General features: G+C 46.7%; 3 protein-coding genes and 1 non-coding gene across 10 annotated transcripts in view; 1 reads left to right on the plus strand and 3 right to left on the minus strand.

Moving 5' to 3' along the window:
* Window positions 1-12740, plus strand: part of LOC144128293 (uncharacterized) — an 18383-nt gene extending 5643 nt beyond the window's left edge. Inside the window, exons 2-7 of one of the 6 annotated variants that reach the window (XM_077661602.1) lie at window positions 3029-3212; window positions 3277-3367; window positions 3433-3577; window positions 6698-6906; window positions 9096-10093; window positions 10174-12740. In XM_077661602.1, the coding sequence (XP_077517728.1) occupies window positions 3029-3212; window positions 3277-3332 (240 nt within the window). In that variant the 3' untranslated portion in view covers window positions 3333-3367; window positions 3433-3577; window positions 6698-6906; window positions 9096-10093; window positions 10174-12740. Of the gene's footprint in view, window positions 1-3028; window positions 3213-3276; window positions 3368-3432; window positions 3578-4027; window positions 4142-6697; window positions 8536-8771 lie in introns of all 6 variants that reach the window. The other 5 variants (XM_077661603.1, XM_077661599.1, XM_077661598.1 and 2 more) reach the window with 5 other exon arrangements.
* A 32193-nt stretch (window positions 12741-44933) lies between these two features.
* On the minus strand, window positions 44934-85168 carry LOC144128295 (MSL complex subunit 3-like). The gene is made up of 9 exons (XM_077661604.1): window positions 85123-85168; window positions 60816-60953; window positions 58854-59005; window positions 57193-57330; window positions 56880-57043; window positions 54993-55115; window positions 49607-49807; window positions 45111-45195; window positions 44934-45039 (listed from the first exon to the last, which is right to left on the minus strand). The coding sequence occupies exons 1-9, from the start codon at window positions 85123-85125 to the stop codon at window positions 44934-44936; spliced, it is 1110 nt and encodes a 369-aa protein (XP_077517730.1). The 5' UTR covers window positions 85126-85168.
* Window positions 76833-76904, minus strand: TRNAS-ACU (transfer RNA serine (anticodon ACU)). The gene has a single exon. It is a non-coding gene; the product is annotated as a tRNA-Ser (tRNA).
* A 13367-nt stretch (window positions 85169-98535) lies between the features above and the next one.
* Window positions 98536-121550, minus strand: LOC144128296 (MSL complex subunit 3-like). Of its 2 annotated transcripts, none has more exons than XM_077661606.1 (13): window positions 121276-121550; window positions 121052-121204; window positions 120505-120587; window positions 120333-120428; window positions 120066-120222; window positions 118538-118675; window positions 116648-116799; window positions 115548-115685; window positions 112053-112213; window positions 110790-110915; window positions 101348-101545; window positions 99139-99223; window positions 98536-99077 (listed from the first exon to the last, which is right to left on the minus strand). In XM_077661606.1, the coding sequence occupies exons 3-13, from the start codon at window positions 120543-120545 to the stop codon at window positions 98975-98977; spliced, it is 1395 nt and encodes a 464-aa protein (XP_077517732.1). In that variant the 5' UTR covers window positions 120546-120587; window positions 121052-121204; window positions 121276-121550; the 3' UTR covers window positions 98536-98974. The 2 variants fall into 2 exon arrangements, with proteins under 2 accessions (XP_077517732.1, XP_077517731.1); XM_077661605.1 differs by having other exon boundaries at window positions 121052-121168; window positions 121276-121548.
* Window positions 121551-121896: the final 346 nt, after the last annotated feature.

The following is a 121896-nucleotide window of genomic DNA, read 5'->3' on the forward strand; positions in this document are numbered from 1 at the left end:
CCCATTACAAAATCTTCCAGTATCGATTGGCCGACGGTGCGGTAACACTCCATTTTCTCCGCACGTTCCTTCTCGAGCCGCTGCTGCCGCTGTTCCAGGGTTTCTTGGACACGCCTCTGCCGTTTAGTCGCGTTCCAGCGTTGTGAACTAGTAGAAGGAGACTTACTGTCGGGCAAACTCATAATTTCTTCCTTTGCTTCTGCTGTTTCCACAGAGGAGGTCGCACGTTGTCGCCGAGCTGCATACTGGGCACGCCGCTTAGAAAGTCGTTCTTCTCGTTCTTCTTCCGTCTCCGTAGCTTGCTGATGCTTCCTCTTTGCATTCTGCCGAGCTGCCTTGTTCGTAGGCACCATCGCAACATCTGGCTGTATGACTGCCTTGGCGAGAGGAGCGGAGCTGTTTTATACAGCTGGTGTGACGTCACTCTGACCGTAGCGCCCCTGGTGAGAGGAGCGGGAGTTAGGCCGCCGTTGGTGGCTACCGCCTCGCAACGGCGTGAGATGGGGCCCCGTTTTTACACAGCTGGTGTGACGTCACTCTAGGTCACGTGGTGTGACGTCACGCAGCGAGGTCACGCTAAAGGTCAATGGTGCCTACCACCGCCTCGCCACGGAACAGGCTGAAGTGCGACCTAAAGTAGTATTGCTTCGCAATAAAAAGCTGTGTCACCAGAGTCCTGTCTCAGGGCTGATGTGGGAACGTGTGACGTCATGATTTTCACTAATTTTGACATTCTTAGAATGAACGCTTCCGTTTCATGTGCCTATGTTCCAAATATCCTTTCAATCTCTTTTGGATAGAAAAACAATTCTATAACACTTCTTCACTGAAAATCGCGAGTGCTGATCCTACCCTCATTTTTTGAAAACTATTTGGGTATAGATGGATTCCACTATGAGGCATGACTTTCAATGTAACATTGTTTCTGTCCAATTTCCATGCTTCTCAGATGAAATCAGCGTGTACACGGCCTATCGGCATGTCAAACCCAGTCTGCAGAAATGCATTTCAGACGATTTTCAGCAGATGAGGGAAGTCAGAGAAGTGAAGCACCCGCTTGTCGTTCACCGGATGCGGGCAGTTCGCTCTGATGTTTTTCGCAGAACCTGCATTTCAGATGAACATATCGCTACACGACACAGTTTGAGTACGTGTGCTTAAAATTATGTATTTATGCTTGGGACAGCTGTGCTTACCTTTTATACCGAGCATTTTCCACATGCTTCGGTTCCAGCTGGCACCGTCGCACGTGACTCCCTCCACTTGCAGACCTGCCCGTTCGCACAAAAGGGTTGCTTCAATGACGATCTTCGTCAGCACATCTGCCTTCACATTGTTTTTAGAAGCAAAGACTTCGAAGATCTGCAGCCACTTTCCTGAAGTGGCACACATTCGGAAATCGCGGCACGCTACATAAATTACTTTTAAGTCATGTAGGATTAAGCATTGCCGTACCTGTGAAAGGTTGGAACACAATCACAAGTCCATGGTCAGCAAGTTCTTTACCGGAGCCCTCTGCCTCAAACTGTCCCAAATCGACAAATCCTTCTACGCAGCCTGCATGAGGAAAATGACATCAAAACAAAAATTACATCCACGAGATAACACCATCATTTGCAGCCAGAGAAAGTCCATGGTACGTACCGGAACTTGTTACATCGATGTGCTCCGAACGTTTTATTTCATCGAAGACGATTATTCCGTGCTGACTGAACTTGTCCATTTCCTTTACCTTTCCTTGCCAGGCCGTGAAGACGTTGAGATTAAATCCAAAGCCGCTTTTAAAATGCTCCATTGCCTTCTTTAAGCAAGTGCAGCCTGGTAAAGTCAAAATGTTATGCTGTCTCAAATGTTCGTACAGTTTCGAACTACGCATACGCATTAATATGCATTCGAGGATCCATTCATCTTCGTATCTTCCTTTCTTTTTGATCTTCGGCGCGCTGCTTCGAAACAGGTGCATACGGCCGTTTGTTGCTTTTTCCGGAAAGCTCTTAATTTTCTGTGAAAGAATTTCTTTAGGTATTTGTTCATTCATAGCCTTCATGCGGTTCAGGCTCATGTTTTACTTAACGTTTCCTTCATTCTTCGCAGAGTGCGCCGTGCATCGGTGATTTTCGCCATAACCACTTTTCAGGACCTTCTTCTGGAGAGTTGATTCAGAATGAGTTTCCGCTGGTATTTACAGCGAATGCATGCGGCATCATTTTCTTTCACTATGAGTGAGCACTTCTAATTTTCCATTGTACGCGGCGCACTGGCAGCGTAATGGTTCTAGGCCTGCGCCTGGACACAGTGTCAGCTTGCTCACATCACTGATTAAAATTTCCGCATCTTCTTGCAATCCAACTTCCTCCTGCTTCCACTTTCTCCCTTGCAATCACACCTAAGTGGCAGCTGTCTTTTTGTCCCCTTCCACTTGAATTCTCACCAACTTTTTCATCGCTAGCCTGCTGTCATGATCTGTTGCGTCTTCTTCGCACTCAGTGTACAGGAATAAATCTGCACAACTTGGCAATGAAATTTCTGACCAGTTCTGAGGAATTTTAAGACTAGAAAATGACAGCGATAAGACATGCACTTCATGAGCCTCACTACTCGTACCTTCATCCAAATGCATTGCCAACAAGCTGTTTTGATTATTTCCCTTTCTTTTCGTTGTTTCGGCACAGGAAGCAGCTGATCACAGATATTTCGTTTTTTTTTTTTTTTCGGAAGTGATTTCGAAATATATTTCAGCGTGCCAGGAAATATCACTAACAAGGCTGACTTGTGAACTGCATTTTCCAAACTTGTAATAATATTTCATAGGTACCCATGCTTGGCTTTATATGGTGTGCGAGTGTTCCATTGCCCTCGTTCCAGCCATTTTCATTTACTCTGCATTATATGCATCGTGTCGCTGAATAGCTACAAACATAAGATTCTGTTCAGTAGAAGAGAAAATGTGCTTAGAACAGCTTGTAGTCCTCTAATTGAAGACTTGCATGGATTACCAACCTACCTTTTCTGTTTTCATTTATTTTAGGCACAAGGTCTTGCATTGGCAGCCGGGACTCCACAGTGTTCCGGGGATGACGGGGAGCATGACCTAATCTTCTCGAGAGAAGGGCACGTTGGTGCAGTGATGGGTGCCTGTGCTGCCCGTGGCTATTCCCTGGCTACTCTTCCAGTGCCTGGAGTTGGCACGCAGACAGAAATGAGACAGGAAGGTAAGCCTGGCAATTCCTTGGTTTGGCCATGACCCTCAATCCCCCTTCATGTCTCATTTTGCAGCAACGCAGACACCAGCGCTTATGCGCACAAGGAGCACTCAAACTTGTAATCTATAAGTGACCAACCTCGCAGATCTCGACTACACTTTCAGGTATTCACAGAGTTCCTGTGTTCCACTGCTTCTCTGTCAGTAAATGTGCTTGTGTCTGGTTGCAGGCTTACACTCGTCTTAGCTGCCTGGGCCCCGTGTCAGGCGCGCGATGTGGCCTACCACTGTGCTAGCTGGGCTGCATGTGGTACTTCCAAGTCTCGTATCCACCTGAGTCAGGAGCCCTGGTACAATCCTTCTGATGCTAGCAAGGTATGCTCATCTTGGACATTTTAGCCTGGAACGTGTAGTCTCATGTTCATATTATTGGAACCTGTATTTGCTAAATTTGGAAGATTCAGTGCAGTCTACACCTGCTTTCCTACGAATATTTGCTGGATCACAGTAGTCCTTGAGCCTGCCTAAGGCTTGGGTCTGTTTGTCTGCTGGAAAGCACTTCTTCTGTTGTGTCAAACTATGAGAAAGGAGACTGTCAGAAGATGGTGGAACATGGTACACTATGCTCTGGCTAGATGGCACCAGATAGTGGCATGTGTGGGGAGCTGCTCTGGCATGCTTGCTGTTACCATTGGACTCCACAAGTGCTGGGCACATATCCAAGGGGGGACTGAGGCCCCCCCACGATACAAAAAATTCTCTTGGGCCGCTCCCAAAAAAAATTTCTGGCTATGTGCCTGACAAGTGCCTAATGCTTACTCCTAGGACATGGACAGGATCTTTGAGAGTTCAAAGGAGAAGCTAAGCTGAGATATGCTCTGGGGGAAGGCAAGGCTTGAAGAGAATCCATACCGTTGGGACCAAAGGGGCAGCAAAACGGTAAGAGTGGGAAGCTCAGTGATAAGTTTGAAAGCCCTCAGGGAGGCACAGTGTCTGGGAGGGAGCCACCAAAGAAACAAGGGTGTGAGGTGCATTGGGGGGGGGGGGGGGGGGGGGGGGGGGGGGGGGCAAGAAGCTTGGTTTGCATCAAAGGCCAAGTGGGAGTGGTATTCCTTACAATGAGCAGTTCCATGCAAAGAACATTCAGAGTGTTGTGCAGCATTTGTATTGTGTGGCATTGTGTGGCTTCGGGGTAGCTGCAGTGAACTGTTTTTGTTTTTGCCTAAAGAGAAGGTGATCTGAATTGGTTTGGTTGCTAGTTGATGGAGTGTAACATCTAAAAGCGGCTTAGGCTATGTGGGATGCCATAGTGGAGGGGTCCGGCTGATTTAACTACCTGGTGTCCTTTAACATGCACTGGCATCGCACAGTACATGTGCCTCTAGCATTCAGCCGCATCGAAATGCGGCTGCCGCGACTGAGACCGAATCAGTGTTGTTGTCTTTTTTTGTTAACGGCCAAGCACCATAACCACTGAGCCACCACGGCAGCAATTACCATATTTACTCGAATCTAGGCTGGTCTCGATTTTATGCCGACACCAGAAATTTGAAGGCCAAATAAAAGGAAGCTTTCCTCAAATGTAAGCCGGATGCAAAAACACTTTAGAATGATAGCAGGGACAGCACGAAAACGGCATTTATTTCCAAGGAACTACTCCCGTTCACTCGTCCTCGTCACCACTGACCTCGTTATCACTGTCCTCTTTGTACAGAGCACAATCTTCTGTGCCATCAAGTGCACTGGAAATGCTGCACTTTCAAAACGAGCGCGCAATCAAGCTTTCCAGGATGTCATCCCAGGCTACAGCAATCCAGCTAGCTACACCTCCTAGCGACACGCGCTTGATGCGGCCTGTTGGAATTAGCTCGCGCATTTCACTGCTCCCGTGGAATGCCTCGCTCTCTTGTCAGCTCTCTCACTCTGGCCTGTAGCACTTCTGTGGTCACAGGAAGTGCTGCTGACGTCCGCAATTTCACTAACTCTGCCAATGTTGATTCCACTTTGGGATGGCAGCCTTTCTTCGGGCCTGTGAATGCCCTACTTGTTGCAGCGCAAGCAAAAAAGGTCATCATGACTATGACAAAATCCTCGAATCTAAGCCAATCTAAGAGTTTCATTTATAGTGTTTAAAAAAAAAAACCATCGGCCTAGATTCGAACAAATATGGTATCTGAATCTAATATTATTTTACCCTTTGCGGTCCGAAACTATTTCGCTCATTTTCAGTGCCGCGAAAGAAAACAGCAACTGTGCAAAAACACTTCAGCGAATGTTTGTTTTTGAGGTTTCTCTGCCTGCCCAAGCCTCTCAACGATATTTTGGCAGTGTGTACAATAGCTCGAAGCATTCCCCTGGGTGCAGTCCGGGATTTTGGCAGAAAAACAATGTCTTCCTGTCCCCACAAGTATTTTGGTCACTGCAAACCGCGCAATCTTTGCTACTTTGGCCAGGGAGCTTTTATGTGAAGTGAGGCCTACCATCCAGCCTTTCCTTGCCGTCCAAACACATAGGTCCGCTTTATAGTGCGGGCCCTCACATCACCGACCAGCTGGTCGATGAGCTTCTGGCGGTACTGAAGATTTTTCTCCTCCTTTATGCCCTGTCTGAGCTGCTGAGTTCTCATCAAAATGAGGCTGTTTGCAAATTAAACTTCAAGAAGCTATAAAAACAGCTTCCTCTACAATTTCATGCTCGCTTGTCACCAGAGCCACAGTCTTCAGTGCAGCCACCGTCGTCGCTGCCGCCACTTCTGTGGAATCACTGTCTTCTTCATCTGACGGAAGCACATAGTTGTATTTCTCACTGAAATCAACGTCAGTTTCACTGAAAGGACAGCAATTTTTGCTGTAGAAAGCACTCTGCAACAACGCGGCCATGCTGTGCTGCCAGCAGCATGTAAACAACTAAAATACAAACAAAAAAATCCAGTTTATTAATTTTCTAAGATTTCATGCTCGCTTCTCACCAGAGCCACAGTCTTCAGTGCAGCCACCGTCGTCGCTGCCGCCACTTCTGTGGAATCACTGTCTTCTTCATCTGACGGAAGGACATAGTTGTATTTCTCACTGAAATCATCGTCAGTTTCACTGAAAGGACAGCAATTTTTGCTGTAGAAAGCACTCTGCAACAACGCGGCCATGCTGTGCTGCCAGCAGCATGTAAACAACTAAAATACAAACAAAAAAATCCAGTTTATTAATTTTCTAAGAGGTGGCGCATCCTGCGTAGCAAAAGAAAAACAATTTCATAATGGATAAGCTTGCCGAGCAATGCCAGAGAGCGGGCCGCTAAGCCAAGTCTCGTCGGGCTGCGCTCGACTATGGACCGCAAAGGTTTAATGCTGCAGTAATATCTCATCGTGTTCTTGCTGGATTAGGACAGACATTGATCTGGGCAGACAGATGGCATCATTGTGTTCCAGAGGTGGTGTAAGGCAGTTGTATGACTGGTAAATACGCCAAGTTTGCCTACAGAAATTTTGTTGGTCCGCAGGCGGGCATTACAGGATCATGTGCCGAGTGCCAAAGGTCTTCACCTGTACGTGTGGAATAGCCAGTCATGGACAGCAAGCTCGTCACTGCAACCAGCCATACCAGACCCCAGGCAACACAAGTGGAGGAAAAGCATGGTGCCTGCACCATCTAGCCCACTGTACAATCAGTGTGCCTCGTTCACATCCATTTTCTGCTTTTTTCATGTGGGTGAGAATTCAGCATTGATGTAGCCATTAATGCTGAGACATTTGGACTAAACTGGCTTTGTAAGTCCAAAAATGTTCGTCTGCTAAAACTGCGAGAGCAGTTTTTGTTTAGTGGCAGTATGGCATCTGTTAGCTGCTGTGACAGGTGCCCAGTAAGTACTACTCTCACCATAAAGTGTACCTGTAGCCATGCTTTTATTCGCTCTCTCTACAGGAACTGTGAACATTGTACACACAGAGGGCTTGGCAGTTTGTTGTTAATGTGATGTGCTCCCAACTTTATCCACTGACCTATTGCTGTTCCGGCTGCAGTATGAAAAAGTAACTCAGCATGTGGGCCTTCATGTCGGTGTGGGCACAGAATGTGTAAAAGTGGTGTCAAAGCTGTGATAAAGAAATCTGTACATTTATTTGGATGTTTTATTGTATAGTACACATCAGATTTTATTTGGTTGAGACAATGAATTTATTAACAGGATATTGAAAGGTCCTTGGCAGCTCTCTAGTCAATAATTTATTTTACTCCAATAATTGCGAGGCAGCATAAAAAATTTTTATTAGGTATGGCAGTTTGGTACTTTCACCTTGTTTCTCTCAGATGCACCCTACCCTCTGCAAGAAGGTTGTCTCGCTTGCCAGGATAAGCAGCCTTTTCAACAAATTTTCAACCAAAAATTGTCCTTTCATGTCATCTCATTCATGTCATTTCAACGTCACATGCTCCATTTGCACAGTGGCGGTTGAAGGCTGTCACCTGTTGCTTGGATGCAGAGAATCACATTGGCACGCTAAAGAACAATCATCACTGCAGAGCTGTCGGGCATGATGACGCTGAAGAAGCAGTTTTCTAATGCACGTTCCGCAGGAACCATCCATGGGCAAGCGTGATAAAGCAGTGACAAAGGAAGCAACAGAAACTTAAAGGATTCGAAAATATGACACAACAGGCAGGCCTAAAAAAATTTTAAAGTGGCTGTGCTTGCAATGAAGCGGAAGCTAGAGGTGCAAGGTGAATGGCTTCCAGAAGTGCACTGCTGTCTTGCACTTCAAAGCTGACCTGCAGGCTTGGAAGATGCTGCCTTGCTTTCTTGCTTCTGCTCTGTTGCCATAAAGTTATGAGATGCAGTATGGAGAGTGAGGCTAACACGATTACTTCCTTTCGCTTAAAAGCAAATGGTGCACGAATATGTTGCGCATTGTCTTTGGCAGTAGTTAGCAGCCTCTTGTTGCAGCTTGTCCCTGAGCATCTTAGTAGTTGATCTTGTCATTTCATTTTATTTTATTTTAACAAGACAGTGTCCGTTTTCACTACGCACAGAATTGGTATCAAAGGAGTACACACGCTAAATATTTTTTGTTTGCTTCTTTGGAATGGTGTGTGAGATATCAGTATATATGGATTGCCATTTGTAATTTTCGTACAGCCAGTCAATAATTCGTAATTTAATTTATTCTATCATGCTGTTGTGGTTTTGGCTTCGACAGCCAAACAGTGGCTGTGTCATGCGAGTGAACTTCATTCAGTTCATATGAGGTGCAAAAAAGTGTGGTATAATTGCTGTTGCAATATTACCAATGCCTCATGCATCATAACAAAGAAGAACATGTGGCCAAAGTTTGGTGTATGTATGTACAGTACTCACGGATTGAAATAGGACATTCGGAGCGCGTGGCCGTCGCTTCATGGAGCGCCGCCCGTAGACGCTCATGGAACCAATGTGGTGCATTGTGGTATGGCGCGAGAGGGAGAACATCTACAAAGCAGAATTGTTCCTTCCAGTAGCCAATGAGCCGGCCTGTGGTTTACCACATGCCTGCGTGGCACTGCAAGGCTAGCGCTCCGAATGTCCTATTTCAATCCGTGAGTACTGTACCTTTTTAATGAGGTGAGCGTTCAGATGTGGTCTGCACCACAGTTCTTTTGTTTGTGGTTCTGTAATAGCACGCTGGTTTGGGCCAGTTGGTTCCTATCTATGCTGTCCTGTTTTGTTTGTTCCTTGTCTTGTGTCTGTTTTTCATTTGTGCTATGAATTTTTTCTGCTCCTGTGGCTCTATGCTGGTACATAGTTTCGGTATAAAAAATTTGGGACATGAGCTTCTAGTCCATGCTAAGTTTCAGAAAATTCAAAACAGCCAATTGAGGCGATCTGTATTTACCACTGCCTTTGTTGTGGTTCCTTGTATGTACAGCTACTATCATCACTCTGGAGCACCTTGATATCTCGCCCCTGAAGAGAGCATGACTGAAGGAAGCAGCTTCCCCTGTCACACCAGTGCGCATGTCCTGGCTAGCCGGAATCATGATCCTTGGCTTTGGCCTGTGACGTCTGTTGCACGTGTCGTCCTGTGTCATATTGGCCGACCCTCTCATGTCAGTAGGCCCAGCAACAATGGTGTGCTGGCGTCTGCTCTGCATCCATGCATAATTGTAATTGCAGTGTATATATCTTGCAGATACATCTCGGCTAGTCATATCACTTCACACTATTTTTCCATGTTTATTTGTTGTAAGTTTTTAGTTGGGGTTGCAGTGAAAATTTGTGGTGGTGTAAGATATGTGCTGTGACGTGCTCATGGATGTGTGTTCAAAGCTGTTGGCAAGTTTCTAGTTTGTTTCTGGCAGATCAGGGTTCCTGACAATCGTCACTTCTACTCACTGTGACCGGTTTCCTCTTCATGAAGTATGCTGAAGTTAAAGTAATTTAGGACAAGCTTATCAGTCACATTCAGTTTATTTGTTATCACCCAAGTATGTATGTGGACAACCTTTGCATCCTTGTACAGATTCATATAAACATTATTGGGGCCTTATACTTCAGTGAAGTCTGACTGTTGTATGTTGAACAACACAAGGCAAGAAAGCAAAGCACTGTGCTTCCATCAAATTTAGCCAACTTGCTGAGTTTTATGTCATAGCAAATGCACTTGCTCTCAGTGTAGGCTGTGTCTTTGTGAAAAAGCATCATAGTATGTCTAGTTTTGTAAAGTTGACTCACTCTCTCAAGCAGGTATTATCTAGTATTACATAATGAGCAGAGAGAGAACTATGTGTATGTTCTTGTCATTTTCTACAAACAAAGGTGTGACCCAACTTGTGTGCTGTTTATTTCGCCACATTGATTCCTGAATGCTTGACGTGAGAGTAGAGCAGCCTTGTGAAGAGCAGATTTTGACTGCCGTTCATATTGGCTGACATGCGTGCTCTAGTTTTCATTGGTAGTTCTCTCAGCTCGACTTGAAGGGAGATGGCAGAAATCATCTTCAGGAGGTGCTATTATCCCTCTGGCTATTTTGATTACACACAAGACACACTCATATTTAGTCACTTTGGTACAAACAAAAATGTACATTAATTCCAGGGTTCCCATTGTCTGCCACATCTTACTGTGTTTACATGGATTTAACACTTTTTTTTTTTCATGCCAAAAATAAAACTGGAAAGTCACCCCTTGCATTACAGTCAAATATTACGCAACTGCCCTATTGTTTGATGCGCTGTATAGGTCGACCCCGAACTTTCGGAAACAGAAAAAAAATAAGTTCGAATGTTTTACAGGTCGGCCAACGGAAGCTCTGAGCTACAAACATTCACCTAAGGAAACGGAGCAACCCTGCCCACCCCTCCCTCCTGGGAGCTAGTCAATAAGCGCTATCTTTGAGTGAGCAACTTTCAAAAGAAGTGTAGGCTTCTCTGAGTGTGAGCACCCCTATGCTTGTAATTCTTCAGACATTTGTGCTGGACTACAAGGGTGGTTCTGCCATCTGTTTTAACTTTGTAGAAGGTCTTGTTTTTTTTTTTCATTCTCTTGCTGTGACCGCTGTGTCGCATCAAGTTTAGGGGCCGCACGTTGCTGCCTCTCATTGACCTTGCTCGCTGCAGCGCAAGGTCATTGCATCCCTTTTCCGTCTCGCTCTTTTATCCTTCATTCACAAGTTGCAATCTCTGATTTGTCTGGACCACTGAAAGTGCTCCCTCCATGCTCACGATTGCTTTGGGATGGTAGGCTGCGTGGGACCTTCACGACTATGGACTGGAGTGGAAGCTTTTTCGATTCCATATGCAAGCCAAACTAAGATTCGGAATCTGATAGTTTCTTATTCGAGGAAAAGGCGAGTTGCACCGCATCAGATTCTGATCCTAAAACAATCATCGCACAAGCCAAAGCGAAACTATGTGGAAAAAAGATTTCTCACCCACATTGTTAATTTCTTTTTTTTTTTCCATATGCTGGACATACGCCTCCTAAATGCCATCATTCTGTGCCACTAAAATGGTGGCTGGTAGACATTTGGGGAATTCTGCAGGAATGTCGTGTATCAGCTGACACAACGGAACGGAGGTGGGGGAGGGGAAGCAGTGACGACCCAATCGGGCTTATGCCGCAACACTTTTCACAGATGGTTCCTCAGAGCCAATCTCAACGAAGCTGCACACAGTGGAGGTGCAGCGCACGTGCAAACACAGCTTGACAGAAAAAAGAAGACTCCAATGTTATATGTACCAAGCATGTCAAAGGTTTGTGCTTGGATCCGTGCTTCAAGCTCTCGTGTGTTCTGCATTTTATTGATATTATTAGCAACAACGGGGGACATTTCAATGCGCATTTGCTGTTATGTATGTTATCTGACACATTCATAAACAAAAATAAATAATTGTTTGTTCTAAACTGTGCTTTGCTGTTATCCGTTATCTGACACATGTGTAAACAAATAAAAATCATTCCCTGTGTTTGTTCCCCAGTATTCTAGAAAAAAGACAGTGGGGGTGCATCACTCCCACAAGAACCCAGCATTGGGAGGGTTAAAGTTAGTAGACACCCTCACCATCCATATTGCCACCAGTGTCTCAGGTTAACGACAACAATCTGCAAATGCATGGCAGGCTTAGCGTTGCCGCTACACGCAAAAATGCGATCTGGCTTACTGTTTTCCTTTTTATCTGTATCTGATGCTGTTTTTGGCAACAGTGAACTGGTACACTTGAAACTTTTTTTTCTCAGCTGATTTTCGTCACAATGCCCTGCTTTGCCCACTAAGATGTGACAAGCATTTTTATATGTGCATGTTGTGATGCACCTGTTTCATTGTCTATCACATTAATTCATTGCCTTAAGGGATGGTCACTCGGATATGCTCAGTGCAAGAGCGGTGTTTGATGTTGGTGGTTGGCATTGTTTCTATGTAGACTTGTCACACTGTCAGATGCTACTATTTATTACTGAATATTTTAAATTGAGCCCAAGGTCTCCATTCAGGAATGTTTATTTAGTTTTCCTCTGGGGTGTGAAGAGTACTGTAATCTAAAATTTGGCTCTTACCGTTCGGATTAGAATGATTTGCGATCATTTCAAAATTTGTCCCACCAGATTTAGTTCATTGATGCAGCAGTGTGAGGTTTTTAAGTGAGATGGGCCATAAGAGAAAACATTGAGGAATACCTTGAATTCAAGAAGGGAGATGAGTTAGTACCTCTTGCAGTCAAAGTATGTATTAGGACTCGCACTTAAAAAATAGCGAAATCGCACGCACACACGCTCCCTCTCTCATGGTCTAGGAGCTGCAAGAAAAAGCAAGAGCACTCTCATATTTTGACAGCAATAAAAAATGCTCACAGATTAGTATTTCTCTGAAAGTACTACAGCAAAGAAAAGTTTGCAGGTGGACATAAAGTAGTGAAATATTCTCTCGCATATTAACAGCGAAACCATATCAGAGTACATTTGAGCCTTTAATAATAAAATTTGCAGAGGAAGCAATTTTTCTTGAGATTTTTGGTATGGTAAAAATGAAACTGTGTATTGTCAAGAATTAAACACGCATCCTGTTAAAAATGACTGCCAGAGTTCACCTTAATTTGCTTTGTCTTGTTTTGTAGCGACTTCATAACTCTGCCTTTGAATGGTCACACGCTTTCTGCACCTCCTTCACTGCCATTATTACAGTGGGATAACGAGGCGATGTTAAATGCTTCAAGCACGTCACACTATAGACCTTTTCACAAGCAGGTCCACAGGCACACCGCCATATTGGCTACTGGACTGTGCATGTAGTACAGGAAAGAGTTGAGGATTTAGCTCTCCCACGTTCTCCCCACAGCCCAGACAAGCGGTTGTCTCGAGGGTCGTGAAAACGTCTATAAAGAATCTGCTGTCGAGCTAGTTGGTGCATGATACAAGAAAACTTCAGCTAACAAATAGACAACACACAAGGGAAACACGGTACACGAGCCTGACTAACAGCTAAATTTTATTCAAACCACCACATATATAAGGAATGAAAGGGGGTGGGGGGTGTAACAGCCATATTCTTGAAATGGGTCTCGTCCAGGCCACACCACATTACACTATGAAGCACTTCGGCTGCCATCCTCGTCGAAGCGCAGAATGAGCCAAAGGCGCATGCGCTTGCAAATCGACGACTTAGGCCTGTGGCAAAAATCTAGCATTACATACACAGCACTGCTTGGGGCACATACCACCCCTGTTCTGTCATCATCACTCTCTCTGTTTTTTGTTCTTTTTCATGGACACCTTATGTGTTATCGCTTGCGAGCAATGAGTAAAGCTGTAATACACTTTTAAACAACCATTGTGCAGTAAACAGTATTCTAAATATGGATAACGTTGCAAAAGAGCTTTAAAACATTCCGTGTTGATGAGAAAACAGGTTGTGTGTGTGACCAATGTGAAGGTGCCACAAAATCACTTGAACGAAGTATTCCTGCAAATGTGTGTCACACAATCGCATAGTACTGTAGTGGCAAAAATTTGGTCTTCACAGGCCAGGATGTTAATTTGCGACCATCAACGAAAACTTGCCAGTCAATTATGTGCACCCATCATACCAGTGTATTGCTGCCACCTAGTATGCGGGACCAAAATGACAGAAGTAAAACGATTCACAGGCGATCAATGCCATTCATGCGGCAGAGTATGCATTAGCACTAGTGTTCTCTCGAACGGAACAGCCGCTGCTGCTGACTGGTTCAGACCGTGCAAGGGTGGAATGACCCTGTCCACCAGTCACTATGAGGCATGCCATACCCTACCTCCATTTTCCCAAACCAAATTCAGCAATTGCAGTGTAACATGACGTATGTCCTCTCCATCCTTCACCACTCGTCGCCTCCCTCCCTCTTTTCATCTTATGCATGTCTTTCACACCATGCGCTACTCTGCAGATTGCCCTTTTTGCAACGCACATAAAAAAATTGCCATGGCACATAGCGTACATTCAGAAATGAAGTGAAGGTTGAAGCAGTGTTCTAGCGCAGTTTGTCTAGTCTGCCTGCTTTCCACAAGGTGTAGAAGAGAAAGAATTTGTAGAAAAAGGATTTAATGTATAATACTGAAATTTGTACAGAGGGTTGGAAGCATTACTAACAGAAATAATTTTCACTAACATTAATTCAAATTAAGCATTTTGAAAGCCGCATCCCCCTTTAATATTCATAAGTTAACCATATGCTCTATTTTTCTCAGTGGATACCGGAAAAGCTATCATCTCAAAAGGTAACTAAAGCGTTAGAGAGTAATAATAATAGTAATATTTGTCAGTACTGAAATATTGTGTCAGGTGTCCCAGGGGGCAGTGCGAGCGAGGGTGCGTATCGAAGAGTCGAGAGTCCCAACACGTATGCTCCCCCACCCCCCAGAGGCAATAATAAATTAACTTTATCTGTACCACGCCCACTGAGCGTGGGCCACCGGTCACCAATAGATATTGCATGCTATTTCATTGCTACAAATGAACTTTCCCTAGCAAAAATTCTAACAGAAGTTTGTATTAGTCTAATACCTTTTTGTATTTGATGTATGAGTTTCTGTATTAGTGTAATGCAATTTCGTATTTGAAGTATAAATTTCCATATTAAACTCATACAGTTTTGTATATGGTGTACAAGTTTTTGCAGTTAGTCTAATAAGCAGTTGCTTTAGACTAATACATTTCTGTGTTAGTTCTTTTATTAGTCAAACAGAAGGCTGTATTTGCAAATAGGGACAATATAGTCAGAAGGCTGCATGGATGCCTTACCTTATTTTGTTACAGGTTATAATAAGAACTTTCTGCAGCTTAATCTGCTTAACTGTATACATCATTTATGCTATCTGTGCCGTCGAAAATGCATTAAGTAACTATGTTTAACTGGTAAGCGCCTCTGGCCCCATTATGGGAGTCCCACATACGGGATATATAAGCAGAAGCAAAAGTTTATTGTACACATCGATATGTGCTGGGCTTATGTTAGGTGTGTGACTGTACTACCTGTTTCTTGAGTGTAATGTATGATTCGATCATTTGATTTCCAAAAAGATTAAATTTCCCAATTGGAGTCAATTGGTATTTTAACTGTGATGGGGGCTAGTATACTAATAAGAGTAGAAAACTAATAGAATTAGTCTGATATAGCCTATTAGATTTTGTATTTGCTGTTAGGTTTATTAGACTAATAGCCTATCAGTTGTTGATAACCTAATAGGCTATTAGTTTTCCTATCAGAATTTTTGCTAGGGAATTCACAAATAATTGTTGCACTATCAGTTATGTAGGCCAAGAAGTCCACTTTCAATTTCGAAGTAATTTGTAACTTTGCTGCAAAGGAGTGAATTTTGGGGCACGATTGATGTAACTTTTCTTAGCATGGAAAACTGTTTGATATCTGGACCATCTTGCAAACGTCAGTTTTGACGTTTTTGGTCATTGCGATAATATATTTGAATAGTAGTTGAAATGAGCCTCAGGATGATGTCAGGTAGCCTGGTGTGTTTTATGATGAATAACTCGTGAAACCAGTCCAACACATCAAGTGCTGTGCACCAGGGAGCAATGTTTTCTGCCTGCTAGCGCTGTACAAATTTTTTAATCATGTAACAGGAATGTTCACAGTACTGTGGGCAGTATTTTCCATCTGTCTGCATTATGTGGACAAGATTTGGCACTGCCATCATACAGATACTGCTGCACTGTCCTAAAAGAAGAGACTGCAGAGATGCGCCGTCCAGTGCCTCACTCATTTCCTATGACTGCATCTCTACTGGAGTAATGCCAGCTTGTTTTCTGGTTTTTTGTTCCTAGGTTAATGATCTGCAAGGCATTTTACTGCTCTTCTCTGCTTGTTGGGTGTCTGTACACATTTATTTATTTATTTTTTCCCTCAAAGGTCCCTTTCGGGACATTACATCTTTCAACAACGAGGAGCTGTTTCGAGCAGCGATACGTGAGCCTCGGTTAGAGGAGGTTTTCGTTTGAAGCTGTAAACATTATCAAGTAATCTTTAGTCGCTTTTCCAAATTTCTGTGCACGAGATACATATGAGCCAAATTTTTCTTTTATGATAGTTGCATTTCTTTCCAAGTTTCACTTTCATCCTTGCCAAATACTTTCATTTTGCAGCTTTTCTTATGGACTACAAGTCCACATTTACTCTCGATGTCTATCACTCTGAAGAACATTGACGGTAGTAGATGAGCTTGTACTTTCTAGCATTTTCAAATCGGAATATTTGAAGAAAAAAAACTTTCTTAACACCTCCAGAAAGTGTCTGCTTTCTATGAGGCAGCAAACATATTTTTTTTTTAATGGCTCAAGATATCTGTCAGTCAAAGCACTGGAACTTGTGAATCTGAAGTGCTTTCGTTGTGCATATTTAGAATTTCTGGACTATTTTTCTTTTCCCATTGCAAGTCTGTTGTCAACATATTTAACATAATTTTCACCAACGTTTATATTAAACAAAAATTCACATTTTTGTAGCTTCCTTTCGATGTGCTGCATGATAATGTAAGTAAATTTTCTCAGTCGAAAATAATAAAAAGACACGATTGGTAGTGGACCTCATTTTTTCTTATTTGAAAACCCGAAGTGGGGTCGACCTATCGAAACCAAAACATGGTATTGCCGGTAAACGATATATCGAGGACCCTGCGGTGAGATTACAAGTTTGTTTGCTGCTCTAAGTTATTCCACGCGCTTAAGGAAGAATTTTTGAAGCGAAAAACTTCACTACGCTAGTCAACACCGCACTTCGCGCGAGCCGGCGTATGTCGGAGCACGAGTCCGCCGCATGACATCACACGCGGCGCAGGTGGTGCACTGACGCGCGCTATGCGTCATCGTTTGACGTTCGCCGCAAGCGCATGTGTATCGCGCAGGCCGAATATATAACCGCTTGCCAGAGAATAGGCGTGCGCATTCAACATGGAAGGAGAAGAGAGTGATACTACCGATACAGAAGTGCTACCACGGGAGTTGGCTGAAAAGGAGCGAAGAAATGAAAGGCTGAAAGCTCAACGAGCGTCCGAGACACCCGAACAGCGAGAAAAACGTCTCGCTAAACGACGCAGCAAAGCCAAGTCTGAAACGCCAGAAGTACGACAGGCACGTCTCGCTAAACGGCGTGAAAAGGAAGCTGAACAGCGACGTTCGGCCATGTCAGCTGAGAGTAGCCAAGATGGTGAAAGTTCGGGAATTGCTGAGCAGTTGCGGAGGAAGAATGAAAAGGCCAGAGCCAAACGAGCTAGTGAAACACCCGAGCAACGAGAGGAGCGTCTCGCTAAACGACGACGACAAGATGCTCAAAAGCGACTTCTAGCCGCCGGCGCCAGCAGCCATCAGAGCGCTAGTGACGACACAACAATGGAAGAAGAGGTAAAGGCTCGCCGTTACACAGACTACGTGTTAAAACGTGTTCAAACTACACAAGCCAGACGTATAGCATAACCATAAGCTAACCAAAGCATATCCGTAAGTTAAACCATAAGCATCACCGAACCTTTTCGCTTCGAGATATCCAGGCTTAACCTTTACTGCACTCACGGGAGTGTCGATAGTTGATAGAAGGGCCGCTCCGGGGAGCGTCGATAGTTTATGGATGAGCCGACACCGATTTCCGATAGACTCGGTCTGTGCGCACGACGTCGTGATCTTGAACCGGAAAAGGTATGCGCACGACGCGACCTTAGCGCCATCAGCGGCTGTGGCGGTGCGTGCTTGACGAAGACTGTTCGGGTTCGGCTGCCGGCTGTCGAGCCCTTGCCCCCTACCACGGCGCCAAACATGGCCCACAGACGGTCACAAAGACTGCATAATAATACATTACAACTCAATATTACTACTCATGATTACGAAATCAACGCCTGCCACGATGTTTGACATTTATTGCAGCTGAAGAATCTTCAGCAACTCAAAAGGCCGCACCGACACGAGGTCGCTAGGGTGCCGACGGCACAGACAGAAATCGTTGTCATGTGAAACGGCGGCTGCGATTACCGTCGCAACGACAGTGCGACCGGGCCGTAATTTTTCGTTCGCGTCGCACCATGTGAAACAGCCTTTACTCAAATCGGCCGGAAGGGCCTCGAAATACGGCCGCTCTAACTTCTTTGTTTATAAAACTTACAAAAACGCAAGCAAATGCATTACAAATCACAAGTCGGTATTGCCTAGTTTAGCTAGAGGCTCCGTGCAGTGGCTTGTAATTCTGCAAATATACCTAGGATTTAACACGTGGGTCGATAAGTAAGGTCTTGTAGTGTATGTTCTCTGTGTGAGAATTACCTTTTTTAGTTACAGTTAATTCGGCCGTCTGTGTGAGATCTGCTTCTGTAACTCAGTTTGCCTTTGTACATTTATGTAGATACATTTCCTCTCTTCATCATCTGCATTCGACAGTCGCCCCCATCTTCAAACACTGCCTGGAGAGGCCCTGTTCCTCTCTTATGGTGTCTTCGACTGGTCGCTCCCGCGATCCGGTTAGGATCTGGCAGAGTGGGAGCCGCTCTCGCTCCGAGCGCATAGCGAGACTGGTCAAGCCGAATGGTCTGCGAATTCTTAGAGCGGAAGCGCAGGAGGCAGAAGGGAGCCGTCACTTCCGGAACCCCGCCGCGGCACCTGGCGGCACCGCTGGTGTCAACACTCAACAGTAGCCGCACGTGGTTGCACTCAGTCTGCGTCGCAGTCGCCGCTTCTGCTTCACACAGTGGCACGCTGAAGATTTCTTTAAACATCGCCTTGTAGACAGCACTGTCGTCCTCGTCTGAGCTGCTGCTGGAATCGCTGTTGTCATGTGCTAGATGTGACAGCAACACAGACGGCATTCCAAGCGTAGTTAACCGGCGCCTCTTGGACATTTTTTTTGTTTCACACAGCGCGGCCCACGCAAAACACAACTCAGCAAGGACGCTACAAATGCGTGACTACACCAAAAGCCGACACTTGCTTCTGCCTACGAGTAGGGAATGCCGCGGTTAACTCGCACCGCTTCCGCGACGTAGCGGAAGTGGCTCTGTCACGTGAACACATCTCGGAGCCGCTCCGACTTTTTTCTCGGAGCGCGTCAGAGCGCTCTGAGCTGGAGGCGAGCGCTCAGAAACAACCAGCCGAATGTAGTCAGAGCGCCCGGTTTCGACCAGCCGAATGTGCGGCCGCCTCTCAGAGCGCTCTAGAGCGATCTAAAGCGACCAGTCGAAGACACCATTAAGAAAAAGAAGAGACCATGCCTGAATTTACTACACGGCTATTTTACTGATGCATGTATCGTTTTGTTTTCATGAAAGCCAAATAACTAGCAGGTTACACAGTAACCTCTGCTATAGAGTTTAGTTATTTGGCTTTAAAAAAACGATATGTGCATTAGTAGAATAACCGTGTTATAGGTATTTTTACTAATACCTTCGAAATGTTGCACCAGCTCACGATGCGCGATCGGTGGGAGTCGTGAGACATCGCTCGAACAACAGCTGTCAACGAACGGCGCCATCCTTTGCCAATGATTTGCCAGGAGACATGTTCTGAGCGAAACAGCGCTCGCAGACAACGGACGACAACAAGGAAGACACAACACCGCAGGACAACACAAAGCGAGGACAAGCTCTGCGAGCGCTCTTTTGCTCGGAATGTATCTCAACCAACTCGCCCAGAAATACGCACTTTGCCAGAAGACCCGGCTCTGATTGAACGGTTCTTCGAACGGCTCACTGAACGAGAGAGAAGCGGCCCTCCAAAACAGCCGCGCGGCTCACTGAACGAGAGAGAAGCGGCCCTCCAAAACAGCTGCACGGCTCACTGAACGAGAGAGAAGCGGATCTCCAAAAGAGCCGCACGGCTCACTGAACGAGAGAAGCAGTTCACCAAAAGAGCGACTCTCCAAAAGAGCCAAACGGCTCACTGAACGAGAGAATCGGTTCACCAGAAGAGCGGCTCTCCAAAAGAGCCAAACGGCTCACTGAGCCAAAGACCCGGCTCTTCAAAAGATCCGGATCTCCAAAGGAGCCAAACGGCTCACTGAGCCAAAGACCCGGCTCTTCAAAAGATCCGGATCTCCAAAGGAGCCAAACGGCTCACTGAACCAAAGACCCGGCTCTTCAAAACGGATCTTTTGAAGAGCCGGGTCTTCGGCTCAGTGAGCCGATTGGCTCCTTTGGAGATCCGGATCTCTCGTTCAGCGAGCGGGCGACCCGTTCACTCAACCAGCTTTCTCGCACTGCTAATATATGGCGCGCAAATCGCACCCAGCAGCTCTGACGGACGGTTCGACACCATTTGGTTCGACACGGCTAACTGAACGACAAACCAGCTTTCTCGCACTGCTAAAGGTGGATCCGCACGACGGACCGAATCGCAGACCTCGCGGAACGAATCCGTGACGTCATGGTCCGTCCGCGGGCTAAAAGCATTCACACGACAGACGTGAATAGCAGACGACAGAGCGGACGGAAACGGAAGGAGCAGCCAAGCTCTCGACACCAGGTTGGCTGCGAACGGCAGCTGAGAACTGGCGCGCAAATCGCACCCGGCAGAAGACCCAGCCAACCCAGCTCTGACGGAACAGACAGTTCGACGTTCGGCACGGATCACTACGCGGGACTACGGTCCTATGGATCAGTGAGCCGGATCTCCAAAAGAACCGCCGCTCACTTTTACTTAGCCACGGCTCACCCGCTCTTTTAAAAGAGCGGCTCAGAAGATCCGGCTCACTCCTGAGCGGCCCATCTCTACCAAGGCAGTCATACAGCCGGGTGTTACGATGGTGCCTACGAACAAGGCAGCTCGGCAGAATGCAAAGAGGAAGCATCAGCGAGCTACGGAGACGGAAGAAGAACGAGAAGAACGACTTTCTAAGCGGCGTGCCCAGTATGCAGCTCGGCGACAACGTGCAACCTCCTCTGTGGAAACAGCAGAAGCAAAGGAAGAAATGAGTTTGCCCGACAGTGAGTCTCCTTCTACTAGTTCAGAACGCTGGAACGCGACTAAACGGCAGAGGCGTGTCCAAGAAACCCCGGAACAGCGGCAGCAGCGGCTCGAGAAGGAACGTGCGTTTCGAGAGAAGGAAAACGAAAAGCGAAGAAAACAGCGTGCACAAGAAACACCCCAGCAGAGACAAGAGCGTTCGAAGAAAAGACAGGAGAAATCTCTCACCAAGGCTGGCCCGACTCAACCCGAAGGACACATTGCAGTAGAACGACGTGAAGAACGTGCGAGAAGAGTAAAGGAGTTTGAGACGGCAACGCGTGAATTCAACAGACGCTATACTAACAACCCGTCCGGCTATGCGTGTACAGTGTGTGACCGGTTGTGCCATAGGGACAAACTTACGCCGGTGAGTGCTCTCATGTTTCCCACATTGCTTAAGGCTTACCCGGACTGGAAAGAAGAGACTTTAGCCGGTGCCGTGATGTGCAATACATGCAAGAATAGCCTTAAAGAGGAAAAGATTCCTTTGTACAGTGTTTCTAATGGCTATAGATACCCGCCGATGCCAGAAGGGCTACCGCGTTTGAACCCAGTTGCCGAGCGGCTTCTGTCTCCGCGTATACCGTTTGTACAGATTCGGAGACTAATGAATTGGAAGAACGGTCAGTACGATATCAAGGGACCAATGGTGAATGTGCCGGTAAAGACTGACCATATGTTGAAGCAGTTGACCAGAGACGTGGACGATCAACAGCAAATATTTCATTGTGAACTACTAGAACTTATGTGACAGTCTTCAAAACTTATAAAGTAGCAGTACGCGTACTTCACACGGCTCCACGATTCCAGGCAGGCAGCCACTTCGCCGAACAGAGAATGTAGCACTGCTAGAAAAACAGTTATAAGCTGCTTTAAATGTGATAAGGAGCACCAACCTAAGATCGAGTTCCGCGCGCGAGTCAGCCCGACGACGATTAGGGTCGGGGTATATTACTGTTGTAAAGCGTGTCAGTTCTGATTCTGAGCAATACGGCACGACCACGGCGTTGCGGCGGCCGAGCCAAACAGTAAAAGGGATGTCAGTTAATTCTGATTCGGAGCAATACGGCACGAGCACGGCGTTGTGCTTTTCAGCGCAACTGCCACGAATCTGGCTGCCAGCAATTCGGGTACCCCCGTAAAAGCGGAAAAGAATTGCCACCGCACATCGCTTTGCAACGCTAGCAGCAGCTCACGACGCCGCACCAAGCAGTAGTACGTCCGGCCGCCGATTTTAATCGAGTAGTCGCGGCGGCCGGCGACCGAGCCGAACATTCTTCGAGCGCGCGCCGCCGCCACCGCTGCTGGAGGCGCTAAGGTCGCGTCGTGTGCATACCTTTTCCGGTTCAAGATCACGACGTCGTGCGCACAGACCAGTATCTCGTTGTTTTTGAAGTTCCCGAATTTGACTTGACTGCCGGACACACGTGCACCGTCATGAGCTCCCCGGGGCCGAAAAACATTCGGCGCTCATTCACTGCAGCGTTCAAGAGGGCGGCCATCATTTACGCTGAAAAAACGAACAACTGCGCGGCGGGCCGCAAGTTCGACGTTTCTGAACGGGTGGTGCGGGAGTGGCGGCGGCAGCGAGACAAAATTTTCAACTGTGATGCCAAGCAAAGAGGTTTCCGCGGGCCGAAATCTGGGCGCTTTCCGGAGCTGGAGGCCAGGCTTGCAGCGTATGTCATCGAAATACGCGATCGGTCCCTGCCAGTCACTTGCGAATTGATCATGCATCAAGCCCGAGTATTTGCTTCGGAAGCTGGGATACCCCGAACAGACTTCAAAGCCAGCAGTGCTTGGGCTTCGAAATTTATGAAGAGGGCTGGCTTCTCTCTTCGTCGGCATTCTAGTGTAAGCCAGGAGCTGCCTGCCACTTACGAAAAGAAAGTTCTCTCCGTCTATAGGCACTACCTCAAACTCCGCCGCGACTTGCGGCAATACTTGCTCGGTCACTGATAAGCAATTCTTATGATATGTAAATGCGAGAGCAAGTGTAATTGGCTCACTGGGTCAGCGTACACCTCGGTTGTCCTGCGAGGAGGAGACAAATTGAGGCAGTAAGCGCCTTTCCTTTTCTCAAAACCAGCAGAAGGGAGAAACAACATTATTGCCATAGAATGTTGAGATATGGGGCAGGTGTGTCTGGTGTGGCCCGCACGTGGTGGCGACTTCCTGAGCCCACGAAACCAGTGCCAGTTGGGTGCTCCTGCATGGTCTTCTGAGTAGTTGGTTCCATCCCAAGGAGGGAGCTGGCAGGTTGACTTCATTGATTTTGTGGAAAGGAAAGGTGCATAACTGTCTCCCTGGATCAGTGGACACCTCAATCGCGCTTTGAGGTATGTGGTGTGACCCGCCGCGGTGACTCAGTACCTTTTCTTCTTTCACTCCCTTCTTTATCCTTTCCCTTACGGCGCGCGGTTCAGGTGACCAACTACATATGAGACAGATACTGCGCCATTTCCTTTCCCCCAAAACCAATTATTATTATTATTATTATTATTATTAGGTATGTGGTGTGGGGTGGCGTCAGGGGAGCACATGGGCAAAAGCTTGGTTGGCAAAAGCGCCCTTTTCAGTCTGGTATTCCTGCTCAGCAGAGCTTTCCAATGACGTGTATTTTTTGCCTGAAATTGGCCATTAACAATATTTAGGTGAGGTCTAAGTACTCTGCATTCCAGTACTGGGACCGATTGGCAACTGAAAAAATGACCAAGTGTACGCTTCGGAGACATTTTTGTGTACCTAACTGAACAAGCCTGGCCCGTACAGTGCTCAAGCACTGGAATCCTACCAGCCACTTAAAAAGTATTGGGCCGCGCAGGCATGTTGGTAAGCAGGTCATTTAGACCGTGGCACCGGGTTTCTACTGTCTAAAGGCCGTTTGCAAAAGTAGCTGCTTAGTCCTACAAAGTGTGTGTGCCCATTAGTGAATACAGCAGTGTAGGAACGAGCACCATGCTGATTAATTTATTTATTTATACATACTGGAGCGCTATGACAGGAGTGGGTTAGTAAGACTGTACATATATGAAAACACAGTGCTGTGTTCAACATGGGAATGCTGCTCAAAATAAACGAAATACAAACTATATCTCCAAAATAAATACTAATGATGCGCAGGGAAATAGAAAAAAAGTGAAAAAGAGCTGAATACATATTACTATTCGGTTGCACGCATGAATACAAATCATGCGTCTTCAGTGGCTGTTGCAAAACATTCAAAATCAAGGGAGCAAATGGTCCCAGGTAATGCATTCCAAGATTCAACGGTGCGTGGAAAAAAAAAAGAATTTGAACGTGCTAGTATGTGCGTAGAAAGGTGTCAAGTTTGTGATGTCGTCTGGTTGATATTTCTGGTGCAGAAGTGTAGTGGTTGGATTAGAGCGTGACAGAATAATTGATTATGCGATGCAAGACTTAATGATTCAACGTGCAGGAAGCATTGTTAGTTTTAGGAAAGGAAGTGCAGCAGAGGGCGAGAAATAGCAGTCATAACGGAAAAATGAACAGCACGGCCTTTTTTTGTACAGCCTGCAACCTGTTAATCTGATTGTGTATATAGATTCCAAACTACGGAAGCATAACCTTAAAGCTGGATGTATTAGTGATTTATACTTTAAAGGGGGTCTGAAACGCCTTCCGAGGAGAGTAAATCAACTCGATCAATCACTATATTGTGTTGTCATGAAAACTTGAGCCAAATAATACACGCAGCAGAGGACCCAAAATCACGCGCGAAAGTTGGTGATTCCTTTCCAGCGACTTTTTCATGCTCGCACCATCCTCCTTCGCTCACACCTGCGTGTACGAGTTGAGATGTGGCTATTGGTTAGATTATTTCAAATGTCGGACAGCTATCATGGCCGCTGCCTATTAGCCGTGTTGCTCCAGCGGGTCGGGAAGCTCCGCTGCTGGAGGTGGGGCCAGCAGAGGAGCGCAGACTTTCTAGCGTGCAAAAAGTGATGAGAGGAGAGGGAAAGGTGTGAAGACGCGGAAATTCAAATTTTGACTACAGATAACCCAGCTTCTACAAAGCGCATTAAAAAAAATTCTTCCTGGTCAATAGTAGTGATGCGGCATGCTTTACATCCGAGGCATACCGCAACTTCATTAGACCCCCTTTCAGAGCCCCTTTAATAGCATTATGTCTACTGGGGAGTAATGTTCGCCACAGAAAGCCTTTTTCAACTGCTTTATTATAGATGTAACATTAGTCCCATGACAAGTTATGTGAAAATCACTCCAAGGTATTTGTACTTGCACACACTGCTGAAGGTACGGCATCGAAGAAGAAGGTATATTACAGAAGGACGTGGGACAATTTTATCAAAGTTAATGCTGATCAGTCATCTATTGCCCCAAGTACGAAACCTAGCAAACGACTTTTGTAAGTGGAAATGATCACCAGAGCAATTAATCACTTCATATAAAACACAGTCATCGGTGTAAAGACGAATGTTAGAAGAAATATTGCTTGGTAAATCGTTTATGTATATTCAAAATGTTAATGGGCTGAGGATGGAGCCTCGAGGAACCCCTGATGTGACATTAACTGAAGCAGTCAGTAGAACTGTACGAAGCTGGAAATCCAGTTAACTAGGTGAGGATTATTTAGTATAGCTAAGTGATTAAGAGGATTATTTAGTATAGCATCAGCTTTGTGAGTGAAAAATCACGGGTATGGTTCTGGCAGGTGGTCCCCAGAGAGCAACTTAGGAGGCACTTGGTCCACGTGGGTCATGTGACCTTGTGGCGTCATCACAACTGGCCCACAATGGCAGGTGGCAGTTACAAGGCCTACCGCTGGGAGCACCTGCCATTGCAAAACAGTGGCGCATCGTTTAACCGCTTCACTACTGTGCCAGGATGGGTATGAGGACTCCCATGGATCTATGAATGTAAAGAATGACCTTCTGCATACATACGGGAATTAACCCATTACGCTATCGCGTCATACCCTTAAGGCAGAGCTTAAGTGTCCCTTCCAATTTTTTTTCTCCAGACATGCGATTTGGGGGGGGGGACTTACATTCGGGTCAACTCATAATCATGTAAATATGGTACGAAAAATTGCCAATTTTTCCCATAGTACAGCAAGAGCTAAGAGAATGCTGAAGCAGATGGAGGCGTTAAAGGTGGTGATAGTCAGAGGTACCGCAGGTGATAATCAGAAATATGTAGACGATCACCGACCAAATACAAATAAAAACAGTTTATGTTTCAGGTTCAATATGGAACCCTTATTCGCAATAAAAGCATTCTGGCCAACAGCAGCTTATACAGTCTTCAGAATTTGTCACAGTGGTCTGGTGTAGATGCAGTTAAGATTTCTGCTGTTCCATTTCAAGAAGTGGGCCATGGTCTGGATCATTATTGACTTAAGATGAAGACATGCTGATGCGTTACATTGTGTTGCAATGGTCGTTGCTTTTTTTTCCATTCTATTTCGTATTTGGTGGCTTGGAAATGCTTTGAGATTGCATTCAACGTTATGCGGGCTTTCTGTGCATCATTCTGGTCTTCTTAAATTTTTATGAAATTGTTTGTTTCTCTAACGTAGACTGCTTAGTAATCAGCATGGGGATCTATTCTCGTGTATAGATGAGAATAAGACTTGGTTAAAACGGAAAGACAGCTAAGATGAAAGATATTTTTGAAGAGAAACGTAAATGGTGATGTGAACTCATTGGACCTCGTGCATTGTTTGCTACTGGGGTGTAGGATCGGTTGAGCCGTGATAGCAATGCAAGAGGCTGTGCCAACACAGCCCCTGAGTCAAGAACATTCGACTGGAGCTGCACGCACAAAGCCAAGACTGGACGCACTTGCAGAAATGTTGAAGGTGCTCGTGGGCCACATGGCCAAATAAAGAGTTAAATCACCGACTGTTTTTGTGCCGTGACAACACAGCGCAGTGCACATTAAAGAACCCCAGGTGGTCGGAATTTCCGGAGCCTGTCACTACGGCGTCCCTCATAGCCTGAGTCGCTTTGGGATGTTAAACCCCCATAAACCATAAGCAACACAGCACAAACAAGACAAGGGCAAGGAAGGAATACAATGGCACAAGCAATGTGCTACTGCAGGGCTAGGTGGGTTATATTGAGGTCCAGCGTGCAGCACTTGTCATGCAGCTTTCTGTGTAATAAAAACCTGTGTTCCCGAAAAAGTACATTTCCTTTTATGTGGAATAAGGGGGCAGGTGTGTGGTGAATGCTGGCTGCGCCTTCAGCTTGCCAGCGCCCTGACAGTGTTATGTAGGCAAAGAACTTGCATTCACCTGAAATACACCCGCAATATGTGGTTGGTAGCAGAATAGCCACAAATATAAAGAGGTATTTAGTGCAACAGAAAATGCGGTAAGACTAGCATGTAATCCTCAGGTTAAAGTCTTGAACATATTGTAAACTAGTTTGCTTTATTTTATTTCAGGTTCAAGATTGTGCACTGGCAGTTCGGACTCCACAGTCTTCTGGTGATGACTGGGTGTATGGCCCGGGCTTCACCAAAGAAGGGGACTTTGGTGCAGTGGTGGGTGCCTGTGCTGCCTGCGGCTATCCCCTGACTACTCTTCCAGTGCCTGGAGTCGCCACGCAGACAGAAATGAAACAGGAAGGTAAGCATTGTAATTCTCAATTTTGGCCATGATTCTCAGCTCTCATTCATGTTGCACTTTTGCAGCATCGCAGACACCAGCACTTATGCGCACAAGGAGCACTCAAACTTGTAATCTATAGGAGAAGATGTCCGTGACCAACCTCGCTGATCACAACCACACTTTCAGGTACTGACAGGGTTCATGTGTTTCATGGCAGCTTGGTTTCTAAATGTGCCTACCTCTGGCCGCAGACTTACACTCATCGCAGCTGCTTTGGGCCAGTGTCAGGTCTGGGGCGCGGCCTACCTCTGCGGTAGCTGACTGCTTCATGCTGCACTTCCAAGTCTCGTCTCCATCTGAGTCATGGTGCCTGGTATACAGTCCGTCCAGTGCTAGCTCTCAAAAGGTATGCTTAACTTGGGCATTTTAGCCTAAAACATAATGGCATGTTCATTTCATTTGATCCTGTATTTGCTAAATTTGAAAAATTACAATTGCTTTTGAAGGAATTCATATTTGCTAGATTATAGCAGCCCTTGAGCCTGGCTGAGGCTTGAGTCAGAATGTGTGCCTGGTGAAAAGCTCCTCTTTTGTTAAATCGGAAAAAAGAAACAATAAATAGTTGTGTAACATGGCAGAGCATGGCATTGGCCAGGTGGTACAGGAGACTGGCACTCCTGTACCACTCCTGTAATGAGCCACTCCGGCACACATGATGTTGGTATGGCACTCTGCACAAGTGCGTAGTGGATGTGCCAGAGATGGGGTCTAGACTGTCAAGAATGCTGAAGAGAAGCCAGAAAATGTTTTGTGGAAAGTGAAGCCTGCAGGGGTCCAAATTGAGCATGCGAGTGTGTGAGAGAGATGATTTTGTCATGTATAAAAGGCTGAGTTGTGAGTGGTGTGCCTGGCACTTAAAAGAGCCATGCAAACAGTGAAGTGTTATGCAGCTATTGCATTGTGTAGCATTTGTAGCTTTAGGGTAGCTTGCACTCAACTGTTTTTATTTTGCCCAAGAGGGCTTAGCTTACTCAAGTATTATTTAATGCTGCTGGAATGTCGCATAACATTTGTGCTGAAGTAGAACAGACATTAGTCTGTGCTGGCAGATGATGTCATTTGATTGCATAAAGGGTCTCTAGGTAGTTTTGCAGTTGGTAATTAATTTGTACAGTCGAATTTATGTCCTCTTAACTTGCAAACTGGCAGCAGGAGCACCGATGCACAGCAGTCGATGCCCTAATCTCTACAAACAGATGTGTTAGCAAGATCGGTCAAATCACTATACTTGAATCTATGATTTAAATACAATTGAGCCCACTTAAAACAGCCGCGGTTTCAATGAAACAAACGCTCTTTTATTACGAACAAGAGTGGAGCTACTGTGAAAATACGTTGGAAGACTCCTATGCTGTGTTTATGAGTGCACACGATAGCATGCGCCGCTTGGTGCGTCATGTGATGCTGATGCGACTCTTTAGTTTTTTTTTACAAGATTCTTTTATAAGGCCGGCAATATATGCCAATACTTAGCATCAGCAAACATTGGCTTTCCATTCCAAGCAGTTGACGCGCTTGAACGTATTAAAAAAATTCAATTGTTTCGATTAATTAATTGATCAATTACACATTGTGCATTTTATTAATTAGCATCATCAAGCATTGCTTTTTCATTCTGAGCATTTTGACACCTTTGAACCCCCTTTTTCAATTTCTCATTTCTTTAATTAATCAATTAACTACAATGATTTCACTAACTCGTCATCGTCTGTCACGTACCAGTCAATCATCAATCAGTAGAACCACAAATTACCATGATACAATTTTTTTTACGTAGCCCCCGATTATTTGCGGCGCCGACTATGTACTACTAAGCTGATGGCTTTTCGACTGAATGAGCTGTATACGTGTTACGAGCATGATGGCCCTTGCCGAGGTGCGTACCGGCTCGGTGGTCACCGTCAATGGCTACACTCCGAAGAACACACACGCCGCGTTCCACTATGCAAACAACACATGCACTGCTCGTGCCGTGCCCTTTTTATTCTCACACGATCGTGGCACTGCCTCTTGGCGGCGCTACGTGAACGACTGAATGAAAACGAAACTAGCATATGAAAACAACATTGTAACAATACGCTATCACGTAAAACATGTATTAGGGCTATGACACTGTGTCTCAGATAAAACAACAACCATGGCCACACCCCTCAGGTGTAACGAACAAGGAGGCGCTGTAAACTCGACCCCGCATGGGAAAACGCATGATTCGTGCCACCACAGGGACTGAAAAAAGGTTCCCAGCTCCCGTTATTCTCCCCCCCACACAAAAAAAATTGGAAGGGACACTTAAGCTCCGCCTTGAGCGTCTGATGCGACAGCATTAATGTGTTAATGCCCATATATGTGGAATTGGTCATTCTGTACTTTACATTTGTATGTCCCCGGGAGTACTCGTACCACTCTTCGCTCAACGGTGCAGCGGTTGTGGGATGCGCCACTGCCCTGCAATGGCAGGTGCTGCAACCAGCTGATCTTGTGCGACCCAAGCTGCTCTTCCTAAGCAAACTGCCACGATCGATCATTAATTTGACTGCCACCTGCCAGGGTACTTAGTTTGCTTATAATCGGATGGGCAGGTTGTGATGACGCTTTAAAGGGGCCATGACATGGTCGTTCTTCATGTTGAAGTTTTCTGCTTCAGTAACTAATGCAAGAGTTTGATTCAATTTCCGAAATTTCGCTGCCCTGGACGCACTGTATATTCCAACAAATACGATCAAAATTGAGACCGGGAGACTTCTCCCCGGCAGCAACCGCCATATTGAAAGCTCTCGTGACGTCACTAGCACATGCACGGAGCAACATCGTCTGCTCTCATTGCTGCAATATGCGCAGCGAGGTCTCATTCCCCACTGTACTTTCGCAGCAAGTAGCAGTCGTCCCCCATATGTGAATGACTGGTACCGCAAAAGCGATAATAACAGTAACGCAGTTTTTCTTCGGTATAGGTAAGGTCCGGTCACGCTACAGGCCGATGCGACGGCGATCGATCGGCTGATCAGCACGCAAATGCCGTCGCTGACGCACTGGTCTGTCACGCTAGACCGACGACGACGCCAGCACGATCAACGATCGCGTATCGTAGTAATGTTAAAGAGTCAGCTTAGTGGGAAGCAGAAGAGAGTAGTAGGGGACTAGTTGGTATGACATTCTATAAACTTAAGAATTTGAAAACTTATTGGACCTCATGCTAGCCACGGCGACATACGCGATGTGCGTGCACCAGTGAAGATGTGCTTTCATTCAGTGCCTGCGCATAGAACCGATCGGCGAGGCAAGCGACACGGGCAGAAAACACCGCACGATGGTGCCGCTTGCCGCCGTCGCCTGGGCTTGTGCAGCCAAGCGAAAGCTTCACACCCAGTGAGGCGACGGCCGGAAAAACTGCGCTTGTGTAGCTTATCCATATCGAAAAAAGTGAAACAAGCGGTTACATATCATATCTTCACACTTTGTTACTAATCAGTGAGGAACTTTCGCCATATTCTTGAATTTCGGTTGACGGTGGACCGCCGGCCCCTTTCGTGACGAGGCCTAGCGAGTACGCAGGATTCGTGTGTGCGATTTCAGCGATTGCGGAGAGCGAATTCGCTGTCGAGCGTAGTTTTGGCTACAGTGCCCTCAAAGCGACGACTGCCTACATCGCAGGACGCAATTACAATAAGGGGGAAGTGCCGATATATGTGACCCGGTCTGCATAGTATGTTCAGAAGGCAGCCGTCGGCATCGACTGTGGACAACAAATCTGGTTGTTTTCATTAATTCAAGTAATGTCCGAACATATTTTTAGCTAAACCGATCTAAAATTAAATTTTGGTGACGTAAGAGAAAGCAGATACAATTAGCGGAAAGCACCGGTATCCTACGCGAAGCGTTTCCTAAGCAGGCGGTATAGCACCATCGGCACTTATTGCAGTGTTATCATGGTGTGTAAATGAGTAAAAGTGCAATTTGTGAGCAAGAGTACGTAATATTTAAGAAGGATAACCCACCTGGCGTTTTATGCCACGCAAACAAGCAGTACTGTTTGCGCACAGCCATGTAAACAACCTCAGCGTGGGGCTGCAGTTAATTGTCGTAATCGTCGCACTCCTGGGGCACAATGCGCCCGCACAGCAAAATTTTGATAATTTGAGTTTAATTATCGAGCGATGAATAGCGGACAAGAACTTGGTAGCTAGCCACAAAACGCCACAGCTTTCACGGCGCACATCGGCGAAGGCATGCACGGCACGTGCAGCTTCTCTTATATGGGAGCACTTGACTGCTCAAAAGAGACCACACTCATAACATACGAACAGCATGCTTCTAAGCATAAATAATAAAGCAGGGGTCTATCAATTTCTGTTTCCTCAACAATCGGAAAGTGGGTGCCACAAGCAAGTCCGCTTTCCCAAGGATCACTCAGCTCGCGTACTAAGTTGGAGGCTTCCCAAAAGAGAACACTGAAAATGCATTTTATTTTGCTAGGCTAAAAAATAAGAACCTTCCGGCGACCTCTGTCTACGGTGTGCATGCAAGAACCTCAACAGCTCGCAGCAGACTACGCGTGGCGTGTATGCGCTCGTGACGTCAGTGATCAGAGGCTGCGAGACCAGCAAGCAGTTCGCATATGAAATGAAAAAAATTTGTTTTAAAAATATTTACCGCACAGAATCAACTGATAATTGGGGAAATTGTAATTTAACCTGTTGGGAATTCAAGGCGATAAGCAGGATATGCGTGAAAATAGGCTGTCATGGCCCCTTTAAGATCACGTGACCTGGGTAGCCCACATAGGTTGCTTCTACGGTTGCTTCTCCGGGGGTGGCCGCATGGGCCACCCATTTATCGCTTACGACGCCGGCACCGAATTTTATGCACAACGGGAGCCTTAACGTTCTCGCGTTAAAAAAGAAAAAAAAAATATTGCTTAGCACGAAATATTGTGAAAAAGTACAGTTTTTTGCAGGTGGACACTGCCGCCACGTACGTGAAAGCACGATTGAGGTTTCCACTCACTCAGCGAGCCAGTTATGCGTGTCTTCAACTTTCTCATCGTCAGTGCTGATTTGCCTAATGTACTGCGGCGGCCTATGCTCCAGTGCCACATTTCTACAGCAACGTTGTCCACCAACGCATACAGTGCACATTGCTCTGTCACTACCGCCATATAGCTCAATGCGGGAATATTGTTTTCTTAGCACTATTAGTGGATGAAGAAGGCAACATGTAATGCACAGTGCGAGAGTGTGTTGCAGTTTAACACGAAGCTTCGATAGCCTAGTGCTCTCGCGCAGCAGCCTGCGAAGCTGGTCTGTTTGCACCGCCGTGGGTTGGACTTCCAGTGGTGACTAAATTTTATTTCTTTTTATTTATTACTTTCCCTTGGCACAAACCTATTAACACCGCAAGCGTACAAACATCCCAAGATCTTGCTCACGGCTGATCTGTCAGAATAGTACTTTCGCATTAAAAGGACGACATTGCACCACAGTTAACTGCCGGCCAAGCTCGCTCCGACAGGCTACATGGTAATCGGTGCATGCATGTGCGCCGGCTGGGCAAAGCATCCAAACTAGAAGCAGACATTGGGTAAGCGCGAGACAGGGGCAGTGATGAAATCAAAACTACTGCACACAGCCTATGATCAACGAAAAACAGTGAATGCCAGTTGCAAGGTATGCCTTGCAGGCTCAGCTGGTCACGTAGCTTGCATCGCCTGCCTAATCGGATCTCCACCTTCTGTGCTTCTGTTGTATGCAGGAAGCACGCAGACGGCATCACCTTTGTGCAGAGAGGTCAAGCAGTGCGCACAAATCGAAAACTGTAATCAGCCAGAAGCCAAGGGCTTTCGGGTGAAGTGCAAATTCCCTGCTGGTTTCTAGGTCTGTGCTGCTCTACTTCCACGCAAAGGTTGTGGGGTTGTAATTGGGGGATAGTACGTTCTCCCCGCTTAACCGCGGCTGACCGTTCAAGCCACGGACCCCACCCCGTGATCGCGAGCGCTACTGAGCGCACACCGACCACGGTGGGTCGAGCTCTGTGGGAACAAAGGAGCGACAGCAATTGCTGACACAACCAAAGCATTTGTTGCTACAACAACAATAACGCCAGCTAGCAATAAAATGCACTAAGGAATCAAGGCTGTCCATCTCACCAGCAAATTAACAAGTGAATGTTCGCCCACGCTTGGGCAGGGGAGAAGTTCGGAAAGGCCGGACGGGACTAGGTTACGGGAAAATTTTCCCAATAGTCTTCGCCTTGCTGGCGGAGAGTGGAGCACCGTGCCAAAACGTCCGCACACGATGATTTCCCCAGCTGAAGAGGGAGCTGTCTCCACTGTACACGGAGCAAATACGCTGTCCGTGGCGCTGTCCGCGGAGAAATGACCCCCAAGGGGCCGGAGCAGAACGAGTCCTCACAAGGTTGTTTCAAGAACCTGGTAACTGCGGCGAGGTGTCACTTTATTTGGAGTCTAGTGCACTTCTCAAACACTTTACACATATGCGATGTATACTAAACGTTCTGTGTGCACATGCGCTGCAGTAACATTTGGTGCTGCATCCATAGAACTTTGTTGCGGATCAAAAACGAAGATGCTGGCTTACCACTAGTTGTATGAATGTCTCAATCCCAGTAAATTCAAAGATGGTTCTTTGCGTTTCTTCGGAGGGCCACAGGACCTCTCCAAACATGAATTAAACAGTTTTGAAGGAGCAGACGATGATTGATGCCAGATGATGAACACAAAGAGAAAATATATTTACAGAATGTACAAAGGCAAACTGCGTTACAAGTTGAGTCACACAGACAGTCAAACTGTAACTTAAAAGAAAAATCTCACACAGAGAAACTCGACAAAACCTTACTCATCGACCCGAGGTTAGAGCCTAGGTCTGTACAATTACGTGCCACTGCACGGAGCCTCTAGCTCAACTAGACAAGACTGCCCTTCAATGATTTTACATGCAATTTTAAATTTTTTGCAAACAAAGAAGTTAGGGCAGTCATTTTTCGAGGCCCGCCCTAAGCTTCGATAACCAATGGAGGTAGCCACAGCCCCTGAAGGTTGGACCCAACTTTGAGCCCGGAGCTTGGCTAAAAAGAAAAAGAAACATACAGAAAACATTCTGAAAACCCTCTCCCCAGGGGGCGGAGTTCTCGCCCTTACTGCGTGGTGCCTTCCCCTTTCCTGCCACACCCGCGCGTCGCCTCGCGAAGGATGAAACGTTTTTTTTTCAGCTAATTGGCGGGACCACTGGCTCCACTGGCTCGTCGCAGGAATGTCAGACGGCGGAGAACCGCGACGCTTCGGTGCCATCGAGAATGCCAAAAAAAGAAAAAAAAAAGAGGCCCATCGCGGAATGCGAGGTGGTCTGCATTCTGCCGCAGCGGGAATGCTGCCTAAGACCAAGCGGCGCCACGTGCTCGTTGTGTGCACCTCGCATGCTTTCTTGGCGCGCTTAACAAAGCCAGGTGTCTTCGGCCGTCACAGTGGTCAATCAGCCAGTTCCTCCTGCGCCTTTGCCACTGCTTGCGGGGGTAGGGGGGGAGGGGGGGGGGGGGGGAGCGTAGACCGGAGGCCCGCAGTGACCGCAAGCCAAGGGAATAAAAAAAACGTACGCATTGGTGAAGCGTGGCCTTACAATCCCTAACGATTTTTATCCCGTCCCAAAGCCACCTGCAGCAAGGTCTCAGCCAGAAGCACATGACCGTGCAGGAGAGCTTAGAAGCTGGCTTGGTACGATCTGCTTTAATTGAAGCCACAGACGTGCAAGTGGACTTTTTAAATAACTAAGCTCCACTTTTGTCTGACTATACTTTGGCTGTAATAGGGCAGGTCCACTTACTACGAACTTCAGATACAACGAACACAGTTCGCATGACCGTCAAATTTGTTATAGGGGTTTGACTGTATGTGCAGCCATAGCAAACAATGGAGAAAGTTTATGCAGGATTCATTTAGAAAATGTTTAAAACATTTTGCTGCTTAAAAGCATGTCAGCTGTCAGTGTGTTTAGCACATCTGTTTTACTGCGTTTATGCGGCTGATTTCCTCAAAATCTGTTGTGGGTGTTGTGACCCGAGGGTTCCGTGGGTGGAGGGAGAGAAGGTGTGCAGCAATAGTGCCATTAGTGAGAAACTAAAGAACTAGTGCTCGCGTCACAACTGCAACCATCAAAGCGAATGGGAGAGGGCAAGAGGGAAATGGAGAGGGGGAATGCAGCAGTAGCGCCACTAGTGGGAGCCTGAAGAGCTATAGTTGGATACAACTTAAGAACGCAGCGGCTTTTTCCCGTCAAAGAACCCCCTTCCAGCCAATGGTGTCGGCTGATTCTCATGACCCTGCTAGTATGACAAAGCAGGGAGTGGTAGATGAAAGGGGATAATTTCTTCCCTCTATGGTTGGGGATAGACCCCTCTCTCCATTGTGGCGCCGCTCCCTGCATTGTCACGCTAGCAGTGTAATGAGAATCTGCCGGCACCATTGGCTGGAAGGGGGATCTTTGACGGGAAAAAGCCGCTGCGTTCGTTAGTTGTATCCGACTATAGCGCTTGCGTCACAACCGCAACCATCAAAGCGAACGGAGGAAGGCGAGATGGAAAGGGAGAGGGGGCACACAGCAATAGTGGCCCTAGTGGGGCTCGAAATTGTAATTTTGAGATTAAAAGGCAAGTATCAAAAGTGAATTTGAAAAAAATGAAAATTAAAATCGCTGCTTATGCAGAAATGCCATATCATATTGATCACCACTCAGTTTCTTGTTTTACATTTTAAGTTTGAAATATGTAATCTAAATGGATTTTATTTTTCAGTAAATTACAAGTTTTTGTTTCTTGAAAACAGGCGTATTCTTGCATTGATTTTGGACAACTGAGGACCAGGTCTTCAGGTTTCGTTCTTCAAATCTTGCGATGGCACTTGCACTCTTGCATGAGGTGCAGTGTTGCAGTGATAGAATAAGAACATGGGTTTTTAAGCTAATGTGGGGCTATTGTCTTTGGCTAGTAGCTCAAATACCCTTTTACCCTTTTATTGATTCTCTCAGAAAATGTAAAAAAAACAACATAAAAGAAAGAGAAAGGGAGCCTGGACCAGCAACTGGCAAGATAAATGAAAAAGAGCTAAATGCTCAAAAAAAGAAAAAATAATTTAAAGGGAAAGTCAGAGAAGTAAACAACAAATACAAAACTAAAGAAAGGCACATCGCAGTCTAAGTAACAGGCAGACAGATAAAGCACAGAGTGCAGGCCACAGCAAAAAAAAAAAGAAAACCAAAGTCACAGGTGTCAAGGTGTCAGTAACACTCACAGACAAAGCACAGAGTGCAGGCCATGATAAAAATCAGGAAAGTAAAAACATAATCAAAACAAAATTAAAGTTGCGCCACAGTCAAGGTCACAGTCAAAGCACAGTATACCCTTTGTGTGACAACTGAAAGTGGCTTTGCAATGCCTGCTGGGTGTTCAGAGAGAATGCTATTATGCCACGTTTTCCCACTCTGGGGAACATTGGCTTTGAACCTCAACTCGCAGATTGTTCAACATTGGCTGCATGACATGCCCACAACATAGAAGGAAGAATGAATTTTAATGTCAAATGATCCCTTCTTTCATTGGAGTATGGGAGGATCTCTAGTGAATCAAGGATGTAACAGAGGTTAAGGTTTATAAATTGATTCTGTTGGAGGATGCAATATTTATTATCGAATTAGGTGCTGCAAGGTGTGAATTCAGCAATGCCTTATATTTGCTAAATGTGCTTTGACGCTATGACCACATGAAAGATGGTTCAGCATGAGAATTTCAGAGCACTTCCTAATTATAAAATCTCTGTGGACCTTGGAAGAGCCACACTTGAATGTTTGTTGCAAGTTCAGTGAGTACTTATGTTGCACACTCTTTTAGCAGTAGTTAGTAGCCTCTTGTTGCAAAGCTAATCTCTGAGTATGTTAGTAGTTGTTCCTGTCATTTCATTTTAACATGACATTTTCCATGACCGGCAGCACATTTTTGCTTTTGTGCTTTCTGGTTTGGATTGTGCATAAGACATCAGTATAGATGAATTGCCTCTGGCGCTTTGCCCAGTCGGTAAATAATTTATAATTTAATTTTTTTCTCTTATGCTGGCTTTGTTTCAATTGTATCACCTGAGCATTGGGTATGCTGTGTGAGTGGACTTCAGGCAGTGCATTGAGGCACGAAACAGGTGTGATAATTGCCGTTTTGTTGTTCTAATTTCTTTGAACTATTATTCCAGCCAGCCCTGGAATGGGAACAAATAAGCAGTCAGTTATGATATTTCAGTTCTCCGCTTATACATCAGAGCCACCATTGTTTGGCTGTTGAAACTGAAACAGCACAAAAGAAGAAATTGCGTTATAAATTATTTGCAGAGTGGAGACTGTGGATGTCTATTTAGTGGCAGTAGTGGTGGTTTATTTAAAAATAAATAAAAAACGGAAGGAAAAGAATGTTGCCGGCAGCGGTAACTGCTACGTAATATCTTAAGTGCCCGAGCTGCAGCTGGCGGAGGTGAAAGGGAAAGGGAAAGGATAGCGAGGAGAAGTATAGAGGGGAGTGATAGCAAGAAAGGACAGGGGAGAGCATTTTACACTATTTACAAAATACATAAAGCAATCAAGTTCGCGCCGCTCGTGCGCTGATGCTCAGGCTCTGTCTGCTTAACTCCCTTATCGGTACGCAGACTGGGAGTGAGCTTCACTGCATGTCTTGGCGGCATGCAGAGAAAGACACCGACTGAGGGGTTGGAGCACCGAGCTGTAGGGGGTCCGGTCTGCTCTTGCCGCGCTCATGCGCTATCATGACTCTGAGAGAATTAGAAACATTGACAGTACATGCGTTTTTACACAGGCAGCTATGATACAAACACAAGCATTTTATTGTACTCGCTCAGCTAATATACACCCAGCATCCACCATTGCCTGGTAACAGGCTGATGTGGCACGAAAAACTCCGTGTGAGCTGTCACTGACTTGGTTCAGCGGTGGCTCATACCCAGCTGATGTTACAGCTCACAGTTCCTGCAGAGGCAGGATGCGGGACTTCAGCAGGTTTATGGTGGGGACCAGCAAGACGAGGCATGTGAATGTCTATAGAAAGTCTATAGGCGGAGGCCCCAGGGGCAGCACAAAACGGTTGCCTATGTACCTTGCTGCTTGTGTTAGAACTTCTGTCCAACACTCGTCACTGGCCTGCATCGAACTTACTGCGTCTCTGCAACTTTTGCGGCTACGTCACGCCCCGTGCCCCGGTGAGAGGACCACAGTGTGCGCGACTCCTCAGAATTCGGCTGGAACAGCCAGAGGGCCCAGCGGGGGTAAAAATGGCTTCCAGAGCAGACCCTTGCCTCAATTAGCTGACAGCATTTCGTGGTAGGAACAGCAAAGGCTGCTTCCTGCAGACTCTGCAAAACACTAGAAGGTGAATTTCATGCAGTGATTTATGTTTGCTATCGTCTTGCTCATCTTTACAAAGAACAAGCACACAACCAAAGTTCGTATCTGCATCCACTTAATTAAAGTAGACATTCAGTTGTTTCACGGATCACAGTTCTTTTGTTCGTGGTTCTATAGCTCGCACATAGTTTCGGGAATAAAAATTTAGGACATGAAAATGTTGAGTTTCGGAATATTCTGAATGGCCAATTAAGACAAATTGTATTTACCACTGCCTTTGTCGTGGTTCCCTGTATGTGCAGCCATCATCGCTCAGGAGTGGCTTGTTGTCGGACCCCTGAGAGGAAGACAGGATTGAAGGAGGGAAACTACCTGTCATACCAGTGCACGTGCCCTGACAAGCCTGAATCTCCATCTGCGGCTGTGGCTTGTGGCATCTGTTGCATATTACGTCCAGTGTCACAGTGGCTGAATGAACCCCTGAGCCTGAACATGTCAGGAGGCCGAGCAACAAAGGTGTACTGGTGTATGCTGAACATCCAAGCAGGGTAGTAATTGTTGATAGGTTGATAGGTGATAATTTGTTGATATGTCTGAACTGATCATATCGCTCCATGCTAGTTTCCACATTTACTTGTTGTCACAGTTCTTTGTTGTGCTGTAGTGCTAGCTTATGGTTGAGTAAGGCGTGGTATAGCCTGCTCGCAGAGGTATGTTGAAAGCTGCTGATTTGTTTCTCGCGCATCAAGACGTGTTACAATGTCAAGAACAGCACTGTACTGGAACTGTTGATTGTGACCGGTTTTCTCAGAACTTTGGCTGTGAGGTATGCTGCAGTTAAAAGGCTTCAGAAAGAGCCTATCAGTTGCATTGAATTTACTTGCTATCACCCTAGTGTTGGCTTAGACATTCTTGCATCTCTGTGCTCATTGCATTGTAGTCACCATAGCATGTTCTCAGAGATTCAGAAAGGCATTACTGGGGGCTAATTATATACTAATGAAATCTGACGGTTGTTTGTTCAACAAAACAAAGCATGGCAAGGAAGCAAAGCACGCACTTCTGTCTACTTTTGCCATATGGATTGGTTTCATGTCATAGCAAAAGCACCTGCCTTCAGTGTGGGTCAGTGCTTGTGACAGAGCATCACAGGGTGTCTAGTTCATATGCTCACTTGAGGCTCCTAAGTGGAGATTATCTAGTCTCTTATTAGTTAATGAGCAGAGCCAGAGGTTTTGTTTATGTTCTTTTCATTTTCTGCTGACATAGGTGTGGATCAACTTGCTCGCTGTTTCACCACATCAATTGCAGAATGCTTGATATGAGAGTACGGCAGTCTCATGAAAGACAGTCAGACGTGCAGTCCAGCGTTCTTTGTTGTCCCGCTGCTGAAGTGATGTGCTGGAGACGTGCGTCCCTTTTTTGAGCTGACTGCTCATGTATTACTAGGCTGTGAACGGTTTTCTTGATGGCATGAACTATAGTCGGATACAACTTAAGTCTGCAGTGAAGCTCCGCCCACATTCAGGACCAATGCACAGAATTCCTCCACGACAAAAATGTAGGCCATTGTTAAAACTTCTCTTGCCACCTAAACAAGAAGCTAACCATGAGAAAAAAGTTATAAGCTCTAGAATTTTGATACCTGGCTTGTTTAATAAAGTCAAATATTAAAAAGCTGATTTCGTTCACTTTTGTGACTGGCTAGCGGAGTAATACAGTACGCCGCGGACCGTGGCCCAGTGTTAACAACTGCTGTTTTTTTAAGTTGTATCCTACTATAGTGAGACACATCAGTCTTTGCGTGCAGCTGTGATATTTAATGGTCCGAAATGAATTTTGACTGCCATTTGTGTTGGCTTACGTTTATGTTCAAATTTTCTTCGGTAATTGTCTCTGCTAGTCTAGGAAAGAGATGACAGAAACCATTGTTAGGATTTGGCTTTATTGTCTGTCTATTCTGCTTGCTTAAAGACTCAGTCGTATTAGGTCACTTTGTTGCAAAGCAAAGGTGAACAGTAATTGCAGGGTACCCATTTCTTCACACAGCTTATTTCTTAATGTGCACTTTACGAGGCACTTCAACAGCGAAGTGAGGCCAAGAGCCTCACTTGGCTCTTGGCTCGCATCCTTTAAAAGACTTGTCAGTTGTGAAAAGATAAGAATGTGCCTTAATACCCTGCAAGCCCCAGGAAAGAACGCGCACCTGCTTTTGTTTGAGGATGAGAGAATGCAGCTTTGGGTGCTACCATATTGCAGTCTGTGAATTTTTCTTAGTAGCTCTTAAAGTGGTTCACTTGTTTTTGCGATGCAAGAAAATATCATGAAGATGTCATTCATTGCTTTGACAGTTGGGTATGCTCATGAGGATTCCGCTAACAGCTTGCTGGCACGCATGGAGGGCCGTCATAGTGCCAAATGAGACTCTTGGAACAGTGTCTTCCCTGTGGAGTGCTGATGGCTAGTCAAGTCTTCATGCACTCTGGCAGCGTCATCTGCCAGAATCCTTGCTCCTTTGGTGTGAACGACAACTCTTTCCAGTGTCTTGAGCGGGCAGTTTCTTTGAATAGCGTACCAAGGCCAATGACATTTGATGCTGGCGTATCTAGTGGCTTTCTTTGAAGTGTTATCACTGTGCCATATCACGGGCAGTGTTGCAGCCAGTCTTCCCATGCAACAGCAGTATGTTAAGTGCATTTGGAGTCTTCAGACCGCCTTCCACCACTGTTTTCAAATCTATACTGCATTCATTTCCTGCCTTCCTATCCAGTATTTCCTTTGACGTCTTGTTCTTTCTATACTGCACATCGTTTTCTAGCTGTCTGTCTTGGTCTTTCAAGATCCCACTTTTGATGGCATGTAGATGGAGATATGTTTATTGGTTGCATGCTTGGCACTGGGAGGCAGCTGTGTCCTTGGTAAGGCTTCCTCTCTCATTCCTGCTCACCATCATCTTGGCTCTTATGTCGACTATGCAGTGTCAATTCTGTCAATTCGTCTTCCTTGATAGCCATCAGGCTCTTACTGCAAAACCTGCTCCAAAGTGATTTTTAAGGCAAAAGCTTTACTATTCCCTTCCGTAGCTTGTTCAGCTTGTGTTTCGTATGGCCTTGAACCGAGGAGCGGATGTGGTGGCAGTATTCCCGAATTCATTCACCAAAATTTTGAGCAACCGTTCGTCATACAGCATTGTGGGTAGTGTCATAGCATTTCTCTTGCAATATAGATCACATGCTTCAGTCAAGTTGGAGGCTAGCTTGTGACAGGGGTTCGGACCAGTGACATATGCATCTTCAGCTGCATGCTTTCTGAGACTTGCGACACACCGATGACATATGCACCTTCAGTTGCATGCTTTAAGGCGCAATTGAGGTGTCCACTGAGATGCTGAGAGCTACTGCATCCTTTCCTTTCCTCAAAACGTAAGCAGACTTAAGTGCCCTAAGAACTTTTTTCCCCACTGCAAAATCTGCTTCAAAACCTTCATGGCCGTTTCCACCACTGTGCCTACAAAATATCTGCATATAATGGCCAAGTGGGAAGGTTTCTCTTTTGCATTTGCACTGGCAACTGAAACAAATTGTACATAATGTATAAATTGAATGCTAGGTTTTTTGCAGTTTCCAATGTCTCTGTAGCCCCTGAAATGTTGACAGTTCCATTATGGTCTCCACATTGTTACAGCATGTCTGTGCTCACTGAAGCTGGCTGGTCTAATTCAGCAGTTTTTAACAGTTATATTTCTTTCTTTTTCACTTTCATTTATTTGCTGAAGCAGTGTTATGTTCCCTTCTTCATCATTGGTTCAAGCCTAGAAGTGCAGAGCGATACCATTGCTGAAGCCACCTGCAAGCAGTGAGCAAGGAAAAATGGAATAGAATTGTTGTATTCTAGTGGCCCTGATCTCAATCACCTGGCTTGCTGTGGTGCATTATTAACGCATTTATCGTCTGAATGTTAGGAAATCCTTTCAGATGGATCAGATATTTTTCATAAGCAGGACTTGCAGGCATGTCGTGTCGAATGAATTCCCTGCATTATTGTAGTCTCGATTTCTACCTTACCTTTTAAATTTGTCACCCTGAAGGGAGGCATGATAACTGATCTACATATTGCAGTGATTGCATGAACATGGTTCCCTTTCTAGGACATTCAGGTACATTCCATGTCTCACCCTTCAGGCCAGTGTTGTTTTCCTTGTAATCACCTGTCCCATGTGTCATGCCTGGGCTGCACTTACTTATTTCAGAGCATTTATTTTGTCAAGAGGGGTGTCATAAAAGCAGCAGAAGTATTTGACAAAGCTTTTTTTTTTTTTTCTGGCAGGTTAAGCTCATCTACATTTCTTTTAAGGTAAGCTTACTTTCCCCACTGAGAAAAACCTGTCTGCCTCTCGTGTCTCTCTCTCTCTGTGTGCATGCATGCCTGTGTATGTGTGCGAGAGAGAGAGAGAGAGATAACACTTGATGGTACCCATAAAAGATGGTGTCCTCTTGCAACCTAGCAGGTGATGGCTAAATTAATCAGTGGTCGCGCAAGGTTGCTCGTGAAGAACAACCTGGATCGCACAAATTCCACTGGTGGCAGCACTTACCATCCCAGGGCAGTGGAACTCCTCTTAACTGCTGCACCACTATGCCAGGAGTGGTACGAGGACTACCGGGGATCTACAAATGTTAAGTAGAGAAAGACCAATTCCGCACATATGGGCATTAACCCATTAACTCTATCCCATCACACCCTTAAGGCAGAGCTTAAGTGTCCTCTCCACTTTTTAACGCATCTGTTTTTTCAGATTGTGATCCTCTAGGAATTTTCAAAGCTGTAAGTTGGAGCATTATGGTATTTTTGCAGGCAGTACAGTTGGGATAAAAGTTGCGGCTAATAGAGCTACCATAGATGCAGGGGTCTGTTTCTGTACCTGGACTCACTGTGGTCAAATCATCAACAAAAATATCTTCACCTACCGAAATATTAATTGGCTGTGTGAAGAACTTATTGATTTGCTTTCTGCCTGCACCTTTCCACACGGCCAGCTTTACTTGCTTGTCTGGTTATGGCAGAAATGTTGTATGCTTGTTTGTAACATGATAGCGTTAAAAGCCCCATTGTCCAGAAAATCTGGTGTTGGCATTGCTGGCGAACAATCACGAGTACGATTCTGGCAAGTGGTGCCCATAGAGCAACCTAGGAGGCAACCTGCCCACCGTGGCAGGTGGCTGTTAGATTAATGATTGGCTGCTTGGGAAAAGCACCTGCCATTGCAGAGCAGTGGCGCGTCGCTTAACCATTGCACCACTGTGCCAGGAGGGGTATGAGGACTCCCAGGGATCTGTGTGAAAAGTAGACGACCTGCATATATGGGAATTAACCCATTAACGCAATCGCATCATACCCCTGAGGCCGAGCTTAAGTGTCCCCTTTAATTTTTTTATTCAGTAGTCGAAATCATTTCTATTATTTTTTAAATTGGAAGAGATTAGTAAAAAATACAATAAAAGATCTGTTTAAGTACAAGAATGTCAAAAGTTGCAGTGATGATTTTTTTTTTTACAGCTCATCATTTTTATGTATATGTGTGTGTGTGCTGAGAGTACTACTGAGAACAGGAAGCGCATATTATGGCCTCATGCACCTTGTTATAACGCTGAAACATTTTATTCGTGGCACCAAACTCGCCAAAGTCAGACATGCAGACTGGCTGACTTTACTTTTTTTTTATGTGTGAGTGATCTACCCGCTGCTCACTTTGTTGTTTTCTTCAAGTTCAGCCATAATTTTTTCAGCATCCACATAAGCAGATGGTGGGAAAAGCTCAGTCTGTCGGCTAGCCATGTAACTGAAAGGCAAAAGAAGCATGTTAGTGTCAGTAAAGTCCGGGCATATTTTATTTTATTGATTAGTGCTTACTTTAACAGGCCATTGACAAAGTCTTCAAGGTAGAAAGCTTTCCTTTTAGTGATGGCCATTTTCTTCAGCACTTCAGGCAGCTTTACTGGAGAAAAAAAAAATCAAGTGTTATTAAAGGTCAAAAACATACCTTGGCTCCTTGACTGCAAATATGTTGCATACAAGGCACATTTTGTGAGGGTTTGAGTAAACTTGGACTAAGAGTCAAACATTGCAGAAAGGCAGCATGGGAAACCACTTTCTCATGTCTATCATTTTTGACAGTGCTGACAAAATCTTTGATGATTTCACGAGGTGCAACGGAAACGATTAAGGAACCAAGTACTATATGGCTGTGGTCCCCATTTTTCTGCGATCCTGCGAAAAATATTGGATTTGAGCACTTTTCGCGGAATTTTGTGTTAGCAGCCACATTTTTTATTTTGATGATGATAGATTTTTATGGTGCAAGGGCATCTACGGCCAAAGAGTGCCATGGCACAAGGTATTTCATTTTATAATATTTCGTTTATAGACACCTTACAATTGATAGAATGATGGCAGTGTTATTTATTCATCTGAACTCTCTTGATACATAGAGTCTGGTAGAGAACAAAGTTCTGGAGCTTATGCCTGGACTTGATTCCTCCCCATCTCAAGTGCGTCAAGTGCTTGTATGGTAAGAGTCATGACAGTCGCGCTTGTCAGAAGCAACATTACCGTAGTTACACGAAAACAGAGCGAGTTTTTTCCTCAAATCTGCTTCAGAAAGCACCTGGCGTTATGTCTGAACCAAACTATGATTATACACAGTGCGTTTTTGTTTGTTTGTTTCGCTGTTCTTTGAGATACCCACAGCGAACTCACCTACCAGGCTTGTGAGCTGCGAGACAATGCCAACATTTCGACGACCTTGGGTCATCGAGGCAAATGCGCGGCAGGTACTGACGAGAGAAAGCTCCTACGAAAGTACAATGAAGGCGGCGTGGGCCGTCGAGAAAGAAGAGAATGGAGGGCAAAAGCCATGAAGAGTTGTCAAGGGAAAAATGGGGCAAACAGTCACAGAGCTGTGCAGCACAAAACATGAAGCAGCGAGGCAACAAAAAGCGGTACGGTAGCTGCTGCTGATGCTGTGCAAAAGGCCGCTAGCGTGAAAGTGCGGGCGGCTTCCTGCGGAATATTGCAGATTTTTTTTTTTCTCAATTCACGGAGCTTAAAATTTTCCAGTGCAGGAAATTAGGGGCCTAGGCCTTACATGGCTGTGATATCACCCTCAAGCTTGGCTTCAAGCTTTTTAAGGTGCTGCTGTGCTTGTACTTTCTCTTTGTAGTCCCTGCATTGCTTGCACTGTAATGATTTCATCAGACGTCATGACACGTAGATGTTTTCCTTGCTCAGATTTGTCATAAATAAAAATGTTTTCTATTGTACATGGAAGTTCAACTCCTGGTTGGCAAGGTGTCTTGACATTTGGAATGTAGATGCCCACAATATCACATGCTTTTGGGCCCATACTTTTGTCAGCTAGTCATCATGAAAGCAACTTTGCTTTTAATTACGTTTGCTGTGCTTGCGAACTTGTGCAAGTGATCTGCACAGAAGTCGCTGTACATAAGTAGAGTTCTGGCAGTTTTCACAGTATGTAACGTAAGTGGTTACAACAAACTTTTTTAAGAGCAGATAACGTAGTTTTCTGCAAGCCGTACTTCCCGAGAAATGGAAGCAGAGGCTGTTATTCAAGCGAGCATGTATGTATACTCCTCACATGTGGTGCATGAGAACCACTTGTAAGCTAACAATCAGACCACCAGACTACTTCCATGTAAGGTGACCAAACGTCCCGATTTAGGCGGGACAGTCCCGCTTTTGCAGCCATGGTCCCGGTGTCTCACCGAGGTACTTGTGGGACGGCGTTTTGTTCCACTTTGGCTTTAACGAAGCATTGGTTGATAAATAGCTCTCAGGATCGCCTCCTTTTAAACATGGCCGGTGCGAGTAACGCGAGCGAGTTTATTTTTACCTTTTTTCTGCTTTACAAATCGTATGTTTTCGGAACGGCCTAGAAAGGTACCTTGTCTCCATCACTAGCGCCTTTATCCGCTCTATCCATCACAGTACGGCAGCACCACCTGACTAAGGTGGTACTGCCCTAACCTGACCGTGGCCTCCCCAAACTCGCGTCTGCTTTCATGGCTGGCTGAATACTGGATAGGCTGGACAAGGCTCGCTTCCGTGAGGGCTCGGAGGCTCGCGTTGTCCGCGAGCTGTGCCGCGTTCGCCGATGCTCGTTGCGATATGCTTGCGGCCTATAGGGCGCTGCGCATGCTACTATACACTGTGGCCGCAGGGCAGTGCGCGCACCCGTGAGCGAACCTTGGTGAGCCTCTGTGCATTCCTCGAACAGATGGGCTTGACGTCCCGTTTATTCTCCGCCAGGTAGTTGCACGCAGTGACCGAACGCTCCGCGAGTCCTATCTTGGACGATTAACAACTGGACGCCCTACTCCAGTTGTAGTCAACATTGTAGTCAACATTGCTCCGTCATGAACTAACCACGCGCACAACCAGTACACATTTCTTTTGGTGTAAATAGTTTGTGTATATTACCTCTCCCCCTATCCCCTCTTCCTGTCCCCTCACCTCTTTCATTTCATTTCTCCATTCTGCCTGCTATCTTTTACTTCCGCTGCCCCAGCTCAGGTGCTTCAGTATCTGCCAGTGGTTAGGGCGCTCGGCTACTGATCAGGAGTTCCCGGGTTCGAACCCGACCGCAAAAATCTTTTCCTTCCTTTTTATTATTATTTAAATAAAAACCATTACTACTACTTTGGCATTTGAGGCGGAGACGCTACCACTCCGCCACGACGGCTCAAGGTTTAACCGTGAATAAAGGCGCATGTAGTGAATGCGCGTCTTTCATATATTAACTCTTCGAACTAGATATCGCCGCGCTTACGCTACGCATATCCTGGCTGTCGATAGACAAGTGTCCGTCTCTCGTCAAGTCCTTTTTCGAAGACCCATGTGGAGAGCTCTGGCTCTATTTTCTGCATTGTCAAGCTGCTATGTTTGAAGCTATATACTGTACTCCAAATTTTAGTTAAAGACAGCTGTGGAAGTCTACAGCGCCTTAAGCCAGCTGCAGACCAAAGTGCAAAAAAGATTTGAGCAATCATATTTCTGCTGCCAAGTGTGCGCTCAAGGGCAACAGAGCTCGAAGAACAGCTAGGGACAAGTTCGAAGAGAAGAGGTTGTGAGTACTGTGGTGAAGTTTTATGCAACTTGAGCGTCATACCTCGACCGATGGTGCCAGCAGTTTGATGAAGTCAGAAGCCTTCTATGGGTCTCGCTTGGGTCATCCCCATTAGAAAAACTAAAGTGGCTTTTGAGTGTTTGGAATAAAAATGTATGATTGAATGGTCACTTCGTACTACCCCCCCCCCGTCCCACTTTGGGTTCCATAGAATATGGTCACATTACTTCCATGTGACAAACACATGAAAGGCCCTTGCAGTTCTGCTGACTGATTATGTCATAACTTTTTGTCTAGCAAAGCTTTAAGGAGACAATGAGGACGAATTTAAGTTCGCCTCTATCCATAGGGTACTGTGTTCTAATCGTAAAGAGACCACTTTCACCAAAAATGGAGTTTTTACATTCTAGAAAAGACAAAATGAAATAGAGGTGTCGCCACCATTGGCTGGTTTCACAAGTCGAATGTGTGTGTCGACAAATTTTTTTGCATGGATCCAAGAGGCGATGTTACACTGCCACTCACTTCAAAACAGTGGCAATCCATCCTTGTCGGTAAGCATCTCATGAGTTCAAATTGACTGGTGAAAAGATCTTTAACCCTTTGCAGTCACTAGTAAGGGGCACCCCCTCACGACATAACACGGTAGTTCTGGTCTGCTGTCGAGCACCGCCCAACAAGCCTTTTCATGGTTGAATTAAGCACGTTTCCTTCATTACACATGGTGCACCATCTCTTAAGCCGAATGCTGTCCAAATATCATTGTAGGGTTCGGGGACATAAACAAACACCAAAAATAACTTTCCATAAGTTCTTGTAGAGTTTCTTATTTTGCGGTGGTCAAAACTAGCATAGTAGTTTCAGGCCGGAATTACTGCAAAGTGGGATAAGTTTCGGGCTGCACGGGGGAAAGCTAATTTGTGCAGTGATAAATGAGTCTTCTTGGCCATCAAAATACCTAAAAAACGAATAATTAATTTTTACACAGAACAATAATTGCTTCACATTGTCCCAAGTGTCCCTTTAAAGGGAAGTGACCTTGACTTTTCCGAAGAGGTTTTATATGTGCATCTAGATCAAAATCATGAATCTCACGGCCTCGTTGTTGGATTGGTCTGAACTTTGTAGCATTATTACGCCTGTCCACAGCTGCGGCTGGGTGCAGTGTGTCTTGATGTGCAAATATATATTCTTGTTATTCCAAAGGAAGGCCATGGACACAAAAAACCTGCTCCCACTAATAAAATGTGGTGTGCACTCTCACCAAAGAGCCGCAAGAGGTGATATGCTCCATACAACAATGCCGGAGACGATGGATTCTCTTCTAACAATTCACTCGACATTATCGTGCAGTCAAACTTGCTGTCAGTCATGCTCCAGGCACCTTCAGATGTGCTGACAGGTAGTGATGATGAACAGGCACTCTCAACAGAACAGGTACTTGTGGTTTGCCTTCTTTTTCTACCTGTGAACAGGGCGATAGGCATTGTGTATACAGGCACAGTGAATGCTTAAACTGAATTCGCAAGATGAGTTGAATCGAGGACAGCTATCACCAAAGAACAAGACACTCATGCTTTCTTCCAGACTATATAACTGTCCTGTGCTCGGCTGTGAGTGGTTTGTTCCGAGAATATGCAATCTGTATTAAATAACCAAAATGTCACTATTTCCCAATCTCCCCTAGGTTTTCAAGGATGCAATGTACTTCAAGGCGTAGCGCAGTGTCAATGGTTCGAAACAGTATTCTCCTGTTCACTTGCTTGAGTTCATAAAGTTTCTCAGTATTGCCTAGAGGTAAAGCAGGTGGTGCTGCAATTCATCCACTATGAAGAGGTGCACAAATGTGGGAAGATGAGGTTTCATATTTGGCTTGGCTATGTTGGAGGCATGAAATGTGGATTTGGCCATAGCAAGAGGACTCCTCTCGTGCCAAACCTTGAAGAAATGCTGTGAAAGTTTCCATACCAGCCTAACACCTGTGCTAAATTTACTGAAGAAGTGAAAAGCGCACTATTAAAATAATTTCGTCCATGCGCATCACGGTGCTGGGTGGCGCGCCTGCCAATTCAGAAGCAGAATCCACTGTTTCTGGCCCCAACACTAACCAGGCCGAATGAGAAACTGCGTCTTCCCATCCCGTCAGTCCCGTGTTGGATGAAGTGCTCTTTAAAAAACTTGCATAGATAGTGGTGCCAGCTTTCCCTCTAGGTAATATTGAGAAACTCTATGGTTTGAAGTGGCCTCAGTTAAGCCTAACTAACACAGCTCAGACCGTATGCTATGCACTGCTTAGGAACTCCAACTATGAAATTTGCACTTCTTGTGACTGGTAGCTCTCTACCTGTGCTCAAAAAAAAAAAAATCAAAATATTGTCACTCTTTGGTAGCCAATTTTTCAGTTTTGTATAATTGAAACCCAGTTTTTTGAAACCTCGTTTTATGACTTCAGGAATGTGGCAAACAAATTCTTATTTCCCACTATTTAATATATTTACAACCTTCATTTTACAAACGTGTTACTCACCTAATACTGTTTTACAATCCTTTTCCTAAGAAAGACCGTGAAAAAAGAGGCGAAAAAATCCACCACAAACATAGCCTCATGCGCATATTGCACTCAAGCCAAATGGCCAATATATTTTCTATAAAATAAACGTAGCTTTCGCAAGATATCCATATTTTTCAATTTAAGGGTAGACGTGGGTCTTGATATGAAACTTTTTATTCTTAGCGATATATATATCGCTAAGAATAAAAAGTTTCATTTATTACTATAGTAATAAAATTGAGTGTGCATATGTGATTCCTCTTCCTGTTTTCAAAAATATAATCAGTTGCAGTATATATCAATTAGTTTCCATAATATAAAAAAATAAGCCTAACTAGCCAAATTCATACTGGTCATTAAGACACTTTCTTTCAACATTTTTTGGTTTCGATTGAAATGGAGCCATAGCCAAAAAACTGGCATCCGGAGCTATGCTAATTATGTTGTTCTTGAGGTACATCATCAAATAAAAATGTTCAATTATATCCAAGCATCATAATTATAAAGTATAGTTAGGTGACATTATGGTTCACAAAGTTTGCCATGTATGACTCAGGCAAAAAAAGAAAAAGTAGCATATAGCTCCACAATTTAGTTCTTTCTGAATCCAACGGTACAAGATTAATCGAAATTACACCGTAAGAACATCATAAAAACTTCCGTAAGGCCAGTCACGTTAGCAAAAAGCACGCAGCTGAGAAAATTGCATTTGAAGTGCATGCGCCAACCATTCAGAGGTCGTAGTGGCCTGAAAAAACAGCGTAATGCGGACGCTGCAAAAAGATTTCACAGCAGTGAGCAATACCACGATGTGGGGAAGGCACCCAGTTTTCAAACAAAGCCAAGGTGGCAGCCATCGGGGACTTGGTCATGATAAGCAATGGGCTCGAAGTTCTGCCACATTTCGCTCTGAAATCGCCATTTCCGCACTTTGTGGGTGCGAAATAAAATTTTTTAGTACTTGAAGGTCGAACTAGGCCTTGAAAAATTTAGGCAGGTACTTTAGAGTGTATAGATGCCGAATATGTCATTTTGCAAAATCGAAATTTCAGCATTTATCGTTTCAAGACCCGCATCTCCCATTAATTAAAGTTTCAGTAGTCTCCGCGGGGCTTCATAAGGTTTGTATAATATAGTATGCGAGGTTCAATTGCCCAAAAGCTGCATGTAAGCTATAAGAACACTGTGGGGTCCAGATTAATTTCAACACCAGCACTCTTTCACATGCACTGACATCACACAGCACGTGGGTGTTCTTGCATGCCACTTTCATCGAAATGCCATAAAATTTGAGTTTCAACTGGATTTAATATCAAACAAAAGATGGTGGCCTTATCCCCACACTTCAGTTAATTGCCTCATGGCGTTATCTGCAGCAAAATGTTTTTCCACTACTAACTCAAGCCTACTTTTAACAAAATCTGACTGTCACATGGCATTTGTTTGTCGTACCCTTAAGCTTGCAGTATGCATACAACCAACTGAATTCACACGAAGCAGATTTTCATGGTGTACTTATTGCACATTATATGCTAGTCTTGAAAGCACTAACTGTAGGGACCGTTTGTTTTGTGTGGTGGTGAAACACCACAAAGGCACACAAACATAGAAGAGAATAAAGGATGCAACACAGCGCTTACTAACAAATGATGTTAATTTGGCATGCCACTCGTATAAGTACACACGAGCAAACCCGGAAAGCAGTAAACAAAGAAATCAAGTGCAAGCCGACCATGAAATACCCACAACACGCATAGACTACTCTGCAAGTAAAAAACTTAAGTGGAAATAAAAAAATTCTTTCTTCGAGATAGAACCGGACAGAGCGCTCACGTAACTCTTACTGAGTTTCTTGATTTTTGTGGCCTCAGTAATCTCTCTAGTAAGGTGGTCTTTATTTTTTGCTATAACTTGTCACTTTGCAAACGCCTGCATGCAATGGTGGTCACGACAATGGACACCTAGGTTCCTGCAATGCTCCCCCGCAGGCTCAGTGAGCATTGCTGGTTATAGCAAAAAATAAAGACCAGCTCAATAAAGACAATCAAAGCCACAGAAATTGAGAAGCTCAGTGAGAGATGCACCAGTGGTCTGTATCTATCTAAAAAAAAATGTCTGCTTTTTATTTTACTCACAAGGGCTCTGAAACGGCTTCTGAAGAGAGTACATAAACTCACTCAATTACTACATTCTCACGTCATGAACACCTGAGGCAAACAATACAACTCCACACACAGCAGAGAACCAACAATTGCGTACAAAAGTTGGAGAGTCTTTTCTGGCGACATTTTCATGCTCGCACCGTGCTCCATTACACGCTCCCGCGTAACTCTGCTCAAAGATGGCTGTTGGTTAGATTCTTTCAGTCGCCACGCAGCTACCATGGTTGCAGCCAGTCAGCAGCGTCACTCCGGTAGGTCCGGAAGTTCACTATACCCCCGGGGAATTCCCGCATGCATCGGCGGAGGAGCGCTGACCTTTGAGCGTGCACAAAGTGATGAGAGAAGAGGGAATAGCATGATGGCGCTGAAATTCAAATTCTTACTACAGGCAACTCGGCTTCTACGAAACGCGTGAAAAATATTCTTGCTGGAGGATATTTGTGAAGAGGCGTCCTTTAACATTCCGGGAATACCACACCATTTTTAAGAGCTCCTTTCAGAGCCCCTTCAAGTTTTCTGCTTGCGTGCACGGTATTCAGTGCACATGGGTACTTCATGGTCGGTTTGTGCTTGCATGACTTCTTTGTTTTGCCGCCGCAGTGGCTCAGTGGTTATGGTGCCAGGCTACTGACCCGAAAGACGTGGGTTCGATCCGGGCCGGCGGTCGAATTTCGATGGAAGCGAAATTCTAAAGGCCCGTGTAATGTGTGATGTCAGTGCATGTTAAAGGTCCTCGGGTGGTCGAAATTATACCGGAGACCTCCACTACTGCACTTCTTCCTTCACTTCTTTCACACCCACCTTTATCCAATCCCTTATGGCGCGTTTTTTTTTCATCATTATTTTATTTTCAGGTGTCCCCCAATATATGAGACAGATACCGGCCATTTCTTTCCCCAAAAACCAATTTTCCAGTTGCCCTTCCCGTACAGCCTGGTTCTCCCTTACAGCCTGTGTCCATCAACATATGTGAGACAATTACTGCGCCATCTCCTTTCCTTAAAAACGAATTTTCCAATTTCTTTGTTTTCTGTTTCTTTTTTAAATTTGCCTGTGTTTACCTACACATGTGGCATGTTAGATGAACATTCTCTTCTGTCTGCATGCCTTTGCACTGTTTCACCACCATGTGAGTCGTGCAGCATATAGCTTGGCAAAGTTTTTGCAGTGGTTGGTGCATTTTCATGTTATTGCCCATTTCTCTCTTGGCTAGGAAACGAACAGAGCAGCATATACTAAGAGATCAGCCAGCCCATCAGTATACCATGTAGTCTAGGCTTAGAGCAAGTCAAGCTAGTATTGAATTGTCGCTTTTATTTACAGCAACAATGTCACCTGGTCGTGAAATTTTTCACATGAAAATTTGGTCATTTTTGTATCTGCAGCGCACGGTATTTGTCACAACACTATCTTTGCCGAATGGCGACCGGCAAAACCATTTTAAAAATTGGGCAGCAGTGAGTTTTTGCACAGTGAAAGAGAGCTGTGCAACCACACAGGTTTTGCAAACTAGGCTTGCAAGCTTGATTAATGTTTCGTTTCGCTTGGAGAAAATTAGTGATCAGTGCAAGCACCAACAGTGCACCAGCTGCAGTGCCTGACTCATTTTTTGAGAACGACCTGGTGGACAGCACTGTAGGTACGAAGAAATTGGTAAAAATATTCAGCAAAATAATTCATCTTTTTCGAACGACAAAACAATGGAGAAACAGAAAAAATGTAGAGAGACATCATTCCTGCTCTTTAAACAATGAAACCAACCAAATTGGCACTCTTTGTGAATGGTCTAAATCATTAATACGCCACATAAAAAAAAAGAAAGCAATATTTACAGTGCTATCGCAAATAGCCATGCAGTGTGTCAAACTGACAAGTTTTCTTCTCAAGAGCTTTGTATTCTTCAAATATTCCCTCTCAAATGCTTTGCGCTTTCTTACCGACTGCTGCCACTTCCAAAGGCACACGGTCTCTGTTACTACTGTTCTCTGAAGGCTTTTCAGGAGACTTGGCATGTAGGGTACACAGCTTACTCAGGCACAGAGGCTTTTCTGGTGGACTTGCTGTAATTTCAATCAAAGCAAACCAAACTAAAAACACATGGATAACTGACCCAACTCGATGCAATATATGCAAAAGCTCACCAAATATTACACAGTATACATGCTGTAAAACAATGCGTGCAACAAAGGTGCTGTTGCTCTCGGTAAAAGCTCAATGTAGTGGCAAATCGGTGATGGCAATAACGGAGAAATTACCAGTCCTGTCAAGATGAGTATTGTTGTCATGTTCTAGCTATTATCACACAGTTTATAATTTATTGCAGAGAATTACACATTGTACTTGCTGCAAAATTTTATTCTGCATGCGATTTGATGCATATATTTGCATTGTAAAACAAGCGTCTTAAGTTGCCCAGAAGGAAACTAAATTCAGTCCGGAGCACTGCTCATTTCTCGGCTGGACATCAGTGACTCGGAGCACTCTTGTTTCATACAAAAATAAAGCAACATTACTGTCCCAGTTGGAGACCTTCTTTGCTCCAGAATTACATACTGCAGTTACATATACTTTCGGCTGAACTTCAGAAATGGGTCGTCCATCTGGGATCCAGCTAAAATAATAACCTGAAAGCTATGCAGAACCGGTCATCCCATTTCATTCTTTCCAACTATCACTGTACTACTATAGTAGAATACAACTTAAGAAAGAGCACTTGGTAACAACGGGCCATGGTTCGCCAGGACCTGTACTACTCTGCTTACCAACAGCAACAGTAGACGAAATCAACACTAATATTTCACTACGTCAAACAAGCCAGAAGCACCACAGTTCTTGGGTTTGCAATTTAGTCTTATGATAAGCTTCTTATTTAGGTCACAAGAAAAGCTTTAACAATGGGCTACTTTTCAGTCGTGGAGGAATTCTTTGTAGAGTTCATGAATGTGGACGGAGCTTCACTGCAGGTTTATGTTGTGTCCGACTGCAATAACTAATATGAAATCCATTCTTAATCACCCCTCGCTCACAATACACAAAACTTATCTCACTTCACACTCTTTCACAAAATTTATTATTATGACGAAAGTAGAAGGCGCCGACCAAAAGAAAAGATGGGATGACGTTTCGGCTCCCCCCACGGGAGCCTTGTTCACAATTCATAAGGCTGGCTCCATTCATACCATGCCTTGAGCCTTGACCATGCTCACTAACTACACATCTCACCAAAACGCTGTTCATTACTCTTATTCATTCCTACCAAAAACATGCCAAGAGATGAACCACCTGCCTGCTGCATTAGTCACCACTAATAACAGTTTCATAGCTCACTTCCAGCTTGTCTTATCCTAGCCCTACTTTACAGCTCGGTTCATTATTATTTATTTAGTGCTTATTTTGAATTTAAGCCCATTCTCTTCTTATTTTTATTATATATCTACATATATTCAATTAATACATGTTCTTCTATTGCATGTATTCTGGATTAAAAAGTTGCCACGACCAGCTGGAATATCGAACTGGAAATCATGCCCTTCCAGGTGGAAAGCATTAATTCCCAGATGGACTGACATGTGTTTCCAGCTGGAAAATGGCATTTCCAGCTGGATTAATAATTGTGTCCAGCTGGAATGATCTTTCCTTTCAGCTGGAAAATTTATACTTCCAGTTAGCTCCAGCTGGAAAATCTCCAGCTGGAAAAGCACCTCTCCAGCTCGAATGGGTACCCCTGACAAGCGTCTGCCATGTCTCCATTTTCATCATGCATTCTTCTACTGAATTCATATTAGTAATGTGATTTGTATTTGTAACTGTGGGGCTCAACTGACCAGAACGCTCCCCCTGTGGAGGAAGGGAACCCTTGGGATCAGAAGTGTCCTGCAGGCATTTGGTGGGTGAGCACTCTGCCGTGGATGCCATGTCTGATGCTGTGTTCAGAGGGCTCGCTTCACTTTGACTGTTCAGTTCATTTGCTTCATTCCCAGCTGCCATGCTGAAAACAGGTCACAAAACTGTGGTAAGATTATATACATGCAGGTTATCACATAAGCGACCAGCAATAGCACTGGGAAAGACAAGAAAAACAACATTTTGTATAGAGGCAAGTACCATTTTTTGTGGCCTTAATCTCAATTTCCTCACCGGCAAATCCTGATAGCACGACAAAAGGTTGTCACCAACTGGTGCTGATGTTTCTCCTCGTTATACAATAATGACTTAGGCAGGGTGTGACAAAATGTTACTCGTAGTCCATCCATTGCCTCTTTGCATAGAGCAAACCTGTTTAAGATGAAGAATATTTAAGAATGTTAAAGAAAGGCAATCAAAAACACTTGTCACTGGAGGATTACAAAAACTTTCACTTTTCAGATAACTGTTGAGTGCATTGCAAAACAGCAAAGAACTATTGGTGCTACCTCTTTTGATAAAGCGTACCCGCATGTAAACAACTCCTCAAAAAAGAAAGAAAAAAAGCCAGAGTAGTGTTTCAGTATTGAAAATGTCTCAGTGCTTTCCCTCTTCACCTGTTAGTACACCATACCACCTAATTTGATACAAAATTGGTGTTATTTCTTACTTGAACTTATTGGTCTCTAAAAATGTTGCAATACTATTCATTTTGACACAAAACGCCAAGCTTCTCTCTTCAAGATATACTCGTGCAGCTCTTAAAAAGGGTACTAAGCTACTGTATCAATTCCTTCACATCCATCACCAGTTCATTAGTCTGAGACCTGCTATGTGCAGCGGCAAGCTGACTCTAGTAGGCTGGTGGCCTTTCTAGTGAGACAGCAATTCTAGCAACATATAGGCCTGAAGCACCTACGAAAATGCATCCTATAGGTTTCAGCATTAAACTGCTAGTGTTATTACTTCAGCACTTTTAAAATATAACCAAAGATTTCACTAGAAATTGAGTCAGTCGTGTAGTATATGTTAAATGTAATTGTAACAGAGTACAAGTACCTTTAGGCTTAAAGGGAAGGTGAAATGGTTTTTTGATAATTCGAAGTTATTCAAGAATTCGAATCTATGAAGCCTCCAGGTAAAGCATGCAAAGCAGTTTTGCGCTAGCACCAAAAATGGTGACGTAATCACCGATTAAAACCGCAACGATGTACAGGCTTCATCTCACTGCTTTGGAGTTGCTAGGTGACATCATTGTTGCCCCAATTTCAGATGTCCGCTGCCTTCATCTACATGCTGCACTGTGTCTTCCGATGCCACCAAGCAATGCTCCATGAGCTTCACTTTCGACAGAATTTCTTTTCTACTTCAAATCAACTGTTTCTGCGCTGAAAATTTAGCGCCGTCATTCGTGACGTCATCATTACAGCCTCTGCCTGTAGCTGTGCACTGCACAGAAGCCTGAATGCCGACACCTCTTTAGTTGGCAATTACGTCATCATTTCAGATACCAGCACAAAAATATTTCGCACGCTTTACCTGCAATTTTCACATATTTGGCCCGTTTAAACTCATTGAATTCTAAAACCTCTTCGGTTGCCCTTTAAAGAAAATGCTTTTGCATTTGTCTGCGACTATGGGGTCCTTTGTACTTATACATACTAGGACAGTTATATGTGATGCTGAGACAGCTCACATGCTATTAGTGTCAATCATTCTTTGCAACAAAAGATTCCAGTGACATGCAGCACCTAAGACGGCACATCTCCAAGTACAAAGCAAAAGGTACATGCATCACAGATTGTCGCGGCAGTAACTACCAGAGATGCTCTCGGCAAATATAAATTCTACTACATTTAACTTGTAGAAATGAGTGCAGAAGGTTAGTGACATGCCTTGCTTCCACTTGAGAGAGATCGACAGGTGGCTGTCGCAGAAAGGTGCATCTAGCAGGCTTCGTAGTTTTCGCAGTTAGTTCTGCTGCGTAGTGCTTTAAATATTCGTCCAGAATGTCAACTACATCCGGTGAGCATGGCAATTGGATGAGCTGGAATAGCACAAAGGGAAGAACAGGTCATGAACAGCTAAGTCCGACTGTGCATATGTTAACAACGTAAAAAAGAAAGTGTCTTCAACTACACACGCACTGTTGAATCGTATCAGCTATATCCTTTGGTAAAATTTAGTGTTGATGAAAAGCATATACCTCCTTCAAGAGAATAACACTGGCTGTCAGTCATGCACACATTTATGCTCCATAATATTGTATATATGCTTAATTATGATATTAGCCAATGGTTGCACTTCAGTGAACAATGGCTACAACAGCATGAATTTATAGTTGTCCACAGTATTCGAATCTTTATCACAACACTGAGGACAGCAAATAAAAAAGCTTGAGCCTGCTGTAGTCAGGGCAAGGGACCGAACATGCTTGAAAGTGCCCGTGGTGTTTAGTTTCTTTATCCTTAAGCTATTTATTGAAAAATGATGTGCACCAGGTCGAGGATAGACCAAAACCAATGGTGTAAGTGAAGATTGAGGAGTGAATGAAATGATTGGACTCCGACTGCTAGTATCTATAGGTATTGGCTATTGCAGAGGCTCAGTGCACCATGCAGTGCACTTTATCAGTTGTGATACCAACAAAAATTGACTGACAACTACTAGTCAGTGATGCTAAATTTGAGCGCAGCTCTTCACATACGCAGATTATGCTAGGGACAGAAGGGTATTGTGCTTATCTAATTGCCACCCTTGGGTATTTTCCCTTGGCAGCCAACTTCTGGTTGTGCATTCCTCCACTCTCGCCGTGGCAAGCCGTGTTTTGCTCTGCCACGGTTGTCAGGTGGTGTGTTACGCTGACTATGATGACTACGCCGACGACTAAGATGTGGAATCCAGGCATGGGCACCTCAGAGCTGCGCTCTGAAAGTAGCAAGCTTCAATTTGTGCTTGCTTCTGCAGACTTTGCTGTGCGTAATGTAAGAAATCCAATTTTTCTATATTAAATGTGCTTGGGCATTTGGATAAGAACAAAAACTGGTCGAGAAAGAAGAAAAGAAGATTTAACTTCTGCAAGTACTTAATGTTGCATGTGTAAAGTCATAAATTTACAACAAATTTTTCCCAAGGGAAATTGAACAAAAAGTCTGTTTGGACACCCGGAAGTTCGACATGACAAGACTGTCCCATACTATACACTGTGTGTACGTGTCAAAGATCTATTAACAGCCTCAAAAGTAGGCTTCACAAAGTAGCCTTATAAGATAGCAGTTAGGAGCAAGATGGCATTAAAAAGTATAATCAGTAAACCTTTGCATTAATGTCAGCCAGGCTTTCAGACACTAATAATTTGGTTTGATTTATTCAGTGACATTCTATCAATTGTTCCTGATATGTATAGTCTTTGTTGCAACATGGTGACACCTACCTTGTACCCGTTACTCAATAATTTTGCACTCCCTCTTTCCAGTCCAGAAACGGCGGTAGTCAAGTTAGCAGTTGCATTAGGGAGCACATTCCTGCTGTAAATGTAATCACACCAGTAGCTTGTGAAGTTCTTCTGACGAACTTAAGAATTTCTATGCTGAAAGTTTCCTTTGAAGAGCTTTGTTCCTTAAACCATCACCTCTCTGTACCACTCTAGGAGTGACAGCTCCCCTGATATTCAGTTGACATTTACTATGAGGCTTTCAATTTGTATTAACATCTATCTTTTGCAGGGTGCCCATGAAAATGCGGCAAAGGTTTCTACGCTGTTCGGCATACCCAACAAGTCCACTTATGTTCTCAAGGGGGCCGACTGTACTTCACTTTGAAGCATCTTTTTAAAAAGGTGCTGGTCATTGTCGAACCTTCTTTTCCTCTTTGATGCTGTAGTAGTCATTCTCCAGTATGGTTTGCAGAACTTTGGGAATCCTAACGTTGAATTTTGCAGCAATTTCTTCCAGCTCATCATTGCTGCATTCTTCATCAGAGAAATCGTCTTGCTCCTGCAGGGTGATAAGACTGATATTAACATTGACAAACCTAATAGTGTCGCGTTTGTATGTTGTTACTTCTCCAATTTTTCACACCATTTTTCTTATGTTAGTCATGAACAAACTGGCCCAGCAATATATCTTATCCACAAGCCTATTTGAACTAGGGAATGGATATGAACTCTGTCTGAATTTGTACACTGCTGGCTGCAGTCATCAAATAACTGAAATACTTTGACATTCAAGCTTTGATGCATTGTGATGACAAAAACTATCAGCTGGGATTTATCATAGAAAAAAAGTCAACCTGCAAATAATAGGCTTTTTTTTTTTCTCACATATGGGGTCACAGTGCAGGCATAGCAACTCAAAGTAGCTGCTGTTGCTTTGGATGGTGTAGAAAAAAAGATAAAACCTATAGCATGTGAGCAGAAATATTGCTGGGGTGGCCAGGTATGTATGCTATTTCCTGTTTTTTTTTTCAACTTTCTTTTTTGTCCTTAGAAGAATGCATGCTGCGTAATTTTGCACCTGTTTACTACTAGCTTTCCATTTCCATGTGTATGTGTTTAATTATATGTGGTTGCAAGAAGCAGTGCAAATCAAAAGCCCAGAGCCACAGGCAGTGATGCAGCAGCACACTAACAAAACCAAACCTTGCTATAATGACACGGTTTATAATGAATTAATGGATATAATGAAGGAATAGCCACTCCCTTTGGAAGCTGCCATAGATAGCTCATGTATTTGGCATTTGTTAATACAATGTAAAATTAGTTTACAATGGGGTATAAGGGATATAAAGACCTCCAATAAATATAAATGACCTCTAATAAGCCTCTGAGAATGTCACTTTGTAAGGATGCCGGTACAAGTCTGCAGTGAAGCTAAGCCCACATTAAGACTGCTGAATAGAGTTTCTGCATGGCAAAAAGTAGACCATAGTTAAATCTTTTCTTGTTACTTAAACAAGAAGCTAATCGTAAGAATGAACATTGATGAATACATGCAATATAACACATCACGTCCGACATGCAGCAAACGCAACTCGACAGTTGTGGTGCCACAGTGTTGAATGAAAGCTTACGAGTTTTCTCTTTTACCAAAGACGATATCCGAATGGATCAGGCTTCCACGTGACATGGTCTGCTTGACAAATCGCGAGTCTTTCATATCTGCTGTCATGTTTTTTTACAAGTGTACTGTGTGTGTTCATCATTTTATGCCTTCTCTTCTTTTTGGGAATGCAGCGCGTTTGTTTATGCTCATTCCGTGCTCACTTCTTTCTTTGCTTTGTTGCATTGCAATGTACCGCATCCCTGTACCACTCCTGCCTTAGCCACCAATAGGCGGCTGGTAGTATTGAATAAAATAAATAAGCTCAATTATTTTGGTGCCACTGGCTTGTTTATTATAGTAAGCATTTAAAGACTGACCTTTCTCACTGTCGTGATTGATCAGCAGAGTAATACAGGACACCGCAGACCGTGGTCCACTGTTAGCAACTGCTGTTTCTTCCTTTTTATATGTCGAATTGAAATCACAGTGCATATAATCTGCTTTGTGAAGCACTGCACTGCGAAATACTTTGCCCGGAAAATTTGTCAGCTTCAGAGCGTTATTTGACATTGGTGTGTCCTTCACTGGAAATTGACATGGAGGGCTGCCCCATGCTGTGAATAATTCGCTAAAGGTGCCATGGTCACTGCGACAACCTCCTCGCTACACGCTGCTTACTCTGAGCAGTCTGCTTCTCTAGCTGGTTCCATGTGCTGTTGAGCTTCCGTTGTTGCAGCATATATGAGCTCATATATATGGTTAAACCTGTGTGAAACTGTGTGAATCAGATATGTTTTATATTCGGTTCACACTCATATTCGAGAATTTCCGAGTATTCAAAAATTCTCGAACATTCACCAGCAGTGGTATACCGCGCCGACGTTCAGAAATTTGACCACGGCAAAAAAACAATATCTGGGAAAATTATCCGACCGTCGAGTTTAAAGTGCCAGCAAAACAATATACATATGCATGCGCCCTGTGGATTTCCCATGTTCGAACCCGACCGCGGCGGCGGAGTTTTTATGGAGGTAAAACGCAAAGGCGCCTGCGTGGCTGTGCGATGTCGGTGCACGTTAAATATCCCCAGGTGGTCGAAATTATTCCGGAGACCTCCACTACGGCACCTCTTCTTTCACTCCCTCCTTTATCCCTTCCCTTACGGCGCGGTTCAGGTGCCCGCCGATATGTGAGACAGAAACTGCGTCATTTCCCTAAAAAACCCGACCGCGGCCGAAACGCTAAGGCGCCTGTGTGCTATGTGATGTTGAAAATTTTTAAATTGTTTTTTGGGGAAAGGAAATGGTGCAGTATCCGTCCCACATGTCGGTACGTGGACACCTGAACCGCGCCGTAAGCGAAGGGATAAAGAATTAATTGGTTTTTGGTGGAAAGGAAATGGCGCAGTATCTGTCTCATATATCGTTGGACACCTGAACCGCGCCGTAAGGGAAGGGATAAAGGAGGGAGTGAAAGAAGAGAGGAACAAATAGGTCCGTAGTGGAGGGCTCCGGAATAATTTCGACCACCTGGGGATCTTTAACGTGCACTGACATCGCACAGCACACGGGCGCCTTAGCGTTTTTCCTCCATAAAAACGCAGCCGCCGCGGTCGGGTTCGAACCCGGGAACTCCGGATCAGTAGTCGAGCGCCCTAACCACTGAGCCACCGCGGCGGGGGGGGATAAAGAAGGGAGAGAAAAAAAGGTGCCCTAGTGGAGGGCTCCGGAATAATTTCGACCGCCTGGGGATCTTTAACGTGCACTGACATCGCACAGCACATGGGCGCCAGCACATGGGTATCAGCGAGTGTCGGGAATCGAACAATTGTGTAATCTTTAATCAACATCTTCACCACACATCAGCGAAACAAGCAGCAACACTGCGCTAAAGGCTTTCGCCTCACAACACTTTAATTAGGTCAACAAAGTGCCCCCCCCCTGATTTTTTTTAAAGCGAAAGCTTTACTACTCTTCTCCGTAGCTCCTTCGCCGTGTGCGCGCGTTCGACCTTGAACCAGGTGACAACTATGACGTCACTCAGCCGCTGCCGAAACCGAGCGCTCGCTTCTGTTTTTATAGGCCGTCGGCGTTCATTGTGCTTTATGGAGCTGACAGCATTCTAGACGAGCCGCCGCGGTGGCTGAGTGGTTACGGCGCTCGGCTGCCGGCCCGAAAGACGCGGGTTCGATCCTGGCCGCGGCGGTCGAATTTCGATGGAGGCGAAATTCTAGAGGTCCGTGTACTGTGCGATGTCAGTGCACGTTAAAGGACCCCAGGTAATCGGATTTTCCGGAGCCTTTCACTACGGCGTCTCTCATAGCCTGAGTCGCTTTGGGACGTTAAACCCCCCATAAACCAAACCAAACATTCTAGACTCGATGATTTTGAGGAAAGGAATGATTGCTACAGTTTAGAATTCTGGTCTGCAGACGCGGTACGTGCGTATCATATCGCGGAAACGGGACATACATGTGTTAGTGGCCCTTCAGTTCGCTTGTCTGGAGGAGAAAAGTTTTTTGAAAGAGCGACTGAAAACCGCGTGTTAATCTTTTCCTGCTCATCGGTCAATATATGTGGCGTGCGATTACTCTGGGTTTGTTTTGGTTTTTGTGATATATATATATATATATATATATATATATATATATATATATATATATATATATATATATATATATATATATATATATATATATATATATATATATATATATATATATATATATATATATATATATATATATATATATATATATATTCTTGTAGTTGCGAATAAGCGCTGTGTCCCCTCTGTGTCGTTGTTTGGGAGCGCCTGGGTTTTTCATAATGAATAAAGGGGATCCTGCTGTACATTACAAGCTGACTTAACAGAAACTGCAGTAGTCAGCACAGGCGAGAGAATGTGATTCAGGTGGTTCCTAACAATGACATCTGCTGGTTAGATTTAAAAAGCACGAAGCCAGAAAAACCTGTAACACCGTCGAAGCTTTTGATCGGTGACTTCCCCTTTCGAATCTCACACTAATTATATTTATATTCCCGTTCCATAATGCAAGCAGATACAAATATAATTTCGCTTTTTTATCCTTCCGAATAACCTCTCTTTGGTCTCCTGCTCCTTGTTCCTTCTCGGAAATTCGCTTATTATGCCGAAACACCACAACACGAGGAGAACGCACCAGCATAGCGGTGTTGCAGCGGCGAAAAAATGCAAAACTATAATGAATGTATGACGATGTGGTAGCTGTTTTTTTTCTTTTTTTTATTGAAGATGTGTGAATGGAACTGATTACATGCTCGCGCTGTGCTGCTGAGTCGCTGTTTCAAACCTTCTAATATGACGCTTAATGGGGCACACTGTTCGCTTCTGTTTTTAGTGTGCCATTTTTGTTTGTATGCTTCTAATAATTCTCTCTTTTTTTTTCTGCCCCGCCGCGGTGGCTCAGTGGTTAGGGCGCTCGACTACTGATCCGGAGTTCCCGGGTTCGAACCCGACCGCGGCGGCTGCGTTTTTATGGAGGAAAAACGCTAAGGCGCCCGTGTGCTGTGCGATGTCAGTGCACGTTAAAGATCCCCAGGTGGTCGAAATTATTCCGGAGCCCTCCACTACGGACCTATTTGTTCCTCTCTTCTTTCACTCCCTCCTTTATCCCTTCCCTTACGGCGCGGTTCAGGTGTCCAACGATATATGAGACAGATACTGCGCCATTTTCTTTCCACCAAAAACCAATTATTATTATTTTTTTTTCTCGTATGGGATCAGTCAGGTTGGCGGCCTACCTTGCAGACGACCAGGCACTACACGTTATCTTTCCTTTCACTATTTTGCAGAGACCCATCGTTCATCTTAAACGGCTTCACTGAATGATCGCGCGGTGCTCGTGGGTAAAAAAATTGGATGAGGTTTGAATTGCGAAAGCTTCGTTTTGTCTCATTCTGACGTTCTCCTAAACTCAAAGCGGTCTCTTGCGTAGTTGGAGTCATTCCGGGACCTGGCACGACTTCTAGCCGCATCTTTGTTACAACGTTTCTCGAGTCGTGCGGAGCGTTCTTCTGGCGTCTCTTGAGCGCGTTCTCTCCTGCTCGCTTCGGTCTGTCATTCCAGATCAGGTGTCTCCAAATTCGCGTCAGCATTGAGAGCATGCATGATACTTGTAGATGCACCCAGATCAAGAGATGTTGAACGCACTCGCCTATCTGCATAATATGCACGCCGTTTAGCTAAACGTTGTTCCCGCTCTTCATCCGCTTCTTCCGCACGCCGCCGCTTCTTAGCTGCAGCACATCGTTGCAGCTTCACCTTATACACATCATCCGACATACCGTGGAGGATTCGCTGGGATGACTGCGACGAGACGAATTGGGGGGCCACTTTTCTACAGCTGGCATGACGTCACGTACAGCGAGCGCCCCTCGCGGCAGCAGCGCGCAGCTGCAGCATAGAGGATTCGCTGGAACGATCGCGACGAGCCGAGTTGGGGCCCCGCTTTTCCACAGCTGGTATGACGTCACACATAGGTCACGCTAAAGGTCAATGGTGGATTCTCCGGGACGACGGCAGAGAGCGGAAACCTCGAGCAGTATTGCTTTCGCAATAAAAACGTCGAGAATGCTGGCGTACCATTGATTAGTTCAGTTTTGAAGGAAAACAAGTGATTGCATTAAAGCAGCTTGTCTCAGACTGGTTGACGAAATGGTACCCAGAATTCTGTTAAGGCGTATGGGTACTTAGGCGGGGTTTTTTCCCCGGGGTATGGAGAGGGGTGGTGGGTGTGTTGGCGAAGGGGGGGGGAGGCTTGGAAAAAGATTTCGCTGCGGGGAAACGCTAAGGCACCCGTGTGCTGTGCGATGTCAGTGCACGTTAAAGATCCCCAGGTGGTCGAAACTATTCCGGAGCCCTCCACTACGGCCACGGTGCAAGTATTCTTACACCGTGACTACGGCACATATTTCTTCCTTTCTTCTTTCACTCCCTACCTTATCCCTTCCCATACGGCGCGTTTCAGGTGTCCAACGATATATGAGACAGATACTGCGCCATATCCTTTCCCCAAAAGCCAATTATTATTATTAAAGGTGGCCTAGCTTTACTAGCCTCGTAGAGCCAATACATTTGACCCGGTTCAAGTGGAGGAGTGGTGCGTCAGCCACGTGACTCGCCGCAGCTGCAGCCGCGCGCCACCTTTTACCAGCTGCGTCCACGTGGCTAACCACGTGACTCGCCATTCGCTTGAAAGGGAGACGGCGCCGGTCTCGCGTGCACATCACTGCCGCCTCGCAGTTTCTCGCTATGGATGAAGCGAGTCGGCCGGGACAGTCTACGCCGTCGGGACGGTTTCGTAGACGACGGACTGGGTCTGATCATCCGGCTGACGTTGCCAGTCATGCTAAGTACTTAGCTAGAGGTAGGGAAGCTAAACGTGCCAAGCTAGCGGCGGAGACCGACGAAGAACGGGAGTGTCGACTGGCTCAGCGGCAGTTGAAGGATGCCGAAAGGCGGCAGCGAAGAGATTTGGAGGCAGCCGCTGCTGCCTCTGCCACGACTTCGGCGATGGACGAAGAGGTTGAGTCTAACCTGGGTTAGCAACACAGCATAACAACGCGTAACAATGCTTTCGCTTGCATAACCGGGCTTAACCGAGCTAAGCAGCAGGCATTCTTTTTTAAGAAAATGTCGCATTGCGTCGCTTCTTTCAGTGTCCGAGGCGATAGCGCCGGAGCTTCTTCACACGCGGCGTAGCACATGAGGAAACACACAAACAGCGAACATCACGCGACGAGCGCGGAATTTCGGAGCGCCGGACGAACGGAGGTATCACGCGGACGGAATCGGGGGAAGCGCGCATCGGTTTTAAAGCCTTACAAAGCAAACAAATTGCTTCACAACGCACGGCGTGTGTAGCTCGGCTGGCTGACTGATAAGCGTAACCGATAACCAATGCTCCGAAAACGAAACTACGCGGCCAGACTCTATCGGCCTATTGCCAGGGGCCTGCCGGTCGTCAAAACATCCGGCGTTGTGTGCATGTCACAGGCCCGCCGGAAACAATGTAACATGCAGTTCGGATCTGGGGACAAATATTTGGGCGATCGGAATTTGTCCAGCAGGTCATACCGCGACACGGCACCACTTCGGGAGCCCGTCCGAATTGACCGATGCCAGCCCCTGGGCGTCCAAACCTTCCCTGGTCCGAATAAACGAGTTCCCGAGGCCACCGGCGTTTGGCGGGACTCTGGCGGCAGTCCGGATTATCCGAATTAACGGGAGCTGAGCACTAGGAGTTAAAGGGGGCGTGAAAGCGGGTCTCAACAAAGATGTGATGTGCTTATGATGCTAAAGGACGCCGCTTCACAAATATCCTCCAGCAAGATTTTCTTAGATGCGTTATCTGTAGTCAAAATTTGAACTTCCGTGTCTTCGCGCCTTCCCTCTCTCGTCACTTTTTGCACGCTGAAATGGCGGCTCCTCCGCCGGCACCTCGCCCCCTCGCTTCTGACATAACGAGCGCTGATTTCGGCGAAAGCCCAGCCGGCCCAGCGTCGCCTCTAGGCGCGGAAGTTTTAAAAATTGCATTGTAAATTATCGGCTAACTTTTGAGGCCATGTACGCGGCATGAACACTCGTTGGTTTGTACTCTACATAATGCAAGCATTTTATAGACAACCTCAAACACCCTTTTCAGCGACCATTTAACATTCAGTGGGGCCGAATAACCACGTTTCACTGTACAATATTATGTTGCAGCTGCTGCTAATTTAACAGGGGAGTGCATATTGCAACCGCGCAAAACGACGATGGACCAAGAGAAGATGGTTTGGTTTGGTTTATGGGGGTTTAACGTCCCAAAGCGACTTAGGCTATGAGGGACGCCGTAGTGAAGGGCTACGGAATTTTCGACCACCTGGGGTCTTTAACGTGCACTGACAAGGACGAAGAGAAGAATGCACAAGACACAACCCGCGTTGTGTCTTGTGCATTATTCTCTTCATCCCTCGTCGTTTTGCGCGGTTGCAATATGCACTCCCCTGTTAACCACCAACTAGCCCGCCTTTGCCTTTTAAATGCTGCTATAATTTCACAGATGGTGCATATTCCCCTCTCATGCCGGTGCAAGGTATACCACCGACAACGGTTTGGTTTCGTATAGAAGTTCAGATGTTTTTAACAAATATTTCGCAGAATTTTACGTAAAACTTGAGGCAAGATGCGAGTTCGCATTGTTCGCCAGTTTGACAAATTTCATCGGCACACCACGGATAAGGACAACGGCCGACCACCCGATGAGCAATGGAATCTCCCGATAAATGCCATCATCAGCTTAAAGCAGCACTGATGACGAATCAATTTAAAAAGCCTCTATGTTTCCAGCTGGATTATGGAACCGGCAATCGCGTCCAGCTGGAGCCAGTGCAAACGCAATTTCCAGCCACTTGAGCTGAAAATGCAGCCGGACAAGTAATTTTCCAGCAGGGTTTAAGTGTCACCATTTTCATACGTGACAACACTCTTGGGTGGAGTGCTTTCGAGCGTCCGTACAGCATCCAAGGCAGACATTGGCTGTACAGCGCGTCTTATATCAGCGGCTGCCCGGAGAGTTCTTAGCATCTGGCACAACGCCTTGCACCATGGCAAAGCTCCCAGCTACACCGCGGTAGCTCGCGGATAGACGCGCACATATGTGAGCAGAGAATTCCACTCAGGTGTTTTTGCGGAATGATGCTAGCTACGGAACTCGTCTACAGCGCGATACAGCGTCTGCCCGGAGAGTTCTTAGCATCTGGCCCAACGCCTTGCACCACGGCAAAGCTCCGAGCTACACCGCGGTAGCCCGCGGATAGACGCGCACATATGTGAGCAGAGAATTCCACTCACGTGTTTTTGCGGAATGATGCTAGCTACGGAACTCGTCTACAGCGCGATACAGCGTCTGCCCGGAGAGTTCTTAGCATCTGGCCCAACGCCTTGCACAACGGCAAAGCTCCGAGCTACACCGCGGATAGACGCGCACATATGTGAGCAGAGAATTCCACTCACGTGTTTTTGCGGAATGATGCTAGCTACGGAACTCGTCTACAGCGCGACACTGCGTCTGCCCAGAGAGTTCTTAGCATCTGGCGCAACGCCTTGCACCACGGCAAAGCTCCGAGCTACACCGCGGATAGACGCGCACATATGTGAGCAGAGAATTCCACTCACGTGTTTTTGCGGAATGATGCTAGCTACGGAACTCGTCTACAGCGCGACACAGCGTCTGCCCGGAGAGTTCTTAGCATCTGGCGCAACGCCTTGCACCACGGCAAAGCTCCGAGCTACACCGCGGTAGCCCGCGGATAGACGCGCACATATGTGAGCAGAGAATTCCACTCACGTGTTTTTTCGGAATGATGCTAGCTACGGAACTCGTCTACAGCGCGATACAGCGTCTGCCCGGAGAGTTCTTAGCATCTGGCCCAACGCCTTGCACAACGGCAAAGCTCCGAGCTACACCGCGGATAGACGCGCACATATGTGAGCAGAGAATTCCACTCACGTGTTTTTGCGGAATGATGCTAGCTACGGAACTCGTCTACAGCGCGACACTGCGTCTGCCCAGAGAGTTCTTAGCATCTGGCGCAACGCCTTGCACCACGGCAAAGCTCCGAGCTACACCGCGGATAGACGCGCACATATGTGAGCAGAGAATTCCACCCACGTGTTTTTGCGGAATGATGCTAGCTACGGAACTCGTCTACAGCGCGACACAGCGTCTGCCCGGAGAGTTCTTAGCATCTGGCGCAACGCCTTGCACCACGGCAAAGCTCCGAGCTACACCGCGGATAGACGCGCACATATGTGAGCAGAGAATTCCACTCACGTGTTTTTGCGGAATGATGCTAGCTACGGAAATCGTCTACAGCGCGACACAGCGTCTGCCCGGAGAGTTCTTAGCATCTGGCGCAACGCCTTGCACCACGGCAAAGCTCCGAGCTACACCGCGGATAGACGCGCACATATGTGAGCAGAGAATTCCACTCACGTGTTTTTGCGGAATGATGCTAGCTACGGAACTCGTCTACAGCGCGACACAGCGTCTGCCCGGAGTTCTTAGCATCTGGCGCAACGCCTTGCACCATGGCAAAGCTCCGAGCTACACCGCGGATAGACGCGCATATATGTGAGCAGAGAATTCCACTCACGTGTTTTTGCAGAATGATGCTAGCTGCGGAACTAGTCTACAGCGCGACACAGCGTCTGCCCGGAGAGTTCTTAGCATCTGGCCCAACGCCTTGCACCACGGCAAAGCTCCGAGCTACACCGCGGATAGACGCGCACATATGTGAGCAGAGAATTCCACTCACGTGTTTTTGCGGAATGATGCTAGCTACGGAACTCGTCTACAGCGCGACACAGCGTCTGCCCGGAGAGTTCTTAGCATCTGGCGCAACGCCTTGCACCACGGCAAAGCTCCGAGCTACACCGCGGATAGACGCGCACATATGTGAGCAGAGAATTCCACTCACGTGTTTTTGCGGAATGATGCTAGCTACGGAAATCGTCTACAGCGCGACACAGCGTCTGCCCGGAGAGTTCTTAGCATCTGGCGCAACGCCTTGCACCACGGCAAAGCTCCGAGCTACACCGCGGATAGACGCGCACATATGTGAGCAGAGAATTCCACTCACGTGTTTTTGCGGAATGATGCTAGCTACGGAACTCGTCTACAGCGCGACACAGCGTCTGCCCGGAGTTCTTAGCATCTGGCGCAACGCCTTGCACCATGGCAAAGCTCCGAGCTACACCGCGGATAGACGCGCATATATGTGAGCAGAGAATTCCACTCACGTGTTTTTGCAGAATAATGCTAGCTGCGGAACTCGTCTACAGCGCGGAGCAGCGTCTGCCCAGAGAGTTCTTAGCAACTGGCCCAACGCCTTGCACCACGGCAAAGCTCCGAGCTACACCGCGGATAGACGCGCACATATGTGAGCAGAGAATTCGACTCACGTGTTTTTACAGAATGATGCTAGCTGCGGAACTAGTCTACAGCGCGGAGCAGCGTCTGCCCAGAGAGTTCTTAGCAACTGGCCCAACGCCTTGCACCACGGCAAAGCTCCGAGCTACACCGCGGATAGACGCGCACATATGTGAGCAGAGAATTCGACTCACGTGTTTTTACAGAATGATGCTAGCTGCGGAACTAGTCTACAGCGCGACACAGCGTCTGCCCGGAGAGTTCTTAGCATCTGGCCCAACGCCTTGCACCACGGCAAAGCTCCGAGCTACACCGCGGATAGACGCGCACATATGTGAGCAGAGAATTCCACTCACGTGTTTTTGCAGAATGATGCTAGCTGCGGAACTAGTCTACAGCGCGACACAGCGTCTGCCCGGAGAGTTCTTAGCATCTGGCCCAACGCCTTGCACCACGGCAAAGCTCCGAGCTACACCGCGGATAGACGCGCACATATGTGAGCAGAGAATTCCACTCAAGAACTCAAGAACTCAAGAACTCAAGAGCATGCTCCGCACGCTCACTGCAGAGATCCAAAACCTAAAAATGGGAAAGAGTACCCCTCCTTCTCCACCGAGGAACCAATCGGTACCCCAAAAACAGGCACAGAAACAGACGCCCTCTCTCCCGCCTGCGAAGGCAGTAATCGCGCGCCCCGAGCCGAGGGACAACGAAGGGGAGAAAATGACTACTGAAACAATCAGGCCACCCCCGCAAAAACGCAAAGGGGATGAGACGGACCCGCTGGTGGCACTCGAAAGTAGAGTAGAAAAGAAACTAGAGGCTAGAGATGCTCAGTACGAAGCAAGATTCGAAAGAATCGAGACCCTCCTCACCCAACTAATGGGTGCAATGAATCAAATACAGACGCAACTCGCGCAATTCACTGCCGTGCAGAACGCCTTCAACGAGAGGCTAACTACATTAGGAAAGACAGTTACTCAAATACAGCAAAATGGACAGGCGCAGCAAAAATGAAAACACTCTGGTGTGGCAGTGGAACTGCCGCGGTTTCCAACGCAAGCGAGCGCTCTTGCAGCAGCACTTAGAGCAGATTGAAGAAAAACCTTTAGCTATAGCCCTTCAGGAAACGGGAAAGGGACCACCAAAATTATCGGGATATCAAGCGTTCCACAGTGACCGAGGAGAAAAATCTCGCGTCTCCACGCTAGTTAAAAGACATATAGCGGTAGTCGAGCATGAGGTCAACTCACGGGATATCGAAGCCGTATTAGTAGAAATTATCACCGGTCGCAAAGACAAGGCTAGTCTCTTCATCTTAAACGTGTACAGCACCCCCCAGCAAAGAAAGGCACGTTTCCGCGCCCTCTTCCGCAAGGCGATTAGAGCAGCTGGAAACAACACACTCATAATCTTAGGGGACTTCAATGCCGCCCACCAAGAATGGGGCTACAATAGACACGATCCCAAGGGCAGACAACTATGGGAGGACATACACGAACTTGGCCTCACCCTCCTGACGGACCCTAACTGCCCGTCCAGAGTGGGAAACAGCGTCTGTGCAGACACCACCCCGGATCTCACCCTTGGGAAAAACACGAGAGACGCGGCCTGGGAAAACACGGCTCAAAATTTAGGCAGCGACCACTTTATTCTGGCTCTCACCCTCAGCAAGGGCGTCAAAACACGTCGCCTCAAAAAACCCAAGATCACTGATTGGGACATGTTCAGGCAAATTAGAGAAAATGGTGAATCGGAAGGCGATATCCAAAACATAGAGCAATGGGCGGAGGAACTTAAGCAACAAGTCGAGAGGGCGACCACGACCCTGCGAGAAGACGATGCGCCAGCGACGGTTGATAGCAAACTCCTTCACATGTGGGAAGCGAAATGCGGCATGGAGAAACGCCTCCGGTCACAAAGATGGAACAGGAACCTTAGAAGAAGGATAGCAAGGCACAACAAAGAGATTGAGGATTACGCAGCAAAACTCTGCGAACAAAATTGGTGCAATAGATGTGACGAGATGGAAGGGAACATGAGTCTAGCTAATACGTGGAGTTTACTCAGACACCTGCTTGACCCTGATAATTCGAAAACCCAATCGGGCATAAGACTTACGAAAGCCAGGCACACGTTTGAGGGCTCGGACAGAGAACTCATGGCAAAATTAATTAATATGTACATAGGAGATACAAAAACCTCACTCCTGCCGGAGTACGAAGGACCCCCAAACGAGGCCCTAGACGCGCCGATCACGGAAGCGGAGGTTCGCGCCGAAATATTAGGCCTAAAAACAAAGTCGGCCCCTGGTCCAGATGGCATTACAAACAAGGTCCTCCGAAACTTGGACGATAATTCCATCCGAATGCTCACCAAATACATGAACATCGTATGGGACAGAGGCCGCCTCCCACAACAGTGGAAGACGGCAAACGTGATTTTAATACCGAAGCCGGGCAAACCCCCTAAGCTAGAAAACTTACGGCCAATCTCTCTAACATCCTGTATTGGGAAATTGATGGAACGGGTAGTCCAAACGCGCCTAACGCGTTTCATGGAGCTCAACGATCTGTGGCCGCACGAAATGGTAGGGTTCCGACCCGGCCTGTGCACACAAGATGTAATGCTCCGCTTGAGACACGACATCATAGAAAATAGCACCAAGGACGCGAGGGTAATATTAGGTCTCGACCTGACGAAGGCCTTCGATAACGTAAAACACGCGGCAATCCTCTCTGGCCTCGGAGAGCTGGGGGTCGGAAACAAAACGTACGGCTACATAAAGGACTTCCTGTCGGGTAGAACGATAAAAATAAGGTTTCAGGACATTGAATCCCCAACCGTCAAACTAGGTAGTAGGGGTACGCCGCAGGGTTCAGTGCTGTCCCCATTCCTCTTTAATGTTGCCATGCGAAATCTCCCGGCAGAATTGAGAAAAGTGGAAAACTTGAAATTCAGCATGTACGCGGACGACGTCAACCTATGGGTCACCCAGGGCAGCGACGCGAACATCGAGGAGCGCTTACAAACGGCAGCAGACACCGTAGTGTCCTATGCGGCTGAAAGGGGCCTCTCGTGCGCTCCCCAAAAATCGGAGCTCTTTATCTACAATCCGAAGGCGCTCAGGCACAAACGCCAGATAAACATCAACATAACAGTAGATGGCCAAACAGTGCCAAAAGTCGAGCAGATTAGGATCCTGGGGCTATTTCTACAAGCGGACGGGTACAATGATACAACGATAAAGAAATTGAGTGCGTACGCCACGCAAGTCATGGGTCTGTTCAGGAGAATCGCACTCAAGGGTCGAGGCCTTAAAGAACGAAGCCTCCTGAAACTAATGCAGGCTTACATCACTAGCCGCATATGCTACGCCACACCATTCCTAAACATCAGATCGGACGAAAAGCAGAAAATAGACGCACTCATCAGACGATGCGTGAAGAGGGCTCTGGGACTCCCCATCTCGACCTCTACTGAACGCCTCCTCGAAATGGGTGTGCACAATAATTGGACGGAGCTAGCGGAGGCTGTGCGCATGGCACAACTGGAAAGATTACGCAAATCTACCACGGGCAGAACCATCCTTGGCTGGGTGGGGCTGCAGTCAGACAGGGGGACATGCCAACACGCGGACATTCCACGAGGATGCCGCGAACACATAACAGTGCCCCCGCTACCTAAAAACATGCACCCCACATACAACGGGGAGAGGAGACGGAAGAGGGCCGAGACTCTCGCAAAAAACGCGGACAAAATAGGGCCGAAAGGAGTCGCCTACGTGGACGCGGCTAGCGGAAAGTTGGGGGCGGCGGTGGCTGCGGTCGTTGACGGCCGCGGCGTACCCGTCGCCGCCGCTTCCGTTAGAAGTCGAAACATAGACACGGCCGAAGAAGTTGCAATAGCGCTCGCTTGCGTTGGCACGGAAGCCAGTACGATCATTAGCGACAGCAAAACAGCAGTCTGGAACTTTGGAAAAGGGAGGGTCTCGAAGGAGGCAGTCAAAATCTTGGAAAAGGGAAAACTCGATAGACGAGTTCGAATAATTTGGACCCCCGCGCACGAATCCGTCCCCGGCAACGAGGCGGCGCACGAGCTAGCCCGAGCACTCTACTTCCGGGCAGCCGCAGAGCCGCCTGGTTGCGAAGGGATGGACGAGAGGCTGCAGACATACAAAGAGATCATAGAGCACTATAGACTTGGTAGACGGTCCCTGCCACCACCGGACCGAGCGCTAACAAACAGGGAGGCAGTCGCATGGCGGCGCCTGCAAGCTGGGAACTTCCCGAACCCCGTCTGGCTCTACCACACGCAAGTGGAGGAAAGAGCCGACGATAAATGCGCGACATGTGGAGAGAGGGGTACTTTAGACCACATAATCTGGCAATGCCCTGGTTCCCCGGGCGCCAAGGAGAACATAAGAAGTAGAGAAGCCTGGGAACTGATGCTGCGAAGCGAGTCCCTCGCCCACCAGCAGCAAGCCATCCGCCTGGCGGCTAAAGCCGCGAAGAAACACTGTCGCTTCGCCTGTCTTTAGTCGCGGAGACCCCGGCCCCCGTTCTCCAGGCCTGCGTGCCGGGGATGGGGAGTAGGGGGTCTCCTACATCGGTGGAAAATAAAGTTCTTACTCACTCACTCACTCAATAATTGGTTTTTTTTGGAAAGGAAATGGCGCAGTATCTGTCTCGTATAACTTTGGACACCTGAACCGCGTCGTAAGGGAAGGGATAAAGGAGGGAGTGAAAGAAGAAAGGAAGAATAGGTGCCTTAGTGGAGGGCTCCGGAATAATTTCTACCACCTCGGGATCTCTAACGTGCACTGACATCGCACAGCACACGGGCGCCTTCGCGTTTTTCCTCCATAAAAACGCAGCCGCCGCGGTCGGGTTCGAACCCGGGACCTCCGGATCAGTAGTCGAGCGCCCTAACCACTGAGCCACCGCGGCAGGGATAAAGGAGGGAGTGAAAGAAGAAAGGGTTGCCGTAGTGGAGGGCTACTTAATAATTTCGACCACCTGGGGATCTTTAACGTGCACTGACAAGGACGAAGAGAAGAATGCACAAGACACAACCCGCGTTGTGTCTTGTGCACTCTTCTCTTCATCCCTCGTCGTTTTGCGCGGTTGCAATATGCACTCCCCTGTTAACCACCAACTAGCCCGCCTTTGCCTTTTAAATGCTGCTATAATTTCACAGATGGTGCATATTCCCCTCTCATGCCGGCGCATGGTGTACCACCGACAACGGTTTGGTTTCGTATAGAAGTTCAGATGTTTTTAACAAATATTTCGAAGAATTTTTCGTAAAACCTGAGGCAAGATGCGAGTTCGCATTGTTCGCCAGTTTGACAAATTTCATCGGCACACCTCGGATAAGGACAACGGCCGATCACCCGATGAGCAGTGGAATCTTCCGATAAATGCCATCATCAGCTAAAAGCACAACTGATGACGAATCAATTTAAAAAGCCTCTACGTTTCCAGCTGGATTATGGAACCGGCAATCGCGGCCAGCTGCAGCCAGTGCAAACGCAATTTCCAGCCACCTAATTGAGCTGAAAATGCAGCTGGACAAGTAATTTTCCAGCAGGGTTTAAGTGTCACCATTTTCATATGTGACAACACTCTTGGGTAAAGTGCTTTCGAGCGTCCGTACAGCATCCAAGGCAGGCATTGGCTGCAGCGCGCTGCGGAACTCGTCTACAGCGCGTCTTACATCTGCGTCTGCCCGGAAAGTTCTTAGCATCTGGCACAACGCCTTACACCACGGCAAAGCTCCGAGCTACACCGCGGATAGACGCGCACATATGTGAGCAGAGAATTCCACTCACGTGTTTTTGCAGAATAATGCTAGCTGCGGAACTCGTCTACAGCGCGACACAGCGTCTGCCCGGAGAGTTCTTAGCATCTGGCCCAACGCCTTACGCCACGGCAAAGCTCCGAGCTACACCGCGGATAGACGCGCACATATGTGAGCAGAGAATTCCACTCACGTGTTTTTGCAGAATAATGCTAGCTGCGGAACTCGCCTACAGCGCGACACAGCGTCTGCCCGGAGAGATCTTAGCATCTGGCCCAACGCCTTGCACCACGGCAAAGCTCCGAGCTACACCGCGGATAGACGCGCACATATGTGAGCAGAGAATTCCACTCACGTGTTTTTGCAGAATAATGCTAGCTGCGGACCTCGTCTACAGCGCGACACAGCGTCTGCCCAGAGAGTTCTTAGCATCTGGCCCAACGCCTTGCACCACGGCAAAGCTCCGAGCTACACCACGGATAGACGCGCACATATGTGAGCAGAGAATTCCACTCACGTGTTTTTGCCGAATAATGCTAGCTGCGGAACTCGTCTACAGCGCGACACAGCGTCTGCGGCCGGAGAGTTCTTAGCATCTGGCCCAACGCCTTGCACCACGGCAAAGCTTCGAGCTACACCGCGGATAGACGCGCACATATGTGAGCAGAGAATTCGACTCACGTGTTTTTGCAGAATAATGCTAGCTGCGGAACTCATCTACAGCGCGACGCAGCGTCTGCCCAGAGAGTTCTTAGCATCTGGCCCAACGCCTTGCACCACGGCAAAGCTCCGAGCTACACCGCGGATAGACGCGCACATATGTGAGCAGAGAATTCCACTCTCGTGTTTTTGCAGAATAATGCTAGCTGCGGAACTCGTCTACAGCGCGACACAGCGTCTGCGGCCGGAGAGTTCTTAGCATCTGGCCCAACGCCTTGCACCACGGCAAAGCTCCGAGCTACACCGCGGATAGACGCGCACATATGTGAGCAGAGAATTCCACTCACGTGTTTTTGCAGAATGATGCTAGCTGCGGAACTAGTCTACAGCGCGACACAGCGTCTGCCCGAGAGTTCTTAGCATCTGGCCCAACGCCTTGCACCACGGCAAAGCTCCGAGCTACACCGCGGATAGACGCGCACATATGTGAGCAGAGAATTCCACTCACGTGTTTTTGCAGAATGATGCTAGCTGCGGAACTAGTCTACAGCGCGACACAGCGTCTGCGGCCGGAGAGTTCTTAGCATCTGGCCCAACGCCTTGCACCACGGCAAAGCTCCGAGCTACACCGCGGATAGACGCGCAGATATGTGAGCAGAGAATTCCACTCACGTGTTTTTGCGGAATGATGCTTGCTACGGAACTCGTCTACAGCGCGACGCAGCGTCTGCCCAGGGAGTTCTTAGCATCTGGCCCAACGCCTTGCACCACGGCAAAGCTGCGAGCTACACCGCGGTAGCCCGCGGATAGACGCGCACATATGTGAGCAGAAAATTCCACTCACGTGTTTTTGCAGAATGATGCTAGCTGCGGAACTCGTCTACAGCGCGACACAGCGTCTGCGGCCGGAGAGCTCTTAGCATCTGGCCCAACGCCTTGCACCACGGCAAAGCTCCGAGCTACACCGCGGATAGAGGCGCACATATGTGAGCAGAGAATTCCACTCACGTGTTTTTGCGGAATGATGCTAGCTGCGGAACTAGTCTACAGCGCGACACAGCGTCTGCCCGGAGAGTTCTTAGCATCTGGCCCAACGCCTTGCACTACGGCAAAGCTCCGAGCTACACCGCGGATAGACGCGCACATATGTGAGCAGAGAATTCCACTCACGTGTTTTTGCAGAATAATGCTAGCTGCGGAACTCGTCTACAGCGCGACACAGCGTCTGCCCGGAGAGCTCTTAGCATCTGGCCCAACGCCTTGCACCACGGCAAAGCTCCGAGCTACACCGCGGATAGAGGCGCACATATGTGAGCAGAGAATTCCACTCACGTGTTTTTGCAGAATAATGCTAGGTGCGGAACTCGTCTACAGCGCGACGCAGCGTCTGCCCAGAGAGTTCTTAGCATCTGGCCCAACGCCTTGCACCACGGCAAGGCTCCGAGCTACACCGCGGATAGACGCGCACATATGTGAGCAGAGAATTCCACTCACGTGTTTTTGCAGAATAATGCTAGCTGCGGAACTCGTCTACAGCGCGACGCAGCGTCTGCCCAGGGAGTTCTTAGCATCTGGCCCAACGCCTTGAACCACGGCAAAGCTGCGAGCTACACCGCGGATAGACGCGCACATATGTGAGCAGAAAATTCCACTTACGTGTTTTTGCAGAATGATGCTAGCTGCGGAACTCGTCTACAGCGCGACGCAGCGTCTGCCCAGAGTGTTCTTAGCATCTGGCCCAACGCCTTGCACCACGGCAAGGCTCCGAGCTACACCGCGGACTGACGCGCACATATGTGAGCAGAGAATTCCACTCACGTGTTTTTGCAGAATAATGCTAGCTGCGGAACTCGTCTACAGCGCGACACAGCGTCTGCCCGGAGAGCTCTTAGCATCTGGCCCAACGCCTTGCACCACGGCAAAGCTCCGAGCTACACCGCGGATAGAGGCGCACATATCTGAGCAGAGAATTCCACTCACGTGTTTTTGCAGAATAATGCTAGCTGCGGAACTCGTCTACAGCGCGACGCAGCGTCTGCCCAGAGAGTTCTTAGCATCTGGCCCAACGCCTTGCACCACGGCAAGGCTCCGAGCTACACCGCGGATAGACGCGCACATATGTGAGCAGAGAATTCCACTCACGTGTTTTTGCAGAATAATGCTAGCTGCGGAACTCGTCTACAGCGCGACGCGGCGTCTGCCCAGAGAGTTCTTAGCATCTGGCCCAACGCCTTGCACCACGGCAAAGCTCCGAGCTACACCGTGGATAGACGCGCACATATGTGAGCAGAGAATTCCACTCACGTGTTTTTGCAGAATGATGCTAGCTGCGGAACTAGTCTACAGCGCGACACAGCGTCTGCCCGCAGAGTTCTTAGCATCTGGCCCAACGCCTTGCACCACGGCAAAGCTCCGAGCTACACCGCGGATAGACGCGCACATATGTGAGCAGAGAATTCCACTCACGTGTTTTTGCGGAAAGATGCTATACGACGGCCGTCGCCAAGTCCATACGATGGGCCCTTAATTCAAGGCTCTACATTGTACAAAGTCAGGGAACGAAGGTATGCATGTACTCACCATTGCAGCCACTCATAATCTGTTTCGTTGGACCGAATAAAACCGACGCGTATGCAAACTGTCTGACCCACGGCACGACTCTCGACCTATCCAGACAACTGCAACGCGCATGGAAGCGCCGTACCACGGCAGCCGATTTCAGCTCGACGCAGATTGCACCCACTTATGCGATCGCAACGGCGCGTTCTGTACGCAATGGGCTCGTTTGCTTGATATGTCCGAACATAGTCAAAAGCCTTTCAGTTAAAAATGAAAGCTGCACAAACCTGTCTATAATTTTGATTGTTGCTTTATAATTATAATTAGTCTTTGGGGAAAGGAAAATGTTGCAGTATCTCTCTCATATATCGTTGGACACCTGAACCGCGCCGTAATAATAATAATAATAATTGGTTTTTTTGGGAAAGGAAATGGCGCAGTATCTGTCTCGTATATCTTTGGACACCTGAACCGCGTCGTAAGGGAAGGGATAAAGGAGGGAGTGAAAGAAGAAAGGAAGAATAGGTGCCTTAGTGGAGGGCTCCGGAATAATTTCTACCACCTCGGGATCTCTAACGTGCACTGACATCGCACAGCACACGGGCGCCTTCGCGTTTTTCCTCCATAAAAACGCAGCCGCCGCGGTCGGGTTCGAACCCGGGAACTCCGGATCAGTAGTCGAGCGCCCTAACCACTGAGCCACCGTGGCAGGGATAAAGGAGGGAGTGAAAGAAGAAAGGGTTGCCGTAGTGGAGGGCTACTTAATAATTTCGACCACCTGGGGATCTTTAACGTGCACTGACAAGGACGAAGAGAAGAATGCACAAGACACAACCCGCGTTGTGTCTTGTGCATTCTTCTCTTCATCCCTCGTCGTTTTGCGCGGTTGCAATATGCACTCCCCTGTTAACCACCAACTAGCCCGCCTTTGCCTTTTAAATGCTGCTATAATTTCACAGATGGTGCATATTCCCCTCTCATGCCGGCGCATGGTGTACCACCGACAACGGTTTGGTTTCGTATAGAAGTTCAGATGTTTTTAACAAATATTTCGCAGAATTTTTCGTAAAACTTGAGGCAAGATGCGAGTTCGCATTGTTCGCCAGTTTGACAAATTTCATCGGCACACCTCGGATATGGACAACGGCCGATCACCCGATGAGCAGTGGAATCTTCCGATAAATGCCATCATCAGCTAAAAGCACAACTGATGACGAATCAATTTAAAAAGCCTCTACGTTTCCAGCTGGATTATGGAACCGGCAATCGCGGCCAGCTGGAGCCAGTGCAAAGGCGATTTCCAGCCACTTAATTGAGCTGAAAAATGCAGCTGGACAAGTAATTTTCCAGCAGGGTTTAAGTGTCACCATTTTCATATGTGACAACACTCTTGGGTAAAGTGCTTTCGAGCGTCCGTACAGCATCCAAGGCAGGCATTGGCTGCAGCGCGCTGCGGAACTCGTCTACAGCGCGTCTTACATCTGCGTCTGCCCGGAAAGTTCTTAGCATCTGGCACAATGCCTTACACCACGGCAAAGCTCCGAGCTACACCGCGGATAGACGCGCACATATGTGAGCAGAGAATTCCACTCACGTGTTTTTGCAGAATAATGCTAGCTGCGGAACTCGTCTACAGCGCGACACAGCGTCTGCCCGGAGAGTTCTTAGCATCTGGCCCAACGCCTTGCACCACGGCAAAGCTCCGAGCTACACCGCGGATAGACGCGCACATATGTGAGCAGAGAATTCCACTCACGTGTTTTTGCGGAATGATGCTAGCTACGCAACTCCTCTACAGCGCGGCACAGCGTCTGCCCGGAGTGTTCTTAGCATCTGGCCCAACGCCTTGCACCACGGCAAAGCTCCGAGCTACACCGCGGATAGACGCGCACATATGTGAGCAGAGAATTCCACTCACGTGTTTTTGCAGAATAATGGTAGCTGCGGAACTCGTCTACAGCGCGACACAGCGTCTGCCCGGAGAGTTCTTAGCATCTGGCCCAACGCCTTGCACCACGGCAAAGCTCTGAGCTACACCGCGGATAGACGCGCACATATGTGAGCAGAGAATTCCACTCACGTGTTCTTGCAGAATAATGCTAGCTGCGGAACTCGTCTACAGCGCGACACAGCGTCTGCCCAGAGAGTTCTTAGCATCTGGCCCAACGCCTTGCACCACGGCAAAGCTCCGAGCTACACCACGGATAGACGCGCACATATGTGAGCAGAGAATTCCACTCACGTTTTTTGCAGAATAATGCTAGCTGCGGAACTCGTCTACAGCGCGAGGCAGCGTCTGCCCAGAGAGTTCTTAGCATCTGGCCCAACGCCTTGCACCACGGCAAAGCTCCGAGCTACACCGCGGATAGACGCGCACATATGTGAGCAGAGAATTCCACTCACGTGTTTTTGCAGAATAATGCTAGCTGCGGAACTCGTCTACAGGGCGACACAGCGTCTGCCCGGAGAGTTCTTAGCATCTGGCCCAACGCCTTGCACCACGGCAAAGCTCCGAGCTACACCGCGGATAGACGCGCACATATGTGAGCAGAGAATTCCACTCACGTGTTTTTGCAGAATAATGCTAGCTGCGGAACTCGTCTACAGCGCGACGCAGCGTCTGCCCAGAGAGTTCTTAGCATCTCGCCCAACGCCTTGCACCACGGCAAAGCTCCGAGCTACACCGCGGATAGACGCGCACATATGTGAGCAGAGAATTCCACTCACGTGTTTTTGCAGAATAATGCTAGCTGCGGAACTCGTCTACAGCGCGACACAGCTTCTGCCCGGAGAGTTCTTAGCATCTGGCCCAACGCCTTGCACCACGGCAAAGCTCCGAGCTACACCGCGGATAGACGCGCACATATGTGAGCAGAGAATTCCACTCACGTGTTTTTGCAGAATAATGCCAGCTGCGGAACTCGTCTACAGCGCGACACAGCGTCTGCCCGGAGAGCTCTTAGCATCTGGCCCAACGCCTTGCACCACGGCAAAGCTCCGAGCTACACCGCGGATAGAGGCGCACATATGTGAGCAGAGAATTCCACTCACGTGTTTTGCAGAATAATGCTAGCTGCGGAACTCGTCTACAGCGCGACGCAGCGTCTGCCCAGAGAGTTCTTAGCATCTGGCCCAACGCCTTGCACCACGGCAAGGCTACGAGCTACACCGCGGATAGACGCGCACATATGTGAGCAGAGAATTCCACTCACGTGTTTTTGCAGAATAATGCTAGCTGCGGAACTCGTCTACAGCGCGACGCAGCGTCTGCCCAGAGAGTTCTTAGCATCTGGCCCAACGCCTTGCACCACGGCAAAGCTGCGAGCTACACCGCGGTAGCCCGCGGATAGACGCGCACATATGTGAGCAGAAAATTCCACTCACGTGTTTTTGCAGAATAATGCTAGCTGCGGAACTCGTCTACAGCGCGACACAGCGTCTGCGGCCGGAGAGCTCTTAGCATCTGGCCCAACGCCTCGCACCACGGCAAAGCTCCGAGCTACACCGCGGATAGACGCGCACATATGTGAGCAGAGAATTCCACTCGTGTTTTTGCAGAATAACGCTAGCTGCGGAACTCGTCTACAGCGCGACGACGCGTCTGCCCAGAGAGTTCTTAGCATCTGGCCCAACGTCTTGCACCACGGCAAGGCTCCGAGCTACACCGCGGATAGACGCGCACATATGTGAGCAGAGAATTCCACTCACGTGTTTTTGCAGAATAATGCTAGCAGCGGAACTCGTCTACAGTGCGACGCGGCGTCTGCCCAGAGAGTTCTTAGCATCTGGCCCAACGCCTTGCACCACGGCAAAGCTCCGAGCTACACCGTGGATAGACGCGCACATATGTGAGCAGAGAATTCCACTCACGTGTTTTTGCAGAATGATGCTAGCTGCGGAACTAGTCTACAGCGCGACACAGCGCCTGCCCGCAGAGTTCTTAGCATCTGGCCCAACGCCTTGCACCACGGCAAAGCTCCGAGCTACACCGCGGATAGACGCGCACATATGTGAGCAGAGAATTCCACTCACGTGTTTTTGCGGAAAGATGCTATACGACGGCCGTCGCCAAGTCCATACGATGGGCCCTTAATTCAAGGCTCTACATTGTACAAAGTCAGGGAACGAAGGTATGCATGTACTCACCATTGCAGCCACTCGTAATCTGTTTCGTTGGACCGAATAAAACCGACGCGTATGCTAACTGTCTGACCCACGGCACGACTCTCGACCTATCCAGACAACTGCAACGCGCATGGAAGCGCCGTACCACGGCAGCCGATTTCAGCTCGACGCAGATTGCACCCACTCATGCGATCGCAACGGCGCGATCTGTACGCAATGGGCTCGTTTGCTTGATATGTCCGAACATAGTCAAGAGCCTTTCAGTTAAAAATGAAAGCTGCACAAACCTGTCTATAATTTTGATTGTTGCTTTATAATTATAATTAGTTTTTGGGGAAAGGAAAATGGTGCAGTATCTCTCTCATATATCGTTGGACACCTGAAGCGCGCCGTAATAATAATAATAATAATTGGTTTTTTTGGGAAAGGAAATGGCGCAGTATCTGTCTCGTATATCTTTGGACACCTGAACCGCGTCGTAAGGGAAGGGATAAAGGAGGGAGTGAAAGAAGAAAGGAAGAATAGGTGCCTTAGTGGAGGGCTCCGGAATAATTTCTACCACCTCGGGATCTCTAACGTGCACTGACATCGCACAGCACACGGGCGCCTTCGCGTTTTTCCTCCATAAAAACGCAGCCGCCGCGGTCGGGTTCGAACCCGGGAACTCCGGATCAGTAGTCGAGCGCCCTAACCACTGAGCCACCGCGGCAGGGATAAAGGAGGGAGTGAAAGAAGAAAGGGTTGCCGTAGTGGAGGGCTACTTAATAATTTCGACCACCTGGGGATCTTTAACGTGCACTGACAAGGACGAAGAGAAGAATGCACAAGACACAACCCGCGTTGTGTCTTGTGCATTCTTCTCTTCATCCCTCGTCGTTTTGCGCGGTTGCAATATGCACTCCCCTGTTAACCACCAACTAGCCCGCCTTTGCCTTTTAAATGCTGCTATAATTTCACAGATGGTGCATATTCCCCTCTCATGCCGGCGCATGGTGTACCACCGACAACGGTTTGGTTTCGTATAGAAGTTCAGATGTTTTTAACAAATATTTCGAAGAATTTTTCGTAAAACTTGAGGCAAGATGCGAGTTCGCATTGTTCGCCAGTTTGACAAATTTCATCGGCACACCTCGGATAAGGACAACGGCCGATCACCCGATGAGCAGTGGAATCTTCCGATAAATGCCATCATCAGCTAAAAGCACAACTGATGACGAATCAATTTAAAAAGCCTCTACGTTTCCAGCTGGATTATGGAACCGGCAATCGCGGCCAGCTGGAGCCAGTGCAAACGCAATTTCCAGCCACTTAATTGAGCTGAAAATGCAGCTGGACAAGTAATTTTCCAGCAGGGTTTAAGTGTCACCATTTTCATATGTGACAACACTCTTGGGTAAAGTGCTTTCGAGCGTCCGTACAGCATCCAAGGCAGGCATTGGCTGCAGCGCGCTGCGGAACTCGTCTACAGCGCGTCTTACATCTGCGTCTGCCCGGAAAGTTCTTAGCATCTGGCACAACGCCTTACACCACGGCAAAGCTCCGAGCTACACCGCGGATAGACGCGCACATATGTGAGCAGAGAATTCCACTCACGTGTTTTTGCAGAATAATGCTAGCTGCGGAACTCGTCTACAGCGCGATACAGCGTCTGCCCGGAGAGTTCTTAGCATCTGGCCCAACGCCTTGCACCACGGCAAAGCTCCGAGCTACACCGCGGATAGACGCGCACATATGTGAGCAGAGAATTCCACTCACGTGTTTTTGCAGAATAATGCTAGCTGCGGAACTCGTCTACAGCGCGACACAGCGTCTGCCCAGAGAGTTCTTAGCATCTGGCCCAACGCCTTGCACCACGGCAAAGCTCCGAGCTACACCACGGATAGACGCGCACATATGTGAGCACAGAATTCCACTCACGTGTTTTTGCAGAATAATGCTAGCTGCGGAACTCGTCTACAGCGCGACGCAGCGTCTGCCCAGAGAGTTCTTAGCATCTGGCCCAACGCCTTGCACCACGGCAAAGCTCCGAGCTACACCACGGATAGACGCGCACATATGCGAGCACAGAATTCCACTCACGTGTTTTTGCAGAATAATGCTAGCTGCGGAACTCGTCTATAGCGCGAGGCAGCGTCTGCCCAGAGAGTTCTTAGCATCTGGCCCAACGCCTTGCACCACGGCAAAGCTCCGAGCTACACCGCGGATAGACGCGCACATATGTGAGCAGAGAATTCCACTCACGTGTTTTTGCAGAATAATGCTAGCTGCGGAACTCGTCTACAGGGCGACACAGCGTCTGCCCGGAGAGTTCTTAGCATCTGGCCCAACGCCTTGCACCACGGCAAAGCTCCGAGCTACACCGCGGATAGACGCGCACATATGTGAGCAGAGAATTCCACTCACGTGTTTTTGCGGAATGATGCTAGCTGCGGAACTCGTCTACAGCGCGACGCAGCGTCTGCCCAGGGAGTTCTTAGCATCTGGCCCAACGCCTTGCACCACGGCAAAGCTGCGAGCTACACCGCGGTAGCCCGCGGATAGACGCGCACATATGTGAGCAGAAAATTCCACTCACGTGTTTTTGCAGAATGATGCTAGCTGCGGAACTCGTCTACAGCGCGACGCAGCGTCTGCCCAGAGTGTTCTTAGCATCTGGCCCAACGCCTTGCACCACGGCAAGGCTCCGAGCTACACCGGGGATAGACGCGCACATATGTGAGCAGAGAATTCCACTCACGTGTTTTTGCAGAATAATGCTAGCTGCGGAACTCGTCTACAGCGCGACGCAGCGTCTGCCCAGAGAGTTCTTAGCATCTGGCCCAACGCCTTGCACCACGGCAAGGCTCCGAGCTACACCGCGGATAGACGCGCACATATGTGAGCAGAGAATTCCACTCACGTGTTTTTGCAGAATAATGCTAGCTGCGGAACTCGTCTACAGCGCGAAACAGCGTCTGCCCAGAGAGTTCTTAGCATCTGGCCCAACGCCTTGCACCACGGCAAGGCTCCGAGCTACACCGCGGATAGACGCGCACATATGTGAGCAGAGAATTCCACTCACGTGTTTTTGCAGAATAATGCTAGCTGCGGAACTCGTCTACAGCGCGACGCGGCGTCTGCCCAGAGAGTTCTTAGCATCTGGCCCAACGCCTTGCACCACGGCAAAGCTCCGAGCTACACCGCGGATAGACGCGCACATATGTGAGCAGAGAATTCCACTCACGTGTTTTTGCGGAAAGATGCTATACGACGGCCGTCGCCAAGTCCATACGATGGGCCCTTAATTCAAGGCTCTACATTGTACAAAGTCAGGGAACGAAGGTATGCATGTACTCACCATTGCAGCCACTCGTAATCTGTTTCGTTGGACCGAATAAAACCGACGCGTATGCAAACTGTCTGACCCACGGCACGACTCTCGACCTATCCAGACAACTGCAACGCGCATGGAAGCGCCGTACCACGGCAGCCGATTTCAGCTCGACGCAGATTGCACCCACTTATGCGATCGCAACGGCGCGTTCTGTACGCAATGGGCTCGTTTGCTTGATATGTCCGAACATAGTCAAGAGCCTTTCAGTTAAAAATGAAAGCTGCACAAACCTGTCTATAATTTTGATTGTTGCTTTATAATTATAATTAATTTTTTGGGGAAAGGAAAATGTTGCAGTATCTCTCTCATATATCGTTGGACACCTGAACCGCGCCGTAATAATAATAATAATAATAATTGTTTTTTTTGGGAAAGGAAATGGCGCAGTATCTGTCTCGTATATCTTTGGACACCTGAACCGCGTCGTAAGGGAAGGGATAAAGGAGGGAGTGAAAGAAGAAAGGAAGAATAGGTGCCTTAGTGGAGGGCTCCGGAATAATTTCTACCACCTCGGGATCTCTAACGTGCACTGACATCGCACAGCACACGGGCGCCTTCGCGTTTTTCCTCCATAAAAACGCAGCCGCCGCGGTCGGGTTCGAACCCGGGAATTCCGGATCAGTAGTCGAGCGCCCTAACCACTGAGCCACCGCGGCAGGGATAAAGGAGGGAGTGAAACAAGAAAGGGTTGCCGTAGTGGAGGGCTACTTAATAATTTCGACCACCTGGGGATCTTTAACGTGCACTGACAAGGACGAAGAGAAGAATGCACAAGACACAACCCGCGTTGTGTCTTGTGCATTCTTCTCTTCATCCCTCGTCGTTTTGCGCGGTTGCAATATGCACTCCCCTGTTAACCACCAACTAGCCCGCCTTTGCCTTTTAAATGCTGCTATAATTTCACAGATGGTGCATATTCCCCTCTCATGCCGGCGCATGGTGTACCACCGACAACGGTTTGGTTTCGTATAGAAGTTCAGATGTTTTTAACAAATATTTCGAAGAATTTTTCGTAAAACTTGAGGCAAGATGCGAGTTCGCATTGTTCGCCAGTTTGACAAATTTCATCGGCACACCTCGGATAAGGACAACGGCCGATCACCCGATGAGCAGTGGAATCTTCCGATAAATGCCATCATCAGCTAAAAGCACAACTGATGACGAATCAATTTAAAAAGCCTCTACGTTTCCAGCTGGATTATGGAACCGGCAATCGCGGCCAGCTGGAGCCAGTGCAAACGCAATTTCCAGCCACCTAATTGAGCTGAAAATGCAGCTGGACAAGTAATTTTCCAGCAGGGTTTAAGTGTCACCATTTTCATATGTGACAACACTCTTGGGTAAAGTGCTTTCGAGCGTCCGTACAGCATCCAAGGCAGGCATTGGCTGCAGCGCGCTGCGGAACTCGTCTACAGCGCGTCTTACATCTGCGTCTGCCCGGAAAGTTCTTAGCATCTGGCACAACGCCTTACACCACGGCAAAGCTCCGAGCTACACCGCGGATAGACGCGCACATATGTGAGCAGAGAATTCCACTCACGTGTTTTTGCAGAATAATGCTAGCTGCGGAACTCGTCTACAGCGCGACACAGCGTCTGCCCGGAGAGTTCTTAGCATCTGGCCCAACGCCTTGCACCACGGCAAGGCTCCGAGCTACACCGCGGATAGACGCGCACATATGTGAGCAGAGAATTCCACTCACGTGTTTTTGCAGAATAATGCTAGCTGCGGAACTCGTCTACAGCGCGACGCAGCGTCTGCCCAGAGAGTTCTTAGCATCTGGCCCAACGCCTTGCACCACGGCAAGGCTCCGAGCTACACCGCGGATAGACGCGCACATATGTGAGCAGAGAATTCCACTCACGTGTTTTTGCAGAATAATGCTAGCTGCGGAACTCGTCTACAGCGCGACACAGCGTCTGCCCAGAGAGTTCTTAGCATCTGGCCCAACGCCTTGCACCACGGCAAGGCTCCGAGCTACACCGCGGATAGACGCGCACATATGTGAGCAGAGAATTCCACTCACGTGTTTTTGCAGAATAATGCTAGCTGCGGAACTCGTCTACAGCGCGACACAGCGTCTGCCCGGAGAGCTCTTAGCATCTGGCCCAACGCCTTGCACCACGGCAAAGCTCCGAGCTACACCGCGGATAGAGGCGCACATATGTGAGCAGAGAATTCCACTCACGTGTTTTGCAGAATAATGCTAGCTGCGGAACTCGTCTACAGCGCGACGCAGCGTCTGCCCAGGGAGTTCTTAGCATCTGGCCCAACGCCTTGCACCACGGCAAAGCTGCGAGCTACACCGCGGATAGAGGCGCACATATGTGAGCAGAGAATTCCACTCACGTGTTTTGCAGAATAATGCTAGCTGCGGAACTCGTCTACAGCGCGACACAGCGTCTGCCCGGAGAGTTCTTAGCATCTGGCCCAACGCCTTGCACCACGGCAAGGCTCCGAGCTACACCGCGGATAGACGCGCACATATGTGAGCAGAGAATTCCACTCACGTGTTTTTGCAGAATAATGCTAGCTGCGGAACTCGTCTACAGCGCGACGCAGCGTCTGCCCAGAGAGTTCTTAGCATCTGGCCCAACGCCTTGCACCACGGCAAGGCTCCGAGCTACACCGCGGATAGACGCGCACATATGTGAGCAGAGAATTCCACTCACGTGTTTTTGCAGAATAATGCTAGCTGCGGAACTCGTCTACAGCGCGACGCGGCGTCTGCCCAGAGAGTTCTTAGCATCTGGCCCAACGCCTTGCACCACGGCAAAGCTCCGAGCTACACCGTGGATAGACGCGCACATATGTGAGCAGAGAATTCCACTCACGTGTTTTTGCAGAATGATGCTAGCTGCGGAACTAGTCTACAGCGCGACACAGCGTCTGCCCGGAGAGCTCTTAGCATCTGGCCCAACGCCTTGCACCACGGCAAAGCTCCGAGCTACACCGCGGATAGAGGCGCACATATGTGAGCAGAGAATTCCACTCACGTGTTTTGCAGAATAATGCTAGCTGCGGAACTCGTCTACAGCGCGACGCAGCGTCTGCCCAGGGAGTTCTTAGCATCTGGCCCAACGCCTTGCACCACGGCAAAGCTGCGAGCTACACCGCGGTAGCCCGCGGATAGACGCGCACATATGTGAGCAGAAAATTCCACTCACGTGTTTTTGCAGAATAATGCTAGCTGCGGAACTCGTCTACAGCGCGACACAGCGTCTGCGGCCGGAGAGCTCTTAGCATCTGGCCCAACGCCTTGCACCACGGCAAAGCTCCGAGCTACACCGCGGATAGAGGCGCACATATGTGAGCAGAGAATTCCACTCACGTGTTTTTGCGGAATGATGCTAGCTACGGAACTCGTCTACAGCGCGACACAGCGTCTGCCCGGAGTGTTCTTAGCATCTGGCCCAACGCCTTGCACTACGGCAAAGCTCCGAGCTACACCGCGGATAGACGCGCACATATGTGAGCAGAGAATTCCACTCACGTGTTTTTGCGGAATGATGCTAGCTACGGAACTCGTCTACAGCGCGACACAGCGTCTGCCCGGAGTGTTCTTAGCATCTGGCCCAACGCCTTGCACCACGGCAAAGCTCCGAGCTACACCGCGGATAGACGCGCAGATATGTGAGCAGAGAATTCCACTCACGTGTTTTTGCGGAATGATGCTAGCTACGGAACTCGTCTACAGCGCGACACAGCGTCTTCCCGGAGTGTTCTTAGCATCTGGCCCAACGCCTTGCACCACGGCAAAGCTCCGAGCTATACCGCGGATAGACGCGCACATATGTGAGCAGAGAATTCCACTCACGTGTTTTTGCGGAATGATGCTAGCTACGGAACTCGTCTACAGCGCGACACAGCGTCTGCCCGGAGAGTTCTTAGCATCTGGCCCAACGCCTTGCGCCACGGCAAAGCTCCGAGCTACACCGCGGATAGACGCGCACATATGTGAGCAGAGAATTACATTCACGTGTTTTTGCAGAATGATGCTGTACGACGGCCGTCGCCAAGTCCATACGATGGGCCCTTAATTCAAGGCTCTACATAGTACAAAGTCAGGGAACGAAGGTATGTACTCACCATTGAAGCCACTCGTAAGCTGTTTCGTTGGACCGAATAAAACCGACGCGTATGCAAACTGTCTTACCCACGGCACGCAACTCGACCTATCCAGACAACTGCAACGCGCATGGAAGCGCCGTACCAGGGCAGCCGATTTCAGCTCGACGCAGATTGCACCCACTCATGCGATCGCAACGGCGCGATCTGTACGCAATGGGCTTGTTTGCTTGATATGTCCGAACTTAGTCAAGAGCCTTTCAGTTAAAAAATGAGAGCTGCACAAACCTGTCTATAATTTAATTGTTGCTTTATAATTATTAGTTTTTAGGGAAAGGAAAAATGGTGCAGTATCTGTCTCATATATCGTTGGACACCTGAACCGCGCCGTAATAATTGTTTTTTTTTTTTTGGAAAGGAAATGGCGCAGTATCTGTCACATATATCTTTTGACACCTGAACCGCGCCGTAAGGGAAGGGATAAAGGAGGGAGTGAAAGAAGAAAGGAAGAATAGGTGCCGTAGTGGAGGGCTCCGGAATAATTTCTACCACCTGGGGATCTTTAGCGTGCACTGACATCGCACAGCACACGGGCGCCTTCGCGTTTTTCCTCCATAAAATCGCAGCCGCCGCGGTCGTGTTCGAAACCGGGAACTCCGGATCAGTAGTCGAGCGCCCTCACCACTGAGCCACCGCGGCAGGGATAAAGGAAGGAGTGAAAGAAGAAAGGGTTGCCGTAGTGGAGGGCTACGGAATAATTTCGACCACCTGGGGATCTTTAACGTGCACTGACAAGACGAAGAGAAGAATGCACAAGACACAACCCGCGTTGTCTCTTGTGCATTCTTCTCTTAATCCCTCGTCGTTTTGCGTGGTTGCAATATGTACTTGCGAGTATGTTTTTGCAGGCTAGTTGGTGCCTAAGCATTCTGGGCTGAGGGAAAGGCTGAGGGAGCACGCAAGAGATGTCAGGAACAAGTCAGGTAGCAAAATGATTGACCATATTCGGAATTGCCGCAACTGCACTCCCGCGCTCGAAAAAACGTCAGTACTGCGCCGGTGCAAGACACGTCTTGGAAGAGAGATAATTGAGGCTAATGAGATAGGAAAATCGGGTAACTCGTGTGTCAGCAATCCTTCAATTGTGCTCTCAAAAAAAGAAATCAGTTATCTTGCGCAGAATTAGAGCTCGACACATGCCTTCTCTCGTGCGATGATGGGATCTGTGCTGATCTGATATATTTATGTATGCGAAGGCTCTTCTTGTTTGATAAGAGCAGCTGCTGTATTTAAGGAAATGTTCCATCAATAAACACCTGAGTTTTTAGTAAGCGCTTGTCCTGTCTACCTCGTTTCTTTTGTGTCGTGTCTTTTGCGCAAAAAACCCAGAATGCAATATGCACTCCCCTGTTAACCACCAACTAGCCCGCCTTTGCCTTTTAAATGCTGCTATAATTTCACAGATGGTGCATATTCCCCTCTCATGCCGGCGCAAGGTATACCACCGACGACGGTTTGGTTTCGTATAGAAGTTCAGATGTTTTTAACAAATATTTCGCAGAATTTTTCGTAAAACTTGAGGCAAGATGCGAGTTCGCATTGTTCGCCAGTTTGACAAATTTCATCGGCACACCACGGATAAGGACAACGGCCGACCACCCGATGAGCAATGGAATCTTCCGATAAAAGCCATCATCAGCTTAAAGCAGCACTGATGACGAATCAATTTAAAAAGCCTCTATGTTTCCAGCTTGATTATGGAACCGGCAACCGCGTCCAGCTGGAGCCAGTGCAAACGCAATTTCCAGCCACTTGAGCTGAAAATGCAGCCGGACAAGTAATTTTCCAGCAGGGTTTAAGTGTCACCATTTTCATATGTGACAACACTCTTGGGTGAAGTGCTTTCGAGCGTCCGTACAGCATCCAAGGCAGACATTGGCTGCTCGTCTACAGCGCGTCTTACATCTGCGTCTGCCCGGAGCGTTCTTAGCATCTGGCCCAACGCCTTGCACCACGGCAAAGCCCCGAGCTACACCGCGGATAGACGCGCACATATGTGAGCAGAGAATCCCACTCACGTGTTTTTGCGGAATGATGCTATACGACGGCCGTCGCCAAGTCCATACGATGGGCCCTTAATTCAAGGCTCTACATAGTACAAAGTCAGGGAACGAAGGAAGGTATGTACTCACCATTGAAGCCACTCGTAATCTGTCTCGTTGGACCGAATAAAACCGACACGTATGCAAACTGTCTGACCCACGGCACGCAACTCGACCTATCCAGACAACTGCAACGCGCATGGAAGCGCCGTACCAGGGCAGCCGATTTCAGCTCGACGCAGATTACACCCACTCATGCGATCGCAATGGCGCGATCTGTACGCAATGGGCTCGTTTGCTTGATACGTCCGAACTTAGTCAAGAGCCTTTCAGTTAAAAATGAGAGCTGCACAAACATGTCTATAATTGTACTTGTTGCTTTATAATTATTAGTTTTTGGGGAAAGGAAAATGGTGCAGTTTCTGTCTCGTATATCGTTGGACACCTGAACCGCGCCGTAAGGGAAGGGATAAAGGAGGGAGTGAGAGAAGAAAGGGTTGCCGTAGATGAGGGCTACGGAATAATTTCGACCACCTGGGGATCTTTAACGTGCATTGACATCGCACAGCACACGGGCACATTAGCGTTTTTACTCCATAAAAACGCAGCCGCCGCGGTCGGGTTCGAACCCGGGAACTCCGGATCAGTAGCCGCGCGCCCTTAATTGTTGCTTGGCGCTCCTAAAATCGCCCCGCCGCGGTGGCCTGCTGATCCGGAGTTCCCGGGTTCGAACCCGACCGCGGCGGCTGCGTTCTTATGGAGGAAAAACGCTAATGTGCCCGTGTGCTGTGCGATGTCAGTGCACGTTAAAGATCCCCAGGTGGTCGAAATTATTCCGGAGCCCTCCACCACGGCACCTATTCTTCCTTTCTTTCACTCCTTTATCCCTTCCCTTACGGCGCGGTTCAGGTGTCCAAAGATATACGAGACATACTGCGCCATTTCCTTTCCCCAAAAACCTATTATATCCTAAAATCTGTCGATTTTGCATTGTGTTCCACGGAAATGAAACGTGGCAAGACTGTCGTAAAAAAAATTACTTTCGAAATCACGCACGCAAGAAGCTGTACGGTCGTGGCGAAAAGTTTATGCGATGGGGAGCCAATCAGCTGGTAATCGTTCCAGCCATTGCAGCATCGAAGTTCAATCGTACATCTATGCTTTTCATTGACCTCCTATGTCCGAGCATGCAGAAATTTTTTTCCGCGCACTCGCATTCCATAAACTTCGTCCATGACTGTACACAAATGTTTTGATCCATGTTCTCTTCTGAGCGGATTTTTACCGCACTGTTTACAGCTAACAAGGCAAAATTACGCTTAAAAAGGAATTAAATAACATTACTAATTAGTTCAACAAAACGTGCAACTGCAATAAATTTACCAATTACTGCTCGCGAAAAGTGATTAAATGACATCACAATTACTTCCAACAAGTAATGCAATTACTCTTAAGTTACTTTTCAGTTTTCATGCATACGACAACCAAAGCTAACAGAGTGAAAGAAACGCCAACCTCTCTGGACGCACATACTCTCTGGTCTTCCCGCCAAATTCCGCCCCAGAAAACCATTTCCTCACCTCTCCTCCTCCTTCTAGCGTGGGCCATTGCAAAGACAGACAACGCCAACAAAACAAATAAAACACAAGCATGGCCGAACTCTGGACACTTGCACTGTGCTCAAGAAAGAAACAAGCAGTGAACTTAACACCTTGCTGATCGGAGCTGTCTCCACCGTTACAAGTCTCTGAAGTATTTATTGCCCCGCTGGTTCCAAGAATCGACCTCGGCAGCCTGCGCTCGTAATGTTCGTGGCACGCGCATTTCCGCCAGTTCTTCCTCGTGCCTCGTGGTGGCGAGTGTAACCAGACACTACTGTGCCCTTAGCCGACGTAACCTTGGGAGTGTCTCGGGGCCCTCCTGAACAGTTTTGAACCGAGACGTGCACCACCTGCACCTCCGGCACCTCAAGCACTGCCTTGCATCTTGCTGCTTGAAGGATGCCCATGAAATGTGCACTCTGCTGTTCTTTTCCCAATAAGACCTCTCACTACTAATGCTTGCACCTGTATCTGACAAGACTGCTTGGCACCACAATTTACAGAGCAGGATGCTGCTTTCCCCACTTTTCTCTCAACTTCAACGCTGCGACAGAGCCCCGATCCTTCTGACCGCACCACATGTCGAACCTCCGGGTCCGAGTGTAATCATAAATTAGTGGCAGTGGCAAACATGGCCCCGGCTTCGGCAAAGCCACATGTATGTGCCACAGTTTCGGAACATCCCTTCCCCCCTCTTCGGGGACTGGGAGTACGACAGAAAAGGTGCGGCGAGCAGGAGAGGACTCTACTCTGCGAATGCTCCTGCTCGAATCGCACTAGGGTGCCTCAACGGCGAGGCGAGCGGGCATCCACGCACCCTAAGTTGCGCAGACTAGGGGGATGCCGCTGGCGGCTGGCTTCAAAGCGGATGTTCCGAGAACCTGCTGCCCGGTGGATCTGCTGCTTGCAACTTGCTGCCTGATGGACAGATCGAGAGGGGGGTACTGGGCCACACGCTAGGGAGAATAAAGCGGTAGCTGACTCCTGGTACTCAGTCTGTTAGCAACATCCACGTTGCACCCCGTAAATTTAGCTTGCAGGGGACCAGTCCCCGTCTCCCTACGGCACATTTTAATTAAAGTAATTTTGCAAGTAATTAATTACTTTGCTGCAAAATCACTTCCATAAAACTAGTTAATTACATTATTAAATTACTAGCCCAGAAAAGAAATTCATTACATTACAAATTATAGGGAAAAGTAATTAAAGTACAGTAATTCAATTACTGCCATGTCTGGTTTACAGTGTAATCAAATGCAACGATCAAATATCAGTTTGTGATTGCTCAATGTATAGTCTTGATCTGGTTCATGCCTCGTTAATTTAGAAAAGAAAGAAGATCTGGTACTGCTTACAGCCAGATGCAATGTTTGAGTTAAGTACTTGACAATATATGCCATGTCAAACTACCTCACTTCTCCTACACAAACTGGAAACATAACTGTGCCATACAAGGCACTGCCTTAAAGGGACACTGAGGAGAACTCTATCATTTTTTTTGTTAGCAAAATCTGATAGTTCGGCATTTCATGACTTTGTTTCCGCTTGAACTGGCGCGAAAGATGCAGTTATTTCAAATAAATTTAGATTCGAAGATGAAAAAGTTTTTCCCGCCGCTCTGATTCAAACTCGGGGAACTCTTATGACGCCACGGCAACTTTTATGACGTCTCAGAACGGAGTGACGTGAAACGCGACGTAAACGCAGACTCCGTGTTTTCTGACGGCTAGCGGTGCGGTGCACAAACTGTCCTTTGCCAGCCTCAGAGATTCATGCCTTCCATGAAGTAAGGAAAATTCCTCCAAGGTGGCGCCTCTTGTCCTAGGAAGTCATCACGCTTGTACTTGCGAGATCGGCCTGTGGCAGCGACACCTGTATTTTGGTTCTTGCTATTTTCTACATTACAAGAACTTTGTTTTCAGTAAGAGTGGTGTTTTTGTGATCAGGAGCTGGTATTCTATCGATACAAGCCAACTTCAATTTCTCCTCAGTGTCCCTTTAAAGCTGTAGTGAAATAATAAGGTGCACTGCAGGATCTGCCATCAAATAAAGTAGTTGTCAAGACAAAAGGTCATCACCAAATGTTAAAAAAAGGTATGCAGAATACTGTAATATTGATATTTATATGTTTACGAGCTTTCACTTTAAGTACACTGCTTGAGCTGGAAGGAAATCAAATCTTTAGAGCATGCACAGAAGGGTGATCTTAGCTGCTGAGAATGAGACACAGAGAACTAGTAATTCTAAACACTCACATCATAACTGCAAGAAGGCTCTGATCAAGCAACCATTCAAATGGTGATGTTGACTTTACTGAACAATAAGTGCATCAACAAGAAGCAGTAGCTTTTGTTGGAGGCGACTTCTTGAAGCAGTTGTCACACGGAGCACCACAACCGAACTTCATCCTTTCCTTGCTTCCGGTTAAATAGATCAGCAAATTCATAGCAAGTAACAGTGCAAGCGGATAATCAGCATAAAACAGTAGTCCCCATTCCATATCCTCAAGCCTTGTGCCTATGCACAAGTATAAAATTATTGCACTGCTGAAAAACATACACCTTCTTGTGTAAAGGCTCTTGCCTCAGGTTTTAAACGTTAATCAGTCTGCCTTAATGGCGCAATGTTTTGTTACTTCTTTCTCACTAATCCAAGAAATGCAGTTTTTATTTGCAATAATCTATCCAAAAATAACAAAACAAGAAAATATTTACAATGCTGATTGTGTGCTACTCATTACTAGTTTTTTGCTTTTCAAGTTCAGCCATTATCTGCTCAGCATCACCGTAGGCAGTTGGTGGGAACAGCTCTTCATGCCGTCCAGCCAAGTACCTGTAAAGCAATGAAAGGAGTCAATTGTCGGTACAGTGTTGATCATTATTGCCATACTTACTGCAACAGTCCATTGACAAAGTTTTCAAGATAACTGGCTTTCCTCTTTGTGATAGCCATCTTCTGCAGCAGTACGGGCAGCTTTACTGAAAATAAAGGCATCATACAGTCAACTTGCACTCTCCTAGTAATTTTTTGCTCACCCCACCCTCCACCCAGCCATAACACAGTACATTTTACCACATTTCTGAATGGATATACCACGAAAAATCAATTTCAAGCAAGAGGAGACATTAATCCTTAAGTTAAGATATGCCTTTGTTTAGTTCCATAACATGAAATAGGATACACCAAAACATGCGCTTGCAAGCTGTCATCCTCAAGCTAAGCCCTCTGATATGGATTATCTTGTCAAGCAGCACTGAAGCAGCTAAAACGGTAGTTTATTTATTAGCAAACATTTTACAATGGAAAAGAGAAGACAACATGTAACGAATACACAGCAGTGAAGCATAGAAAACATGCCGAAGGCAACAATGAGGAGTAAAAAGTGGGTTGCGAAAAAAATATTAGGAAACCAATGGCATAAACACAAAGGAGAAGGAAAAGAGCAGCTGCTCTGGCGGAGCGCCCGATTCTGAAAAAGTTAACCTGAGTCATTGTGGAGAACCAGCTCCACAGTTTTAGCTGCCACAAGCAACCACATCTGCTGCAGCAGTGGTCAACATTTTTTATTTTGAAATGCCAAACTATAAACCAGTGAAAGCTTTATGTTTTCACTATTTTTATTGAATATTTTTGCAGACAGCAAAGTCTGTGTTTGTCAAAGCTAGTTTTCCATGGCATGCATCACAAGAATCAACGTTTTTTTGTTCTTGCTTAGTCAGGCTACCTCTCTGGCTTTATGCTGGAAATTTGATAAGAAATACTAAGAATGAAGAACAGTGCTAAGAAGTTTTGCCTAACAATGCCGCTCCTTTCGTTGCATCAATCATGAAGTTCCACACTATAATACTAAAGGGCAACCTTCTGTAGCAGCAGTTTAGCCACCCTGGGAATGACAGGAAGAGCATGGAGAGTTCCCTCTGAATATCCTTTTGGCTTCTTAGTTGTTTCTAATCAATTTAAATGTTTGTTTGAAGTATTGCACAAAGCAACTTGCTTTACATACAAGTAACTCAACTTATCACACAACATATTATGCACAGTTGTTAAGAGTTAATCTACACAAGGCACTGTGTTTTCACAATGTTTTACCATTACTCGTGTTAGTAGCCATGTTTGCTGATGCTTTTTTTTTAAAGCAGATAGCCCCACAGAGAGTTATCTTCACAGCTCTGCAAGCAAGAACAAAAATGCTGTGAAAAGGGTCAAGTAAATTAACAATCCAGGGGTGCATTTAAGTCAGCTTAGGAGCAGTAATGCGAAAGCATTTCTTTTACAGCTACCGATTATGTTGCTGCATGTTTGTTTCTTTATACCTGTGCCGTTTCTAAGTCATGTTTTCGCACTAACTTCGGTTCTACCACATCCGAAGACGTGGGTCCGGTTGCTAGAGCGTCTAGTAAGCACATCAATGTACTAATTAATTTATTAACGATTCATAAATCCTAATTTATTGATTACAATAAATTACCAATGTATGAAATAATTCACTAATTAACAAGTTAATTAATTCAGTCAACTGATTAATTGCCTGAATGGTCATTCTGGCGACATTTCAGGAAGTAATTTAATTTAATCGTTCATTTGGTTAATTAATAACTAACTAATGTGTAACTAATTAATGTGTAACTACTTAATTATCCATTTATTACTTCTTCTGGTGGCTTATTTATTAATTCAGGCTAATTACATAATTATTCGATTAACTATTCTATGAATTACTCATATAATGGATAATTTACAGTTCATGCGAACACACTCAGCCGACAGAACCTGTACATGCCACTCATGAGAGAAGGAATGCTTTCGTATTAAAAATGCACGTTACACTGACAAACTGGCTCTAAGTCCCATAACATAAGTTTAAAAACCTTTGGATAGAACTTTATTAGGGTTTATGTGCTTCCACAACACCCACGACAGATGAACTGTCATAATGGCAGCTCCAGCAAACAGGAGCACCAGATTTCCTTCCTGTAGTATTATAGCATGCAACTTGCATAGCATGAAAGCGCCGATCGCATGCAATTAGATTTTACTCCTAAACAAGTGTCATGCACTCAGACAGGTAGGTTCCAGTTCAAAAAAAGTAAATGCACTCTTACCAAAAAGCCGTAGGAAGTGATGTGCTCCATACAGCAGTGCCGGAGATGATGGATCATCATCTAAAAATTCACTGGGCAGTATTGTACAATCAAATTTACTGTTGACTACACTCAGGGCTGCCTCAGAGGTAGTTGTAATTGCAGACACTGATGATGCAACGGAACATGTACTTGCAGTCCGCCGTCTTGGAGCCCTGCCTTTGAAAGAGAAAACAAGCAGGGTGCCTTCATAAACAGCAGATTCTCAGGCTAAAACTCATTTGGAAGGAAGAGGGTGAGGCTGGCTTGCATAACTGAACTGATAATTCATATTTTCAGCTTTGGAAGTGCCAGTCACAGTGGATAGCAGGAGTTTTTAGCAATGGCTGGGCAACACACTGGCTCAACAAAGCTGAACAGTCACACAGGGCTTTCCAGTTTTCATCCGAATCTCGCAAATACAACATACTCCAACAATGAGCATTACGTTGCTAGTAGCCTCCAAACGGGTTAAATCTTTTAATTGTGTCGCACAGACACTTAACTCTTCCCCTACTGTATGCTCAAACAAAACTTGTAAAGATAGACGTGTATCCAAAAAGCAAAAAATTTTAAAGGAACTCTGGAATGTAAAAAACGTCTGCCTATCCAATAGCAAATACTCTTTAAAAAATCAAAACTCTAGCTCATACAGTTATCTGGCTAGAAAATAGTCACTTTAGACCCTATAGGCAGGTGTGCCATTGGACGAAACAATCGTGTGAACACTCTGCAGTGCAGGAGATACCGAATCCTGACCATAGGATGCGGAAACCTCAAAAATGAAACAAATAACATTGGTAACGTTAAAGGGATAGTGAGGAGAACTCTATCAAATTTTTTTTCTTAGCAAAATCTGATAGTTCGGCATTTCATGGCTTTGTTGCCGCTTGTCCGGGAGCGAAAGGTGCATTTACTTAAAAGAAATTTGGATTCGAATGTTGAAAAAGGTTTTCCCGCCGCTCCGATTCAAACTCGAGAACTCCTATGACGTCACGGCGAACTCTTAAGACATCATAGGACAGAGTGACAAGAAACGTGATGTAAACGCATACTCCGTGATTTCTGGCGGCTAGCGGTGAGGTCTAGCAGCAGCCGAAATGAAAGCTACTGCCGCCGCACGTTGAAGGCATCTATCAGGGGTCGCAACCATCGCTTCGTTTACGTTTGCACCAGCATCCTGCCAGCGTTACGATGGATCCCGTTCCGAACCCGACAACAAAGTTCTCGTAAAAACTCCGGCCTGCATTTCAGCGACCTCAGCCCCACAGAACGTGCGATGCTTATGAGGGAGCACGGTTAGCTTAGGCACCGGCGGGTCGTTTCCCCCTTCCTCCATGAGAAGCCGTTGCAAATTAAATATCATAACCCCAGTGCAGGGAGTCGCGAGGGGCCAGGACATGGTCAGCGCATTGCGCCCATCAGAGGCTGGCCGGGGCTTTGGGGCCAATGGATTGTGATTCCTTGAATGGCGCAGTTGCACGGTGCAGCAGTCGGCACCAAAAAACGGATGGGTGCTTAAGGGCGGTCGCGTTTAAAGTTGGTGGCTCGAAACTAAAGCCGACGCACGACGCTTCAACAGCTTCCGCTGGATCCAACGGGTCCACTGGATCGGGCTCTCTCGCCCACTTGCATGTACCTTCAGATGTGTACTGTGAATGGATTAAATTAGCTGAGAGCTCGAAAAGAACAGCTCGGCCCAACTGCCGAAGCTATTGAATTACGTCACAACGCACACCTCGCTGCGGAGCCGAATTGGTCTGGCCGGGCCGGCGGCGGCTGGCGCACTTGGCGCAAAATAGAGACATGCTCCAAGTCTCCGCCAGTGCGGTCAGAGTGCGCCGAAGCCGCCGAACGCGTCGGTGGTCAAGCACAGTTGGAGTATAGAGGGTCTCGTTTTTTCCGACTTTACGTCGCCATGCAGCGCATGTGCGCACGCTACGCCGGAGTATAAACGCGCCTTAACAGAGCCAGCGCTTAACCACTAACCAATGTATTCGATGGCGGCATCTATGGGAGCCATTGAAACCTCCCGCCCACTCACTGAATAAAAAAAAAATATCCTGTGCCGAGGCTTGGAATCGAACCAGGGCCTTTGGTGCTCGAGGCGGAGACGCTACCACTCCGCCACAACGGCTCAAAGTATAACCATCAATAAAGGCAAATCTAGTGAATGCACTCTTCCGATGCAGAAGACTCAGCACTTTTTTCGCTACGTATATCCTGGCCTAACAGAGCTAGGCCATCAGCAATTTTTCCTAGCTGCCTTGTACCTTGTCTCTCGTCCCTAGTAAACGATTTCCGTTAAGTAGTTTGAAGTTGACTGGCACAGCCGGGAATGTTTCGCAGAGCGAGCGCGCGAAGACACAAGTGCTCTTCATACTGCGAACTGCCTTGTACGATCACCGATTATCGTGCCACCATAGTTTTTCATCAACCGTGGCAATCATGTGACCAGCCTTAACAGGATCCTTCAAAGGTTAACTAAACTAGCACTTGAAGTGGAACTTGGAATTCCTCTGCTGTTCGACGCTTGTAAATCGAGGTGCGTCAAAAACAAAACCACGGGGCACGCAAAGCTCATAGACGCGAAGTGCCATAACAAATCGAAACTCTCCTGGCCGCCTGTGGCACCGCCAAGCATCGGTTTTCTTTGCTTCCAACATTCAGGTTGTCTTTTGTCTGTCTTCCTTGTGTGATAAAAGTGCACTATCGGTTTTAAAACAAAACTTACTTCAATATTGAACCGCGCAACCTTCCTTTGTCAGCCTCGGAGATTCGCTGCCCCCATGTAGGAAGGAAAATTCCTCCAAGGTGGCGTGTCTTGTCCTATGACGTCATCACGCTTGTACTTGCGAGATTGGCCTGTGGCGGCGATACCTGTATTTGGTTCTTGCTATTTTCTACCTAACAAGAGCTTTGTTTTCGGTAAGCGTGGTGTTTCTGTGATTAGGAGCTGGTATTCTATCGATACAAGCCAACTTCAATTTTCCTGTGTCCCTTTAATACCCTTTTCAAACCAGCCACCGAGTTCAACAGACAAGGCCCAAATAAGAAACTAACAAAGGTGCTGCCACCAATGTTCTATGCTGGTTCCTCGGGTCTTCACTATCTGAACTAAAGTCGGATGATGAGGGAGCATCATCAGATTCACTACTATCTAGATCGACAAAATCAATTGTGGACGCAGATGAATCACAAGTTCTGCCACGTTTCAGAGTGTGTGCCACGCTGGCGGAGGCGGTCATTCTAGCTGTCAACTTTTACGTCCTGCTGTCCTCACAAGCAGATCAAAAATCACCAGCACAAGGAAAAAAGACAAACTGAAGACATAACTAGACGGTACTTTTCTAGCTTCAAGGCAGATAGCTCAGTATACAGTTAAAACTCGATTTAACGAAGTTGAGGGCAGCCGTGAATTATTTCGTTAAATTGAATGAGGCATTTCTTGGGCACATAATTCAGTACATTCGATTACAGTAAAACCTCGTTAAAACGTACCCGCTTAAACAGTACTTTCGTTTTAAAAGTAGTAAAGTCAAGTCCCCGACTGAGCACCCATTGAACATAATGCATTTTGCATCCGCATAAACCGTACCAGCTTATCGCGGTCGTATCGGTTAGCACGTACCATTTTCACTTTTCGTCGCACTCGCGCGTGACGAATTCACGCCGGTAGCACCGACCCAAAGGACGGTTCGGCTAGCGGCGCAACAATCTTCCCTTAATACCGCCGACGGGACGGCAAGCCACACAGCTAATGACAAATTGGCGCCAAAGTTGGTAACCATACAACTAGCGCAATCTTTGGGGGTCCGTATGGTCATCGTCATGACCCCCCGCGCTACTTTCGAGTGGGTAGCGCCAACACCACGACCGGCGCCGCTAGCGCGTATGAAAAGAAACAACAAAAATTCTTACTCGACAAGAAAGGCCCGAGGGGACTACAAATTTATTTTCCGCCAAAGAAGTCGGTGATCTTTGCCTGCGTGCGCTTTGTGAGCAACGGCCGCACCGATTTTTCGTAGGTCTGAAGTGCGTCCAGCGCGTCTTCCGTCCCCTCGTGTGCGCCGGCAAAATGTCGCAGCAGATCGAGAGCATCCATCACCTGACCTGGTGTCGGCACGGGAGCTTCGGCACCTGCAGGGTCGTCGGCAGCGTCTTCAGCCGTCACTCCCTCCACGCTTCCTACAAGCCGCAACATATCGGCATCAGTCAAAACTTCCTTTGTGACTGCGTTTGCGTCGGCGTTCACGTAGTCTGAGAAACTTATGCCTGTGGGCACTTCATCCACTGAGCGAAGGTGTTCCCAGGCATCTTCATCCTCGTGCACGACGCTCGCGCAGTCCGGACCAGCGGCAGTTTCAGGGCCTAGTGTACCGAAACCGGCAGTCCTGAAGCAGTTGACAATTATCGACGGCCTCAATGCTCTCCAAGCCGCCGCCACCATCTCAACCGCCATAAAAATATCTATTTTCGTCTCGCGCTTCAGCTCCAGGTTGAGGAGAACTCTGTCGACGACTCGACGCTTGTATGCGCACTTCACGCTATTAATTATCCCTTGATCCAAGGGCTGAACCACGGACGTTGCGTTTGGGGGGAAGTAGCGGAGCTCCACGCTGGTCAGCTCGACCTCTGCAACGTAGTGGGCCGTGCAGTTATCCAGCAACAGGCACACTTTCCTTTTCTGGCGACACATGTCGCTGTCAAATTCCTTCAGCCATGTAGCGAAAATGGCACGCGACATCCACGCCTTTGAATTGGCAACGTACTTCACAGGAAGCTTTTTGGTGCCTTTAAAACAGCGCGGCCTCGCACTCTCCGATGACAAGCGGGTCTTGTTTGTCGGTGCCGTCCATGTTGACGCACAGCAAAAGAGTCAGCCTTTGTTTGCTGTGTTTGCCGCCGTGGCACGCCTGCCCCTTCAGGGCGAGTGTTTTTTTAGGCAGCATTTGGTAGAATAGACTGCTCTCGTCGGCGTTGTAGACGTCGCTGGGGGCACGTTTTCCCAGAATGTCGGGCACGTTTTCAGACTGCCAGTTGCCGACTACAGCCATGCTTACGCTGCTCGCTTCACCGCTAAGCACTTTCCCGACGATGCCGTGTCGTTCTTTGAAGCGCGACAGCCAGCCGGGACTTGCCTTGAACTCGTTGTCGCCCAGCAAGCACGCGAAAGAGCGAGCTTTTTGTTGGAGCAGGTCTCCACTCACGGGAATACTATTCTTAGCCCGCAAATCCATAAACCAGGCGAAGAGGGCCTCTTCCATTTTGCTTTGAGGAGTGGTCTTCAGCATTTTTTTGTGCGAGAGATTCCCCGACGAAGTGGCGCGAAGGATGTCATCTTTCCCTTTCAATATTGTGCAGAGAGTACTCGCTGGAATGCCATGTGATGCAGCCACCTCACATTTCTTCTGTCCACTTGTCACAGCACGAATTATGTCCGCTTTCTCGTCCAGGGTAAGCCTTTTTCGTTTCTTGCAGGGCTCCATCTGCTAGTCAGGAGGGTTAGCGGCGCGCTTGCTCGCACACACCACGTCCGCGTTCACGATAGCAAGGCTAGACTGATGGAGGCCTAACAAGCTGAGCTTGACAAAGACGTGCGTTCAAAGGCACGGGGAAATCCGCACAAGAGCGAACACAGAGCACAACACACAAACACACACAAAAAAAACACGCGAACTGCAACAGCGCCATCTATGAAATGTGGCACGAAACTTTTTTACTGCTGGCGCCATCTCGTTAGCTCGACTCAAAATTAAAACTCGTTTTGCGCCGCGCAGTTTGAAAAAGGCGACGGGATGAAGATGCTCCGCGCTGTTACCGCTGACTCGCAATCAATAAATTTTGGGGTGCTGTCTACAAAATAGACCAAAAATTAACACTTTTTCACCTTTATTTCTCGAAAAAAGGTTCGTTAAATCGGGACAGATCACGGAATCGGTTTCGTTATTTCGGGTTAGTCAAAGCATTGAACCCTATGGGCGTCTGAGGGGGAATTAGGATACCTTCGTTAAATCGAGATTTTCGTTAAATCGGGTTTCGTTAAATCGAGTTTTGACTGTATTCAAGAACAGTGCGGAAGTGCTTGAAGTTGCCGTTCGCATCCATCATTAGCCCGCTGGTCAATGGGCATGGTAGGAAAAGAGTTAATGGCTTTTTAACTGCTAGACAATCGAGTGAACATCTGACTGACCACTGACACATGGCCAGCACCTATGGTCATCAGGTCAACACTTTGTTGCGTCGACAAAGCAGAGTGCCACTTGATTATATCGAGATTTTAAAAGCTTTCGAGCGGACATGGCATCATGGCTCTGCATCATCATGGCTATGCAGATTCACTAAAAAAATTACTTGCAGCTCTTTTGCAGCAATGAAAAACGGCCTCACTGCAAAAACGCAGTAGCAAGAGGAATATCAATGCTGCAGTCACACAGCTCGTTAAAAAAAGCACACGAGTGGTATTACAATGTATCTGAAAAACAATCATGATTTCAAAGAAACTTGAGATAACCTTAAAGAGGAAACACCTCACTCGCTAGCCTTCCAGGTTAAATCGCCAGTTGTGCGGTGCGCACTACGAGTTGTGAGCAGAGGCGTGCGGCCCGTACATCACCGACACTGCGAGCAGTCAGCGGTGGCGGGTGACCATAAGCAAACCCTGTCAGCCGAAAACAGAACTGTGTAAATACTGCATACAAATTTTGTTCGTTTTGGATGATACGAATATTTTTCGTGACCCCGTGACATTCGTTCGATCGAGATTCTATAGTACACTCTACAAGGGTCCATTCCTCCTAGCTAGGCAGCCCAAAATTTTAAAGACAATAATAAATGAATAAGGATGATACATAAATATTTATGTGGCTTTCAATGTAGTACAAGCTGCAAAACAGTTTTTTTCACTGCCTTTCTGCAGCACAGCAAATTTAAGACTGGGCCCCTTGGCACTGTAAAGCATTAAGCCAAGGAAAAAAAAATGCTATCATTCAGGCATTTCCAATTTCATGCTGCCTTTTTCTGCTGTACCGCGCTCAAAATACAGGAATGGAATGATATGGTTGGGGCAGTCGAAGTTTTGTTCTAATCACTGTTGATATGAACTCCAATGGCCCCTGTGGGCATTCACCCTGTCCGTTCTCTAAACAGTGAGTGTCCATGTTAACGAGGCATATATACATTGAAAAAGTGTCCATAATTTGAGTTGTCCATATTAACCAGGGTCATACTAATGGGGAACAACTGTACAAACTTGTCTTTACATCACAACTGTGGCAACGAGTTCTAGAAGCCACTTTGAATTTTGATGTGGCTTGGCTCTTGACCTGGCTTTACTGCTCACGTATGACGATGATCATCACCATCACAGGTAACAACTGCATCATGCACTACAGAGACACCTCAGGGCACACGCCACCCTGTAAAACTCATCAACGCTTGACCCCCCCACCCCCCCCTTCGCACCCCACCGTGTTGGAGGGCTTCCAGCACGCTCCGTAGCTCCAACACATGGAGAACTTACGGGTACCGTGAATTTTGTTTCGGCTGCAGGTGAAGTTCTATCGCAGCAGTAAGGCTAGTGCACATAATTAAAACTGCGAAAACAAAACTATGCCACAAGAGGTAGCGCTTGGCAAAGTGCAGTTGGGTGGGCTGTCTCAGGGCTTTTGTTACTAACGTCCGTTTTTTTTTCCTAATTGCCTATGGCTTGAAAGGTGGAGTTCTGGGTGATAATGGCCAACAATTGCATACGATTGAAGCGCGGCCACCACGAAAATAGCGATGAGCATACACGTGCTGCAGCTTCACTCAATCTCCACTGGCCCCCTTCTCTCTACTGCCTATCTTCTGGAGATGGAGAGCCATCGAGGAATCTTCTGCGCATGCAGAACAATCGTGAGCGCCCATACAGAGTGACAAGTGTGAAACACACAAAGTCTTGCAATTTCTGAAGAAGCATTTACACTTGTACAAATTTTTAAAAAAAGGCGGCAGGCAGCGATATAGGATATTGTTTCAAGCAGTGGGACTGAAATAAACTTGCGCTTGGTTCACTCCTGCCATTCGCTTTTCGATGTGTTTGAAGACTCAATTTCCCAGCTGGTATGCTTTTTTCTTTAATATATATATCGCCAAGAAAATCCTACCAGGGGATCCTACTGTAAATATCAACAATGGGGTCGCCTCATGGAGCAGTTTCAATTGGCTGGCTTTGCAGGGCATGCTACGCACCAATAGGATATGCGACTTGCTCACTTTTGATATGGGGCCCACAAGCAGCCACACACAGTACAACATAGAGAATTCGATATCAGTTCAATCGAAACCCCAGCCCACTAGAAAATTTTGGGCACTTTCAAAATGTGTGATGCTAATTTCAGCAGACAATGCGAGCAGCCAGTGCAGTGCTGATGAAATAATTCGCTGACTTCAGTTGCCGCCTCTGAGGCACTATGCGGGCTAAATCCGCGTCAACTCATTGCCGCTGCTCATGGCAACACAACTAGAATACTTTTGGCGGTCCTAAAATTTGCCATCCAACTTTTACCGGAGCATTCGAGCAGTGACATGGTTAAGAAAACGTCACAGTACACAGCTCTGGCTAAAAGCAGACCAGAAGGTATGCATAGCTTGAAAGCTATGAAGTTAATGCACTTGAAGGCATAGCACTTTGAGTAGCATGTTCTTCAAAGAATGCTTCAATGCTCCACGAGGCACGCCAAGCAGACGGCGACAAGCTTTAGTGCAAGCTGTGCCAGGAATGCTGATGAGGTTTGCCGATCGCTCAGTTAACCAAGGTAGAAGCACGAACGTGTTCTGCAGCCACTGGAACCATGCTAAGCAAAATCCTGGCGGCATTTTTGTCCAATTCAAAGGGCTCCTCAATTTCGCTAAGGGTGAAGACATTCATTTTGCTGCAAATTGTCGTAAGTTTGGTCATATTTATCAAGGTGGTGCACCAAATCTCCTTTGGCGCAGAATGGCGCAGTTAGCTCTGAAGTGGAAGGGTCACAATAGCGCTCTTCCAAAAAACTTTAAATAAAGCCAGGCTTTGAGCAGCAATGACACTGAGCTATGCTATCTGCAACAGTGCCTTCCCGGGTAGATTGCGCAAAACGCAAAGCTGGCATGTATAGTGACGAACACAGAAACAGTCCGGTGTCTCTTCGTGCAGCAGTTTCAGAAACAAGCCAACTCAGAGAAAACATCCCTGCTTTTTAAACAACGTTGCAAAATAAAAATATCATTATGGGCGCTTCTAGTTTCAAACCAAAAGCAAAACATGCTATAACATGCTATTTATGTACTACTGGCATGCAAACACAAAACATGCTCTTGGAATTTGTAGAACAGCCACAAAACACCTGATGTGCTTGTTAATCTGAAAGGACTGCCTTTCCTCGACATAACTGTGGTTCCTTACCCATTATTGCCACAGCCAAAGGCAGATTGTCTGTGTCACTGTCATCCTGCGTAGACTTGGCCGGGGAGCTGCTCCATATGGAATGAGGATCGCCAGATCGTACGGTTCGCTTTTCTGGCGGACTTGCTGCACTCAAAGCAAAAAAAAAGACAGTGCGTGTACAGGCTGCATACGGCAATAAATTTATCGTAAGCTCAATCAGACAGTGCAGAAAAACGCAAATACATATAATTTCTGATGTGTCAAATGCGTTCAAATGTATATGATCCGGCCGCAGCGTATATGCACAATAGCCAGCCTAGTCTAGCATTATTAACCATAACAAAACTTGCTTACCGTTCGGGGCTGTCTATCTTTGCGATGAAGATATGCACATATGCATCACGCACCGGTCTTGCAATGACACGGTACAGTGCAGCGCACCGTCGCACAAATAAATTAGCAAACAAACAATGCCAGCATGTACGGTGAGTGCAATGAAACCGGCAAGCAGCGGGAGAAAACAAAAATCAGAAGCAGCCAGCAGATGGTTTTCCCATTAGTCTTTTGTACTGACTCTAGAAGTGCACCTCACCCATAGGGCACAAATATAATCAAGAGTAGAAGCAAAAAGAATAAGCAATATAAAAGACCCTGATTTTGTAGCCTGAACAATTTCAGCACTCATACTTGACCTGTGCCACAGTTAGGGAATACAGAACAACAGGCACTGTTGAAGCATACACTCCAGGCCTTAGAGAGCAAGTGGTCTTAAATGCTGCGTTAAGGAGGCACTGACCAAGGATCACGGTAAGTCCCGACACCTAGCATGAACATTTTTTCCAAGTTCTCAAACATAACGACCAGGAAAACATAACTGGGATCAAATCAGAGGGTCTTTATGACATCGAAACAGCACCATAAGAGGTAATAATCTGAGGGAGACAGAAAACAATAGAAGGAAGGCAGTGGGGTTAACAAGAAAAGGATTCCAGCTAGTTAACCAGCACTGGGGGAGAATACTGCATTCAGCAAAGGTAGTACCGCTCTCAATGAAAGCTCTTCAACAACAAGTTATGGGTATAGTAACTAATGGTCACTGCAAAAGTAATTACTTCCACTCCAGCACCACAACTTCAGAAAATTCACAGCACTGGTGTTTAAAACTGGACACAAGTTTTGGCTTATTCACAGAACCCAACACTATTGTGCTGCCTAATGACCTAGCAAGCCCGTCCCAAAAGCCGTGAAAAACACCTTGCCAAGGTATACAACTTCACTGACCAGAACGCTGCGGAGAAGAGGTGGAACCCTTGGGGTCGGAGTTGCCACGCAAGCTTTTGCGGGAACGGCACTTCACTGTGGTTGCAACGTCTGGTGCTATGTTCAGGAGGCTCGCCTCATTCTGACTGGTTGGCTCATTTGATTGTCTATTCGGTGCCGGGCTGATAATTATAAGAAATAAACCACAAAACAATCATTACTTTCACCGGAAACACACATACATACCGACTTAACCTGCAATAAAACAGCAAGCACAAATACTTTTATACTTTTACAGAGAAACCAGATGTCTTCCAAAGCCACTACAAAATATTACCATTGTCAGTTCCATAAAACAAAAAAACCTCGAAATAGCATGAAAACGTATATCCATGAACATAAAATAAGAGTATTAGAAAACCACTTCTAAAGCAATGATCACACACAGCCATTGACTTGAAATGGCTGTTGGGGAAAGGAAATGGCACAGTATCTGTCTCACATATCCGCCCACACCTGAACCACGCCATAAGGAAAGAGATAAAGGAGGGACTGAGAGAAGAAAGGAAGAAAGAGAGGCGTAGCGGAGGGCTCAGGAATAATTTTGACCACCTGGGGATCTTTGCAAGCATTTCGCCTTCATCGAAACACAGCCTCCACGGTTGGGTTCGAACCCAGGTATTCTGGATCAGTAGCCGAGTGCCCTAACAACTGACCCACCGCGGCGGGTAACACACAGGCAGTCATAAAATAGAGAATCATCATTTCTTTTGTTTTATATACACATCACAATTTATTCACTACATTACACCTGCTGTCACACCACACAAGCTTGAAGAAATCTTTGTTATCATGAAAACTGGAGGTAGGGAAGCTCTGCAACTAACAGTTACGAAACTAGGGGCATGCAAATATTGAAATTTTATAATATGAATCGAATATGAATATCAAGGAAAGAAAACACCTTAAAATGTGTAATCAAGTACTGGTTCACAATGAACAAATAGACAAATGTTGTTTTCCTTATTATTTTCAAAACTAGTCTTTGACATCGAACAAGACTAGACTAACTCACCATCATACTTAAAAACACGACATGCAAAAATGTAATATCATCATGCAAAATTAGCGAAATAATGAAATGAATTGAATGAATTGACACATGACTGGCAACTACAAATAACATAATGGGTACAGTACAACCGAATTCAAACTTCTACTGACTGGAAGACATGACGAAATCTTAATATCCAGAGGTATAGTACAAAAAAGTTATAAAGCCTCCTTTCCAGAGGTTTAGTTATAGAGCTCTGTTTCCTGAAAAATAAAAGAACAACTGCCAAAAATTCCAAATTGCAGGGAAGCATGGTGAGGAGGCTCCATTGCACAAATAGCGAAAAGCCCGTCACGAGCGCACAGTTTAGCCGTGCTGGAAGAAAAATGCAGACGTAAGCCAAGGGACTGCACACTGGTGTCAAAAACGGTGAAACAGCTTCTAAAAAAAATAAATGACCAGCGACGTGCCAGCTGGTGCCTGAAATCGGCGCACTGCTGGATTCGGACAGCTGGTGAATGCGCGGCCAACAGCCACCATCGCTGCAAGCTAGCGACGAAGCTCAGAAAGCAAAACTAGGCTATTTTTTAGCTTAAGAAACCAGTGTGTCCCTACTGTCGTCAAGCCTGCCGTTACATACATATCAGAGGTAAGCGCATTATAATGCGCCACGAAAAATGAGGGATTTTTACTCGATTTCTTCCCCGCCAGTGACACCTTGAATCGGCCTCCCTGCGGGCCTCATGCGAAATTCTTAGTAGGTTTTCAACATTTCACTGTTGACCAAAATGACTCGGCAGAGCTCATGCTAGAAAAGTTCGGAAGGTGACGGGATGAGTGCTATAGGTGTGAGCATTAGGTACCGTGTTTACACGATTGTAACTCGACCTATTTTTCAAAATATGAAAACTTGAAGTGGGGTGGGGGGGGTCAACTCACAATCTAAACGAAAGCATGGCACCACAAATAAAGGCCAGACAAACGAGATATTAGTCATGCTACAGCGTGGCTGTATTTTTGCTGCGTGGCTCTGCCACATCGCTCTTGGGGCTGGTCTTGAGCAGCTGCTATGTCAACGCACAGAACTAGGAGCCTCTCCCTGCGAGCGGTGGCCGATGGCAGCTGTCAATAAGCAGCAACCCCCCCCCGCTCCCCATCATATGTGGCTGCTGATAAGCCCCTGCGGCCTGATAACGCAATCGTGTTCTGCTCTTAAAAAGTGTCCTCCAAGTTTCTTTTTTTTTTTTTACTTTCAACTGCTCACTCGGCGGTCAAGGGAGCATGAATAGTTGACGGAAAGGACGCTGTTCCATTCACGGCGGCACTGCCACTCGGAATGGCAGCAGTGCCGGGAAGTGTCGGCAGTCAACGGAAGATCCGACGCCACTCACACGTAGTTTCTCTCTGGCTCTGGCGCATTAGACTACTGCCAGCTGCGTATCACAAGTTTTTAATGTAGTGCTTTGTCAGTCGTCATTTGTGCTCCGAATCCGGTGAACAACCGGCGCTCGTTCATGGCTACATTCAAGATGGCTGTCATTCTTTACGCCGAAGAAACGAACAACTGCCCGCCGGGCTGCAAGTTCGACGTTCACAATGGGTGATACAGGTGTGGTAGCTGCAGCGAGGCAAAATTTTAGTTGTTCCATGCGATGTCGTGATGTGGTGTTTGCGAAGTGCGAGATTTCGCTGCACGACGACGTTAGAACGACATGCTGTGGGACCGCAGCAGCTATCGCGATGGCAGCACTAGTGAATGATGGTGCAAGTGTGGACAAGTAGTCCAGTAACTAATACATTTTCCTTTTGGAATGTGCCCACGGGCGCAGCCGCGCGCAGCAGCCGATAGCGACTGATGAGCGGCGGCCGCAGGCTAATGCTATCGCGTTCCATTATTAAAGGCAAAGCTTAAAAGACCTCGAAGTTTTTTTTTTTCTGAAATGTGATATGGGGAGTCGACTTACAATCATCTAAATACGGTATGCAACACTAGAAGGATCAAACAAACAAAAAAGCGCACTTTCGCTTTGTTGTTGGAACTTGGTAGTCGGCCATCTTGTCCTGTTCCAGAGTGCTATGTGGGAAAGCCCACTTGTGGAATTTCGCACGGGATCCAAACACAGCGGTGTCCGAATGTTGATTCAAGCGATAAACGATGAAGAAGAAAGTGAAGAGGACACTTTTGTATTGTTTTGCCAACACTTTAAGCTCGATCTGCAGGTAATTCGCCTGAACATTATGGTTTTGCAACTATCGGATTTATGAAAGTCTGTGTGGTATTCGATCGCTGGCGAATATTAGAAAATTCTAGAATATCAATTTCTCAAACCGAATATAAACTGAATAAGAAACGTTCGATTTGTATTCAAAATTTTGAACATTCGCACACCCTTACGTAACAAAACACAATATCCGCCTACAGAAACTCATCTAAGATTAATTGAAAATCGCAATTTCCTTACTTGGAAATCCGAATGGGACGGCAAGATGCTGTCACCAACTTAAACTGGCTTTGCTCCAGATTATACAGTAACTGATTAGACAGGGTGTATGAGAAGATGATCCGCAATCCATCCATTGCCTCCTTGCACAAAGCAAACCTGCCAAAAAATTTCCACAATTAACAACATTATAAAATTGGTGTCGGAGAGCAGTTTGTGTCACTGCAAAATCACAAGTTTTCCGCAATATTCAGCAAGACCTACTGAGTTGAGGAGAGGTCTACTGTGTTCGTTTCTGCAGCTCTCAAACATGGCACTGAATGCCCCGATTGGGCAGCCCACATAGCATGTGTTTCTACACTCCGTGTCTTACATCAGGTAGAACACTGTACGAAACCAGTCCGCATGAAAAAATAAAGGCAGGCTTGTTACTCCACGCTTGGGTGGTGGCCAAGTTGTCAAAGGCACGAGAAAGCGACACTGCGTTGTCAGCAATGAGAGCACATGTAATCAAGCTCATAACGAATGTATCATGAAAAAAGCAAACAGGCAAAGCATTTATTATCCTTCGCTCACAAAAAGGAATGCACTTTTTTTGATCACGGATGTAGGCAGCGCAAACAAGAGCGCTAGCTTTGACAGCATTACACCTGATGTATGAAATGGAATATAGTTGTTGCCCATTAGGTGTTGGTATATATTAGTATACAATTTAAAACCTGTACCACCTGCAGCATACTAAATTTCCTTCAGAAAAAATGCAATTCAGCTGGGATTTCGTGCACCCTCTTTGTATAGAAGACCTGATGCAAGAAGTACTGTTCTAAGCAAATGATAACTGCAGTTACCAGTATCAAAAATGCCATGGTGATTGACCGAAACAAAGGCACATCGTTTTTCTGCAACCAAGACGCTTTTTTTTTCCGTATTAAGCAGAACGTATTAAGTAAAATCTGCCTTGCATGCCACACAGTTCCTGCTCACACTTCATGTCACTTGTCAATTAGATTTTGTTGCAAAGCCATCAGTCAACATACCAAAATGTTTTGCTACAATAGCCTAAGAACAAAATCCTTTTACTACTGTGACTAACACAACATGGAAGGATAACTGTGACATGCCTTGCTTCTATTTCTGAGGTGTCAATGGGTGGCTGGCGCAAACTACTGCCTTTGGCAGGCCTTGCGGCCGTCCCGGTCAGCTTTGCCGCATACTGCTTCAGGAAAGCCTCCAGTATGTCCACCACATCCGGTGTGCATGGCACGTGAACCAGCTGGAGCAGCACAAGACGGAAGAACAAGGTTACAGGCATGAGTGTTCAAACAGATTGTACTAGTACATATAATCCACCCATGCATACACCAAGTTGGCAACAATAAAAACTGCCCAAAATACACTCCCACTATCAAAAGTGAACCCAGAGGTTGGGAGGGCGGGGGAGACACTCCGATTTGAGCAATGCATTTCTGGGACCTTCTTCATTGAAAAAATGAAGTTTCTCATAGTTATTACACAGCCAATTTCTCGCCTGTAGGAGGTGCTGCCCAGCTGCCCCTCCCCGCCCTTCAAATCTGCCACTGCTCAAAGAGTAATTGACCAGCCTACAGTCAGATACAACTCGAGAACGAAGCGGCAGAGGCCCCTCAAAGGATGTCCTCCAGCCAATGGCGTAACCGAGTTTCATGATGCCATAGTTAATCCGACTAAGCCGCGGTTATTCCCCATTTAACTGTCTCTCTGTGATTTCATCCAAGTCAGCACAAGGGGATCGGTCGAGGCCACTGGCTGGAGGGGCTCCCTTAAGCGCATTTGCCGCTTCATTCTTGAGTTGTACCTGAATACAGTGTAGCTTCAATCTTCAATCGATATTTCTCTTCAGTGTGCTTTTAATGGTAACCTTCTTATTCTTTTCATTTTAGTGTCAGAAGCAACACAGGCCAGCACTGGTTCATCAACACAGTCCTTGCTCCAATTATCTGCGACACAGGTTACAAGGAAGACTTCATTACTAATTCATGTAATGCGTTTTGCAAGAAATGCTTTTTCTGCTATTTTGTTAATGTTTAGCCATTTAAGCCTTGTCCCCAGCTTTCTACTGCTGTGAGAGTTGTGCATGTTCATGCTTGCAGCATATAACAATTGCGCACTCCATGCGGACTCACCTGAACTGATTAATATGCTTATCAACTTTTATGAGCCAAAGCAACACTGTGGGTTATAAGAGTCACCACTGTTTTAGTACGGTGGGACTTATTAAGAAAAATTAACAACAAAGCATCCCGGACCATGTTTTCTACTGCTGTGAGAGTTGTGCATGTTCATGCTTGCAGCATATAACAATTGCGCACTCCATGCGGACTCACCTGAACTGATTAATATGCTTATCAACTTTTAAGAGCCAAAGCAACACTGTGGGTTATAAGAGTCACCACTGTTTTAGTACGGTGGGACTTATTAAGAAAAATTAACAACAAAGCATCCCGGACCATGCTACTTGAGTATAACAGACTTAAGGGCACGCTAGTAGAAGACTCCAGATTAATTTCTTCCACCTCTGGTTCTGTAACGTGCGCAGAAAAGTCGGTGCATGGGCGTTTTGCATTTTGCCGCCATCAAAATATACTTGCCATGGCCAGGACTGAATATGTGACCTTGGGTTCAGCAGTTGTATCCCACAAACCCCATTAAGTAAGACAATCACTCACTGCTGTGCAAACCACTGCTACGGTTGTACAGATAAAGTACAAAACCACAGCAGAGAGCTGAACATGAAGTAAGTCCTTTGCATCACACCTGGGTGTTATTGTGTCGCATTTTTTAGAGTGTCTGAAAACTAGGCAATGCAAATGCAATCTACTGTAATACAACACCGAGCTCGACAGATCATCACCATCGCCATCAGCCTGACTACACCCACTGCAGTGCAAAGGCCTCTCCATGTCTCTCCAATTAACCCTGTCCTTTGCCAGTCCCCACCCTATGCTGCTCGAAAGATCAAGTAAAATTCAAACCTTCTTTTTAGAAGTGATGTTATAAAAGTCATCCTCCAGTTTGGTTCGCAGAATCTGGGGAATATTGATGTTGTAATCAGTGGCAACTTCCTGAGGTTCATCGTCACTGTCCTCTTCATCAGAGAAGTCACCTTGCTTCTGCAGTGTGACAATAGCAAAATCAAAGTTAACATACCAGAAGATAGTCAGGCTAGTAGAAAACAGTAGGCTTTTGAACACACTTATTCACCTAGCATACTGCTCACTGCAGCGATGAAAATACTGGCATTCATGCTTCTGGAATTGTGAACAAAAAATCTGCCAGGTAATGCTGCTTACAATGTTGCTGTTCAACATGCCAGCGAGCTTTCTCCATTTTACGCTTTCAAGAGTCATAATGAAAAAGAAAAAAAAAAGTGGCATGCTGATGAGCTCTTTTGTTTTATATTAGGCAGGAGGGAGCAGAGAGAGTATAGGGTAAGCTATTCCTTGATAGGGTAAGTTATCCCTGGAAAGAAAACTCTTAATTATATGAGCTCAACCAGGCTTCAACAGGGAAGCCCAACAATTCGCATCACTGCAACCCTACAAAAGCACTTTTTAGTAAACTATAAGAAATATGCAAGAGCCTAAGGACATGGCAGATATTCTTAATGACAACAGTCGATATGCCTGACAGTAAAACTTGTAGCTTCATACCGTAAAGGAAAAGAATGACAGGAAAGATTTGATCAATTTGACTTGAATTTGAATTTTTGCCTGCCAAAACAACACTGCGGGCCAAGTGGCATGCCGCAGTGAGAAGCTCCGGATTAATTTTTGCCGCCTGAGCCTATTTAACGTGCGCTGACATAAGTACAAGGGTGGTTTTGCATTACCTCTCCATCAAATGGCGGCCACTACAGCTGAGACTGAACCTAAGAACTCCTGCTCAGTGACGAAACAAAAACCAACACCAAAATGCAGATAGGTGACTCATACTGGACACAAACTTGGATAAGCAGATCTTCTGATGTGTTGTACGTTTTCAAAGAGTGCCCTCATAGTTTACCAGCTAGCCATTTTTGTTTACTTCTTTTTTTCTTTTTATTTGATTAGGATTCCAGTACTTTTCACAAAAAAATAAACAAAGCTAAAGGGACAAAGCATGGACATTTGCAGCAGGTGCAGAGAACTTGTCCCAGAAAAACTGTGCGTTTTTATGCTCAGTTTATGCCCAGGGCCTAAGCAAAAGAAATACAGCTAAGGAACATCATATAGTCTTGCTTTTTATCTTGGTGTACTGCTCATTCTGATACACGGTAGCAAATAACAAATATAAGAAATTTATCCTTCTCTTAACATTTTTCATATAAGGAAATTTGGCCAGCCTAGACCTAACCCAAGCTTTTTATTCCAAATGGCAGGGGCTTTTTTTTTTTCCTTCCATCTTTATTACAATGTCATAACAGAACAGCCTTCAATAACCAACCCAGGAGAAAAATGAAGGGTTAGGGAGCTAAGCATATGAGGGCCATAATGAGTTCCCATCAGAATGGAAGCCAGTTACCTCTGAAGATTCAGACTGTGAACTGTCAGACTCTTCTCCACGACTACTTGATCCACTTCTGCTCCGTTCTTTTCTGCTGCTACCACGCAGTTTTCTGTCCAGGCTTTCCTTCAGAATAGCTGGAACTTTAGGTTTCCTTGATCGGCTTGTTTGAAGCCTGCAGGAAGGGAAAAAAAAGTGAACGCAACCAAAAACCTGCACCTCTCTGCATTTGCTGCAACTTGAACTCAGACAAGAGCAAAACAAAACATGGCAGTTACTACTCACAGCTTCTGGGCAGCTTCAGCCTCTAGCTTTTTCTTCAGCTTTTTGTTTTCTGGTGAGTTGGGTAAAATTAGCTCCTCGGCAACGCAACGGTCCCATCTGTAATAAATTTAGTAAGCGTACTGAATTTGTTTAAGGTCAGCCTAGTAAATCGATAACCCATAAACACGCATACCTGCGTTTCCAGCCACTGAAGTGGATCAGATATTCAGGCATACTGCGGCCTCGACTGTCTTTTCCTACCACAAGCTTCAACACCTGGGCGAGAAGTAGAACAGCAATATTGAATTCCCTTTCCACATTTAAAAAAAAATAACGCATATTTTGAGTGACCCCAATCTTAAGCGTGCAACTTGACAAAACAGTGAATTTTACTTTCATGTGCTGCAAAAAGCCATGAGCTGCATGCTTTGAAACTCGCAACGATACTGCGGTGGATTACGCACGGCAGTGCCCACGTGACGCCACACCATTCACCGCTTATTTCATCGCGTATATTTCTAATGTATAACTAGTTTTAGACCCCCGTCACACGGGACGTTGCATGTCATTCGCAGAAAATTACATTCACACCGAATGTCATTGCACTTCAGGTTTCCACCTCATTTCGGCGTGTATTTTACCAATAATTAGCTTCAACTCGTCGACAGGCGCAAGGACCATTCTGGCGAAAGCAAAATGATCGCTTTTACGCAGCAAAAGTAAGGCACTGCGTCAGTCACCTTTGAATCGTAGAGGACCTTGGCTTTTGAGGAGTCTGGCTCATAACACAAAACTGTTTCTCCCTCGGAGAACTTGAATTTGACGCCACTCGCAGAACCCGCAGCTGCATCCTGTGGCTGCAATTCGTGCGGCAAAAGCACGCCATCAAATTGCTAAGACGAGCAAAAGTTGTTTATTTCCATTTCAACTGAACTGCTGTACAGCAACGGAGAAATATACATACCTGCGCCAGCGCAGAGACCTCGAGGCCCGCAATGGTTGCGGGTGATGTAGTACGTCAGGAATAACGATAGAGCGGCACCCGAGTGGCGCCGAAATTGATGTATCTGTCAGTTACGTTACAAGCGTCGAACGCAAGCCCTTATGCTCATGGAATGGCTGCAACAAAGTCAAAGCAGCAACCCGCGTGAAACCAATCGCGCACTCGAACGCTCGAACCGCTTGCCCGACCAAGGTAGATGTATCCGCCTTGGCCCGACTCTCGGCTTCTGGCGGCACAAAGTCAAGGGCCAAAGCCAAAGCGTCTTCGTGTCTTGGTCGCGCGCGCCATATCGCGGAAAAACCGAAGGTCGACTACTGAAAGAAGGATGAACTAAACGCGCCTCCGAGATTGCTATTATTGTTGTCAAGCTCAGAGGCCCCAAAAGAAATTTTTTTAATTTTTTAATATCAACAATCAATGCCTTTACTCTTCAGATCTAGCAAATTTGAAAAAGTAATGCATTATTTTACAACAAACATTTACAATTAGAATCGCATCACTTAATTTTATGCTCTGTTGCGTGTCGTCTGCTACAGAGCTTTCGGTTGCCATTGTGACAACACGGATAAAGTGAGGTAGACG

This window comes from Amblyomma americanum, chromosome 4, assembly GCF_052857255.1.
Source record: "Amblyomma americanum isolate KBUSLIRL-KWMA chromosome 4, ASM5285725v1, whole genome shotgun sequence".
NCBI classification, from domain to species: domain Eukaryota; kingdom Metazoa; phylum Arthropoda; class Arachnida; order Ixodida; family Ixodidae; genus Amblyomma; species Amblyomma americanum.

Bases quoted from the DNA above. Each gene is read 5' to 3' on its own strand.
- LOC144128295 (XM_077661604.1), bottom strand. The intron at 57,044-57,192 runs GTGAGGAAATTG...ACCTGTTTTCAG, and splicing joins CGTGCTATCAGGATTTGCCG to CATGGCAGCTGGGAATGAAG. The intron at 45,196-49,606 runs GTGAGAGTGCAC...TTTTTTCTCCAG, and splicing joins TCACCTCTTGCGGCTCTTTG to TAAAGCTGCCTGAAGTGCTG.
- LOC144128296 (XM_077661606.1), bottom strand. From the start codon at position 120,545: ATGCCTGAATATCTGATCCACTTCAGTGGCTGGAAACGCAG. The intron at 112,214-115,547 runs GTAAGGAAATTG...TATAATTATCAG, and splicing joins CGTCCCATTCGGATTTCCAA to CCCGGCACCGAATAGACAAT. The intron at 110,916-112,052 runs GTCAGTGAAGTT...CTTTGAGTGCAG, and splicing joins CTCTTCTCCGCAGCGTTCTG to CAAGTCCGCCAGAAAAGCGA.